At 39.8% G+C, this 144,179-nt stretch overlaps 1 protein-coding gene across 1 annotated transcript; it reads right to left on the minus strand.

Moving 5' to 3' along the window:
• Window positions 1-6,027: 6,027 nt before the first annotated feature.
• On the minus strand, window positions 6,028-96,424 carry grm4 (glutamate receptor, metabotropic 4). The gene is made up of 9 exons (XM_078249071.1): window positions 96,205-96,424; window positions 60,579-60,714; window positions 60,219-60,373; window positions 59,742-59,882; window positions 50,843-51,043; window positions 34,928-35,064; window positions 32,756-33,691; window positions 16,047-16,293; window positions 6,028-6,077 (listed from the first exon to the last, which is right to left on the minus strand). The coding sequence occupies exons 1-9, from the start codon at window positions 96,314-96,316 to the stop codon at window positions 6,028-6,030; spliced, it is 2,115 nt and encodes a 704-aa protein (XP_078105197.1). The 5' UTR covers window positions 96,317-96,424.
• Window positions 96,425-144,179: the final 47,755 nt, after the last annotated feature.

The following is a 144,179-nucleotide window of genomic DNA, read 5'->3' on the forward strand; positions in this document are numbered from 1 at the left end:
TATACGGTAGCGTTTGAACTACTATTGATTACGCATACTTTGCAAAAATTGTATTGACTGTGGGAATATACACTGTTGTATTTAAAAAGGCTTCACATTTGTATTGATTGTAAGATAACTGTTTTCTGTTATTGTATCCATTAGCCATGCCAAACGGACATCCATAACTCTCTAATACATTCTTAACTAAGGTAGAATAAATGGAAAGGTCAAAATAAATTAAAAAACTAGAGACCATCTTGCAATGGGATCATATAAGCCGTGCCACCAAATCAGCGTCATCCATTTTCCAACTTGGCCTTCATTTTGATCTCAACTACACAGTTGTATAGTTATAAAATAATAAATAAAATCTGGCAGCAGACACTGGGCAAAGTACTCAAAACCACCTCTGTGGTAGTTCCTACTACAGTATGTGTCTCCAGGACCAGATTTTGCCATTATGACACACGCACGCACACAGTTGAAAAAAATATCAGTGTCACTGTCACGGCTGGTAAAAAATGTAGGTGCAATGTACAAATGATGGTGCAACGCATGAGTGAAAAAGCAATATGCTGGTAACATTTTAGCATATCACAATCAGAAGATAAACTATACAAAACGTTGCATTTTTGTCACTATATACCATGTCACAATGGTACAGCTGTATTGGAAGGTGCATCTGTGTTATATATACAGTATATACAATATCAAATATATCCACATAGAAACATTTATGTATGCTTTTCCAACATTTTGCTTTTTTACGCAGTCACTGAACTACCAGACCATTACTCCTTTGATTGTGGAATAACTGCAGGATATTCACAAGCTACTGTTTCCTAGCAACATAGTGTATGCACTGTTTATAAGCTACAGTACCAGGTCTCTGATCATTCATCACTATCAAAGACAAAAGGTGAATGAATTATTAGTTGAATATCTGAGAACATGTGAGACTATGATTCTTGAACACGTCGTCATGAGAATACTGCTGCACTGTTAAAAATGACTTTGTTTCACAAAAACTTATAATTTTTACTTGTTATTTTGCTTCATACATATATTCAGAGTCACTTCTTTTTGCTTAAACTTGCTCTTCTATCTATCGCCGTCCACAGAGAATTGTTGTGCCTTTTGCGACTGGCACGGTCTCTTCTGCTGAAAGATCACTACAGCAAAGCAGGCACTGTCTGTGTTCTGTCTGTTTATGATGGTATACATTAACAATGGTGCACAGCTGAGAGAGCTCAGTCAAAGGACCCTTGTGAGAAACATCACTGCATTGCTTCTCTTAATCCTGCAGTATATTGGTGCTCAATTCTAGATGAATGTGCTCCTGTGCTCATTCTGTCACCTGAGGGCAGTTTTACCGTATTATCCTCAGGTGCACAAGGGAAAGGACTCAAAACACTTTTTAGCTGCTCAGCTATTCATACTTGCCCGAGGATTGTCTCGTTACTGGCGCTTTACTGCTGAAGATGGCTTTGACTCAGTGTCCCTGTCTATTGCAACCAGACACAGTTTAAATGATTAAATAAATGAAATAATTTGATGATTAACTAAATTAAATCACTTTCTGAGAGCTTTCTAGCAAGAAAGAAATGTTTTCCGTTTACACTTTTTACGGACATGATTCAATTGTCTTAGGAAAGTGTGCTGAGAACATATGAAAAGATTAATAACTGCAATGTTTTGTGGGTATGTATGCTCATGTTAATATATCATGTGGGAGCAGTATTTTAATTAATTCACTCAACTAATCTGAAGAAGCTGTCATCATCACTGTGATCACGTAGCGATGAGGAGAGATCTACAGTCAGGAGGAGTTCTTTTTCTGTTATTTGTTGACAGCTTTCACATCATAAGACCAACTCATCATCAACATGGTGTAGTTGTAACATTTATAGTGTCACCAGTTCATATAAGTCTTTAGGTTGTGTAGATAAACCTCTCAACTTCAATCTGAGCATTTGTACAGTATTTCCATACACTGTGTGCAATTACACAGTTGAGTAGATTGCATTGAACCCCTTAGTATTCGTGTCATTTTACTGCCCACAGAAATTTGTTTCTGAATGTGTATGTCAAATTGTCCTAAATATTCTTCAAGTTTATTGAAAATTGCTGCCTTTCAGGCTGAGATGCATTGAGGTGTAGAGAGGCCAGCTGACGGAGAAATAACAGTGACAATCCTGGTGCTGCCATGATCTCAAAAAGTTGTTTAAGAATTTTTTTTTGTTCCTGTTTTTGTTCTCTAGAATTTGATCTAATATTTGGACATTACAGGATCTATCTATCTATCTATCTATCTATCTATCTATCTATCTATCTATCTATCTATCTATCTATCTATCTATCTATTCAAATAAATGTGTGTATCCTTGAGGTCACATTGTGCTTATCTTTGACCTTCAAAAACCCTATGAGTGACCAAGGAAGAGATGGAGTGACCCTGCCCGGAGGAAGCCCGGGGCCCCCGTCTGGAACCAGGCCCAGATGGAGGACTCGTCAGTGAGCGTCTGGTGGCCGGGTTTGCCACGGAGCCCGGCCGGGCACAGCCTGAAAAAGCTACGTGGCATACATCTCTCCATCCCATGGGCCCACCACCTGTGGGAGGAACCGCTGGGGTCGGGTGCGCTGCCACACGGGTGGCAGTGAAGGTCTGGGGCCTCGACGGACCAGACCCGGGCAGCAGACGCTGGCTCTGGGGACGTGGAATGTCACCTCTCTGTGGGGGAAGGAGCCGGAACTTGTGCGGGATGTGGAGCGCTACCGGTTAGATCTGGTGGGGCTTACCTCTACGCACAGTCTCGGTTCTGGAACCATACTCCTGGATAAGGGTTGGACTCTTTTCTTCTCCGGAGTTGCCCAGGGTGTGAGGCGCCGGGCGGGTGTGGGGATACTCACAAGCCCCCGGCTGAGCGCAGCTACGTTGGAGTTTAACCCGGTGGACGAGAGGGTCGCCTCCTTACCCCTGCCTGCAGGTTGTGGGGGGGAAAACTCTGACTGTTGTTTGTGCATATGCACCAAACAAGAGTTCGGAGTATTCGGCCTTCTTGGAGACCTTGAGTGGAGTCCTGCATGGGCATCCAGTGGGGGACTCCATAGTTCTGCTGGGGGACTTCAACGCGCATGTGGGCAATGATGGAGACACATGGAGAGGTGTGATTGGGAGGAGGAGGCCCAGGACTAGGGTCCACCAGGACTAGGTGGAGGGATTATATCTCCAACCTGGCCTGGGAACGCCTTGGGATCCCCCAGTCGGAGCTGGTTAATGTGGCTCGGGAAAGGGAAGTTTGGGGTCCCCTGCTGGAGCTGCTACCCCTGCGACCCGACCCCGGATAAGCGGACGAAGATAGATGGATGGATGGAGATTTTTTACCCCAGTCCAGCCCTGCATTAAAGCATGTAAATATGTTCTAGTAGAAACCCAAAATACATGTATGAACATGAAAATGAGCATGATATGGGACCTTTAAATATTTCTTTATGTGGTAATGCATTAAAAAGTGATGCATGATGCATAAATATGAGCCTGTGACTGCATACTGAATTTTCTATAGTTTGCAAAATGAAAACAGAAAAATGATACTGAGCCTTATTTTTGCTGATTGTGGTTCTAAAAAGATGCTACATTCTTCATAATTTACATAATGTTTCCTAAATGGCTACATTACTTTTTCATACAATGTTCTTTATTGTTGCTATCAGAGTAGCATGAGATATTTCTAAATTAGATTAAGAAAAGGAAATCAAAAGAGTGTGTATCATGCAAAAGCATGTAGACATATGACACTAAACATTGCAGACACCTCATTCTGTCTCTGCCATGTGGAGATGTTATATACTCTGCTCTGCGTATTGCAGCAATCAAGTACTTGCATTTAGCACACTTGCTATGCAACAACTGTTATTCCCGAGCCTTTTGTATAGTGGGCTCACAGTATCAGGGAGGCGTGAGGCGTGAGGCGAAGATGATAGATCCTGAGAGCTCGCTGCATGCAGAGAGGCCTTGGTTTCAAGTAGCAGCAAACCTTTCATTTTAAATAATTTCATGTTTCCCTCCACCAATTCTTTGTCCTTCCAGTGTTATTATCAGAACAGTTGTGGCAGCATATTATTCAGAGGATGACAGCCATTCTCTTTTATCTTCACGGCTGACAAACTGCTTTTTAATCTGTATTATTAGTTTACAACAGAAATAAAATACACACACACTCACTCAGAAGAGCTGCTAATCATTTAGCGTCCTCCCTTTATTTTTTTAAGCTAAGGGTCAAATTAATGAACAAACTAACTTGTAAAAGAAACCAAATCACAAACCTTAAAACGTATGTTGAAGTTTGAAAACATTTTAATAGAAATAAGATTTTGTATATAAAAAACTAAACATGCTTCACACACTTCATTAGTTTTCATGAGGTTTTACAAATACATAATCAGATAGCCAGGCACTGTATCTTTTTGTATATTTTCCCCAATTTTAAGATATGTCAGGACACAAAGCAGACATCATCAATCTATTTAATAACATACATTAACTTGCCATTTAATTTGGTCAGCACTCACATTTTATTCTGCAACACAAATGGTGTTGAAAGTAATACAGAAGGCATGAAGATCAGCATTGAATTCACAACACAAATGACCCCACAATGTTTTTTCCCAAGACATTAGAGGGCTTTTATACTGCATGAAGCCAACTATTAATCTGTTCAGCGAGCTGAGGGTGATTGATAGAGATATTGTATACTTTTGCAATTCAATTTTCATTTATTGAAAAGCCTTACAACTTCCCAACACCTCCTCCTCATCACGAGAGTGCCTGCGGAGGACATGTATAGTAATGATTTTTCTCAGTAGCCGGTGAATTATGGGTATCACCTTCAGGTCATATTGCACAATCCTCTGAAGGGCATACTTCATCTTAATTCACCTCCTAATGGATCTATACAGCTAAGTTTTACCCTTACACTACGTGTGACCAAGAGAATAGCTGGTGGCAGTGATGGGAGGGTCATCCTGGACGACAGCTTACAGGAACATCTCCTGGATAAAATACTGTTTATTTTAACCACAAGCCACTGTTTCAAAGCACAGACAGGTATGAGGAGGGCAGTGACAGCCTTGGGCTAGCTGGTAATGCAGTCATGACCTCACTTAAGCACAGATAAATAATCACTCACTAGACCTTCACCATTTGAGAACATTTTTTTAACGTACAATAGGCCCGGGCCTAAACAAGTGTTAACAACGCTGCAACAGAGTATAAACGCATTCCAAAGATAATATTTTTTCTTTTCTTGATTTTTTTTTTTTAACAACACAACACAGGATGTTGAAACTGGCATGCTCAAAATTGGCAGAGACCATCTAAGTGTAGTTCTTCTTATTGACTCAGTGGAAACCTGGAAGAGGGGGACAAACGACATGGAGTCTGGTACAGATTGGTTGCATTGGTGAGATGATCGCCATTTCCAGTAATTTGACTCATGATACCAGAATACATTTAGAAATAAAAACAAACACAACCCTCCCCCCTATAGAAATCCATGGGTCATGATTTCATGCCTTTTTGGTGTTGATTAATCCCTTGTGATGCCTTGAGGGTTTAAGATCAATTACGACATTGAGAACACCTGAACATATTCTTGATTTAAGTTCGGTTTCAGTCAGCACTGCTCAAGATGACAGACAAGTCTTTGAAAGAGGGCATAGCTGAAATGTAAACACTCAAAAGGAAAGCTCCATCCATCAGTCTCCAGGCCTCTGCCATGCAATTTCTCATTTTTCTTTTTTTTGTGTATTCTTGTGAGGCAGAGAGAAGATGGAACCTTACAATTGTACTGTTATCTGTTCTGGTCCCCTGTTTAGTCCATCCCTGTGGTCTCTCCTCGCCAAGTCACATCTTTGGGCAACGCTTCTGTGATCTCCACCCGTACAATGACACATCCATTTTTTATGCCGGCTGTGTGAAACCCCACTGCATGTTTTTCTCCGTCTAGGTGGAAAATCCTGAATTATGAAAACAACCATTGTCCCTTAGATTGCATGGTTGCTGTAGCTGATGTAGGTTTGCTTTGATGGGAAAGCTGAAAGAAAAGAATGAGAGGGGAGATTGAGAGTCAAATGGAGTCAAGATGAACTATTATAACATATGGGATAAGAAAGACACCTGAAGGGCATTTATGTGTTTTCTTTGGCCTTGTTTTCCTGATGTGTAAGATGAAATATCAAATAATGGCTGTGCTCAGCTGCTGATGAATGATAAATCAATCAAGCAACAATTAGGCCCTCTAAAAGTATGAAAAAATATTAGTCATTCCACTTTTTTCGACGTACTATACTATGACTTTTTTCGACATGCTATACTATAACTTTTTTCCACTTTTTTTACATACTATGCTATGACTTTTTTCCATTTTTTTCAACATCCTATACTATGACCTTTTTATGACTTTTTTCAACATACTATACTATGACTTTTTTATGTCTTTTTTCGACATACTACACTATGACTTTGTCAACATACTATACTATGACTTAGAGTTATGTGCTTTTTCTTTAAGGGGGGTATAGTCTGACTTTTTTCAGAGAGCAGGGAAGGGTCATTTATCGTTTTTCTAATCCCAAATCTTTTTTTAAGCCTTCCTTTGTGAGGTTTGTTGTATGCTGCTTTTCTTTGTTGCCTATGGCAGTATACTGAAAACGTTTTGGCTTTGGGCTGGTGACTGGATTAAATAAGGAATTTGAAGACACTACTTTTTTATGACTTTTTTCAACATACTATACTAAGACTTTTACTTTAACATAACTTTCTTTGTAGCTCAGTCTGTTAGAAAACTGGTTTTGGAGTCTTAGGTTGAAAGTTCATTCCCATCAAGAGCCAATTTCTTTTTAGGTCAGATGTCCAAAGTATAGTCACACTATACTAAAACTTTTTTTTGACATACAATACTATGACTTTTTTATGACTTTTTTCGAGATACTATACTATGATTTTTTAATCACTTTTTTGACATACCATACTATGACTTTTTTATGACTTTTTTCGACATACTATTCTATGACTTTTTATGTCTTTTTTCGACATAAAATACTATGTATTTTTATGATTTTTTTCCACATATTATACTGTGACTTTTTCAACATACTATACTATGACACTTCATGTCTTCAACATATAATTCTATGTTTTACTTTGTAGCTTAGTCTGTTAGAAAGTCAGATTTCCAAGGGAAAGTCACACTATACAAAAACTTTTTTCAACATACAATACTATGACTTTTTTTGACATACGATACTATGACTTTTTATGACTTTTTCTCAAAATACTATGAATTTGTTCAACAGACTATTCTATGACTCTTCATATCTTTTTTCGACATATAAAACTATGTTGTTCTAAATAGCTCAGTCTGTTAGAAGACTGTTTTTGGAGCCTTAGATTGGGAGTTTGAGTCCCATCAAAACCCAATTGATTTGTTTTAGGTCAGATGTCCAAAGGAAAGTCACACTATGCTCAGACCTTTTTTCAACATACTATACAGTGACTTTTTCAACATATTATGCTATGACTTTTTATGACTTTTTTTCGACATACCACACTAAGAATTTGTCCGACATAGAATTCTATGACTCTTCATGTCTTTTTTCAACATACTATACTATGAATGTTTTCGACATACAACATTATGACTTTTTTCGACATACAATACTATGACTTTTTTCGACTTACTATACTATGAATTTGTTCGACATAGTATTCTATGACTCTTCATGTCTTTTTTGACATGTAATACTATGACTTTCTTTATAACTCAGTCAGTTAGAAGATTTTCTTTCTTAAGTCAGATGTCCAAAGTAAAGTCACACTATACTAAGACCTTTTTTCAACTATGACTTTTTTCGACATACTATACTATGACTTTTTCCACTTTTTTCGACATAGAATACTATGACTTTTTTCCACTTTTATCGACATACTATACTCTGACTTTTTTCAACATACTATACTAGGACTTTTACTTTAACATGACTTTCTTTGTAGCTCAGTCTGTTAGAAAACTAACTTTTTTCAACATACTATAATATGACCCTTAATGACTTTTTTCAACATACTATTCTATGACTTTTTATGTCTTTTTTTGACATAAAATACTATGACTGTTTTCGGCATACTATACTATAACTTTTTTCGATTTACTATACTATGACTTTTTCAGATTTTTTTGAACCTACTATACTGTGACTTTTTCAACATACTCTACTATGACTTTTTATGACTTTCTGACAACATATGAATTTGTTCGACATAGTCTTCTATGACACTTCATGTCTTTTTTTCGACATGTAATGCTATGTCTTACTTTAGAGCTTAGTCTGTTAGAAAACTGGTTTTGGAGCCTTAGGTTGGGAGTTCGAATCCCGTCAAAAGACAATTCTTCTTTTAATTTAGATTTCCAACGGAAAGTCACACTATACAAAGAACTTTTTTCAACATACAATACTATGACTTTTTGTCAAAATAATATGAATTTGTTCGACATAGTATTCTATGACTTTTTATGTCTTTTTTAGACATGTAATACGATGATGTTCTTTATAGCTCAGTCTGTTAGAAGACTTTGGAGTCTTAGGTTGGAAGTTCAATTCTCATCAAGAGCCAATTTCTTATTAAGTCAGATGTCCAAAGTAAAGTCACACTATACTACTTTTTTTTTTTAGAAAACTGGTTTTGGAGCCTTAGGTTGGGAGTTTGAATCCCGTCAAGAGACAATTTTTTTTTTAAGTTAGATTTCCAAGGGAAAGTCACACTATACAAAGAACTTTTTATTACATACAATACTATGACTTTTTTATGACTTTTTTCGAGATACTATACTATAATTTTTTTATCCCATTTTTGACATACCATCCTGTGACTTTTTTCCACTTTTTTCAACATAAAATATTATGACTTTTTTTGAAATACAATACTATGACTTTTTTCGACATACTTATACTATGACTTTTTTTTAGACATACTATTTTGTGACTTTTACTTTAATGTGACTTTTTTTGTAGCTCAGTCTGTTAGAAAACTGGATTTGGAGTCTTAGGTTGGAAGTTCAATTCCCATCAAGAGCCAATTCATTATTAAGTCAGATGTCCAAAGTAAAGTCACACTATACTAAAACTTTTTTTTGACATACCATACTATGACTTTTTTATGACTTTTCGAGATACTATACTATGACTTTTTTCCACTTTTTTTCGACATACAATACTATGACTTTTTTATGACTTTTCTTCGAGATACTAGACTATGATTTTTTTTCCACTTTTTTCGACATACAATATTATGACTTTTTTCGAAATAAAATACTATGACTTTTTTCGACATACAATAGTTAGAAAAAAGTTAGACAGATAGATAGATTTTTTACTTCATTGGTTCTGCGACCTTCTCCGGATACAGCGTTCACTGCATGAGTAACTGCATTCCATGCTTCAGTTTTATTTGCTTTTTAGTATGCACTGTTGACGCTATTAAATATGATGTCTCGTTTTTTCGCAGTACCTCCACTTCAGAATTACTAATTACTTAAGTTTTTCTTTCTCTGGGAGTCAAGGCCTCCACCATCTTTGCCACATTTTTGGACATTTCTCTAAGTGTGCACGTGACACGGCCCTGCCATCTCATGCCCTTTTATGGGAATTAATGGGCCGTTTACCTATGCTAAATAGGAGCCACGGGCACGAGCTTTCTTACGAGACTTTTTGCAACATGCTATACTATGACTTTTCATGACATTTTTTCGACATACTATACTATGATTTTTTTTTTTTCCAACATACTATACTATGACTTTTCTGAGATACTAAACTATGACTTTTTATTACTTTTTTCAACATACTATGCCATGACTCTTTTCAACGTACTTATACTATGACTTTATTTATAGCTCAGTCTGAATGAAGTCTGGTTTTGGAGTCGTAGGTTGGGAGTTTGATTCCTATTAAGGGAAAAATAGTTTTTTAAGTCAGATGTCCAAAGGAAATTCACACTATATTAAGACCTTTTTTCGACATGCAATACTATGAATTGCTTTATAGCTCATCTAACTTAAAAGAAAAATTAGCTCTTATTGGGAATTGGACTACCAACCTCAGTCTTTTAACAGTAGTTAGTAGTAGATAGTAGTGCTTGTTGTAAAAAGACATAAAGAGTCATAGAATAGTATGCAGTATATACTATACTATGACTTTTTTCGACATACTATATTATGACTTTTTTCAACATACTATTCTATGACTCTTTATGTCTTTTTTTGACAAACACAACTTTGACTTGCTTTATAGCTCAATCTGTTAGAAGACTGATTTTGGAGTTTTAGGTTGGGAGTTTAATTCCTATCAAGAGCATTTTGTTTAAGCCAAATGTTCAAAGCAAAGTGACACTATACTATGACTTTTTTCAACATACTACCCTATGACTTTTTTTGATATGCTATACTATGACTTCTTTCGACATACTATACTATGACTTTTTATGATTCTTTCAATATACTATACTGTGAGTTTTTTTATAACTTTTTTCGACATACTATACTATGACTTTTTATGTTTTTTTCAATATACTATACTGTGACTTTTTTATGACTTTTTTCGACATGCAAGACTGACTTGTTTCATAGCCAAGTCATTTAGCAGACTGCTTGGGAGAGTTTGATTCCCATCAAGATTTTTTTTTTTTAAAGTCAGATGTCCAAAGCAAAGTCACGCTATACTATGACCTTTTTTCAATATACTATACTATGACTTTTTTCAACGTACTAAACTATGACTTTTTAATGTCATTTTGTATGGCATACTATACTATGACTTTTTATAGGATATTTTTTTATGACATACTATTATGACTTTTCTGACATTTTGTTTCGACATATGGCATTTTCCATTACATGGTACCTGCTCGCCTTGCCTCGCCTCGACACACTGTGCGTCCGTTTTCCATTGCAGATTTTAGTACCGCCTCAGCGTAGCTGGTCGCCGGCTCGACGCACACACCAGCGCACAAGTATAAACATCAGGCCACTTGAGCTTGTTTTACAGTTCTGTGGAGGCTCCACCGTAGCTTATGTAAGTGGCCTGATACTTGTGCACTGGTGTGTGCATCAAGCCGGCATGTGTGTGTGTGTACGTAGACTACGGCGAAGGCTCTGCCTGGAGCCTCCGCAGAACTGTAAAACAAGCGGTGCCGCAGTAAACTGCCGTGACCTAACGCGACACACACACACAGAACATCGAAGGTGTGTTGTTGTTGCCACAGCCAGAAGACACATTTTGTTTCAAATGAAGCTGGAGGCAGCAAAAAAAAAACACAGCTGGCTAAACTATTTAAAAATAGCGGGTTTGTTCAGGACACCCCCCTCTGTCACTTTCACGTCACCTTTTGGTATCGGCTCAGCTCGCTTGGAACCTCGACTGAGATGGTACTAAAAAAAGTACCTGTTAGCAGGTACCAGGTACTTTTTTTCGTAATAGAAAACCAAAAAAGGCGAGTCGAGCAGGTACCATGTAATGGAAAAGCGCCAATATACTATGACTTTTTGGCATTCTATACTATGACTTAATATAATTTCTTATGACATACTATACTATCACTTTTATGATATTGTTTATATGATAGAATACATTATGAAATGTTTTAGGGCATACTATAACTTTTTACTTTTTTCATCTCGTTTTCTATCTCGTATATGTATGTATGTATGTATGTGCTCCCTCACCTTCCAGCAACACATAATCCACCTTCAATATAAAGTTAAGTCCAGGATTGGTTTTCTATTCTGCAACAGGGCCTCCTTCACTCACGCTGTCAAACTCGCTTTGGTGAAAATGACAATTTACCAATTCTCGATTTCAGTGATGTTATTTACAGACGTGCCCCAAACTCTCTCCTGAAAACACTGGATGTTCTCTATCACAGTGCCATACATTTTGTCACCAGAGCCCCTCTATGCATTAGTTGGCTGGCCCTCCACTGGTACCAACTCATTTACAAGTCCATGCTTGGCAAAGTCCCACCGTACCTAAGCTCAGTGGTCACAATAACCCTACCCACGATCCACTCAAGCAGTTACATCTCCTTGGTCACCCCAAAAGCGCACACCTCCTTTGGCCGCCGCTCCTTCCAGTTCTCAGCTGCAAATGACTGGAATGAGCTACAAAAAAACCCTGAAACTCAAAACACTTATCCCACTAACTACCTTTTAAAGCACGTCTGACCAAGCTCCTGTCCAATCACTGCATGTGCTAATTGTTCATCTTTCATGTATTATTTTCATACACCCTATCCTACTGTCTCTGACAAGCCCCATTGCACATTTGCACATATCTGTTTACGCACCTTTGCACCTCGCACCTGCCCCGGCATGCAAAACTGTATTTCTCCCCACCACTGTTGCAACACCTTGTTATCATACATTTCTTTTTCTTTTTTCTTTTGCACATCTACTACTCTTTTCTACACCTACTTCGCTATTCAGACCACAACCTGCACTAACTATATATTGACTCTTTACTACATTTCAGCATTTAAATATTTCTGTCTATTCATAGCCTATATATTGTGCTACGCTTGTTCAACAGCACTATCTAGTCCACACTTTACACATACTGTACATTGACTCTTTACTCCATCTCAGCATTTAACATTCATATAGACTGTCTTTTCATGTATACTGTGTTACTCAAGTTTCTACCTCACTACCTAGACAAATATTTGCACTAACTGTATATTGAGTGTTTACTATTTTCAGCATTTTGACAGACTGTCTGTTCATGTTTATTGTGTTATTATTGATCCACATCACTAACTCGACTACATTTTGCACTAACGGTACATTGACTTCACTACTTGTCAACATTCATTTAGACTATTTATATATACTGTGTTATTATAACTGATTAGTGGATCCACTTCACTACCTTGCCCACAATTTAATTTTGCACTAATTGTATTCTGTCTCTTTACTACATCTCAGCAATGTTATAGATTGTCTATTTCATGTATATTATGTTATCACCTTACCACTTTCACATATCCATCGACTTACTTACACTTCACTTTGTACCGGCTTGAACTGCCTATTTAATCTGTACCTTTGTAGCCTATTATATTTTGTTCTCTTGCACTATGTTGATTGTGAAACTATATGTTGTCTTGTACACTTACGCTTTTCTTGGCCAGGTCGCCGTTGTAAATGAGAACCTATTTTCAATGGCCTACCTGGTTAAATAAAGGTTATAAATATATATATATATATATATATATATATATATATATATATATATATATATATATATATATATATATATATATACCGCCTCAGCGGTTAGCCCCCCTGCTGCAGTGAAACATAAATGCCACAAATTCCCCCAAAAATCCTCAAATCTCTGGCTATATTTTTGCCCTCAATACATGCCTGTAGTACCTACAGCAGATAGGGGTTTCAGTAAAGCCAAATGCCACCCAGCACACCTCATTTTCCGTCAGCTTTCCAGTTTTCTCCTAGACCGTGTTAGCTGATTCGCTGAGGTGGAGCAGATAAATCCTGACATATCGCCACCAGATTTTAGCAATTGTAGGAGCTGGCCCAGGCAGGAATTTTTCAATTTCATCAAGCCATATATCCACAGTGGCGATGACAATGACAAATGGTGCTTATTCAAATAGCCATGCACTGTACAGCCCCTGTAACGGTAACCCCATCAGGATAAATTGCTGCTGGCTATCAATTCTGCGCTTTTGCCTTCTCGACACTTATTGTAACAAAAGGCCCTATTACCCCTCCACAGACACTTAAAGCAATATAGGAATTAATGTTGCACTGTGTATTTACATATAGGAATTTTGATGGGTCTCACCGCAGTGTGCCATTGTTACTACGGTGCATTGTCATACAGTTTACATTGATTTCTGTTTTCTGTGTTAACAGTAAATACAATGTCAGCTCTTTTATTCTCCTAAGAAGAGCAACATTTCTCACTACTGTTGAAAAGTAAGAAGTAAACACAGCTTTAAAATCTGTGACAATAGGCCCGTTCTTTTATTAGAAATAATCTGGTTATACAGACCAGATGGAGGGAATGCATCTCCGTTGACAGATATGACCGATTAAAACCTTTTCCTGCCTTAGACGAGCTGAGGAAGAGTGTTTTGGACATCACATGAGTAATTTCTGCTGACTCAATTGCTGAAGTCATTATTTACTTTACTGGTGTGTCACTTCTACAGTAGCACCAAGCACTTGTATTGGTATTGAGATCAGGAGGAGGCAGACGTGGAGAGATTCAGCTACTTCAAAAAGGAGAGTTAGATATTTGATTACTTACAATGTGTTGAACTCATAATGAATGATGTAATTGATTATTTTAATTAATTGTTTCATCTATAGCATGTCAATACAGAGTAAAAAAAAAAATCACATTTTCCCAGAGCCCAAGGGCAAGGTCTTGAAATGTAGTGTTTTGTCTAAAACTCAGATATTAAATTTAGATGAATATAAAACAGTTAAATGGTCTACATTTTTACATCTGAGTAGTTGGACCTGGCTAATGTTTGGCCTCATGAATGGCTTAGGTGGCTGAAGTCATTTAGGGTTATTTTCAGTGGTATTGAGATGAAGTAATTTATCTGACCTGCAAATTCTCTTCTTTTCCTTTCTTGGATTTTTCTACAGCCTTAGTATTTAAGAATATTAGAATATTATTCATTTTCTAGCAATGCTGCAAACCGGACCATAAAAATGTTGTCTTTATTTACTGTTAGGGAAATTTTGATTTACATACTTTCCCTCTTGTTATTTATTAAACTGTTTGCATAGAATAATATTATATTCTCTCTCTCTGTTAAATTAAACTGCTGTGGATATTGTAAAGAAACCATAACACTACTTGAACTCTAAACAAGATAACATGGAGCCATTGCGTGTCCTTCTGAACACGGTGTGTTCATGCCCTCTCAGACCAGATAAGGGAGACGTCATCAACTCTGACAAGATAAACAACTGACGACACCAACTCTTGTATCATGATTATCACATTCTACGTTGTATTACAAAAGCTGCCTTAGAGAGCTTTTTGTTAGGTCATTGTCTGTACTATTCCGTAGTGCGGAGAAGGCCTCCTCGTTGGGTTCTCGAGTAAAATGAATTTTAATATATCTGCAGTGGCCCTGTCTATTATTTGATAATGTAATTATCCTAACATTTACATTAAACTACAACTACAGCTGACACGATTAGCCAACTAATTGATTAGTTGATTGACACTAATTTAAAGGGTTACCATTTTGATAAATGATTCATTGTTGTATTGTAACAAACTGCTACAAATATGTAAAAAAAAAAAAAAAAAACTAATCTAATTGTTGTTATTCAAGCATACATGCTACACATGCAGTTTGTTTATGCTGGTTATATTAAATATGAGGATTTGTTGCTTTTCTTTGTCATGGGTTTTGACTGTTGGTCAAATAAACCGATTACTCAATTAATCAACTAATTGTTTCAGTAATAGGCGTGCAAATAGAGGGAGCAGTCAAAGGAGGAAGGTACCTTTTTAGCATGTGATGTCAGATTTCACGTGTAGCCACTAAATTCAAAAAAATACTGATGAAAAGAAAATGACAATGGAGAAAAAATAATCAATTCACTTGCCATATTCCAAGGTTTTACTGAGGTAGAATTGTTGTTGTATTATTGAACTGCAGAATTTGTTCTGTGTTGACAACTGTAATCCATTCTTTTATGACTCCCCCCCCCCACACACACATAACTAAGAATCCTGTAATGCTTCATTCTGACTAATAAACAATACCCCCTCCCCATCAATTTTTTTTACAGGATTCAATGAAGTGTTAAATAACATGTCACACATCTGTTAATAAGTAATACTTTTTTACTCTGCTTCATTTCTCTGCATCAATTTGATGCATGGACGGAAGGACAAAACATGCCAGAGAAAAGTGTGTTCCGTGTCAAAGGTTTCCACATTAGCATTTGTGTACTTACTTTGTGTTTCGAGGCTTTCGCACAGCTCGGTCTTGGCTTCTCCGTTGGGTCTGAGTCCGGCCTTGGGGTTGAATTTGTTGGACATGGTGGCGGCGGTAACCACGGCCTTGAGGCTGCGTGAGCGCTTGGGCACATTCTGCTCAGGGTGGAAAAGAACCACGTAGACCTTTGGCATGTAGAGCAACCCAAGGGACACTGAGGCGCTCAGGCTCACAGAGATGGTCAGCGTGGTTGTTTGGATGTACATCTGAAAGAGACAAACATGCAAAACACAAACAGTTAAGTCCTTTTATTTGCACTGGATTTTGCAGATTTTTCTATATGGGTAGAGACCTGCACTGTACAATACAAGTGACATCTGCTGTGTATCATTCTAATTAGAGCATCCAATGACCCGTTAGTTAGCCAAGCTGTTGTGAAAGTAGTTTCTCTGTGTCCAATAGAGCTTTCAAAACTATTTACTGCAAGTGATGTTATAAAACTTGTTTTAAATCAGCATCTCATCTGCTTTTACGGCGCGTGTGCTGAACCAGCCAAGGCCACCTTGTTTGTTTAATTTTCTGCCATACTAGTTTTATTATGGCCATCACGTCAACCTGAACACACTTGATTACAGCAGTCAATTGGATCCTATTCTGACTCTGAATAACAGGCAGTGCCCATAAAAAAGAAACAAGGTCGTGAAAAGTGTACACATGGTCAAATCCTCTGAATCATGGGGGAGGGCAACACAGAGTATCATTCTCACTCATTTCATCTTAATTGTTTGCAAAGCTGAAACAAATGAATGAGTCATCTTCGGGGAAGCATTAAAGATGTAGGAAAGCTTGTCTAATTTGATTTCTATACATTGTACTATAGTGACAGCTTGACTGGCCATCTGTGAGGAACTGACTTGAGGGTTGTTTTACAGAAGTTACAATTTAATGATACTGCAGATTTCAATGCATCCAAACATTATAGCATTCTCTATAAGAGAATAAGAGTTCTCTCAAACTCAGTAGTTTTGCTTTTTACTGTTTGCTAACTTATTATAACGGTAATATACTGCGTTGACGTCACATCGTTCAGACCATAATTATGAGCAAGCGAGTGGTAAAAAAACGTTAGCCTCTGACATGTAGTTGAAGACATTAGGGATTTCTGATAGCTACTACTATTTCCCACTTTATGATACTAAAGAAGAGTCAACAAACAGCTAGCAGTGACAATAAAATCCAAAAAGAACACTAATAGAGTGCAATCAGCTAATTCCAAATGTGTTTCTAAGGGGTTAAGCTTGTTAACAAACTGCTACAAATTTGTAAAAAAAAAAAAAAATAATAATCTAATTGTGCGACTACAAGGTTAGCAGAGAAAAAAATGAGATTTTTTTTTTCTCGTTCTTCCAATTCAGCCAAAACAAATCCACCAAAAGCAATGTGGCACATGTAGATTGAGTAGCTTAAGTGATGACTGATCACATAGTAATGATAGACTTTAAAAATCAGTATCCTGTGTTGTTGGAAGCTTATCAATAGCCTATAAAAAATATCTATTTATTATTTAGCTCTTTTTGGTTAAATAATATCTGATAACAACCCACTGCTTAGGATTTGGGAAATAATGACGCTTATCGAAATCAATTAATCAGAAAGACTCACTTTACTAACATATTCGTTATCATCTCTCTCTGCCTCTTTCTCTCCAACTTCTACTCTGAGGGCCTTCATTCTATGTAGTCCAACCAGATCTTAGCCAATCTAATCCTTGCTTTCAAACTTTAAAATCTGTTCTCTCTGCTGCTGTCAGTTGTCATTTCAGTATGAACAGATGTGACTCTCCTCCACCCTTTCACAACTATTTTACAGCGGCTCAGTGCGGAGTTTAGCGACGCCCATGACGATTGTGATTGGTTTAAAGAAATTCCATTAAACCAGAGCATGTTTTTCTCCCATCCCGGAATGCTATGTGGAGTAGCCAGACCTTCCTTCGCGCCGCAGCGAGTGGATGGTTTGGCAAAGCGAGACTAAATTGCCAATGACTCTTCTTATATTCTTTTTATCATGCAATTGAATAAAAATTGATTGTTCTCTCTAAATTAAATCTCTCCTGATTGAACTGCTGTGCACTCACTATCTACAATCAGTAGATAATATATCAAAATATCTTTGACTGTACCTGCACATGAGGGTGCAGGTACAGTCAATATATCTAGTTGTGTAATGTTTGTTTCAAAGATATCTGGTTGTATAATGTTTGAGGCTCTACTTCCTGTCATGTGTTCCCTTTACGGAGTAACGTTTTAATGTAAGGAATAAGAGGACTACAACACAACGTTACAGTATATGTAGTCTAATGTAAGCAGGAGCTGCTGGCAGTCTGCATCATCATCTCAGGAAAAACAAAAACATACGAAAATATGAATTATTTGGCTTTACCATGCAGGTGAATGCACTTCACTTTACTGTCTTCCAGTAAACAGCACAATATTTATCCAAGTTTGGGAATTGATGAAGTTTCAATGTAGGTAGTCTCTCTTGCTTGCACATTTCTGTAAATAAAATTAACAAAATTGCCACCCCTGATGCACATTTGATCACTTAGCAATAAAATCCTGCTCTGAAGCCTGACGTTCAATCAGGTCTGCATCTAGGGAAAACAATTTAAACTATCACAAAAAATTTTTCCCCACTTTAGGTTCTCATTCTGCCTCAGGCGGAAGGTGTGTTATTGTTCTTAGGCTACCATGGGAGCAGATTTACAACTGTAATTAAACCACGGTTGACTGAAATATTCTAATATATTATCTTAATGTGTGCTAGCAGATCAGGATTAACATTTTTGGGGCCATAAGAAAAAAAGACAACTAAAACATGTTCTTATTCAAAGACTATATCTTACACTATAACTATTGTTATATGATCCTGCCTTCAGAGTAGTATCTTTTCCTTTTGACTGGGTGAGGTTTCATCAGCCACTGAGTGACTCCCCCAGTAGGTCCCTGCTGGTTTTTCCATCAAAGCAGAGTAACATTTAACTCCCCAGATGTGACCTCTGCTTGAATACCTTGTTTGTTGTTTATTATTTGTGACTCTCCACAGTGCTTTCCCTCCAGACTGGCTGCATCTCATCTCAGCCAGTCCTGGTACCATGTGGGACTGCTGGCTGGAAAGAAGAATGGAAGAATGGGGGGCTGTATGATGGAGGGACAGCTGCAGTGGTCCCCTCCCAGCTGTAGGGAGTGTTATCCAGTGAACTACTCTGGGCTCGGTTCACTGTTGCCTCAGGGACAGACTGCTGAACCCAAGCTGTTACTTACATAAACAGAAAAAAATGCTCTGCTGCCTTTCAACCAAGAATAAAAGCCATTCTTGCGGTCACTTAGTCTATACTGTAAAATAGTGAGAAAAATGGAAAAAAATATTGTAGTTAATTAACCATAATTTGAAATAGGGCTCGAGGATAGAGCTGAAATAATTATGGAGATATTAAAACAAAAATACTCACAATATAACAAAATGTATGCCAAATGTGGTCAAGTTCAAGTGTATTTGCCATTCCAACTATAAAAAAGTACAGGCTGCAACCAACGGCTACTTCATCGTCAATTAATCTGCAAATTATTTTGTCAATAAAACAAAGAAAAACATTTTGTCCGACCAATAGTCCAAAACTCAAATATACTGAATTTACAATGATATAAAAAATAATAGTTGCTGATTAATTTCTGTCATTTGACTCAACTATTAATTAGCGATAGTTACGTATTGTAAAGATTCTATGAGTATAGGCGCAGCCCTCTAAGAGCTATTGCTATTGGGTTTATCCCTTCGCGCATGCGCAGTGGTGAAGATTTTCTTTCGCGCCCTGTGCCCCGCACAGGCCTCTCTTACGTCAGCAGATACTGTTATATTATAGTGGCGCGACCAGAGATCTGCTCCCAACATCAGCATTTTTCTTCAGCCAATGTTGGTGAAGCAAGGTGGCCCGAATCTTAGAGGGCTGCGCCTATACTCATAGTATCTGGAGTTACAATACGTAACTATTGTTCTATTTCGTATAGGCTTCGCCCTCTATCGCTATTGGGTTAAGGGTGAAGCTGATGTTGTCAACGCCACCTGCAACACAAGGTCCACAAGCAGAACGTAGACTAATTCATCTTCCTATTTCAACTGAACAAGGTTGAATGAATCAGAACATTATTTTGATGAGAAAAACCCTGTCATCATCATGAGTAGGCCTATTGATCATGAGGCCCATGTCATGTGGATTGTGAAAATGTTTTATGGTGACAAAAATTAACATCACAATTAATAGCTGCAAAAAACCCTGCATTCCTCCAAGCCACTTAAGTGCAGGAGGATGGAGACAGCAGCAAAACCAAACCTGACAGTGGATCATCCGCCATCAAGTGCGGATAAAACTGCGTGAGTCATGGGGGACTCAGACGTACCGTGCAGATAGAAACGGGCACAGGGACGCCCAGGAGGCCACTGCACAAATGGCGGCCACCGTCACGCCACTGAGGGGGCTGCGGACGCTGGTAGCGCTCTCGTGGAGTGGGCCAGAATGTTCTGAGGGCAGGGGGGTTCCACTCCCTCTGCGCTACAGGCGTGGGTGATAGCTTCACACAGTCGACGAGACAGACGCTGCTCTGAAAGAGTTGCACCTTGTGTGCGTTCTCTGTAGTTAACGAACAGCCACTGTGTTCGTTTGATGTCTGTCGTGCATAAAATGTACTGGAATAACATACGCACCGGGAAGGTCGGTGAGACGCCTCCTCTGTGTCGTTTTTATGAGGCGGAGGGAAAACTCCCTTGCCCGAAGGTTGTTAAAACTTTGGTGTGATGGTGGATTTGGCTGTAAAAGTGGCCGCGCAGTCCCCTCTAATGGAGAGGAGAGCGCATAAATCACACACCCTCTTAGCCAAATCGTTATCCACCAATGTTTGGAGGTAGTTAACACTAGGGGCAGAGGACACTACGTGGGCTCTGCACCCTTCTCCGTGCACCAGCGCTGGAAAGCAGACCAATGCCCTGCGTAACACGCTGTAGTAGAGGGGGCTCTTGTGCCCTGAATAGTGCGCACCATGGCAGGGGGCAAGCCTAGTCTCTGCAAGCGTTCCCACTCAGCATCCTCTTGCCACGGTAGTTGCCAGGGGACTGCCAGGATGCGCTCGTGCGCTCCGGTGCCGCTAGAATGACCAGAGGGACCAGGGGGAAAGCGTATAGGAGGGTTCTGGGCCAGGGTTGGTGGGAGAAGAGGGGTGGATTGTCCCGTGTGCTCGAGGAAAAACTACAGTGCACACTGTGTGTTCTCTTGTGAGGCGAACAGGTCCACCTCCGCTTTCCCGAACCTGCTCCACAGCTTCTGAACAATAGTGGGATTCAATTTCCACTCATTGTGAGAGGGCCCTCCCCTCGACATTAGGTCTGCCGCCCGGTTCAAATAACCCCGGGGATGTAAACTGCTTCGATGGACAACAGATGACTGTGGGCCCACAGCAGGGGGCTCCTAGTTATCTCCAATAGCAGGCAGAGCACACGTCGCCTTGGCAGTTTATGAACGCTGCTGCTGTAATGTTGACTGTCCGCACGACGACATGTCTCCCTGCTACTACTGGGGTGAAGTGTTTCAATACCTTCAGCACCATGGACAGTTCCAGGCAGTTTATGTGGGGGAGAGGGGGAGGTGGCCATTCTCCTCCCACCACCTGTGACTCGCACATTCCTCCCCAAGACGCGGGACGTGTCCGTGTACACTATCACGTATGACGTCTCTTTGCCCAGGGGAACCCCGGTTGACAGGGTCCGGGGGGTTCCCCAATATGCCAGGTGTGACTGAAGAGAAGGCAGGATGGTCTGCATCCACCACTTGTGGTGTTTAGGGTCGAGGTGCTGAAAATGGAACCACCTCTGGATTTTCCTCATGTGGAGGAGACCCAGGGGGACTACCACGTGACTCGTAGACATCATGCCCATAAGACGCATCACAGACAGCGATGACACTGTCGCATGAGGCGTGATACGTGACAACAGAGAGCTTAGTGCGTCCAGCCTTGGCGCTGACAGTTTGGCTCTCATAGTGGTTGTCTGTAAATGGACCAGCAAGCTCTTTTTGCCAGTTTATGGCAAACTCAGTGTCTGTAGGTGCTGCCCAAACTATTTGGACTGAATAAATCGTCCAAATAAAAAGGGGCTTTGATCCCATTTCTCTGTAACCGCTGTAACGCCATCTCCATGCATTTGGAGAATGTGGAACGTGGAAAATGCGTCTCTCAGATCCACGGAAGTGAGCCATACGTGGTGGCATACACATTCAAACACGTGTCTGACCGTCAGCATGTGGGATGGGTGCCTCATAATGTTCATAATTGAATTGAGGTCGAGAAGGGTTCCAGTCTGCCCGTCTTTCCCGGTGTGAGAAGAAACGGGAACAGAAACCGTCGTTCTCTTCTCCTGGAGGGACGCGGAATAAAAAAAAAGTATTCTTGCCCGCCGCTCTGCCAGCTCTGACGTCAGAGCAGCTATCTCCCCTGAGGTGAAACGGCTTTTTCCAACACACCGTTGAAAAGGAGGAGGAGGCTGGTAAACTGGAGCGTATAGCCTTTTGTGAAAAGCTTGAAAGCCATGCATTCCTGGGTAGCAAGCTTTCCCACACTGCGCCCCGCTCTGAGCGCGCACATCCATGTGTTGTCTGTTGCCGCTATGCTCTGTATTCAGAGAACGCATGGCGGAGCAGTCATCGAGTCAGAGCTCTCCCCGTTCCGCCAGACGGCCGGGGGAGGAGTGACTGTGTAGCACGCACATACTGAGTGGGCGCTCGCTCCCGTTGTTTACACAGTGTGGGAGTGACCGGGCTCTGCCTATGGCACCACATGTGTGCAAGGCGTCAGAGCCATTATCTGAACTCGAGATAGCATTATAGCTTTCACCACGCTGGTAAGAGCCGGGGGAAAGCTGGCAAGTTGAGGCGTATAGCCGTGTGTTGATTGCTGGCATAGCAACAGAGAGCGCTGAGCCTTCCGGCGCTAGAGCGTGACTGAGAGAGTGGCACGCACACGCCTTTGTGTCGGCTGTTACACAGCAGTGAGTATTGCGCCCCCGCCGCTATGAAAAAGTGGTAGTTCGATTCTCACAAGCCGTTCTCTCAAAAACCTGCTTTTAAGGGCATGACAGCGCCGCCGTAGTTGGAGCTGGAGCCGGGGCTTGGAGAGGCGCAGACCGCAGCTTAGCGGTCATTGTGGATACAGCAGAGCTAGTGGTCATGCTAGCAAAAAACGGTATTGTTCAGCACCGCGGCCACCTAGGCAGTACACTGGTACGTGCGGTCAGTGAGCGAGCATGGACCTGGTTTCGGGGAGACGGCGGTGTGGGCCGTTGGAAGCGGGATAGAGGCCAGGCTCTGCCGCCGTGAAGGGGCCGCCGTCCATTTCCCTGGTTAGGGGAATGCTATTCGGCATTCGCACAGGTCAAGAACAAGAACCTAGCGGTGGGCAGGGAGCCCGCCCGCTGCGGAGGAGAGAAAAAGGAGAAAGCCAACGGTGTGGTGCTCCTCTCCTGGGACGGAGACAGTCGCCATAACGGGACTCGTAATCCGTAAGCCGTTACGAGCTTCAGTCCTCTCAACGTGGAGGAGGGAGAGCCGGCAAGGGAACCCTTTTCTGGGGATCGAGTCAGCGGACTCGTGCCCGCCAAAGGGGTCCCCTTCCCGGCCATCTGTAGCAGCAGGGGGTAACCTTACCTTACTCGACTGCCATCGTCTGCTGCTTCAGTTCCTCCGGCAGTAAGCGACCGCAGAACAGTGGGCCGGTGGCAGGATGTAGCCGGTCGGTGGTCGGTACACGGCGGACACCACTGTTCTTCGAAGTCTTCAAAACTGCTTGTCACTGAAGAAAAAATGGGGAGCAGATCTCTGGTCGCACCACTGTAATACACAGTATCTGCGGACGTAATAGAGGCACGTGCGGGGCACAGGGCACAAAACAAAATCTTTGGATAAACCCAATAGCGATAGCTCTTAGAGGGCGAAGCCTATACGAAATAGAACTACTTGGTATAGTTGAAATGTAATATTGTTACTTCAGGATCAAGTGTATAAACACTGACAGAAAATCAGATAAACCATTCAAGTATCAAGACTGAAATATAAAACATCACATAAAATAATCAAATTAATATTTAATGCAATGAACTGTTACACATTAGATGAGATGAAACTCTTCACATGTAAATAAAAAACGGTTAGTTTTTTACTATAATGTGCTTTAAAATATAGGTATGTTAAACAATAGCACAAATAGAGACAAATTAATACTGGAGGTTGATGCCAGAATTGATATTTACAAAAATCAGATGATTGTTTGATATTCCTTCATTATTTTTTATAAATACTGTACAAGTAACTTCAACAACATGTTTTCACTACAATCCTTTCAATCAGTTTTTTAAAGAAATGTGACTTAGACATGGACTGAGTGTGACATTTTGAAGTTAAAAAAAGATATAAAGAACTATGTTTTTCAGTGAACAAACTATGTAACGGCACTGTTTCTAAATGATCTCAAACGTATATTTGGCATTTCTGTACTGCAATTCATAGTAATTTATCAGCTGAGGTAAGCAGCAATACAACATAACTATAAGCTAATCTTGGCTGATATATCGACCCCGCTAATTTACCAGTCTATCTCGAATCACAGTTTGACCACAATGTCACTATGATTCCAGGGTTGGATTCTGCCAAGAAGAATTGTTACCCAGCGCTTATTTGAAATCAGTATATTTCTGTCTGGTATTTCATCTGACAGCACCAGGGTGCCACTGGATAAGAAAAACATGGAGCTACAGTGAGTTTCTTACAAATGGACTCCTGTTTTCAGTGTCGGACCAACTCCAGTATTCAATCCATTCATTTGTTTCCTCCTGAGCATGCACAAACCCAAGCTCATAAAATCAGGTTGCTTTATATCTCACACACCTATCATCACTTTACCATCAGCAGATCTTGCCTGAGGCAAAACATAACAGAGGAGAAGCAGTGTATGGCTGCATCAATGACTAGTACTAGACTTGTAATAACACACTGAATCATTTGTATTCCAACATCAAACATGCATACACTGCAGCCCCCTTGCCTCACATTGGTAGCTACGACCACTTGACTATTCTGCTAAGGCCTGCATACAGACTGAGAGTGAGACAAGAGCCAGTAGTAGTGAAAGGCATTCACTGTGGCCGCAGGAGCCTATTCCATCTTTACAGGGATGCTTTGGATGTACACAGTGGAGCATCTTCAAGGAGGCTGCAACATCTGGAGACTGTGTAGACCTAGAGGAGTAAACACAGACTGTGCTGGGATTCATAAACAAGTGCACTGATGATGTGACTGTGATTAAATCTGTTAAGCTGCGTCCTACCAATAAGCCATGGCTAACGGGGAGGTTCTCTCCTTGCTGAGGCTTCGTGATGCTGCATTCAGATCTGGGGATAGTGAGATATACAATATAGCAAGAAACAATCTCAAAGAAGGTATTAGGAGAATTAGAGGCTAAAAGAGTGTATGGGAAAAAGTTGTACAGTCATTTCACTGACACGAAGGACACAAGGCGCTTATGGCAGGAATTTCAAAGAGCTACAGGCTACAAGCCAACTGCACGGGCAATGGACAATGACCCCTCCCTACCAGATAACCTCAACCCCTTTTTCTCACGGTTTGAGTTTGCTGACAACAGAGTGGCACAAAGGTGGGGACTGCCTCCTACCAACCAGGCCCTGCAGCTGACTGCTGACAGCGTGAAGAGGGTCTTCTACAACATTAACCCTCAGAAGGCTGCAGGTCCGGATCAGATTCCAGGCCGTGTGCTAAAGGTATATGCAGAACAGCTGAAGAACGTCTTCACAAATATATTCAATATCTCGCTCAGCCAAGCCAGAGTGCCTATCTGTTTTAAAAGCGCCACCATTACACCTCTGCCCAAGATACCAATCCAGCCTCCATGAATGACTACTGCCCTGTAGCCTTGACAACAATAGTCATGAAATGCTTTGAATGGCTTGTCATGAATCACATCACGTCATGCCTCCCAACCACTCTGAACCCATTTCAATTTGCCTTCACTTCACCTTACTTTGACTCATCTGGAACATAAGAACACCTATGCCAGGATCCTTTTAACTTTTTAACACAATATTGCCACAACAGCTCATTTAAAGTTGTTGTTGCTGCGTGTGGATCCTGGCATGTGCAGATGGATCATGGACTTTTTGACAGAGAGATGGCAAACAGTCAGGGTAGGTAACATAACATCTTAAACAACCACAGTAAGCACAGGATCACCACAGGGATGTGTACTGAGCCCATTACTGTTTACACTGCTGACGCATGACTGTTCTGCTAGTTTTGACACCAACTACATCATAAAGTTTGCAGACGACACCACAGCTGTCGGCCTCATAACCAACAACGATAGTCGGCAAACTATACCAAATGCATTTGAACAGAATAACTCCCATTCTACATTAAGCTACTGTCTTATTTCTCAGCATGCTATGGAAATGTTCAGCAGAGGGGCTTGCTGCATGAACGTTCAATATAATTGCATTCTAATTAAGCTAATAAACAAATAGAAGCCTTAGGGGACACAGTAATATAGCTTCATGTGAGAGTGTCATTTATAAAGATTACAATTCGTTGGCCTTAATTAGCTTCATGGCCTATTCACCCTTTATTGGAACACCCAGAGGTCAACAGCCAAGACCCAGAGGGCTGCTGCTGTAGGCCTAATGAACGCAACAACTGCTCTCTGAAGTCCAAGTTTAGATCCCTCTGCTCTGTAGCATCAATCTTCATTATGTGTTATTGTGCCTCCCGGGACATTATTGTGAATAATGCTGTTTATCTTTGTGCAGAAAAGAGACAAAGAGAGAAATTGAAAGGGACCAGGGGAGGTGGTAACAGAGAGCAGGGAAGAACACTCCTGCCTGACATCTGGTCTCGCTGAACTCACTGCAACTCCCACTCTCTGTCTGACTAGTGCAATAACAGCAGTTTTTTGTCCTTGAGTTGACGGTGCCAATAGTGTGATGGAGACTTCATAGAGAAATAAACAACACCAGTCAATTCATCGGTCCATTCATGCATTGTAATGGCAGGACCTCTTTGTGTGGGCTGATTGAATTTGAACTGAGCCTATTGTGCTGAAGCCTCATTCCCATGCATGCCATTGTTGGACGCCTCTCCTGCTGCCTCCTGTCTTTGAGGCAGCCACTGATTTAGACCATTTTTCCAGGTAAGTCACTTCTATTCCTGAAGCTAGCATAAAGCTCGGTGATCACACTCCGTAGATAGACCAGATGTCCCTGTTTGAATGGTAGAGACAGCCTCCCATGGTATTTGTCACAAGTTTATCCTGGCACCAGATGACAAATAAATGACTGTGCTTGTAATGCTGAGGCAGAGGCCTGCTGTAAAGTGGGGATGAGCACAGCACATAGGTGGCTCGATAAGGTAAATCAGGACCCGGAGGAAGTGGAGCATTTAATTGCTCTGAAAGACGTGTGAACGTGGGCTGTGAGGCTTTGTGTAGCCTGTCATTTACAGTAAGATGATTATGAGGTGTGTTTGCTTTGACATGTTAATTCCTTAAATAAGTGCATTGTTTATGTAACAGCTCTGAGAATCAGTCACAGGTTTATTTTTATTTTGATTTACTCATTTTAGTTACTTATTTATAATTACTTTCCACTGCTTATATATTAACCTACAATAACATATCAAAATGCATTAGTTGACTTTATATGTTGTAGCAATCATTTAAATTTGCAAAGCAACCAGTAACAAAAGCTTTAAAATCAATGTAGTTGAGTAGAAGCATGAAGTAGGCCACCATAAAATGAAAATACTCAAATATGGTGCAAGTATCTTAACATTTTAAGTAAGTTTAAGTACAGTACTTGGATAAATGCACTTCGTTGCAGTGCACCACTGTCTGCTGTATGATGTGACGACACTATGGCTAAGGTTTAGTTCAGTGTTGGCACAAAAACAACTTAGTTATGGTGAGGGAAAGATCGTTGTTGCAATTACCAATTTGTTGTCATGGTTACTAATAGTAACTAACTAACTAATAGTAACCGGTTAAGTTTAGGTAGCAATCGTGGTCATGGTTAAAAAAAATGGGAAGTAATAAGGGACCGTTCGGTATTTATGGAATGGACCACCGGAGGAAAATAGGGGAGGGTCATGTATTTTTATTCTTTGTTGAGGGGAGGGTCACCCAACGTTTTTTAGTCTAAGGTGAGGGTCACCCAACTTTTGTATTCATGAAAACAGCAACATTTCAAAGTGGCTTGTTTGGTGCATATTTTTCCATATAGCTCTCAGTCTCCTGAGTGAAGCCATCATGGAGAAATCGAAAAACTTCCGAATTGACGCCCTGCTTGCTGATGAGACAAACCGTGTGAGCCGAGACCTCTCCCCTGGTCTGAGCAGCGACAGCCCAGCAGGCAGCCCGTTAAATCCTGCCGTCGCGCAGACACTCCGTCTCCGTGGCCGCACAACTTCAAGGAATAATCAAAAAAACCAGGTGTCCTAAATAGGGGTGTCATGTTACCAACAATTCAGTAGTCGATGCTAATACCAGTAAAATAACACGATTCTTGATGCCGATTTCGATACCGCAGTAAAAAAAAAAAAAAGGATTTTCTAAGAGTCCATGTACTTTAACTTGAAACATGAACTTCTTTATTAAAATATTTGAAAAATATCAAAATGTCATAACAAGACATACAAAACATGTGCAATAGAGCATAGAACAATATAATAAAGTGTTTCTAACAGTTGCTTGACCAGAGACGTTACAAACCCCGGGTAAATATTGGAGATGTATTTGAAAGCTGTCCTGGCTAACCTGGGTTAGATGTCCTGGGTACCCGCACTGATGCTGCTAACACTGGCATCATCGCTAACAGCACCTACAGTGCTTAAAAAAAATGGGCATCGTCAATTCCCGGCATGTATCATGCCCCTATGTACCCATTATCCGTGTTGGGTGGACAGCACCCCGCGTTTGCATACACCGGTTTCACACAACTAACACAGACCTACCCAGAGCACCTAAAGGCAGCTGCCATGGTGGGATCCGCGCTGGTATCATGATGCCACGACTACCAGATTATAGCAGTATATGATGAAATAAAATGATTTTATAGGCCGAAATTATCCATACTTAATTTTCCAAACACAGGCACACATCTGTCACTCAAGAACCTTTTTCCGTTATCAGTTTTTACAGTTTTTAATGAGCTCTGAAGAACCGCTGAAGTGTTGTAAACTCATTGAACACACTGACTGTCAAATAAAACTGTTTGACTTATAGTGAGTAAATCTACTGAAATGGCCACCATCTTGATGGAGTGTGATGTGTAAGATGAGAAAGCAGAGGTTAAGTCATGTACATATGTCATTGTTGTAGAAAAAAAAAAACAGTGGCTATCTATACATCTTTGCCAAGCGCAAACCAGTACAGAAGGCATCAATACATTGTTGGGGAGGGTCATGCTTCTTTTCCCAATCATTTTGGAGGGTCATAGAAAACTGTATTGCTGACGAAGGGAGGGTCAGATCTATTTTGACTAAAGATCCCAAAACTCCTCTGGTAGTCCAACAGTCCCTAAACAGCAGTCTCTATAAAAGTGCCAAAATATTTACTCCTTTGCTTTCTTTGTCACTTGAACATAAACACCTGTTGTTTTTGGGGACTTGATGCTGTCTGTGTTCTTGGGAGGACAGTACACAATAACAGTAACTGAGTGCTGCATGGTCTGACTCGACTAAACCATATTAAAGTGTGAGATAAATTAAGGTTTTACGACTCAACACTCAAAAGCCCCTTTGGTTATATGTTAAATATGATTATTCTCTCTCAAATGAGGAAAGAAAAAAAATGTAGGACATTTCCCTGAAGCAAGATTTCAATTTTGTCTTCCATTTTATGTCTTATCTTAATGACGCTCGCGGCAATAGTAGAAGTTTTCCAAATGATAAAAAATGGAACTATCTCCCAGACATTGTGTGTACAGTTTTCTACAGAAAATAATTGTACTCATTACTCACTCATAAATGATGAGTGAGTAATATCAATTTGAGTGCCTTATATTAAAGCTGGGTGAGGGAAGTTTTTCAGGGTTTGTAAATTAAATTAATCTGAGGTATAGAAGAAGAAGGAACAGAAAGTAGGACTTCACTTCTATTTTACTATTCAAAGCCATGCTAGCTAATGGATTACCTCATCCTCCAAAAAAGCTGTTCACTCTCCGTGATTGTATAATTCTCTTTCATCTTCAGAGAGAGAGGAGATGGAATGATTAAACAAAGAACTCACTGATATCTCTGGCTGCTGTTGTCATGGGATTTAAGATGTGCAACAGTCACATTAAAAAATAACGTACACTTTGAACTTGAGCTTTATTTTCTTTACTGTGTGCGGTGTGTGATGATAGTTGACATTTCGGTACATTTTCCTGACTAGATTTCCGTGTAAAATCTAATATATAACCAGCAGTATGTGTTGAGCTCAGCTGGTCTATTATTGTGTGTAGCTGCTGTTGCTCAGTTTTAGTGTTAACAGCAGGTGATGTATGGGGTAAGAGAAGGCTAATATGCACATTCACAGTAGTTTGGACTTTGTGGTGGTCATACATCATGCAGCATATTAAAATAAGTCATTGTACTGCTGGTCACATACTGCATTATTAATGTAATTTAATTGTCTGCAGTCATATGCAGATTTTCTGCAATGCTGTAAACTATAGAAATTATTTTTAGGATGCTGAGAGTGACACAATGCACACACTCTCTCAAGAACGTTTTTCCACAAAGCTAACTATCACAGCCAGTTTTCCAGGCCAGCGTTTTGATGCATTGTTTTGTTAAGTTCCAGAGGGAAGGAGGTAAGGATTAATTTGTTGAATCTGTCGTCTGACATGCTGGCACCGCTGATAGTGAACATGCCAGTATGAGGCTTTTCCGTCACCACGGTCCTCTCTTCTAGCCACTGAGCCCCTTTTGTTACACTGCCAAAAGACCTCTTTTAACTGGATCTACACATTTCAACTGTCATTGTTGTACCCCTTTGGCTTCTTACCCAGACTGTCTCCATTGAATGCCCAGCCTCGATTTCCATGCCCCCTTTGTATCCCTCTTGACCTGTAGCCTGTAGTGCTCCCACTGGATGTGGTCCAGGTCCACGGTTCACAAGGTCAGGCACATCGATTTGACTCGGGGATGCAAGTGTGAGCTTGTGTTTGTGTAAATGCCCAGGGGTCTCTAATGCACTGTGGCATACAGCCATCACATACATGTACGTCACAAGCTTGCGTGCAGTTATTACAGAATTTTGTTAGTGTACCATTAAAAGGTACAGTATGTATAAAGGCTTTAGGCCGCCCTACACGTTATTGTAGGCCCAGTTTAATATGCAACTTAATTTTATACAATATATGTAGTAGGGGGTCCTTGCTCAGTCTCTCTTTCAGGTAAGGGGTCCTTGGCTTAAATAACGTTGAAAATCCCTGGTCTAGACTATTGGTGAAGTAACATTGATCATTTTGAGGGGGGGGATACATTTTGTTGGAATAAAAATAATTGAGCAGAGGCAGGGACATGTAGACCAGCAAATTGCACCCTGAGTAAAGGCACTGGAATATTTTAATACAAAATTTAACATTGGAGGTCTATGTGGGACTGTGGTACATGTAAACATTGCTGAAATGCAGTTTTAAAAAAGTTGATTAATGTGCAGTAGTGGAAGAAGTACTTATAACGTTAAGAGATGATGTTAAATATGTCACTTTTAAAGCTGGTTCGCCTGTTACTCCCGTTATTTCTTTACAAGCAATGTAGCATTTAAAAGGCTACTTTTTAAACAGAGCGCAGTGCTCACTCCACCTAAAACGCTATATTATATCACTTCTAGCAAATTTGTAATAATAATAATGGACAACATTGAGGGCAAAACAGCATCACTGATCTCTTTTAATCAAATATTACCTGGTCTTACTCAGCTAAAAACACAGAATCTTGCACATTAGCGTATTGTTCACAACCGAGCCCGTCTGTAACTGGCTCGTCTCGGACGTTATCTTCACCTCACCTGTGAACTAACCACAGACACTTTGCTATCTATTTATTTATAGCAAGTAATATCGTTATTGTGACATTTTTCGACGTTATTGCATATTTTCCCGATATCGTGCAGCCCTAGTCACAAGCCAAAAAGGTGTTAATCATATGTTTTATATGCACATTTTATTCTGCAAAGCAGTAACTATAGATGTCAGATATATGCAATGGAGTCATTTTATCTCAAAAATGTAATGAAGTAGAAGTATAAAGAAGCCCAAAATAGAAAATACAAGTACCTCAAAATTGTACTTAATTACTGTATATGAGTAGAGGCACTTAATTACTTCTTTTTTTTTATGTATCTATTTATTTATATATGTATATATTTATAATATATGTGTATCTGCACCTGCACACACTATTAAATAAGCTTTTGTCTAGCTGTGAAGATTTCTAAAGTATTGCCATGAGTTAGAAAAAAAGCAATATGACAAAAAGAATTGCACTTTGCTAATAATAATTAAAAAAATAAATAAATAAAAATAATAATAATAATAATAATAATAATAATAATAATAATAATAAAGTATTTGTAAGCTTACCTTTTCCGTGGACTGTGAAGTGCCAAAGAAGATTGGGATGAATGCTAGCCAAATAATGCATGTGGTGTACATGGTAAAACCAATGGGTTTGGCCTCATTGAAGGTCTCCGGCACTCCTCTGGTTTTAATGGCATAGACTGTACAGGTGACCATGAGCAGCATGCTGTATCCCAGCAGGCAGATGAGAGACAGATCAGAGATGTCACACTTGAGCACACCACGCGCCATCACCGGGTCAGACGTCCTCTGGTCCTCATAGTCAATAATGGCCTTGGAGGGATCCACGCCAAACCAGATGCACACCCCGAGCAGCTGCACTGAGGCCAGGGAGAACGTGATGACCAGCTGGGAGGCTGGAGAAATTAACCTGGGTGCACTGACAGACATGCTGCCCTGCTCAAAGATGCGGTAAATACGATTGGTTTTGGTGAGCAGGGCGGCATAACTAATGCTCATGCCCAGACCCAAGAAGATCCTCCGGAGGGAGCAAATTCCTACATCAGGGGTCGAAATCATCAGGAATGTTGTGGCATAACAGAGGAAGATGCCAGTTAGCAGCACATAGCTCAGCTCTCGCCCCGATGCTTTCACTATGGGAGTGTCGTTGTAGCGGACGAAGGTGACCACCACAAACACAGTGGCCATGATGCCAACGACTGCAATAAGCACAGGAATGACTGCCCACGGAGAGCTCCACTCCAGCTTAACAGTTGGGATTGGAACGCAGCCAGTGTGATTCACGTTGGGCCGCAAATCAAAGCGACACATCTTACACGTGTAGGTGTCTGCCTGGTACTGATAGCCATCACACCGCTCACAGTGCCAACAGCAAGGGATGCCCTTCACAATCTTCTTGCGCTCACCGGCCTGACAGGGATGACTGCAGATTGAGGAAGGGATCCTACGGACGCCACCGGGCCACTGCATCGTACGAACCTGCAAGGGAGGTAGAGGAACACAGATAGACATGAATGGGCGCAGAGACGGACAAAGACAGAAGAGAAGAGATTTGAAGAGTACTACACTGTCCTTATCCTGTAAAATGGTGGCATGTAGAGGTAGTGATGCTTTATTGAGCCAAAACAGTGGAACAACAACTGGAGGGTGGTTACTTGCTGTGTGAGTGTTTGAACCAGTATGTACGTATGCTCCCATGCTACTTGGTTTATGTATTTATTTGGGTGAGGGTGCAAAATGGGAAACTAGGGGTCAAATAAAGCGTTTCTCATATTCAGCAACATTTTTTCAGTGGGAGGTCAAATTATCGGAAGGGCAAGACACAAGAGGAAAGGGGAAACCCATTGTTTGCTCTGCAGTGAACTGACACAGTGTTTCTTTTTTTTGCTTTAGTAAATTGTTGTTTGTGTTAAAAAAAAAATCAATACTCAGCTGTCTACGATCAGAGGAGTAAAAGATTAATTCCGTTTCAGGATAATATACTCCCCTTGTGGATTTTCCCACTTTACAAGCATACTTGTACGGATAAATTAAATACATCATTTCAAACGGGTCTGCTCTCTTTGATGTTATGTTATCAATTCTTTTCAATTGTGGCTGTTCATTCAAAGCCGGAAAATTTGTGTCTAAATGTACATTTAATTAGGAACTCAAAGAACACTAATTAAATACGGCTTTAGAGTCAGAACTGGCACATTCCTCAGTAGGTGCCCACCACAAATGTTGCTTGTTTTTTTTTTCTTTCACAGCACATGTTGTTGAAAGAGGTAAAGAAGGCAAAGCTCCTCTCAAGCTGCTTCATGTGTTCAATTGTATTCTTTTTTGCCTGCCCATGGCTTCCTCTTCATTTTGTCAAAACATAATTTCTTTGGTTCTTTTATGTAATTTACAGTTATAATACCGTTACTTCATCACAACCCCTGCCCACAGTATTGTTTTTTGGAAGTCAGTGCAGTCTGGAGAGATGATATTAAATATCTGTCCTTAAGCTCTCATGGCTTTCTTTTCATCACAGTCCGCCCTGTTAATCATTTAAAGCGCCCTCTGGATATTTACACTTTTTAAGATGGCACTAAGTGCTATCAAATGGTTTGGGAGGAGTTATTGAGCAAACATGCAGCTGCAGAGCTGGAGAAAATGACTTTTAAGAGAAGGACTTTCATTGCAAACGCAAACACAATGTAACAGGCATAGAATAGAAAAGGCAATGCTCACGTTGAGATGGAGCTGATCCGTCCAGTGGCCAATGATTTTGTATTCGGCTGTTCGGTTTCTGATCTGGTATTGGTAGATCTCATAGCGTCCAGGAGCATCTCCATTTTCATTGAAGAGAACTGGGTTTCCAGCTATGCCTAAATGAGAGAACAATCATAACCAACATCGTCATCATTATCATTTACTGCACATCACAGTTATTTTCTATGTAGTGAGCATGAATCTGTGAGAGCAAACTAATGTGTTGTCATTGATACTACAGTTATTGTTCCACTACATTAGAAACCAAAATAATGCATTTTTTTTCTTCTTCTAATCTGGCAAGATGGCTGAGAACTTTTCAATTACTTTTTCCTTATGAGAAACATTTACAACTGGTGATTACATTCATATTGGACAATTCTAAGGCATATGATTTACGTTCAGTGCCAACTTTCAGAATCTTATTATTCAGTAAACAGTGTTGGGAGTAACACGTTACAAAAGTAACGCAATTACAGTAATGTATTCCTTTTTGCTCTAACGCAGTAATATACTGCTCTACAAAGGCAAAAGACCTAAACTCGCCATTGTGTGAAACTGAGAAAAATGACTTTAAAGTTATCTTAATGTCCTGACAATTGAGATATATATATATATATATATATATATATATATATATATATATATATATATATATATATATATATATTATATCTAAATGTTAAATGTTAAATCTAAATCTAAATGTTATATCTAAACCTAAATGTTATATCTAAATCTAAATGTTATATTTAAATCTAAATGTTATATTTAAATCTAAATGTTATATCTAAATCTTAAATATATATCTAAATGTTAAATCTAAATCTAAATGTTAAATATATATCTAAATGTTAAATCTAAATGTTATATCTAAATCTAAATCTTAAATATATATCTAAATGTTAAATGTTAAATCTAAATATTATATCTAAATCTAAATGTTAAATCTAAATCTAAATGTTAAATATATATCTAAATGTTAAATGTTAAATCTAAATGTTATATCTAAATCTAAATGTTAAATCTAAATCTAAATGTTAAATATATATCTAAATGTTAAATCTAAATGTTATATCTAAATCTTAAATATATATCTAAATATTATATCTAAATCTAAATCTTAAATATATATCTAAATGTTAAATCTAAATGTTATATCTAAATGTGTCACCAAGTGTAAAGCTAAATATTTAGAAAATATTCAAATCCCCAAGGAAACCACGCCCACTGCAGTGGCTTCAAATCACGCTGCACCCAGTGATTCCCCAGCAAGGGGTATCTCTGCTGTAGCCAGTGGGTACTTGGAAAGATTGTGGAGCAGCTGAACTAATCAAAATAATAATTGAATTATGATTGATTTAAAACAATATATCAGCTAAAACAGCTCAACACATATGTTAAAACATATAGCAAAGTAATCAATGGTAGAAATAAATAGCTAAAAGTGGCCTAATGACTTAGCTAACAGTTGAAATGATTAGCTGAAAGTAATGGATGACTTTTGAAACATTAACCACACTTAAAAGTAAAAGGTCTAGTTAGTAGAATTTCTGACCAAACCAACCTAAATGTTTACAGTTCAATTGCATGAAAATGTAATAATATTCACTTTAATATGATAAATAGTGTGAACACATTAGGAATTGATAGGGCGGGGTATGTGAGTTTATATGACAGGGCTGTGGGGGAACCTCAGACCAGAAGGGTTGGAAAGCACTGATCTACAGTATTTTATATTATTGACCGACCGGTATATTACAGACATGCCTTAATAGTTGTGTTAACCACAATACCGTTGTTTGAATTACATATCTCTGTGTGTGACTAATGTCATCCTTCCCAAGCAATCTAACATTAGCCCAGCATGGATAAAGTCCAGCTATGCATCCAACATATTCATCCGAACACAACTAACATGTCACAATCCAGCCACTTGTAAGAAGTTTGTGATACTGGTTACATAGCTGGTTATCGTGTTTTATTAACCTTAATTCTGTTTGCCAAGGCTATATTTTATTGGCTTGCAAAGTAGCTATCCGTTGCTAACGCTAACGTTAGCTAGGTAATTTATGTCAAAAAGCAGTAGCAAACTAATGTTACTGCCAAGATATAGTTTCATTGTAAGACAGTGTAAACACATGACAACACTTGACGAGTCTTACAACACCTCTCTGGTCTCTAGTGAAATCATACACACTTAGCTAGTTACAGTGCTGCGAGGCCTGATGACATGTCGGCTGCAGTGTGTGAGCTAGATTGCTTGTGAAGGATGAGTCAAACTTACGTTAAACACACAAGGAGATATGAATCAAACAAAACAACGGCATTATAGTACACACAAATATTAAGACATTTCTATGATATAAGTCAATAATACAAAATACTGACTGAAATGTGTTTTAATCCAGTAACATTAGTCGAACAGCTCCACTGTAGTCAGTATTTACTGTACCAACAGGTGTTGACTGAAAATTGCGGTGCAGTGTGATTTGAAGCCACTGCAGTGGGCGTGGTTTCCTTGGGGATTTGAATATTTTCTAAATATTTAGCTTTACACTTGGCGACACATTTAGATATAACATTTAGATTTAACATTTAACATTTAGATATATATTTAAGATTTAGATTTAGAAATAATATTTAGATATATATTTAAGATTTAGATTTAGATATATTTAGATTTAACATTTAACATTTAGATTTAGATTTAACATTTAGATTTAGATATAACATTTAGATATAAATTTAACATTTAGATTTAGATATAATATTTAGATATAAATTTAACATTTAGATTTAGATTTAACATTCAGATTTAGATATAACATTTAGATTTAACATTTAACATTTAGATTTAACATTTAACATTTACCTCTCCGGGGACCATCACCTTATCGTGGTGGAGAGGTTTGTGTGTCCCTATGAACCTGAGGGCTGTGTTGTCTGGAGCTTTGTGCTCCTGGTAGGGTCTCCCAAGGCAAAGTGGTCTCAGGTGAGGGGCCAGACAAAGAATGGTTCAAAAACCCTATGAGTGACCGAGGTAGAGATGGAGTGGCCCTGCCCGGAGGAAGCCCGGGGCCCCCGTCTGGAGCCAGGCCCAGATGGAGGGCTCGTCAGCGAGCGTCTGGTGGCCGGGTTTGCCACGGAGCCTGGTCGGGCACAGCCCGAAAAAGCTACGTGGCACCTATCTCTCCATCCCATGGGCCCACCACCTGTGGGAGGAACCGCTGGGGTCGGGTGCACTGCCATATGGGTGGCAGTGAAGGTCAGGGGCCTCGACGGACCAGACCTGGGCAGCAGACGCTGGCTCTGGGGACGTGGAATGTCACCTCTCTGTGGGGGAAGGAGCCGGAACTTGTGCGGGAGGTGGAGCGCTACCGGTTAGATCTGGTGGGGCTTACCTCTACGCACAGTCTCGGTTCTGGAACCATACTCCTGGATAGGGGTTGGACTCTTTTCTTCTCCGGAGTTGCACAGGGTGTGAGGCGCCGGGCGGGTGTGGGGATACTCACAAGCCCCCGGCTGAGCGCCGCTACGTTGGAGTTTAACCCGGTGGACGAGAGGGTCGCCTCCTTACGCCTGCGGGTTGTGGGGAGGAAAACTCTGACTGTTGTTTGTGCATATGCACCAAACAAGAGTTCGGAGTATTCGGCCTTCTTGGAGACCTTGAGTGGAGTCCTGCATGGGGCTCCAGTCGGGGACTCCATAGTTCTGCTGGGGGACTTCAACGCGCACGTGGGCAATGATGGAGACACATGGAGAGGCGTGGTTGGGAGCAACGGCCTCCCTGATCTAAACCAGAGTGGTTGTTTGTTGTTGGACTTCTGTGCTAGTCATGGATTTTCTATAACGAAAACCATGTTCGAACATAGGGATGCTCATAAGTGTACTTGGTACCAGAGCACCCTAGGCCAAAGGTCAATGATCGATTTTATAATCGTTTCATCTGATCTGAGGCCATATGTTTTGGACACGCGGGTGAAGAGAGGGGCACAGCTGTCAACCGATCACCATCTGGTGGTGAGTTAGGTCAAGGGGTGGGGGAAGACTCTGGACAGACCTGGTAAGCCCAAACGGGTAGTGCAGGTAAATTGGGAACGTCTGGAGGAGGCCCCTGTCCGACAGACTTTCAACTCACACCTCCGGCAGAGCTTTTCGTGCATCCCTGTGGAGGCTGGGGGCATTGAACCCGAGTGGACAATGTTCAAAGTTTCCATTGCTGAAGCTGCGGTGAGGAGCTGTGGTCTTAGGGTCTTAGATGCCTCAAGGGGCGGTAACCCACGAACACCGTGGTGGACACCGGTGGTCAGGGAAGCCGTCCGACTGAAGAAGGAGTCTTTCCGGGATATGTTATCCCAGAGGACTCTGGAGGCAGTTGCAATGTACCGAAGGGCCCGAAGGGCTTCAGCCTCTACCGTGAAAGAGGCAAAGCAGCGGGTGTGGGAGAAGTTCGGAGAAGACATGGAGAAGGACTTTCGGTCGGCACCAAGGTGCTTCTGGAAAACCGTTCGCCACCTCAGGAAGGGGAGGCGGGGAACCATCCAAGCTGTGTACAGTAAGGATGGGACGCTGTTGACCTCAACTGAGGAGGTAATAGGGCGGTGGAAGGAGCACTTTGAGGAACTCCTAAATCCAACTAATACGCCCTCTATGGTAGAGGCAGAGCTGGAGGATAGTGGGGGATTGTCGTCAATTTCCCTGGTGGAGATTGCTGAGGTAGTTAAACATCTCCACACTGGCAAAGCCCCCAGGAATTGATGAGATCCGTCCAGAAATGCTTAAGGCTCTGGGTGTGGAGGGGTTGTCTTGGTTGACACGCCTCTTCAACATTGCGTGGAAGTCTGGGACGGTGCCTAAGGAGTGGCAGACCGGGGTGGTGGTTCCCCTTTTTAAAAAGGGGGACCAGAGGGTGTGTGCCAATTACAGGGGTATCACACTTCTCAGCCTCCCCGGTAAAGTCTACTCCAAGGTGCTGGAAAGGAGGGTTCGGTCGATAGTCGAACCTCAGGTTGAAGAGGAACAATGCGGATTCCGTCCTGGTCGTGGAACAACGGACCAGATCTTTACTCTTGCAAGGATCCTGGAGGGAGCCTGGGAGTATGCCCAACCGGTCTACATGTGTTTTGTGGATCTGGAGAAGGCATATGACCGGGTGCCCTGGGAGATACTGTGGTGCTGCGGGAGTACGGGGTGAGGGGGTCCCTTCTCAGGGCCATCCAATCTCCAAAGTTCTCGGCAGTAAGTCGGACTCGTTTCAGGTGAGAGTTGGCCTCCGCCAGGGCTGCGCTTTGTCACCAATCCTGTTTGTAGTATTTATGGACAGGATATCGAGGCGTAGTCGGAGTGGAGAGGGGTTGCAGTTCGGTGGGCTGGGGATCTCATCGCTGCTTTTTGCAGATGATGTGGTCCTGATGGCATCATCGGCCTGTGACCTTCAGCACTCACTGGATCGGTTCGCAGCCGAGTGTGAAGCGGCTGGGATGAGGATCAGCACCTCTAAATCGGAGGCCATGGTTCTCAGCAGGAAACCGATGGAGTGCCTTCTCCAGGTAGGGAATGAGTCCTTACCCCAAGTGAAGGAGTTCAAGTACCTTGGGGTCTTGTTCGCGAGTGAGGGGACAATGGAGCGGGAGATTGGTCGGAGAATCGGCACAGCGGGTGTGGTATTACATTCAATTTACCGCACCGTTGTGACGAAAAGAGAGCTGAGCCAGAAGGCAAAGCTCTCAATCTACCGGTCAGGTTTTGTTCCTACCCTCACCTATGGTCATGAAGGCTGGGTCATGACCGAAAGAACAAGATCCAGGGTACAAGCGGCCGAAATGGGTTTCCTCAGGAGGGTAGCTGGCGTCTCCCTTAGAGATAGGGTGAGAAGCTCAGTTATCCGTGAGGAGCTCGGAGTAGAGCCGCTGCTCCTTCGCGTCGAAAGGAGCCAGTTGAGGTGGTTCGGGCATCTGGTAAGGATGCCCCCTGGGCGCCTCCCTAGGGAGGTGTTCCAGGCACGTCCAGCTGGGAGGAGGCCCCGGGGAAGACCCAGGACTAGGTGGAGGGATTATATCTCCAACCTGGCCTGGGAACGCCTCGGGATCCCCCAGTCAGAGCTGGTTAATGTGGCTCGGGAAAGGGAAGTTTGGGGTCCCCTGCTGGAGCTGCTACCCCCGCGACCCGACCCCGGATAAGCGGACGAAGATGGATGGATGGATTTAACATTTAGATATATATTTAACATTTAGATTTAGATATAACATTTAGATTTAACATTTAACATTTAACATTTATATATTTATATATAAAACAATAAAATTGACTCAAGAGATTTGTCCACATGATAAAGCAGATCTTTACTGTTCCAAAAATGACAATAACTAATTTTCGACCAAAATTGAGTTACGGTCTTTTCGCTTTGCACGGCAGTATAACGCATTACTAATTACATTTTGGTAATATTATACTCGTTACAATCTCAGTAAGACGAGTTACAACGCATTTTAATGCAACATTTAGTGGTGCATTGTTTTTTTTAAGAATTCACCAACACCATGACACATTTCTTCACAGGAAAAAAAAAAAAGCCGTATTATTATCCTGTCGCTGTATTCGATGGTTGAGATGACTGCAGAGACAGATACATTTGCGAGATGGACATTATTTTCAGGAGTTATTACGCTGCGTTGAAGTGAGCTGTCCTGTTTCTGTTCCCTTGGTCAGAGCCAGAACCAGAGACGGTATGGATAGCATGTATGTCCCAACAGGTGACGGTACGTCAGCGGCTGACAGATATAAACATGTCGGGAATTAATGTTGATGCTTGCTACACGTAAATATCATTGCATTTTATCAGCCGTGGAGAGTAACTATGCCTGTAGTGGAATGGCTTCGAATGACGACCAAAAACGCTTGTCTTTTACTGTGACCATTTACTGTTCAATATGTTTTCAATATGCAGTTTTACAAACAAGAAAGTGAACAACTTGAGCCTGACGGACATGTTGCATCTCAGTAAGCTAGCAAGAGTAGGCTACACAACAGACAGCTTCCGTGTAGCCTACTTCAAAATAAAAGCACTTCTTGTGACGGTTTGCAGTAAAACTAAATTACTGTTAAATAAGGTTGTGTAGGCTACCTTTTCACAAATCAGCTTTAAATCAAGTACTGTAAATAATGTAAATAGTGAGTTTTAATCACACTATAATTGAACATTTCCTTTAGAGTGTTTTAAACTAAACATGAATTTCTTATTCAAGTGCTATAAACAAACATTTTACAACAATGCTGTACTTTTAATTGAGTATTTTCATTTTCTCCTACTTGCCTATTATACATGTAGAATGGGGACTAAGTAGCTAGCAACCTACCTGCATCCATGAAAAGTAGAAAACATCGACAAAAATGGCAACAGGCGTTTAATGAGATTGATGTCGTCTGACAAGTTTTTGTGACAGCTTTTCTTAAAAAAAATTGTTAAAATTTGATAGTTTTTTTAATTGCTCTTAGCAACTGCTAACACAGCTTCTGTGTTGAATGAAAATAATGTCAGCAGGATGAATACCGGTATCAATTGCCACTGATTGGATAGAGCAAAACAAAACATCCACCCTCCCAAACAGAATCTGAATGTATTAAGTGAAACAAAAAGGCAGTTCAGTCTGATTATGAGACTAGATTTTATCTTCAATGAAGTGTTTTATTTTCCTAACCTTGACAACACTGTGGTTGCCATGTGCAAATATTGTAGAAAGAAATAATTTCAAAAAGTGCAGAAATAAGATGACCATAGGTTTATACCGAATATCAACAATTTACAAATAAGGATGGGAACAAATAAGAATGAATCTCTAAAGAGATTCAAACAGTGCAAAAAGATGGACTGGAGTTTTCTCTGGTTGGACTTTCAAAGGTCTTTGGACAGTGAACAGCTGGCTATCTTTATAACTGACCCCCTCTTAACGTCAAACAGACTTTTCTCACTTCTCATGTGTCCTCTGCTTTATCATTGTGATAGCAATGTATAACAATGTATTCCTGTGTGCCGTTTAAAGACAAGCTGTACTGATGTGTCACAAAGAAAAGCACACCAAGGATTTATCTGTAAGCTCCCCAATGGAAACAAGGAGAGCCACACTTCCAGTCCAGCGATCCATTCAATCATCGCAGGTTATCCTTGAAGTGAGAAGGAGGGAACTTCTTGTCTAATTGCTTTTCAGCTGTCACAAACCCTGTATACCTTCAAACACAGATGAAAGCTGTAAACCCCTGCTGTTTTATTATCAAGCCCCCTGAAACAAAGAGTTAAATGTGGCCAATTGCTGCTCATGGATTTCTGCTGATGCAATTTCTTTTGTTGTTCTTGCTCTTTGTTTCGACGCTGGAGGATGCGGGGCCCTAATCCACATCTTGATGAGTCAGCCCTGCTGGATTACGGCATTACCGTTTCACTCAGTAACAATGCCGCCCACTTCACAAAGCAGTTAGTGATCATGGGAGGATTACAGTGACTTCATAAAGCAGAGAGGCATTATATTTACATATAAATATTAGGCACATCAACACTATTGGTAAATTGTCATCTGTCCTATCAAAGATTTTAATCAGGCCAATTCTTTTTTTGCTCCTTTTCTCCAATTTTCCTGAGCTTTCCAGAGCGCTTTGAAGCTGTCAGCCCTCCACTGTCACGGTTGGGGTAACTGTATGCGCTCAAGTCTGTAAGTGCTCACATGGACAACACTGTCATGGAAAGAGGAAAATGGACCCTAAATGCCACACTGGTGAGTTCAAGAGAATAATGCAGCAACACTACCACCGTAACACTGCTGATACTATATGATTATATTCAATAGCGTTTGGTCATGCTTATTTTTCAAATTAAGACCTTTCACAGATTCACAGTCCTCTTACCTATGTAGAGTAAATATGCTTCTTCATGCACACTTAGCACCTGCTGCTACCACTACTTGTTTATCACACACATGCATTTGAGTCTGAAAAAGCCACATGCAAGCAAGAATTTGGAACTGATTAAAAACTATACATATATAGTTTATATTAGTTTTTGTTCTAGCTGAAAGGACCTGTTAATCTATTTGGGAGTGACAGCAAGTTCAATTCTGTGTTGCTGAATTTTGGTGATGAGGCAAACCTTTTGGTTTGAGCATAAATTATGCCTTTGATGTTGGTATCCCTACTATTTTCAACCATTCCTTCTTAATGTTTCATCTGTTACATGTTTATTAAGATCAATATCAGACCATGAGGGCTTTTCTTGTGCTACATCGGATGTTGTGAACATCTTTCCTGGGGAAAAAAATCTTCATCACAGGTATACATGTCTGACAGCAATGACAGCAGCTTAAAATAAATCAGAGACATGAGTTATAAGCAACAGCAGCAATAACCACCATGGATTAAATACAGGACTAATAACACTGTTGGAATATGGGAAGCGCAGATCAAAAATACAGCAAAATGTGCTGCTTACCACCAAATATAACCGCTTAAAGCTGTTATTTATGCATTACTTATTTACCAATCAGGTGTTTCTCAGCTGTAGTCTGTGTGTGACAGCAAATTATCTTCCTTTGTATTTATTTATAACAACACACCAGAATGAGACTATTTAATATGAGAATAGTTCCCTTTAATTCAACTTAAAGAAGAGCTATTATACAACATTTTCAGGTTCATACTTGTTCATACTCTGTATGAGACACTCTGTTGTAGTGCCTGTATCTTTAAGCCCCCTCCCGAAAAAGCCCAGTCTGCTCTGATTGGTCATTGCATGTCTGCGACTCCCGATTTTACTTTGGAGCCTGAGACTGACTGCAATGGAGTATAGTATAGCAGGACTCTGTATCATGAAAAATCACCTTGACACATGTTGCAGCAGTTATGTGACCCGAAATTGGGGAGAAATTACTAACATTGGCCACCAAGATTACAGCTATCAGGCGTTAGCACGAAGCTACTATTGTTAGCAGTGGACACTAATAGAATATAGCAGCACTTTCTACCATCAACATTGCAGATAAAGGCTTCTAAACCAAATACTACATAACCGGACATGTTTCGGCAGTAATGTGACCCGGGGATTTCTCTGAAATATGTTTACCTCATTATTTTAATGATTTTTGTTTTGGCCACGTTTAACATGAAAATCTGACATTATAACATTATAGATTTGACTGAAAATATGGAAAAGCGTAATAGGTCCACTTGAAACTTTTTGACACATGATGGTATTTGGTGCCTCCACAGCACAACATACCTTCCCAGTGGCATGCATAATGGTAAAACCAATTGTCTTTGGTAATTAATTGACACATTAAGGCACTATGGGAAAATACTACCCAGAGTCTCTGTCTTTCTTCTGGAAGCAGTGGTGTTGTCCTCTTCATTAAGAGTGAAGAGAGTGGTGCATTTTTCGGCATTATTGTCAATGTTTGAGTTGCAGATGAGGAATTAGGCCTGTCATGTGGCACAAATTGCTTGTCTAAACAGTCCGCTCACTAGTCAGGGGCATAATGAGTTCCACAGAGGTCTGTGCCACCGCTGCATTGTGCTGTGTACTAATGTGACGGGGTAGCCGGGGGTCGCATGTGTGTTCCACAGTACTCGTTTCCTCTCAAAGAAACGTTGGGGTTAATGAGGTGCTTGTGATTATGTGTAATATTTAATGATTGTTGTATTGCCCCCCCCCCCCCCTATCTCTTTCTCTCTTCCACCGCACATACACACCTTAGAATTACTCAAGTATGATCATTAATTCAACATAATATGTGCTTGTTCTGCATGGACGCAAAAACGGGACACATTGGTGAATGGCAGCACAGCTTGCTGCCCTCTGCACCAGTCATTAACTTTTAATGACCTGTACACAGGCAAGTCATGCAGAATTTACCACAGATACACTTCACTCACTTCAATAATGTGTGTGTCTAGCCTTCCCCTTTGTGACATTTGCATTGACACTTAATCATAAGCTTTTGCTATCTACAAGTGCTCCCGAACTGGGCGAAGCATATGTAAAACGTGGTAAATTCAATCAGCATAATGTACTGTACATTTCCACAGCACTAATGTAGATAGATAGGTAGATACTTTATTGATCCCCAAGGGGAAATTCAAGGTCCCAGTAGCTTAAAGACATCACACACAACATATGCATACATCATAAACAGGATGATAAAATAACAAATCCACATGAATAATACGGACAATAAAAGAAAAGATTTTAAATAAAAAGTCCACATGAATGTACTAAGGGATGTATAAGCATGGGACGCTTGCAGTGACAGGGCAGGGACTGACCCTGTGATTCAGTATGCATGGTAATGTGCTCTATGATAGTGTGTGTTATGGTGGTAGTGCAAATAAGTCAAATAGTGCAAGGATAAAGTATAGAGACAAGCATTAAATATGGACAATATAATGTCACCAATTAGCTGCTCTTAGTTTCTCCTTTTAAACTGAAATACTGGTTTTAAGTTTCATGTATTCAATAATTCCCAACCTTAATCTAACTCTAGCCACCATAACATATTGAACTGAAAAACGGTGCATTTAAAATTTAACTTCAATTTTCTAAGAGGAGGATTGTGGTATTTAGTCTCACTTTCATAGCATTTTAAGACGGGAGCAGGGTCACAACATAGGGAGATACCTCACTAAAATATGATAAGAAACACATAATAATGGCATGGTTCTCTTTGCCATTGAGTTCAATAATTGCCTTAGCCACTATTTTACCTATCAATATTACTTGTAGTTGCACATCTTACAGTGTGTGTGTGCAACAGGTTTTAAGATACCATAATATTATGAATGGGCTTTATATTTAGAGATGTCCATTCTTATCATGTTAAGATGTAGATAGTCACATTTGTTTTTAATAATAGGGCTGGGTGTCATGCCAGTGAAAGAAAAACAGAGATGTGTACTAGAAGCATCTTTTGAGTTGCACAACAATAAAGACGTTGCACATGCTTGAGAAGAGAGATAGGTGTGCAGTGACGGGAAACCCTCAGATCTCGCCTTTATTCCACACTCAACAGCTGTCCCTGGTGAAAATAACGGCAAAAAAGGCCACTGCTTTTGAGTCTGCGGCAGAGCAAAGGCACTTTTCGTGATTGCAAGAGACATTCACACGAGCTTCATTCAGTTAAAGCTCATTGAAGTCTGAACAACTCTTAGGAACATTGAATGCAGAGGTGGGAACAAATAAGAATGTATCTCTAAAGAGATTCAAACAGTGCATAAAGATGGACTGGAGGTGTTTGATTCTTCTGCTTTGTCGGCTGCTGCTGAATGAGCAAATGAGCACTTCGAAAGTTGGTGATTTAGAGTAGAGAAAAAGCTACAGCTTTAGAGACATTTATGAGAAAAAATGGAGACAATTTAAAGGCTCCTGAAAAGCACACGGATACTCCCAGACTACTGAAAATATCCCAGCCAAGCAAATACTTCTGTCAGATTATTTTACATCTTTTCTAAAAGGTTATCTGTCATCAGCTATCTTACTGTGTCCCTGACCCTGACAGCCCACTGAGATATCAGAGATAAATGGTTTTGTGAGCATGCCAGGTGTATGGCCACTATGTGCGCCTTTGGTTTTTAAGAAGCTCTTTCACATTTGACCTTTATCAGAGTTTCATTACATATGTAACCTAAGACACAATGCATTTGCTAAGATATGGTCTTACTGGAGGGCTGTGCAGCTCTGCAGAGGAAGACGTGAATTATTTTTAGCAGATGTCTGCTGAAACTGCTGACAATAAACATAAATGTGTAACAATAGATTATTACTGGCTCAGCCTCAACAATGATTCATCACAATAACAAAACAAATGACCTACTTTTACATCTATTTCTTGCGATTGCTTTTTTTTTAAGAAAAAAGGGATGAGTGTGCTCTGTGTTTACTGGTGCGCAACATACTAATATCACAAAAAGAGATACATATTGTTTTTGAAATGCACAATCCAGTAAGTCCAGTCCCAGCAGCTAGGTTGTTTTATATATCTGGGCAAGTTCAATATACTGCTGTGTGCTGATGCAATTAGATGGAGTGTAGTGTAACCTTAAGGCTACCCCTCTAGTCATTTGGTGGTGTGACATTAATACAGTTTGTCAGGTTAGAAAAAAATTCAGCTCAAAAGGATCTACTGCACTGGAGCTTCGTATCCCTGCTTACAGGCTAAAACCCTTGTTGAACCCACTCAGTCCTCATTGTGCAAATAATAAAAAAAGGTTTTCTGTTGCAGATGCACTTCCAATCTACACGCTTAAATAAGAGGCTAGTTTCCATTCTTGCACATCACATTTACCTAATGCTCTTGTAATATCTGTATTTTTCACTATTTTGAACATTTTATACATCATACACTTATTTTATGGTTACTGTATCCTTTTTTTTCTTACAATATTTTGTTTTAGTTGGTCCAAAACTCAAAACATTCCTTACAAAAGAAATCAGACATCAGTAGCAAAAGGGAGGGAAAAAAGCTGCCATGTCTTGTGGTTGCATTTAAAACTACAACTCTAAACTTAGTGCCAGACTCAGTTGTGTATAAAAACAAAATTATGGAATAAAACATTACAGACAGTACATGCAAATTGGAAAACTAGCACATCCCTTTGTACTGTAGATAGTTGTATAAATGTAATTTATCTAGACAGAGACTATCAGGTATAGAAGTTCTGTCTGGGATAAAAAGGGAAGCTGTTTTAAACACAAACCACGATAACCACTGGACCAAACATGCAACCTTGTTGTGAACAGCAGTCCATCAGTTGTTTTTCTCCTGCACGCTATTGGATTCTGAGCAGCTCAGCTGGCGACGTTAGAGGTTAAGGGCATCCTAATGGTTGTTGTTATTGTTGTTGAAGGAGGATTGTTTACTTATTCTACCTGATTTACCCAGAGGCTTTACATTTATCAGCTCAAGTTAGTAGGGGGCCAAACAAGTGTTAAGTACTATCTCAAAGAAATGCTGTTTTTTTAATGTAGCTGGTTAGCTATGTAGGAATGACGCGCCCCTTAGCTCTTATTGGTCAAATGTTTCTCCACGTCAATAAACACAACACCACAACTATTGGAATCACTGAACAAGTCAGAGATGTTGGGGGATTGTTTATTATAACTATGATTCATCATTTACACATTTCCATACATTCACAAGTGAAATCTAGGCTGAAAACAAAATGACGCATGTAATAACAGTAGAGCAGAAACAAGATGAAGAAGTGAGATGTTCTGCTCACGTGTCCAGTAGACACATTGGACTGAAGGTTTGTGATTGGCTCTGGCAGCAGTCCAGATGATATCAGCGGTTACTTTATACAGTGGCAACCTCTCTTTCATTATAAAAATGTCACCCTTTTTGTGACGCGAAAGCCTTCCAAATCATTCATTTAATTTTCTGAAAGAATTATTTTCTTTTACTTCTCAGATATGAATTAAACATTGAATTGACATTTTGCCAATGCAACAAGTAGATATTAGAATGACAAATTAGCTTGAAGAGCAGGAGTTCAAATGAATAATTTATCTGTACAAACACTGCATACTCAAGTCTCTGAGAAGAAATTGTAATTGTCTTTAATTGCTTTGCTTCAGAAAGGCATTGTCTATATAATGAAACTCTGGATCACTTCTCTTTGTGTGGAAGCAGTTAATTATTAATATGTCAGTCATGCATGTGAACTTGACTGAGCTGGGTAAAATGTAAGGCTACATGGAGGAGATGGAAAATAGGTTATACAACAGAACAAAGTTCTCTAACTAACTAAGGCGATGAGCTGTGACCCATTAGATGTTGACATCTACAAGGTTGGACATCTGGTTGCGCAAGGTGAGAAATGATTGTTGGCGTGTCTGTACGTATGGCAACTTTAGTCTGTCGATTGTTCCACCACTTTGATCCGGACTGAAATATCGTGTGATTGATTTTCATGAAATTTTGTATTAACATTCTAATGCCAAGAAGATGATTCTGACTTTTCATCTAGCGCCACCACCAGGTCAAGATTTTAATGTGTACAATACCTTAGTTTACGACCAAGCGGCAACCTCTGGTCTAAAAAAATGAAGCCTCATAAAAGTTAATTGTAACATTTTGGTTGCCTGAAAATGTCTTGCTCAGCATTTGGTTGTACTAAGAGACACTCTAAGCAGTCAGCTGTTCATCTTTGCTAACCTAGCTAGCAATAGCAACCATATTTGATAACTTAGTTCCACCCTTGCATCCAATATGGTCACTCGCATTTTGGTCCCGTCCACAGGAGATTTGAGCGGAGGAGTCGAGGAGGTGACACGAGGAGAGAGGAGATCATGCAACAGGCATTTAACAAAATTAGACATCCTTAACTCGGAGCGGTTATTTTAAAGCAACGTCAATTAAATATGACATGAAGTACAGCTGCATCAGCTGTCAATTGTTTCGTTTTACCACTGCATTTTGTGATTTCTGTCAGCTGAGCGGAACAATTCATGACACACACACACACACACACACACACACACACACACACACACACACACACACACACACACACACACACACACACACACACACACACACACACACACACACACACACGTAAGTACCCTCGATTATAGCTCCTCCGGTGAGCTTCCTCGCTCTCCGATCCTCTCTCCTCGAGATGCATTTTAGGAATTGTTACATCCTTACGGATGGAGCACTGACATTGATTTCTGGAAAATCTGTCTTGTTTTTCCATAACAGGAGAACATTTAAGAGCTGATTTTGAAACTGATCCTGATGATCAATTGTACATTAACTGTGTCAGAAATGTATTACCGCAAACTGAATTGATTTGAGTTAAGTACTCAAGTAAAGACAAACATGCATTCCAGTATTAAAAAACGTGACTGACCTGCAAAGTTTAGACGGCGGATGTGCTTGAGCAGATGAGTGCCATTGATGGAATCCATTTTAGCACAAAGGCCCACCTTCCCCGGGCAGAGCTCCTGGTGCATATTGTGCAGGGCATGAGCCATTGCATAGACGGCATCAATAACAAACTGCACTTTTCCTTCCTGCTCATAGTTTGAGTCCTTTCCTATCCGCTCCTGATCTGTAAGACACAGGCAGATGTAAGTTAGACACATCATATGCATTGTTATACAATATGTGTGATTTGCAAATAAGTTACATGCCGTTAAATGATGGGAAATGCATCCTGCGTGGTTACTCATTTGTCTCATTGTTAACTATGTCAAGTGCGAGGTTGAGTTGCACATTTGTATCCATGTAGTTCAACAATCCTGAGGGGGACTGAAAGTGTATTTGAAATTTTCAATCAGTAATTCTATCAGCCACATTATGCAATCAAGAAAAATGTGTTCACTTAAAGACTCAAGTGGTTAAAATGAGCAGGTCAGACTTAAAGGATTATCTACTTGTGAGCTTGTCCCCGACCCTCGTTTGAAGTAGGCTGATGATGAAGCAGCATATTTAGTGCTTGTCCCAGACAACTAATATCCATAATAGTACAAAAAAAGATTTTTTGAAGAGCTCCATCTTGAAACTCAATTATAAAATAACTTAAGGATACTAAATGTGTTTGCCAACAGTCACTAAAACATATCTTTTCAACACTTCTACCCTCTTGTCACACCCACTTTGGAGAGCAGCTCAGGTTGGACAGGACAATTTGGTGCAAACCAGTTGCAATGAGCTGAACCTTTAAAATTGAGGGTGTGGCGCCAGTCCAAAAGGCATAGAAGACAATGCATTGCTCCTAGGTAAGTCTTGTTCTTTCTACACTGAATGGGTCTTGCCTCTTGCAATTAGCTAGAAGGTAAATATTTGGATCGCTGCAAAGGAGCAAATCAATTCCAATATCTAGAGTGCAAGGTTTTCTCCTCCGGGAAATCTCATCAGTTAAAAAGAAAAACTCTTTCTCGTCTCTCCAGCAGGAACACATGGCTTTCCCTCTGAGTGATTCTATACACATTAGGTCTTGGACCTACATGTCTATTCCATTAACTATTACCTATATGCCTCATGCTATTTTCTATTAGCAATTTAAAAAAGAACGGATATTTGTTCCATTGTGATCAAATCCTGACCTGCTTGAGTTAGTGTCCAACTTTGAATTAAGTCAGTGAGGAATCAGAGAGGCAGGAAATGGAGAAATCCATTCACAGGACAGGGATAATCCTATAATAGGCTCAATGTAATAACTTGTGATAGGAGTTTATTAATCCGGGCCCAGGTTGTTCCATTGGTTTTTGTGAGTGTTAATTGCTATGAGAAGGTGGGGTCTGAGAAGGAGATACAACATGCCAATCCCAACTTCTCCTTTCTCCTCACAAGCATCAAATCTGAAAGCTGTCTCAATGTAACCCTGCTCTATATGCAAAAGAGATTATAAAAAGCATGTGTGTTCAATTGAGATTAACAGTAGACTAATTACCAGGGATGAGCTAATGATAGAGCTTCATATATTTATACACATGTCAAATGGAATTATTAATTAAGTTTAATAAGCACACAGTGGGGGATATGCTGCTGACATTTCTAAAATAATGGCTATACTAGTGGGTGCGGAAATAACTGATGGTGTGGGGATCTGTTTTCCACCATATTTAGCAAAAATGTAAAATAATGCCTATTGTGGTTAATAATTTATCGCAACAGCTATTATATGGAAAATTGAAATTTGGTGCAGATATGCCCAGAATATGAATCCAATTTTAGTCAAAGTTGCTAAAAATGTTGGTTTGACATTATAAACGGGCCTGTCCTATTTGTTTGGATAATGTATGGGTAATCTAGAGAGCTTTTCTTAATTTACACTGTACACAATATAAGGCACAATAATTTGGCAAAGAGATAAAGTATCAAATGTACTTGATAAACCTGAACCACATCAAAAAAAGCAGCCCAATACAGAGTCAACCGTAAAAACTTGGTCTAAATTAAAATGTATGTTGTTTAGGAATGATTCATCTTGTTAAGTAACACTTATACAGTGCCCAAATACTGAGTGGAACAGGAAAACAATTATTGTAAATACATTTTCAACCTTGTACCTGCAGGTGGATATTTACCATAATTACCCCTTTTTTTAATCTTACCTGTGGTTATGTTAAATTATTTATTTAGTTATAATGATATATTGAGTGTATCTGTGGAAATAGATTCTACTATAGCTTCTGTTCATTGTTTGGACAAGTAGATACTGGCGATGCATAACCAAACATTTTGTGACAGAGCAGTCATTTTTCATGCAACATCTGTCCTCTTAAGGTTCAAGCAATTTTCAATAGCCACTTCAATCTAAAAGAGTGCTAGCCCCCAAATCCGCAAAGGTCTCCTTCTGTTAGTCATCTTTCATATACTACATCTCAAGCTCTTCGCTGCAGACCAGAGGAGTTTTAATGCCTCCGATTATCTCATGAGCTTTTGAAATGCATGATTTATTGTTGGAGGATATGGCTCGGTAATTAAGGGCCACAGAGCCTTGATTGGACAGAGATTGTCACAGTTTGGCCGACATGCTTATGCCATGGGGAATCCTGCGAGCCAGAATAAGTGTGAGAGTGATATTTGACTTCTCCATGAGATCATTTCCCTTTTATCCTCCGTCTCTCTCTCTAGCTCCCTCTTCATCGGCATTTTGGCTCTCTCACACACATTTTTCAGGCTGGCATTTTGCTTTCAGAGAAATCCATTCAGATTAGTCAGAGTAGTAAGTGTGGGTGTCTTCTGCTCTGAGGTGTCACACAAGACATTTTGTGACAGTGTGTGTGGGCTCAGACCTTTGACCATTTTTTCAGCTTGTGATTGGCCACAGGCCATCCAGTTCTTTCCTGCCAAAATAGCTGGGCGGCCTCTTAAATTAATCTGACACAGGCGCTGTGTGTGCTGCTCTTCTTTTTCATTATTTCGTTCATCTTGAAAAAATACTTTATATCTTTTTATATATACTCGCTTTTTCCAACTAAAACCCAAAGATATAAAATTTACAAGTATTTAAAAAAGGGAAGAGCAGCAGATCTTAACATTTAAGAAGCTGGTATCATTATCTGCACTGGCACATAATGGCACTAGGAAATAACCAAAGACAGTTATGATTATTAATAATTATTCTATGTTGTATTTATTTTCATCATACAAAAGAAAATCCCCCACCTCCAACCCAATGCATGCTGGGAAAGGCTCCAGCCTCCTGCAAGCCTGGTTTAAAAAATAGATGCTTGGATAAAAAAGCAAAGTGCATGCTTGGTTTATCTGCATTGCTGTGTTTGCTGCTGCTTCCACATCATTAATATGCAGGAGAAATAAGGAGCCTATGAGATGGGTCCCTGCCCTACCTTACCGCTCCATTCTACATTAATCAAGATCAGATTTTACATCTCCTTCATTCACATATAAAAGACAAGTCTGTCTTTTTTTACCAGTCACTCCTGCCATCATTACCCTTTGATCATGTTGAGCAGTCTAACCCTTTCAGGACACTGATAATTCTGCAGCGTGCCCCATGTGGTTCTCTCACAGCTGCTTCAGAGACTCAGCAAAGCTCTCCACCAGTGGAGAGGCACCACGAGTGTCACACTTTAATCTCAAACAAATGCTGCGAGACTACAGCCGATAGTAAAGTTTAACACTAAAATGTCTGTAATGAGAAAGACACAGAAGAGCTACTGACTGCATTATACAGGTACCTACCGCAATCACTACTGCTATAGTGAGTGTTTACCATGTTACGAGTCATGAAATTAACCACTACGCCAAGTCTATAATGAGTAAATTATGTCAAGTACATTAAGAGCACAAATAATGGGTTCATTTACTTTTACGTTAACGTTGACTAGGTTTTTGATGTCATACAGCATTAGTGATCACTTCAGTCAATTATTTGGTTGACTGCCTCAAGATTTAGGGGATGTGTGTCTCATCATCACTTTATTTAACATTGTTGCGTTCTATTTCCCTATTTGCTGTTTCATTATTTTGCATTTAGTTTTTACATTTTTAAGGCTCCTTGTCTTACTTGTTTGCAAACCTGCAGATAAAATATCAATTCTAGTAAACAGCCTCATATTTCCAAGCAGCTCATCTTTATTTTAAAGGATAAGTCTGGTGATATTTTATACTTTTACTGTTGTTTTTTAAAAACCTTGAAAATACAAAAAGCAAGTGTAGCAAGTCTGTGTAGCCAAAACCTTTCTTGTCAACAAATCCCATTAAAAGATCAAAACCAACATTGAATTGATCCTACTAACAACAATTGTCTGAGTAGCCTGAAATAGCTAATTCCTCTGCCATACACATCCATTGTTGTCCAAAAACAATTAAAGTGCTCATATTATGCTTTTTGGCTTTTTCCCTTTCCTTTATTGTGTTATATATCTTTTTTGTGCACGTTATAGGTTTACAAAGTGAAAAAGCCCAAAGTCCACCTCAAAGGGACTTACCATCTCCAACAGAAAACACTGTTCACAAACTGCTCCAAACAGCTCTATTGTAGTCCAGCCTTTACTTCCGTGACGAACGTGGCATGGCATGGCACTCCCTCATGCTCTGCAACTGACAAGCTAGCAGCACTTACTGCGCATGTGCGACTCCCAACAAAGATGGAACAGAAGTGTAAAACAGAGAACTCAAAACACAGGATGAAAAGATGAGCTGCAGTACATTAAATCACATAAACCTATTCTGGTACAACCTCTAAATACAATTATGAACCTGAAAATGAGCATAATATGAGCACTTTAAAACCACTGAGTGACATGCTCCTTCCCTAGGCATTGTATTTTTTTTGAGAAGAGTGAGTTGAGTCACCTTTCTGATGTTGTTCTGAAGGTGCACTCCACTGATTATACACATAAATGTCTGTTTACAGAATTGGGCAATACGATTGCATATATAAAACAATTAGTCCATTATGACACTGATTAGTGTCATAATGGGCCTGAGGACTACAAGTTTGAAAATGTAAAAAATCTGGGGGTGTGGAGATAGAAAGAAGTGAGCTTACCAGACTTCTTTAGCCCGCTCCTTATCTTTTCTTGAGGCTAGCAGCTCGAGGTTACATTAGCTGTTACTAGTATAACACACCTGAATCTCCAACCAAACTATGGCATTGTTTGTTTTGGTCTTATGAGATTTGAGTTAGGGTTAATCATACTTATTCTTTAAAACCTGGTGGGATGTTCATGGGCAAATTTTATAAAAACTTGATACATGAACTTGATATTTTTACACTTCACTGTTCTTATAAACTAATATAGATACTTGTAATTATTCCAGTAACCTTCCGTATTATGACTTCAGGGACGGATGTATGAAACTGCAAGACCGAAGGTTTATATAATGCACAGCCATAGAAATGCACCATCTTTGTGCCAATTTTAAATCCCTCCACAGTACAATGTTCCATGTTACCCCTCAGTTATTGTGAAAATGTAAACACATTTTTGAGTGTTATCCAGAGTGCTGATCAGACGGCACGCTCCTGAACCGTCACCGGAGCTCCCCAAGGAGCTCATCTGTGTTCTTGCCAGCACTCCCGCTGGCAGGTAACCAGGGGTCACTCCTTCCAATCTCCAGACTAACTCATCTATCAGTATTATCTTATCCACCTGAGTGTTTCCTTACTTATAACTGTTTGTGTTTTCTCCTGCTTAGTGTTGGGACTGTGAAGGCAATGCCAGCTATTGGCTGTGCAGCCCACCTCTTGAGTAAAAGTTGTAGTTTCTCTCTAGTGCATTTAGTGAGTCTGTACTGTTTCTCCAGAACTGTTTTATTTGTTTACAGTTTTGCCAAAACTTTCCTTTGTTAAATCCTAAGTCTATATATAAATAAGCATCAAGACTCTCCTGAGTTTTGAGTGTCTACACTAGAGTCCTTCTCTGTTATTATTGGATGTCATTGCAGACATCATGACAGCAAACATATGAGCATCATGAGCACTACAATTACACATAAATTGATGTCAACATACCCATTTAGAACTGGACAAACATTATAATCACTGTGTTTTATCTAGCAACATCGTCCAAGCCTTGAGTTGTTGTGTGCACCCTAGTGGTGGGCAATAGTTCTTCTTCTTGGTCTATTTAATTTTATTATATATAGTGACGTAAATATATAGTTATATACTATATTTTCCGGAAGCTTAATTGAGATAGAATAATCAGATGGGATGGACATTTAGTGAATTAACTACATGACAAATCAAGGTTATATATATATAAATATGCTATAACTTCAGTATTACCAAAAAGCCATCCTGCTCACTGATTGGTCTATTACAATCAGATGCATAGAATACAGTAGAAAGCTATCCGTGATAATAACAATACGGCAAAATCTCTCTGAGAGTTAACTCATTATTGTCAGCTTGTCGTATCTACATCTTATCACCCAATCATAATGAACAGCCATTACATTGGTGCATTGGTGCATTGTGAGACAATGTACACTCAGCTGCTGGTTGAGGTACACCTAAAACAACTAGAATGTAACACATCATAAAAGCCTTGCAATAAATCCTGACTTCACGAAGGTTGCAATGTTCGTCTTTTATTGAATCTGTTTTGAGAGGTGTTGATTCAGCTTTATTGTCATTTTGGAAGCTGTAGATTGTAGTGCTGTTGTACTGTATTACTTGACACAGAGGTGTTTTCTTTAGGCATTTTAGGCCTTTATTTGATAGGACAGCTAAGACATCAAAGGGGAGAGAGAGGGTGAATGACATGCAACAAAGGGCCGGAGGTCGGATTTGAACCTGCAGCCGCTGCGTTAAGGACTGAGCCTCTGTACATGGGGACGCACGCTCTACCAGTGAACTACCCAGCCATCCCACACAGAGGTGTTTTTATTATTTTGTAAACCCCATTTTCAGTAATGCTATAAATAGTAATTGATATCTATGATCTGATATCTTATATATACACATATGTATCCCTATTTCCACATCACTGTGTATTTTGTGGTCGTACTTGAAAAGAAGAATGTTACTGCACATGTTTATAAATGCTGCTCTGTAATGCGCTGGAAAAATAAAATTACAAAAAATATTTTGTCCAGATTCCCTCTTTGATGTTTTCTTTTTGAAGTCTGGAAAAAATGATTATACACCATGTGTGGACGTACTGTTCACATGCTGTCACGACACGTTCTTGTTTAAAAATACCAGTATGTGTGTGGAAAATAGCGTATGCAGATTGTGCATACACACATCTAGCTCCAGGGCAGTGCGGTGGCTCAGTGGTTAGCACTGTCACCCCACAGAAAGAAGGTCGTTACTTTGATTCCCTGGAGTGTGTGTGGTTTCCGCCTAAAGATACATCATTCAGCCAGACAAAAGACTCAAAATTGCCCTTAAGTACGAATGTGAGTGGGTGATTTTCCAACTTTGTGTCCTGTAATGATGTGCTGATCTATGTGGGGTGTCGCCCTCCTGTGTATGCCGCACAGGCCATAATTATGTTACGTAACATAATGTAATACTGTTTATCATTATCTTTACTTGTTGCACATTACTCTGTCCTCGCTGTGAAGTAAACCATCTTTAAAATTTGCTTTCATTTTAAATGTGTGTGCTTAATGTAGGGCTCAATGACATATATCTTCCCAAGCAGAATAAATCAAATCTGAAATTCAATTTTTGTTTGTTTGTAAATATATATGTATTATGATTATTGGATCTACTCTTGATAGAAAGAGGAGGAGAAAGGAATTGGTAGGTCACTTTTCAGTATACAATTCTGGCCTCGGTTACACATACTGTAAAAACTTGTATGTTTTGAAAGACACAGTTTAGGATCTCATTAATAGCCTACATATGTAACTTTTCTGTATTTTTGCATATTTTCTTTCAGCAAGCACCAGAGGCTTAGTTTTACAAATGCAAAATGTGAAACCTACAAAGTACAAAATGTACTGTTTTAAGTTGCAGTCTGTGAAGCTACTATAATGTGCTAACAAGACAGCGAATGCTAACCAACACTGATCACAGGATGAGCCGTTAACATTAGCTGGCCTGCTAGCTTCTAGGTGATCATCTACAAACACTGTAATGTAATACATATAAACTGCATTTCTTTGTAGTGGCTGATTGTTGTGATCGACCAGTTGTTTTAACCTGTTCTAACTATAAATATGCCGACGTTGCCAGGCACAAAAAAAAAAAGATTGCTGGCCCTGCCAAATAATATTGTCAGGAATATCTTGAATGCCCCCCAATAACCTGTTAATAACTACTGTATATACAATGTACTATAGATAATTATGCCACTCATAATAAGCATGTGTCTCACATCATGACTCCCAAATGATTTTCATTATGTTCATCCATTTTGCTGTTATTAGGATGACACATCTTATACAGTATATTAACCACTATTAGTGACTGTACTACTTAATTGGTGTTTAAATCTTTATAAAATGTGCAGTGTTTTTCCAACTTAAGACAGATTGTGCTCTCCACAGCGGTATAACGTATGACACTGACTGAGCCTGAAGCTTGAAACATGCAGCCCAGCTGAGCCATCCACTTGTTATAGCCATGTGGGTAAACAGACTGGACTCAGCAGAAATATAGTGCAGCACTGAAATGAGCTGTGAGATTAATGGTATGTTTGAATATTGGATGTATAGCTGCTCCACTTTTTATAGGTAGGCAATGCTGTCAGAACACACCGTGAGCCAAATGTGTCACCTCCCTCAAGACATCAGAGGAATGTTTCTTACACTGGTTAAAAGTTTGAACAAAAGGAACGTTAAATATATTTTTCGACAACAGGAGAGTATCTTACTTGTGCATTTTTTCAGCCCGGACCCTTTCTTCACGGCGTGACGGCTGAGTTTGCAGCTGAAGTTGTTCTCCCAGAACTCAGCAAACCAGATATTCCTTCTGTTGTTTTCCAGAGTTCGGCTGATGAAGTAACGATCAAACCCTAGACAGATCAATGGGTTTATTGTCGTCGACACAGTGAGTGGCAGTGTAAACAACAGCGTTGGTACAGTTTGTGAGCCAGGGCGCTGATGTGTTCTACAGTAAAATTGATTAAATATAGCATATGTTCAATTTACATTGTTGCTTTGTGTGACAGAAGTTTGTGTTTTAGACCTTTGATGATTAAATGATTAATGGTTTAGCATGACAAAGCAACTTTTATTCTCCTGCAAACAGATACAGCCGTGCATCACATGAAAAGAATATTTCACTGAAATATGCACATTGTTTTATTATACAGGGAGATCTGACATATGCACAATGGTCTTCTCTGTACCTTTGATGGACTGCCGCTTGGGAAGGATGGTGACTGCTCCCTCTGCCATCTCCTCCTGGTGCACAACCGGAGAGATCTTTGAGCCCCAGCTGTCCGAACCCACCCAGATAAAATGACCTGTCTGGTTGGCCTTTTTGGCTGCATGGAGTAGCCGCCTGCAAAGGTGAGTAAACAGATGTTGCCATGGATAAGGTCAGCATCCCGCAGGCTCCACTTTGATTTTGTTTTGCAATTCATTACACAATGGTCTGGCAGAGCTGGACTGAAACGGCTGTGTTCCCACATGTTTCTGCCCCATTTACTGCAGTCGTGTTTAGCGAATCTTCAAAGGAGTGTTACGTAGCTATTACCATGCCTTACCTGATATCGTCTTCGCTGGCAAAAAGTATGACAACTCTTGCATTTGGGTTCTCTCTGAGTCGTCGGATGACCTTGTCAAACTCTCCCTGCTTGGGCTCCCGGGGAATCTTGACAGACTGGGAGATACAAACACCCCCTAAACACACAGAAGGTTATACATATCAATGTGATCATTAAGGGAAACTGTACAACAATACCTTCACAGTATCACATAAATCAAAGAAATGAAACATACAATGGATTAAATGTCACTTTACATATTTGTTGTTTGAACTGAATTTAAATGTAATTAGGTACAAATAAACAATCACGGGGAGGTAATGAAATCAAGGGCATTGTGTTGTCAATTTATCAGGAAATGCTTAGAAAGCTAAAACTGAGATGGTGAAATGCTGCATTAACCGGCAGGATAATTGGCTTCTAAAAGAAAGGAACACCCTGGCTGTGAGAGTTTCTTGATGTAAGCCCTTTTCTTTATCTACAGAATGCCATTTAGCAGTTTTGTGGGACAGTAAATGATGTGACAATGTGTTGTAGTGTGTATGTTGTTGCTCTATTATTATGAACAGGGAATACATCCCTGTACATTCCTATGTGGATTTAGCAGAGACTTTATTTTGAAAGGTACTCAATAACATTTTTGGTGTAACATTTCTTACTTTTCCCATGGTTCCATAAGTGATGCTATTGTATTTTTATGGAGTTAAATATGTTTTCACGTATAGTTTGGGCACTTTCCTGTAATAGGTCATGTTCTGTGTTTAAAACGAACTGCTAGGTTTACTTCCTCTTTTTTTTCTGGACTTTCCACATTTTGTTCCCGCGACTTACTTTTGGTGGTTTTGCTAAATATGTGACACTGAGTTACTTGAAACAAATACTTAGGAAATTCCCAAGTATTTTTGGGAAATTCCCAAGTATTTTGTTTTAGCCACAGTTGCATTTCATTTCATGCTTAAACCTGTTAATGAGAGCAGAGGTTTGTGGAGGCATGTGTGTTGCAGGGCTGCTGTGTAGCTTGTGATGCTAGAGCGTACTGTTATGACGATGTCTGCTAGCATGGAGCATTTAATGACCATTTACGGTACACATTATGCAAGAGAGACTCTGTGAATGCTTTCGGTCTGAATCCATGCTTAGACCCACTATGCACTCAGAATATGACCAATTCTTTGAGTCCTTGCAAAAGCAGATTGAAAAGTAAAGCCCAAAACCCAAAAGGATGTTGTGATGTGTTTTTGTGCAGTCAAAGCAATGTTTCCAGTGCTTCTCCAACAGGATTTCTATGGGGTGATTTAGAGTGCCTCAGTGTGGCATGTTTGTCTGAAGGATTGTTTCCTAGCATCCTGCAGCTCTCAGGACAGTGGGGACACAGCCAAGACATATCGTTATACACCAGATACTATATAGAAACATACTGTACCCATCACTGTTACAGATGGAGACCAGAGTCATGGAAGCTAAACTTTATAAATAACTATTTGCTGAAGTGAGTCTGTGTTTATTAACAGTGTCAAACGAAAGATTAACTCCACCGCCTGACAAGTTGTTCTCCAAAAGGCAATCAGAGGAAGCAACCAATAAAATGATTGAACAATCAACTGCAAATTAATTAAAGTTACACATCCCTCTCTATCATCTGAGTCATGTTAACAACCTAATGCATGAAGCTCACGCAGATAACAACTACAACAGCAACAATATTTTTACCATTGTTTTTTTAGTACTTGCAAATTATTGTGCTGTGTGTGTGTGTGTGTGTGTGTGTGTGTGTGTGTGTGTGTGTGTGTGTGTGTGTGTGTGTGTGTTTGGCAAAACTGTGGCCTAGAATCCTATCATTCTGCAGTCTTCCACCCTAGTGCCCAGCTCAATGAGAGGGCAGCAAAATCCCGATTTAGATGTCTAAAATAATGTTGAGGTCTGAGACAGAGACGAGACAGTAAACTGTCTTGCACAGCTGTCACCAATCTTATTACTGTAAGTTTGAGAAGGTCAGACAGAATTTCTGACCCAGTCCTCACACAAGATTTTGTCAGCAAAAAAAATCTGAAACAATCCTGCAATGTGAGTTAATGAGGGTTTGTGACAAAAGAAATCAATGCATGGTTGCTGTGCCCAACTCATTTTCTCCAAATGTATAATCTGGCCCAGAAAAAAAAAAAAAAAAAAAAATTAATTTCAGCATAGTAAGTACATATGCAACATATTTTGTAAACTTCTCTTTCTGCTCAAGCTCAGTTTGGACTAAATTTGTTTGTTTTTTTAAAACAATGTTGGGATAAAGGCAGGACATCAGGATATCAAGATCCCGTACCACCATAACCGAACACAAAATCGTTTAATGTGTGACCCCCACCTGGGCCGTAGCTTTTTAGTATGTTCATAATTGCATCAAAAAGAGAAGAAACTAGATGAAAAAGCCCCCTATTTTAGCTATGTAGACAGGTTAGGTTTTTGTAGTTTTGTACTTACTGCTTGCCACAAAATAAAGAAACTTTAACTACACCACAGCCTGAAAATGAAACTATAAATTTGCAAACCTATTGAATGAGCGCTGGACTCACACTACAGTAAAAGGATAAAATTGCACCACTGCTTAGTATTAATACCTGATAATACTTTTACTTTTATTATTTGTTACAACAGCAGAAACCAAGCACCTTGTTTGCAGTACTAAGAGCAGATACATTTCCAGCACTGGTGGCCACCACTGTAGTGCCAAGATGTACTAAGGGAAATGCCAAAAACATACAGTTATAGGATTTATAGACTAGTTTATTAGACAGATTAAGAGTGATGTTTTGTTTTTGTTCATTCATCCAGTCTGATGTGTTCATTTTAGCCAGTTTCTGTTAGAAAGGAGGGTTATTTTAACCTGATGCGCAAGATGGTTTGTTAACACAGAACCATCTAAGAAGCCGTCATTGGAAACTGTTTGGGAAAGGGCAGGCACTGCGCACTTTCAAAAAAATACCTGGCAGATGATTGGATGAACCATTTGTCTGTCACACCTACCAGAAATCTGCTAAATTAAGAGTTGTTATATACAGTATGTAAGTCAACAACCTGTACAGCTCTGTCAATTTCATCCACGCATGTGTTTTATGTTTTTCTGCAATCTTATGTGGGTGTAGCTACAGTAGATAGCTAGCTATGTAGGAGGATCCCACCTGCAAAGCTCTGATTGGTCAGTTGTTCTTCTAACTGGGGGAAAAACCCATCAATAAGCACAACAAGATTTGGTAAGATGATTTAGAGGTGAAACTGGGTTAAAGGATTTGTAGATTGCTTATTAATAAACATGAAAGACTAGGTTATGGATGAATGGTTTCCAGTGCAGCACTATCTAGACCCGTGTTGTGACAAAGCTGTTAGGAAGCATTTGAGACTGTTTCAGTTTTTTTTAAACGCCTGTATTTCCTTTTGGACATGTATTTTTTTTTAAAGATTTTTACAGGAAGTGCATCATGTGTTTGATCCTGGAAGTGATGTTTGGTATCCCTAAAAATCACACTTTTACTGTCTGGATGCTTTTCATCATCTTTTAGTTTATGGGAGTGTGTGTGTCTTGACGGCAGTCATGAGAGCATTTCATCACTTCAGCCATTTGTGTGTGTTGATGACCCACTTGTCCAGTTGACTTAAACAGGCTCTATTATCGGTCATTTTGTGTTGTTTACTTAAATTGATGGCGTTAGATAAGTGAGAAGCGTAAAAAACCACATTGTCACTTTGCAGTTTTTCTACATGTCACAGCAGAGGACTGTCCTGGGGTTATCTTAACAATGTGTTCACTAAAATTAATGGAAACTAATAGTGACAAATAGCTGCTGCAGTGTCAGGACAGCCACAGTCATGTAATCTGTATTTGCCACGACAGCTAAGCGGCTTTCTTTTTCTGCTTTTCATTTATATTTAGATGCCTTCTAGATAACAACAGTCATACTGTGTGTGAGGTCAAGACAAGACATCAACAAACGATGCATTCAGATTCAGATCCGTTCCAAAATATAATGGGTTCTTACGTGGTCCATGCTACATTCTTCCAGCAAGTTTCATGAAAATTGGGCAAGTAGTTTTTCCATAATACTGCTGACAGGCAAACAAACCAAATGAAATGTTTACTATGTTAGAAAGTTGAAAATTACTGTATTTATGTAAAGGAAAACACACAATTCAGGTGACAATTCAAAAAATATAATGGAACATAAGGCTCTCAGGCATTCCGTATTGCTTTCAAATATGTATTCTCCTATAGATCAACTTTTCTCCTTTAATGTTATCCCTGCTGAGTCAACACACAAAGTCTGACTCAAAGGATGTACATTTCCGGGCTAGAGCCTGACATCCAGCACGAGAGTCCCTCCCCTCTCTCTACCTCCACTGATGGGACTTAGCGCCGACCAGGACTGTTGTGATTGGTATTAAAGAAATACAACAATCTCAGAATAGATCGGTAGTGTAGCCAGACCATACTCCAGTGCTGTAACAGTGCTGATTCATGCAGGCATGAATTACCTTTCTGTCCTCTTTTGTGTCTATTGTTTGGGGAGGTAACCACTTCAAATGTGCATACATTAGTTCATTTTATTAAATGTGTAAAACCCTGGACTTTAATAACTTTCTATTTAAACAGGAACTTTGGTGTCACTTCCTTCATTCTGCCTGTAACAGCCCATTTCCCATTTCACGGCTTTCATGTAATAATTCAAGGTAAAACTATAATTTCCTGCATAAGTCAGGACACAGTAAACAGCAGTGAGCTTGCTAACCTTGCAGCAGTCCTTCAAAAAAAAAAAAAAAAGACAGCTTTTTAATTCCACTGAATACAATGCTTTTTCATCTGTGCTCTAATTTGAATGCATTGTGTAAAGACCTCTTTGTCAGGGAGTAAAGTTATTCAGTGAAAAAGACTTCATGCTGAATACAGATATCACTACAGACAACACTAAATCACCAATAATGATCAGTTATTGCTGGATTAATGAGGTAGTCTGTCAGCAAGCAATTGGATCATGTAGATCTTATATGAACTGAGGTAACATGACATTTAAAATGACGTGTGAAATATTAACCATTATAATGTTCTCAGCAGCTGTACTGGGGTTTTACAAATGGAATGTGAACTGCAGCAGAAAAGTCAGAAAAGTTCATGGAAGAGTTTAGGTACCGAACTGACAACATATCCAAAGATCATGAGAAACTGAAAGTAACTTTGTCTGTGATGGTTTTACCTTTCTGCTACATTTACAACACGAAGAGCAATCTTATAAGTTTGCTGCTGGCTTGCTTTGCATCAGAAGGTTGTTTTTCATGGATATGTGAGGAGATTTGAAATAACCTCTTCCTATAAATTACTTTTTGTGCCAAGTGTATACTGTGTAACTTTATCTGCCTATGTGGGTCTGACATGCCAGAAAATAATTCCCATCCAACGATGCCAAAATACATTCCCAATATTTTCCACTGCATGCCCTATCAGCATGGCTGGTTGTAGACTTTAATATGTTATGCTGTGTCCATGCTCAGTTCATGTTCAATTAAAGCACAGAAATACAATAGTATTAAGACTGAAAACACAATTTGTTGCGTCTCTGCTCCACTGAGTTTCCTAATTGTACATCTTTCCCATGCTATTTGTTCACCACACGTCTTTTTGTGTGTTTAGTCAGTGGAGCCACTCAAGTAAATAATTAACCAGTTGGAACGCACCATCTTGACTTCCTTTTTTTTTCTTTCTTTTTTTAAAGCTGTGGATGCTTCTGACTTTACAGGGTTGTTTTATTTTTGTGCTTTCGCAGCATGTAAAAGTTGGTTGATACTCAGACTTGAGCTTGAAATATTGTGTTAAATCAAGTGAGAGCACATAAACAGTCCAATACCAGTCATGTACAAATTGAAATATCAGTCGTATGCTTAATGATGTGTGGCATATAGTGTACAATGATATTTGGAAAAGAACAATTTAGGATGTACAACAGAAGACAAAAAAATTCAATGATACTTGATTTTCAGAAATAGGAATGTTAACAATGTGCTATAAAATGTTTGTCTACTTATTAAGTATCTAATCTGTATGAATTCTCTTTATTTGGCTGTACCACAGATATTTGCGTGACATGGTTTGTGTCAGAGTGCAACAGCTACTTTAAAAAACACCACCAAGGAAAAATAAGTGAGAATTAAAAATTAGATTTAGTTGTGTTTGCCTCTGCCAGGGAGGTTATGTTTTTAGCATTGTTTGTTTGTTTGTTGGCAAGCTATCTCCAAAACTTAATTACAGATTTAAATGAAACTTGGTGGAGACTTTAGCTAGGGGCCAAGGAACAAGTCATTGTTTTTTGGTGAAAATCTGGATCCAGGCACAGAACCAGGAACGTTTTAAAGGGACTATTTCACTATTGCACATTGAAAAATCCTATGAAAAATCGAGGAAGGGATGAAGTGACCCTGCCCGGAGGAAGCCCGGGGCCCCCGTCTGGAGCGAGCGTCTGGTGGCCGGGTTTGCCACGGAGCCCGGCCGGGCACAGCCCGAAAAAGCTACGTGGCGGACATCCCTCCATCCCATGGGCCCACCACCTGTGGGAGGAACCGCTGGGGTCGGGTGCGCTGCCACATGGGTGGCAGTGAAGGTCAGGGGCCTCGACGGACCAGACCCGGGCAGCAGAGGCTGGCTCTGGGGACGTGGAATGTCACCTCTCTGTGGGGGAAGGAGCCCGAACTTGTGCGGGAGGTGGAGCGCTACCGGTTAGATCTGGTGGGGCTTACCTCTACGCACAGTTTTGGTTCTGGAACCATACTCCTGGATAGGGGTTGGACTCTTTTCTTCTCCGGAGTTGCCCAGGGTGTGAGGCGCCGGGCGGGTGTGGGGGATACTCACAAGCCCCCGGCTGGCGCCGCTACGTTGGAGTTTAACCCGGTGGGCGAGAGGGTCGCCTCCCTACGCCTGCGGGTTGTGGGGGAAAACTCTGACTGTTGTTTGTGCATATGCACCAAACAAGAGTTCAGAGTATTCGGCCTTCTTGGAGACCTTGAGTGGAGTCCTGCATGGGGCTCCAGTCGGGGACTCCATAGTTCTGCTGGGGGACTTCAACGCGCACGTGGGTAATGATGGAGACACATGGAGAGGCGTGATTGGGAGGAACGGCCTCCCTGATCTAAACCAGAGTGGTTGTTTGTTGTTGGACTTCTGTGCTAGTCATGGATTGTCTATAACGAACACCATGTTCGAACATAGGGATGCTCATAAGTGTACTTGGTACCAGAGCACCCTAGGCCAAAGGTCAATGATTGATTTTATAATCGTTTCATCAGATCTGAGGCCATATGTTTTGGACACTCGGGTGAAGAGAGGGGCGGAGCTGTCAACCGATCACCATCTGGTGGTGAGTTGGGTCAAGGGGTGGGGAAGACTCTGGACAGACCTGGTAAGCCCAAGCGGGTAGTGCGGGTAAATTGGGAACATCTGGAGGAGGCCCCTGTCCGACAGACTTTCAACTCACACCTCCGGCGGAGCTTTTCGTGCATCCCTGTGGAGGCTGGGGGGCATTGAACCCGAGTGGACAATGTTCAAAGTTTCCATTGCTGAAGCTGCGGTGAGGAGCTGTGGTCTTAGGGTCTTAGGTGCCTCAAGGGGCGGTAACCCACTGAACACCATGGTGGACACCGGTGGTCAGGGAAGCCGTCCGACTGAAGAAGGAGTCTTTCCGGGATATGTTATCCCAGGCGACTCCGGAGGCAGTTGCAAGGTACCGAAGGGCCCGAAGGGCTGCAGCCTCTGCCGTGAAAGAGGCAAAGCAGCGTGTGTGGGAGAAGTTCGGAGAAGACATGGAGAAGGACTTTCGGTCGGCACCAAGGTACTTCTGGAAAACCGTTCGCCACCTCAGGAGGGGAGCGGGGAACCATCCAAGCTGTGTACAGTAAGGATGGGACGCTGTTGACCTCAACTGAGGAGGTAATAGAGCGGTGGAAGGAGCACTTTGAGGAACTCCTAAATCCGACTAATACGCCCTCTATGGTACAGGCAGAGCTGGAGGATGAGGGGGGATTGGCATCAATTTCCCTGGTGGAGGTTGCTGAGGTAGTTAAACAACTCCACAGTGGCAAAGCCCCAGGAATTGATGAGATCCGTCCAGAAATGCTTAAAGCTCTGGGTGTGGAGGGGTTGTCTTGGTTGACACACCTCTTCAACATTGCGTGGAAGTCTGGGACGGTGCCTAAGGAGTGGCAGACCGGGGTGGTGGTTCCCCCCTTTTTTAAAAAGGGGGGACCAGAGGGTGTGTGCCAATTACAGGGGTATCACACTTCTCAGCCTCCCGGTGCTGGAAAGGAGGGTTCGGTCGATAGTGGAATCTCAGGTTGAAGAGGAACAATGCGGATTCCGTCCTGGTCGTGGAACAACGGACCAGATCTTTACTCTGCAAGGATCCTGGAGGGAGCCTGGGAGTATGCCCAACCAGTCTACATGTGTTTTGTGGATTTGGAGAAGGCGTATGACCGGGTGCCCGGGAGATACTGTGGGAGGTGCTGCGGGAGTACGGGGTGAGGGGGTCCCTTCTCAGGGCCATCCAATCTCTGTACGACCAAAGCGAAGTTCTCGGCAGTAAGTCGGACTTGTTTCAGGTGAGAGTTGGCCTCCGCCAGGGCATGCGCTTTGTCACCAATCCTGTTTGTAGTATTTATGGACAGGATGTCAGGCGTAGTCGGGGTGGAGAGGGGTTGCAGTTCGGTGGGCTGGGGATTTCATCGCTGCTTTTTGCAGATGATGTGGTCCTGATGGCATCATCGGCCTGTGACCTTCAGCACTCACTGGATCGGTTCGCAGCCGAGTGTGAAGCGGCTGGGATGAGGATCAGCACCTCTAAATCGGAGGCCATGGTTCTCAGCAGGAAACCGATGGAGTGCCTTCTCCAGGTAGGGAATGAGTCCTTACCCCAAGTGAAGGAGTTCAAGTACCTTGGGGTCTTGTTCGCAGTGAGGGACAATGGAGCGGGAGATTGGTCGGAGAATCGGCACAGCAGGTGCGGTATTACATTCAATTTATCGCACCGTTGTGACGAAAGAGAGCTGAGCCAGAAGGCAAAGCTCTCAATCTACCGGTCAGTTTTTGTTCCTACCCTCACCTATGGTCATGAAGGCTGGGTCATGACCGAAAGAACAAGATCCAGGGTACAAGCGGCCGAAATGGGTTTCCTCAGGAGGGTAGCTGGCGTCTCCCTTAGAGATAGGGTGAGAAGCTCAGTTATCCGTGAGGAGCTCGGAGTAGAGCCGCTGCTCCTTTGCGTCGAAAGGAGCCAGTTGAGGTGTTTCGGGCATCTGGTAAGGATGCCCCCTGGGCGCCTCCCTAGGGAGGTGTTCCAGGCACGTCCAGCTGGGAGGAGGCCTCGGGGGAGACCCAGGACTAGGTGGAGGGATTATATCTCTAACCTGGCCTGGGATCGCCTCGGGATCCCCCAGTCGGAGCTGGTTAATGTGGCCCGGGAAAGGGAAGTTTGGGGTCCCCTGCTGGAGCTGCTACCCCCGTGACCCGACCCCGGATAAGCGGATGAAGATGGATGGATGGATGGATGTGCTTTTTTTTACGCATCCTATTTTCCTACCATAGATATGAAACTATAGATATAAAAATTTGAAATAATCTATATTTTCATATTAATAATGGTTTAAAAACACTGTGTAATGTGAAAGAAGTTGCTCATAGTCAAGTACAAATAATTATCATCCGATTTTGCAGTTCCCCCTTTACTCTATGAAGTGTTTTGGCGTCTTTCAGCTCATTGTTTTGTTTTTTACGGCCTGCAAATTTTTTGTTTTTGTTTACACACACTTCACATCTTTGTTTTTTTTATTTGCAGCAGTTTCCGGCATAAACAGCTCAAAATAATGTTTGTACGCTACTTGCCCAGCACCAAATGACAAAGTTAGCAGCTAGCTGGAGATCATAATGAAAGCTAATGTTTCTATGTATTTGCTGCCTGCGTAAATACAGTTTGCCAACATTTTCCCCACTTTTTAAGATTATGTCAATGTTGTCTTTAAAGCCTGTTCCACTGACCCAAGTGGCCAAAATAAATAAATTAATGCTGCTTTAAATAAAGTTATCTTTACCTAGAATCGTCTCAGTAGGTCAAGGTATGAATGAACATGTAATGTACTCTATTTATTCTTCATTTGGCTTGCTTTTGTCTCTCCACAGCTCCATACTGGACACCATGGGCTATAGGACAACAGTGTTTACTACCGTATGTGCTGACTAGTGTGGTGCTGTTGTATGTGATGGCTTTTATATTTTGAGGTGTTTGTGTAGATGACGAAATATCATGAATGCCAAACAAAAATGTATTTCAATACAGCAACCCTAACCCTATTCTACTTCTATTTAATGTTTATTTTTCTTATTCTGTTGTTTTAGTTGTGTTCTGCTGTAACAAGGGTATTTCCCTAGTTCGGGATCAATAGGTCTATCTTATCTTATGTTAAGGCCACATTTTATGCCTCAAAGAGTACTATATAATTGAATGAACCCGTTTCTGTCTCAACAAAAGGTAGCATTTGTTGATAAACTATTTTAGATTGTACAGGGGATTTTTATTCTCTGAAATCAAAAACGTTGTTTTCAAATCAACTGTCTGCTTTTAAATACTGCACAGGTTTCTTTTTTACAAGCCAATGTCAGAATTCTTTATTTTCGTTAATTGCAGCTGTGGTGAGACTTCAAAATAAGATACAAAAATAAAATATTTCCTGGAATGGTTAATTCACTGAAGCACAAAGTAGAGAGGACAACTGGCTTCAGGCCTTCTGACACGTCAGTGTCTCTCATTGAACGGCTTGTTGTCATTCTGCTTTTAATAAAAATAAACACACTCTTCTTAGCAAACACACACAGAGCTTCTGAAATGAATTCACGTTTGTGCGAGCACACTTATTTTTCATGCTCAAAGTCATAAAAAAATTAAAATCTCCTCTCTCTTTTACAAAAACTAACATGCAGTTACAGCTTTAGATGGAACCCTAAAATGAATAAAAATCCAACATATGCAAAAGAGTGAACAGGGAACTATTATAATAGGAACTTCTAGTGTTTGTTTTTCTGAATGTTTTGATAGATATTTGCTCACTACTCATCCCATACTGTCCTAGTATTAACACATAAAAAATGTATTGTACCCTCTGTGGGTTTGATGAATTATATTTAAAATAAAATGGAACTTCTAATCCCTATTACATGATAACATAGTGCACGTTCAGTGAGTACCCCTGTCAATGATAAAACATTTATTCAAATTGGCAAATAAAAGTGCCATATTGCCATTTAGTGTGTTAAAAGGTTGGGCTCCACACAGTTTTTAGACTGTTCTCTTCAGGTTTGCGGTCCACGTTGGAATGTCAAACAACAAAAAAATGTTTAATCGCTTCTTTTGTATCTCTCTTTTAGCTTGATAGTATTTTGGTACCCTGAACAATAAAATGAAGCACTGCCTCCATCCATGGTGTTTGGATGAATAGGACATTTTGACAAATATGGCCAGTTGCAGCACTTAGGGATAAAACTCCTTCCTGTCAGCTCTTATTTTCAAACATCAAACAGAAAAATATTTTTGAAATAACATTTCTAATTCTCTGTGTTGCCGGCTGTATTACCAGACAAAATAAGCGATCATAGGATTTTGTTTTTTTTAGGTAACAGTAACTTGGCCTACCAACATTGTTGTGAACCAAAATGACCTCATTTGGATCGGGCCATGGTGGAGGAGTCAAAGCCTGTCATCATTTAAAAGTTGACCTTTAAATAGTATCACCTCCATCAAGCTAATAACGGTAATGTTTTTTAACATCAGAACACAGTGCCAGAATGAATCATCCCTCAACATTTTTAGCAATGTTGAATGGACGTGTTGTCTGCCATATCACATTTAAGTAAAGACAATTTTTATTACAGAGCCCCTCCAGTCTGCTCTTCTGAGATATCACCACAGATATCCCCATTAACAGATGTACTTCACCACAATACATTTTCAAAGTGCAAGACACAAAGAAAACGACATGGCCGTATAATGTTCTATTTTATTTTTCACCTCTCCTCTAAAGCAAGGGCAGCAGTTTCAATCAAACCACTTGACTTCAATCTGACCTCTTTCGTATGACTACAGCACAGAAATACCTTAGGCAGAGCTGAGTCTGCACACTAAGCCCAAAAAATAGAAGTGCTTTAGACTGTAGCCTACCTAATTGACTCTGTAATAGTGTCATAGTTCAGTGCCACCAAATTGACTGAGTTTTCAAGCAAGCTTTGGCAACACTGATACCCTTAAAAATGACAAAGAGGCCTCCCAGTGCAACTCAAAGTTTATGCAACAACGAGCAACAAAACAGTGGCAATGTAGCACTCAATATCACCCTCTGCATTTAGAATGAATCATTCCAAGCCAGTTACATCAACATGTCACTAGATTTAAAACATACCTATCCATCACAACATAATTTAAAGCGGTACTAAAATATTTTTATGTGAACAATGAATCAAATACATGTATGTAAAAGGGTCGCTGGTAGTAACAAAGTATCAGCTCTACAAAGCCTTCTAGCATCTATCAGCTAATTGTTTTGGGTTAAAGGCTTGCAGCTTTACTTTTTTGGTTCAGTCTCAACGCTCACATCAGCGTCATTTTCAGTCATGGCAACCACCTGGATTAAGCAAAAGACCGACAGTATAATACCTGCCTAGCACCTAACAGGCAAAGTTAGTAAATAGATGGTGAACATACTGTAGTGAAGCATTTAGCTTCTATAAAAGTCAGATATTCCATCAGGAGTTGGTGGAGAGCAAAATGGAGCTGAGAAATAGTGAATAAATGCTAATGTTGCTTTGTATCTGCATTGTATACTGTATTGTAAATACTGTAAGCAACTGTATGCTAATAAGTTAGCCATATCAGCCTTGTAAGGCCATAATTCAGTATGTCAAATGAATATGATGTTAAGTTAGTTGTGGAGATCTGTCCCAAAGTGGCTAAAGGGGGAAGAATTGTTAATGAGAAAAATATATACTTGTTAAATTTGTAGTAATCAACATGTTTGTAGTACTCATGTTTAAGTGAGACTTTTTTTTTCTCAAACTGAGAGCTTGAGAATCTTCATACAACTGATATTCTTGTTAATTCTCTCTGGACAGCCAGAGAGTGGTTTTCACACCTCTGACCTGTCCTGTGTAGAAAACAGCCTGCTGCTTATATTCAAAAAGTGTTAATTAAAAAGAGGGAAACATGTAGGCGCCATATGGAAAAGGCTACCTACTAATTACACTTTGCTGCTCTTTCTTTTGTGTTTCTGTGGAGATGAGGTCATCTCCACAGAAACAGGTCCTCGCAAAGCTGCTTTGTTGGATCACTCACAGGTCTACCTTTTTCTTCTTGTCAAATTGTGAAATCAAATGTCTCTTCACTGAAGAGAAAAACTATTTATTGTTTTACCGACAAGAAATTCCTGTAGAGTAAACTCAGGGAAAATATTAGCTGGTGTGTATTTTATGCTTAATATTCTATTGGTGCTATTATGAGAGTGAGTGGGAGGAGGGGACCTGCAATAGCACAGAAAACCTCTTATGAGAGAAATGCTAAGCCTCAGGAAAGGATACACAGCTGCTCGGGAGTATTTCTGCACCATAATTGACGTGCCACAAGCAAAATTTCCCATCATTAGAGGGACCTGTTGCCTGGGAGCGCAGGAGCTTCCAAGGAGGAAAATGCAAGCCCTTAAGCTGCCATGCCTAAGAGATAACAGAGCTGCAGAATCACAACTGCAGAGATATGGGCAAAATATGCGGACAACAAACAAGCCCATTTTTCCCATTTATTATGCTGGGTTGTAGAAATCATATTGAGCGTTCTGTTATACATAATGAATTCAAACCTGGAGGAACATTTTCATAAAAACTCTGCAAAGAAGTGCAAAATAAGTGCAACCTCAAGATTGATTTGTGGAGTAAAGTGCTTTCAAAATGACTGAATAATGTGCCTAGTCTCTTTAATCCCTAACTGTCTTTGCATCCCTGCCCTTGAGACAAAGCCTGCGATGGTGCTGGTCATAGAGAAAACCTTGACTGCAGGAGATGAAGGGTCGCTGTCCATTTGTCATCATCACCTCCTCACCAATTAAACGCTGACAAAACAGTGTAGAGGAAGCAGCTGCTTTCATCTTCTAATTGACTGATTGATTCGCCTGTTTTTCTATCACCCTATAAGATGTTTTCATGATGCAACCCCGACGGTGTTTCATTTGATTTATAGAATGCAGCTTTAGTGGACGCACTGATGTGGGAAGGTGATATAAACACCATTTGTGAATTCATATGGTATAAAAAAAAACTGCCTGCCGAGGAAGCAAAAAATAAATAAATAAGTCAAGTGTTTTGTTTTTGCTAATTTGTTGATGCTGTCAAGTCCCTGTAGAATAGATGGACAGAAATAATAATAATTTAAAAAAACACAGAGTACATTTTCAATACGTTTATAAATATTCTAAATCTGAGACGAACATGTGTGGGAGTTGTTTGAAAGATTTTGTGATCATTGCCGTTGTCTGGTTCATGTATTGAGAGATGTGTCCAGCCCAAAGGATGAGCTATTGTTTAGGTGTTTTCCATTCATCTGGGATCTGTATTCACCCCACCCTTCAGGACAATATTGGTGTTCATGAAATAGATTTAGCTAAGACTATATTTTTTATTAGAGAGCTGTTTTCCATTCTTTGTTAAGGTAAGGTTTGACATCACGTGAAGCATAAAACAGCTTCGTTTTTCAGTTCCCCCTCTGAGACAAAAAGGAAAAACATATATTTTCTCAAACGAGGTTGTTCTTTGGGATTAGGTGTTTGACTAAAAAGGTTTTCTACGATTGTTATGTTAGATTAGAGGACCCTATAATCAATATTTTGCACTGATTTATAGTATCTTCAAATTTGATAATTTCTGCTAAAGTTCATATCTATCTATCGTATCTATGTACGTTCACATGCACACCAATATTCCACTATTATTCCGAATATGATACAGGTCATGTAAACAGCATATTCCGGTTGGATATTCCGAAAAAGGCCTTTTTCCGAATATAGCATTTTCCGATTAAGACGTGTGAGATATTCCGGTATTATTCAGGTTTTAGAGGCATTCTTTGTACATGTATACAACGCATTCGGAATATGTGTCTCAATCAGGGTTTTTACCGCAGTTTACGGCCTCTTGCCTGTTTGCAACTTACGGTCAGCTCTGTGTGTTGCTATGGTTGCTGTACAGAAACCAACCAGCCAACAGTTTGCAAGACTGCAGACCTGATAAGAAGGAGAAACACAGCTACTTTTAAACATTATTAAAGACTTGGATATCAACAGGTTTTTGGATATACGCACACATCGCTACGCCGACCTTTTCAAGAAGCTGGTTGAAAGAAGGAAAGAGGGACTCTGTGTTCGCACGGTCCAACAAGTGAACTTTGAAAAAAATCATATTTTGCATGGCTACATGTAAATGGGAATATTAGTGGAATATTCTCTTTCATTAGCCATGTAAACAGCTTATTCGGAATATATACTTTCAAATAAATAAAGTAAATTGACATGAGAGTCAAAAACGGTCAAATTATACAAACATACAGCTGTTTACATATTGACCTTTGATCCAGTCACTATTCGTCACTACTCTGAGAGCATACAACAGACTTACATCCTCCTGCCTCCAGCCCTCCCGAACAACTGTGGTTACCAGTCTATATAGGCCTGAAGCGCGTCACTGGAATTGGAACATACCAACAAAACAGTACAAAACAGGGGTGGCTCAGGTGAGTAGACAATAAAAGCTTAAAACAGCCAAAAATTCATATAACTATAAAGCTAGACATTTATGGAATATTATTTATAGGATTCAAGCTAACATTTGACAACGCCACAAAATATATTGACGGCTAATAAATGAATTACTCAAACTCCGGGTCACTTCCTGTTGCCCCGGAAGTCACAGCGTCATTTAAAACCGACAATCGCGGCAAACATTCCTTTAAGGCCCAGACTCACAGACCAACTCTCGGCAGAAAAGGCAGTTGGACTAATCAGTCTACCCGAGTTGGTCAAAAAAGTGCCTCGGAACACACCAAAGCGACGAGACGTAATACGTCTCCATAACAGCAGGCGGCGCTAATCTGTATTGTCGCCCAAAAATGAAAACCGGCAGTTGATTGGGTCTGGTTTCTCCGGAAATTCAAAGACAGACTGTCATGGCGGCTTGTTCAGAATAAAATCTCATATTGTACTAAAATGTGTTTCTGAAAACATTTTAAGTGAGAAATAGGCCAAGCAGTTGCTGAATCTGTCTTCATTTCAGATCAACAAAGGTCAGTTTAAAAGATTTTCGTCAGATTTTGAGAGACTCTAGTCACGCTCATTCTGCTCCCCGTTTCCGGGTTAGCACTCTACCAATCAGATGGGTCATTTGAGTCCGACTGCCGGCAGTGCCTGCCCTGCCGATTATACATGTCAAATGGGCCAAAATGAAGGCCGACGGCCCCTCGGACGGACGACGGCACGGAACACACCGAACAGACTCGAGTCACTGACCTCGCCAGACTGTCCGACGGACGATTATCGGCTCGGTGTGTAGTAGGCTTAATATACACCAACAGGAGACGCCGGGAAGACACGAAGATATATTAAACTATGCTACGTTTTAAGCTCAATAAACAGACACGTAATTAATGAATCGACGTGTTGCATGGTTATTATAACCGTCAAACAATCAGAGAATTATGTTTTGATGGTTGTAGCAATTGCATATAAATCACTGCAGTATTGGATGTTAAATGTGCACAAGAAAGCTACGGGATTACTGTGGGGGATTTGATGATGGCTAGGTTAACAGATGATTTGAAAACAGTGTGATAATTAACAGAACATATTGACACGCTAAACAAACATATACAGGTAACCTTTGCACTCACGTCTGAGAAATGAAATAGGTAGCGCATCGCTACCATGACGGCAGCTATGCCCCCCGTCACAGGGAAACAAACCAAACATGGACAGCACCCAAGAACAGGTTGACGTCTAGTTTAATGTGCACAGTGCCATGGTTAGCATTGCTAAACCTCTATCATGATTGACGGGTCGGAGTGTAGCCATGCCCCTAAAGCATCCATGCTTTATTTTCTATTTTAAAATGAATGGGACAGTAATTTACTAAATGAACATGAATAATGCTGTATAATTGCTGTATTTGAAAGTATCGATTGAGGCCATAAACCTGTTAGGAAAATGTTTACTAAGATAACAAATCAAGTGAGAAGAAGGGCCATTTTCCCATAGAAATCTATAAAAAACAGACTTCTTTTTGGAGTTGCCCCCTGCTGGAAATGAGATAGAATGCAAGTTTAAGGCACTTCCGCATAGGCTTCATTTTTCAGGCCCAGAAATTGCCGCTTGGTTCATTGTTATGTGACGCCCTCTAATGGCTGACAAATGTACTGATTTTAACCCAAACCAAGATCTTTTTCTAAACCTAACCAAGTAGTTTTTGTGCCTAAACCTAACCAAACTGTGATTGTTTCACAACGTCAACGACATTTTTAAAATCTTGACTGTTACATTTAGGTATGAGGATGGAAAACGCTCCTGTGGGTCATATTTCCTGCCACCACTGGGGACGCTAATTCATGAAACGCTCTTATTGGTCGTATTAAAGGATAGGAACAAATGACCTATGTGGTCTAGAGGATGAATACCCAAACCGAGCCCGTCGGGACCCGGCGGTATACGCCGGGCCGGGCAGGGTTCGGACAGATATTTAGAAATGATGTTCGGGTTCGGGTCGGGCTCGGTCACATCAGCGCAATAAGGCACTGAACAGTTTAAATTTAAAAAAACGTATTATGTAGGTGCGCGCCTATGTTAACATGCGCTTGTTGCCCCGTGTGCACTGATGCACTCATCTGTTGACATTTCCGAATGCCTTCTTACAAACGTACACGTGTCATTAGTATGAGAAAAAAATTAGATTTTAACTGTGTCGGGCTTGTACATAAATATCTTAATGCCTGTCGGGCTCGGGCTGGTCTTGGTTACTGCTCTGTCGGACGCGGGCCGGGCTCGGACAGAAAAATGCGGCCCGATCCGCACTCTAATGTGGTCATATGGTTTGTAGGACTTGTTGGAAATAAATACCCATTAAGTAATGGCAATGGCAATAAGAATCTGATATAGTGGCAAACAAATATATTAACAGACAAACAAAATAACAGGAACAGCTCAGAAAACAATACAATCTAATACCACATCTTGAAATTAATCATGAGTTTGTGTGCATACAGTTTTTGGGGAGACTGTCAGAAAAGGTTGATTCAATTTGAAAATGTAGTCCGTGGTGTTTATTCACCACATTGTTGGTGCTCTAAGTAGTCTAAGCCTTGTCTGCACTACTCAAAGTCACTCCATTTAAAGACTCCCTCTAATTAACTCATTTAGATCCTGAAAAGAACTTGCTGTGACAATTTGACCCACCTTTCACTTGTCTGTACAGCATGTTTGGATTTCAACAGTCACAATGCATGCCTACTTGGAAAAGCTGTTAAATGTGCCAGCAGGTAAACCAGCAGGACAGACAGTAGTCACCCATTTCAGCAGAGAATACCCACAAAGCATTTTGGCAGCTCCCTTACTCCAGCATGAGCAGAGCTTTAGAGTAATCATTATTAAAACAGACAGGGACCTGATGTCTACAGAGAGTTCAACATACAGTAGTGGGGCTTACTATGAGTAATTTGGGGTTATCCTGGGTTCAACAGCTATGCTGGGACACATTCAGGGCACCAGTGATATTCAGTTTAGTGAAACGACAGCCCCACTATGTTGATTTTTCTAGCCATGCTAGCGGCAAGGCTCTAGGCAGTATTGGTCTGTTGGTACACAAATTTGGTCCAGACTGAAATATCTCAACAGCTTTTGGATGGATTGCCATGGAATTTGGTTCACACATTTATGTTCCACAGAGGATGAATGGTACATTATTTTGGTGATCCTCTGATTTATCTCCTAGCGCCACCAGCAGGTCAAAGTTAACTCATCCACTGAAATATCTTAACATCTACTGGATGGATTGGTGTATAATTCTGTACATACATGAATGGTGCCCAGACGATGAATCCTAGTCACTAGCGTCACTATGAGGTTCACGTGTTTTTGAGTGAAATGTATCGACAACTATCCGGTGAAATGCCATGCCATTTACTACATACGTTCATTTTTCTCTTCAGGACGAATTGCAATTACTTTAGTGATCACAGGACTCATCTTCTAGCGCCATCGTCATGGAGAAATTTCAATTTGTCGATTAGTTAGATTTTTTGGTCAAATACCTGCAAACATTCCTCATCTGCCTCAGCTGTACATTATGTGTTTTGTTTTGCTAATTTGTTATTTATGGCTACCATCCCGACTATGTGGACAAGCAAGACCATCTCCGTGTCCATCTTCATCTCTACATCAGAGGGGATATAGAGAAAAGCGTGGAGGAATTGAAAACCGACTGCGACTTCTCTGCTGGGCATCTCTCTAGTCAGTGCAGTGTCGGACATTGAGCTGGATAGCCTCCGTGCCTCTGTGCCTGTGTCGGTTTCCAGCAGGATGTTGGAAGCTGTGGTGTCCTTTCGCCGAGACTTGGATGGATCCTGGAATGTCGGTGTCATTCAACGAGGTGACTTTTTTTTTTTGTGTGCCGATCTGACAGCCAAATTCTGCTTTATGATGAATCATGCAAGTTTAAGAAGATGATGGGATAACATTTCACTGGAAATGTACCTCATAAGATATCATGTTACAAATAAAATCAATTGATGGATGTGTACTGCTAATTATCAAATGCAAACACGCTAAACACAGTGACCGTGGTATACCTACTAAACATCATCTTCGTGGTTGTTTTCAAGTGATTCTGCTGTAATGTATTTGTGCTTGTGTGTGTGTGTGTGTGTGTGTGTGTGTGTGTGTGTGTGTGTGTGTGTGTGCGCGTGTGTGTGTGCATGCGTGACTGTGTGTGTAATGTAGATGTAGATGATTTTGTAAACAGAATTTGAAATGTATTGATAATAAAGATAGACATGACTAAATGGTGGTCTACAAACAGTGAAATTGTCTGTGGAAAAAAGCCATTGTACACACTGATCTCAATACTGCACTTATGAGATAACATTGAACAAAGAAGTTCACTAACAAAAACAATCCCCCAAAACAAGATTGTGTGCAGAAAGGAAAATATTTCACAGACCCTGTGATATTGTTAAGTGCTCGGCTGCACCAAACCAATTTTGCATCAAAAAAAGCCAGATGAAAAGAATTCAAAGCGACAGTGATATAATTTCCCCTGAAATCTCTTGCAGCAAAATTTTCTCTACAAATGCAGCATTCTTGATTCGGCAATTATAACATATTTTTCTGCTCAAAATGTTGTACACAAATATAAAGTTTATAAATACTGTATACTTTATCACTTTCTAAGCCTGACCTTCAGCTCATAATAAATAATCCTTTGTAAAGTGCTTGTAGTAGCGGATGACCATTTTAATTTGTATTACCTGCAAAACTTGTTTTGCATATTTGATGTTGCTGTTTATTTTAAGTGCATAACAACACTTTCCGGTGTGTTTGCAAACATATTCTCTCAACAGAGTGCTTAAATATGTGTGTCTGTGTGTGCTCTTTAGTTTTTTTGTATGAATGCATTTTTCTGGTGAAAATAAAGTTTTTCATGATGAAAGCTGGTTTCACAGTTTTCCATGATGAAAGCTAGTTTCAAAGTTTTCCATGATGAAAGCTGGTTTCAAATTACTCTTGTCATAAGTTGTCACGTTTGCTGCATTGTACAAGAAAATATATTGATGAAAGATACATACAGATGTGTGAAAATAAAATCTCTTGTAGTTGTCACTTTGGGCATTGATGCAGTATTTGGGCTATATTGGTTTGTACAGAGTGCGTCTTCACAATATATTTACATCATTAGAGAAAAAAACGTATGATGAAACTGGTTATAGTGCTTTCTATATTTATGGTAGTACAACCAAAAAACATACATGCTATGTAAATTACCACCATAATGCTCTACCCCTACTTTAAATCATGTTTAGTTTCCTTTATACATAACTTACTTGCATCTTTACAACAGAGAACACCCTTACTGCCACAGCTTTGATTTATGTTAAATTCTAGCTTTTTTATGAAAATATTAAGTGTGAATAAAAACAGAGTTGCAGAAGTTCACTGCTGTGATCACACAGTAATAATTTAAGCCAAATCTGTATCAATACTTTTTTATATATTTATCAGAGCTCCTCTTATCTGGACCTTATGATAGTAGCTCACTGTGTAGAGAGATTTGCATCAAACTAAAACTTTAACGCTGAGGAGTATACAAATTCTTTGTTTTTTTTCAAATGTAAGGGAAACATACTCCCCACATTCACAGAACATCAACAGAAAGGGCTTCAGGAATAACATGCAAGGTTAGAGCCAGGTCAACAGTCATTTACACATTAACACATGGGAGCTGTCCAACACTGCTACAGTGCATCTCCACTGAGTCGACTACAGAAGCACTGAAATGGCTTACAGTGCCACGAGGGCATACATTTTTATACATGCATATATTTTCACTGTAATAGTGTCACTTGCCTAGCCTTCAGGGCTAAATAATTTGGCTTCAGTGCCTTGCTCAGGCACATGCTGACAGTAGCTACAATGTCAATTCAGCCCCCTACAGCCAGCCTCTCCCAGCTCAAGTGAGTCTTCAAACTGGGAATCTTTCTGTTACGAGCTGGATTCTCCAGGCTACCGTTGTAGTTTATTAATTGATTTTTTTAATGCACACTGGCACATTGAGTGCCCGCAGCTAGAAATGTCTCCTTACAGACACTCATTTCATATGGTATAAACAACATGAGTAAAGTCAGATAATGATGAGACTTTAATTTGCTGGTGACCTCAGGGCTCGCTACTGGAAGATTTTTATGTTTTCCTAAAGACATTGCATATCAACCGCTCAGCCAGGCCAGTCTATTTCCATGTGCTTATTTGTGTTTACAATGCATAATGTAGTAAATATCCCAATATTATGACTGAAGGCAAACTGTGGATGAGCATTGTATAATGAAAGATAATTTGGATTAGCTAAATGTGAAAAATAGCTGCAGCTTTGTTTAAAAAGGGGATTTAAATGTGTGCAGTGTATACTTAAATATTAGTAAAACTGTCTATCTACCTTATAAAGACAACCTTACTGTCTAAAGGTAGTATTGATGTTATTGCAATATGCCATACATATTAATACTTTTGCAAATTGGTTTGTATGATTCCTGGAGATGGAGATTCATGGACATGACTCCAACTTTACAATAACAAACAAATAAGTAGAAGTACCCTTTTTTTTTAAAGAGAAAAAACAGCATCCTTATTTGCATGCAGAAAAATATTCTACCTCCACAATCAAACACATGGAGATCTGACTATTTGATGCTTGCTTTATCTTCCAAGCCTTGTCAAGAATTCTGTGGAGAATTCACAGCGGAGTGCACACATTGTTCATTTCCCAGCTCTAAAATAAAAGAACACTTGGCAGAGGAGTACAGGCCAAACATGAAATGAATAACAGATGACTCCATGACATCTTTGTCCTATGACAAATTACTCTAAAGAAAGGAGGTTTGTATTTCTTAAAAGATACATGAAGCAAAAAATAAATGTTTTTTTTAATCATGTTATCTGTTGTTTATAATTAAAGCCATTGTTTTGTATGACTTGTCAAATGAACGCAGTGACAGTGTTACGGGAGTTACATCCATATTGTATGTGAAAATATAACTTCTTTCAGACTGCTTAGCAGACCTTTACATCATAATGCTGCAGGTACTGCAGATTTACTGAAGACTGATGCAGACTCACTTCCGTGTTGGACAAGATGAGACAAGAGGATCATTCCAAGATCTTTGCAGCACCATTCATGTCAGTGTACTTCAGAGCTTTGTGCCCATATATGGTAATCCTTGATTTGGTACTCTGGCCTGTAGAGCAGACCTTGTCAAGCAGGACTCAGGATTTCAATTTTAAATCTGTGGGTCAGCGCAGTGGGAGCTGTGTTAAAGTGGGATAATCCCATGGACATGGCACCGTACCTCGAGGCCAGCACCGCCGTCTAGTCTGTGTAGAGACTGAAGACCAGAGAACCATACACAAGAAGAAGAACCAGGATAACCTTGCACAGTCAGCCAAATCCATCAGCATGCACTTTCAATGCATCATGAGAGGTGATAATCATTCTATTGTTTCAAAATTCCTACAATATTTAGTTAAATAACGGTTTATGTCATTGCTTTTGGTTGATAGCTTGTGGATCGAATTATACTCAGTCCAAATACATTTTTTAATCATCTCTCCTCCTCCATATTAGTCATAAAATAAATGTCTAAATGACAAAATAAATTATGCCTCTTTTTGTTCATCTTTCCCCCGGAGTTTGACAGTTTTATTTAAAAGTAGGAAAAATGGATTGTTCGTTTACTATACACCGCCATGATATTTGACTGAACAGAAACCCTTTTTCTTCAACAAATCCTGTGAAAACAATTCAACTGCCATAAAAAGCAGTGTATCTTTTTCTTAGCTATCTGATGTAGTAGATGCATAGGCGTAACATACAGCCCCCCAACTATTATAATTTCCTTTACATAAATAAAGACATTTGCACTATAAATTGATGCAGAAAAGGCACAAATTGTTGCAGAAAAAGTGTTTTTTGACGCTCAAAATTTCAATTTTGCTCCAAAGTTGAGATCTCAACCCCCCCCAAATATCAAACCCAAAGTTACATCCTTGAGTATATGACATGTTCTGTAGTCTTAGTAGGACATTTCTTTTACCGATGGGAATTTTCATGACTATATGAAGAAAGGCAGCACCTGTTGGTGGAAACACTCATTGCCTTATGGCTGTATCCCATGTGACTGATGCTGTTGTCAGACATGAACAGGTGGATATACCTTTTAAAATTCATGAAAACTCTATTGAGCTGCAGGAGAGTGAAAGAAAGTGAATTAAACTGAGCCTTTTTCTAGCCTTTAGACTTTGACCCATTCTGAATCATTTGTATATCTTGGCAGCCACATTATTGATGCCATTCATTATATGATTGAGGGGGAGGGGGGGTTAGTGTTTTTGTGAGGTGAGTGGAGGTAGCCAGACCATTGCTGAGAGCAAGTTACACTGTGATGATTGATAGGAGGCGAGCTGCATAAACACTGGAGCGTTGCTTCCCTAAATGCAAGTGAGTGTTCTCTCTCTTGTTGCCGGCTTGGGGCAAAGCCATTAATAAACCCTGCAAATGATGATAGCTGTTGTATTGATTCTACTTTGCACCCTCTATTCCACAGGCCCTTCTTGCTCCAATACTTTGCCTCAGTAAACACAGGCAACAAAACTGTTGACCCCGGCTGTCTCCATCATTGATCACACCGTTGATGTTGAGACACCACATTCTCTGTTTGCGTGGAAGCTTTATCCATCCACAAAGCATGCTGATGGTACAAAATGGATCAATACAAGAGGAAAAATGAAAGCATGAGATTAAAAATTATAGATTTATCTCTGTGGAATATCCCACCCCACTTTTTTGCAACTGCTTGACCTGCATACTGCTGTACAAGACACCAGGACACTTATGTTGAGTTTCAAAACAAAGTCCTGTAGGGAAATTGTGTTCTCTGCACAATGTTTTCTAACAATGAGTAAAGATTTAATTTTTATCACTTCTTCATACTGACAAAAGAACAAATGAAAAATGAAATTCCAGAGTTAAGGCAGCTCGCTCACTACTGGCTGATCAAACAACTGTTTCTCTGCAGTCTGCAAACATTTCCATTCTTTCCTGCCTGCAAATCTGATCCGGCACCCACGGCCCTCTCCCTCCTTCTCCCTCTCTGTGTTTTAACCATATGGTTTCAACTGTGCTTTGTCATTTGTAATGGAAATGACACGCCCTGTGTCAAAGCGAAGTTATGAACAAAAATGTTATCCTCTGATTCCTGAGAGGCTAAATCACTCCTGCTCCATTCGTCATTCAGAATCAAATTAGAAACACTCTCGCAGAGCACCCATAACTAAAAAAACTCCAATGTAACATCTTCTATACCACTTGAAATCCGGAATGCTAGCCAGTGTCTTTCCCTGAAGTTTCTCTGAGAGTACCTCTTTAGTGAGTTTGAAATCTGCTAGAGAAAATGGGGGGGGGGGATTCAACTTTTAAGTGGCAACAAACAAATAAAATGCTATTTATCTTTCTCCCCTCCTCTGAAATTGCTGGCTCCTCTTTTACTTTAACAAAGAAAATACTGTTATGGCATTGCCTCAGCCTCCTACCGTTTGTCTTAGAGACTGATGGGCAGCGTCACATTTTTATGAAGCCGGAACGTTTTTTTTCTTCTTCTTTTAAATTTAGGTTCCTTTAGGTCAAACAGGGAAATAAGGAATAAAATAAGGAAGGCCAAATGGAAAATATAAATGTGTTTGAATGCTTAGTTGGTCAGAAGTGCTAACCACACAGACTTGGTTAAAAAAACACATTAATCAGCATATTGTGGAACACAAATCCCATTGGTGTGCGCTTATCCTCAAATGAGATATTTTTAACCAAGTGCATTGAGGGAAAATCCCCACCATATATGAATGCATGGCAGAACACTTCTTTTCTGCGGCTGTGGTCAGAAAAGCTCATGCTTTTGGTCAGGTATAACTATAATTCCGCTGACATTCCTTCAAATAATTCTGGATGTTTAGCCTAGCCTAGACATTTTCCTCATTTCATCTGGGCTAATGGGACAATTGGAATCCTATTTGTGTCTCACTGTGCAGCCTATTACCATATGGAAATCTTGTTTAAAATACAGCTTCTTTTTTTTTTTTTGCTAAATCAAATTCACTTTCCACTTTCAAGGTTATTTCAGCATGCTGTGTATGGAGATTGCTTGTGCTTGTTAGTCAGTGGTTGGTTAATGCCAATGGTTTCCCCTCACACAAGGCACCAAAGTCCCCATTCACCCCCCCCCTCGTGACAGTGGTCCCCCTGCCTCGCTAAAGCAAGGGTGCCTTTCCCATCACTTCCAAATTGACCCTTCAAGGTCCTTGTGCAGGAATTAAATTGCATTTATCTTCCATTAGAGGTATTATATAGAAGCGTATGGTTTTAAAGAAATTGTTGGGACATTGTGACAGTGGTGAACACTGTAGAGTAATATAATTATTATGGAAACAAGACAAAAGGTTGGTTTTCAGTGTTACAAGCACCAAGGACTCACTTCAGGTTACTGTCTGTAAACTTTAAATACAGATACAGGGACAGATTATTTACACTTCAATGACAAATTACTAATGTGTTGAGTTTGGCTCCTTTTGAATCATACAGTACAACATATCTAAAAGGTGTCCAGGTATATAATCGATGTGTATGACTTATGGTTATCATTGGGTGTTGAATGCTGTTTCAAGCCAGTTTCAATTAATGGCTTCTCTTTTTAAAGGTAATTCCAAACTCAAAGAATAAAGCTCTGTTCATCTATTTTGTGGTAGTGTTGTGTGAATCCCCTGAGCTATTCGTACACACTTGTCCATTCAGAAAGAATGTCAGCGTCTATAAATAAGCTTGTGAGCTAACTAGCTAGTTAGCACAACAGTGAACAATGTAATAAGCTAACTTGCTAAAAAGAGAGCTAACTTGCTCACACGTGAGGGATATTTGTTTTTATTAATATGTTGTTTTATTTTACAAAAAAATAAAAAGAGTTTGCATTGTGCAGCGGAAAATGGCTAGGTGAATTTGGTAACTAGAAAACTAGTATGCTCACTTATTAGTAGGTTAGCTCATTAGCTCGCCTACTAGCAAGTCAGCCCGCTTGCCTAACTTGTGGGGAAGTGGGAACAATTACATATCTTTTTAATCTAACAATGGCTGACTTTGTTTTTTAGAATGCTTGACTAATTGATTGTGGAATATTTAAAGGCCCTACATCGGCACAAAAGTGTTTTCAGATATATGTTGTCAGGTTTACTGTGTATTGGGTGGAGCAATGTTTGGAGTTTGCTGGGGTGAATATATACTTATATTATATAAAGAAAACCGTTTCAACAAATAATTATTAAAGTGTGCGTTGCCCTGACAGGTGTACAGACAGAAGAGTGTGTCCAGCCCACACAGTCCTGAGAAAACGTCTAATCAAGATACAAGCATCACTTGAACTTCCTGGAAAACTGCTTATTCAAAAAACAATACATCTTTGCTGATGAAAGAACAAACAAAAATACACACACATCTTTCAACAATCAAGATTAGACACCTCCTGTTTTAACAGGAAATTGCATAAATTGGGGTGACAGTAGACGTTTGTGGGTTTAGGCTAAAGCTGCTGTCTTTGGAAGAGAGTGTTTATCAGGATGAAGATTCAGATTAGATGAGAAGCTGACTAAACAATATTATCATCTACCCACTCATTAGCAGGAACCATCTTGAAAGAAACAAGAGTTCTGAAGGAAAATGTACTGACAGATGCATTTGTGTTACTTTTGGATATTTTTGTCATAAAACACTCCATGCTGTGCAGTGCTTAACACACACAACAGTTTACAACAGAGCTGTGAAGCAAGTTTGCTCTGATGCAGATACTGTACATGACAGAAACTCTCCTGCATTAACAAAAATAATGATTTGGTCTATATCAAGTTCACGAAAGCCTTATTCAGCCTTTTTCATTGTACTAATGTTGATAATGAGATAATGACAAATGTTGATGTTGAGATCTCAAAAAAGAGACACAAGTGTCAAAAACAGAACATTAATTAATTAATTCCTGCTACTTTATATATTTCCGGTCCACCAAAACTGTGCTCAGCTGAACTCCTTTATGATAATTTTACATTTGTGTGATTATACTCTCCTTGTCTTTGCCTATGCTAAATCTTACCACTTTTTCCTGCTGGAATGACCTATTTTCCCTAAAGGAATCAATAATTCTAACTCAATAGCCTAATCTAAAGACAAATGTTGCTCTACACTGCCACTGGCTACATGAGCCTTGTAACCCAGATGCCAAATGTGCAAATCAGTAAAAACTACAGATGTCGCTTTGGAAAAGACTACCGCAGAATGTCACAAATGAAATTAAATAAATGAGGTATTTCCAGTTGTAGTTGTTGACATTGTAGTCAGATAAAAATCACAAAACACATTATCCCCGGACGGGGGTCCAGATGTTATAAGTAGCATAACGTATGTAGTGAAAAAACTACAAAAACTAAAAAAGCATGTCTATGGATAAACATATAAAGGATGCAGTTTCTTACTCATAGCAATTGTTGATTCTTCAGATGACACATACTGTAGAGTTATGTGAGTCTTATACTGCATGTATTCTTCAGAGGTGGTCATTCAAAGTTATAGCTCTTTCTTTAGAGGCAAATAGAAACCCCTCCCTTTGGGGAAACTGTCCATGATCAGAGTTTAGAGGTAGCCAACTAAACACACAAATTACATGTGACTAAACATTTTTTAATTTTAACAGTACAAACAGTAAAGACCAGGAACAATAACACCACAGATAGCATATATATATATATATATATATATATATATATATATATATATATATATATATATATATATATATATATATATAGGGCTGGGTATCGGGTTTTTTTATACCGATACCAATACCGTGACTTTGATACCGGTTCCTGAATGATACTTTTTTCGATACCAATTTTATAAAACAAAAAGAAATTACAACATTACAACATTTGGCACAAATCTTTTTATTTATTTTCGGCTCCTTCTACCTGAGCCTCGTCTTGTGCGTTTTTCTTGTGTGTTTCTACGACGCGTAACGTTAGAATGCCAACACATTATTAGATCTTGGTAGAAGCATGCTGCATGCTTATTGGCTCAATGATGCTGATGAGATTTAGACCCTAGGTATTGAAATTGGGTATTGAATGACGAGGCATTTTTAGATACTCAATACTTTAAAGGTGCCCTGCCACACGTATTTCAATACTTTGTGGTAATGTCTGAAGTTCTACCATGGACTCTATAACAATTTTTGTGGCTTAATTACCTTGTTTCCAGTGCCAGTTCTCAATCAATATTCAACAAGCTAAGCTGCTCTGATTGGCTAACAGCTAGCCAATGAGAGCCTGGCTATCAGCATCCTTAACCCAGCGCAACTGGGTGAGCTCATGAATAGTAATGAGCTCAGGCAATATGATGTCAGACTGACCAACTTTTGTAATTGGCCTGATTTCTCCGCTTATTTCTTTTCAGTGGCTAGAGCTGACAGAGGAGGTAGCAGTTAATTTTCACATTCACGACATAACACAAACACATATGGACCTAACATATTTCAAAAAATGCAAGTAAAAACGGTTTTGTGTGGCAGGGCACCTTTAATGGCAATTCGGTCGGTGCCTAAAAAATACTAAATTCGGTACCCATCTATATGAATATGAATTTATATATGGAACGAATCTTGAATATTTTGACTGAAAGTCTGAATATATGGAATGAACCTTGAATATATTGACTGAAAGTCTGAATAATTTGAATGAAAGTCAGAATATATGGAATGAAAGTCTGAATATATGGAATGAAAGTCTGAATATATGGAATGAAAGTCTGAATATATGGAATAAAAGTCAGAATATATAGAATGAAAGTATGAATATATGGAATGAAAGTCTGAATATATGTATATATCGCAGTGTTGTACTGGACTGTATTATATTGAAAGGTGGGGTGGGCAAAGTTGAATTAACGCCTGTCAGACAGTGTCAACAAAAATTGAACATTATAATCTTCCAAATTGTATAGATGTACCTATCTGTATAGTTTATGCTATTGTGTATGAACTTGTTTAAGGTATTTGGGTGAACGAATTTAGGGGATGCCAGGAAGGGAAGAAGAAGAGAAAGACTACTACAACTTAAGAGAAAGAAACAACGTCAGGACCAAATGTTGTCCAACATCAATACATTTAGTTTGGAGGTGTGTAAGAGATATTTTTTTCACAGTAGCTTGACAGTTATGTAATATCCAAATGCCAATATAGGCTTCATTTATGTAAACATATATATACTTGATATTTCCTATGACATACAGGTATGAAAAACTTTAATTTGGCTAAGTTAATGTGAACTTTCATTCTTGATACATGTAAAATCAGTCAGGAGATTCTGTTTCCTTTTTAACACACACAGCCATTACTGACATGTCAAACATAGCTAACTCTTGTATTTATTTTAAAGTATTTATTAAGTTAAGTTTGCTTAAAATATCATTTGTAATATCAATAGTCACTGCGGTAAATCCTTTCAATAACCACATTATTGTATTGTAGTTGAAGATATCAGGGTCTAAAACAGGTTCATATCAAACCTTTATAATACTGAATACCGCGACCCGACCCCGGATAAGCGGATGAAGATGAAGATGAAGAAGAAGATAATACTGAATACAAAATGTAAGCTTAGTCCAATGATGATAAAAGGAAGCCGTTTAGTATGTGCTTAGTGGAAATTGAAAAACTCTTATCCATCTGACAAAAGTGATACAATAAATCATTTGTGCCTACAGCGATCAGACTGTATAATGACCAAGCACATCGCAGGCACTTTAATCCTGCACTGGCACTTTAACTAGATGGTAGAGCTCAATTTTTTTGATAACCACTCCTAGTTATTATTTTTAAAATTTGTAGCTACCTGATAATATTAGTCTTTTTCTTTTCATATCGTAAACGTCAGATGTCGGATTGTCTTTGTCTTTTTGTAGTATTGTTTTTTTTTTTTTTTGTATCGTTATTGTTGACTTCTGTCATTGTCATTTCTGTAGTATTGTTATTCTCTTCTCTATACATGCTTATTGGCTTGTCTGTGGTGTCTATATGTTTAGAGAACATGTTGTGACAAGGACGCGTAATGAATGACCTCATGAATTTCCCCTTGTGGGATAATAAAGTTTACCTTGACCTTGACCTTGATATTGATATGTTCTAATAAAAAGAAGCTGTATGGATAGTTACAGAATTGTAATTCAGATTAGTTGCACAACCTGTCCAATTTACATTATTTACTTATGTTGTCTAATTGAAATCCTTTCCTTCTCAACAGTTGGGGAAGATAAAGGCAGATTTGAGTATCTTTTAAAATCCAATCCTTTATCCTTGCAACCTTGTTAACACTTTTAAATTAGACCGTTTTCAAAATTGTCTAAAGCATGGAGCTGTTACACACCTAAACTAAGTTTGTTACAGCCGTTCCTATTCCACAAACATGTTTAATTTGTTGCTTTTAATCATTCTTGTACCGTAAATTGATTATCTCCTGTTGCTGAGTGCAATGTGATACCCAACAAATTTCATTTAAGCTCCCATTTTTAGGCATGTGACAACAAAGCAGCCTATCGATTGGAGGCAAATGTGGTATTGATCTCTTTAAGTCAGTATCCTCTTTGTATATCTTTTTTTTTTTTTATTATTTATTATTCATATACTGTATTAGCTTAGCACCCACCAACCTTATCTGTACAAATTCACATTGCTTTTGTGGCCAATTGTGATGCATTCCCTGGGTACTTTAGGATAAATTAAGCTGCAGCATCACCCGTAACCTCCCCCACACCATAATCCATTGCTTTGGTTTCCTGCTCTCTTGATTGGATCAGTAACACATAGTTTCTCAAATTTTCTTGATTTTAATATTTACTCATGTACATTTACATTAAAAATGCTTCCATATGGGAAACTGCCATCATGTGTGTTTATCTTTAAGTTTAAGTACAGCATGATGAAAGGTTACTATAACTACAGGGTACAGTATCTAATATTACAGATCAAAGATTGAGCAGCAGTACTTGCTTAAGAAAATTGGCTTTTACAATATTTGTGCATTACGAGAGACACATTATATTATATATAACCACTATTTCACTGACAGGCCCTAAGTGAAAGAGAGAGAGAAAAGTGAGAGAAGATGAGTTACGATCATTCAGCCATTCACCTTGCACAATTAAGCAATGACAAGTAATTGTTCAAACAAATTGCAACAGGACATATCTGAGGCTCTCAGGGGTAATTTGCCTGATGTCAAATAATAAATAAAGACATAACTGGCTGACACGCTGCACACGGGTGTGAAAGATTAAACGGCCATATGGATAGAAGCAGGAACATCGCTGAGTGTGCTGTGATCTCTTCCCCGGGTGACGGCAGCCATTTAGAATACAGATGTTTAAATGTCTCCCTGTTGCTATGTGGGGAGACCTGCTTATTTCTAATCCAGTCACCACATCCAACGTTTTTACATCAATTTACCTTGTATCCTTTTAAAAGGATATGTCTGATGATATTCTATGTGTTTGTCAATATCATTACATTTCATAAAAAGACCAAAACCAACAATGAATTGATCCTACTAACAAGTATTGCCTGTGTAGCTGCCTGTGTAAACATTGATGTAGCTGATTTTTTTGGTAGTAGCTCCATACATTGTTGTCCAAAAACTATTAAAAACACATCATTGAGCCTTTACACTAGTTGAATTGTTACCTCATCACAATAAAGATGGCCACTGTGGTTTATTTAAAGTCAAGGGCACATACACCGTCTTACTGTTTTTAATACTCATTAGAACCCAAAATATGTATTAATCCGTTGAAAATAGTCCCCGACAAATACACAAATTTTTCCTTTTTAAGTAACATTTACTAAAAACTGCAGTGCCCAGCTGATTAAGGAAGCTACAAAGCCTTTGAAAAAATGAAGCTATACATTTGTGAGCTGTTTTTTAAGCAGGGCCTAATGGACTTGTGGAAGGGAAGTCAGAAACTATTGAGAGATGGACTAACACATTGCTGGTTTGGGGCTTTTCCCAGGATTCGTCGAATATAAGAAACAATGCCATCTTTATCCTTAATAAATTATTCAAAGAAACAACTTCTGATGAACCTAAAAGATATTTCTTTGTAACTCAGTTGACAGTATGATTAGGCTCCACCTTCTTCTTCATATTTTAATTTCTGTTGCCAGGCTTAACCTCAACCCAGTCTAATATTGTCTGTTCCTTTCGGTATCTAGAAATAAATCAGCCAGGAGCAATGCAGAGTTGTTTGTGTTCCCTCTTTCGTCCTCTTCATTTTGCATTCCCCACATGCGCTGATTCCTACCAACTCTGTGGCTAATGCTTATAATCCTCCTCATCAAGCAGGGACGGCAGTTACTCCATTAGCAGAGTTTCTCATGTTGATGTCAGACAGGCCATTGGTTTGCAAGGGAATCTTGTTAGGGTTCTTATTGACACTGTGTTTCATTAACTTGATTAATGACATCTATTGGGGCATGCTCCACAGTAATCAACATCTCTGCAGAGAGAGGCTGTCTGCAGTCAAATATGAGACTCTCTGGTCTTCTTCTGCCCACACTTGACCGGCCTCTCTGTGTCCTGTTTGTTTCCAAAGGCTGCACTCAAAAAGAATCTCATATTCATGAATACCAATGTAGCAAGCCATGAGAAACTATTATGTAACCCCAGATGACCATTATGAACTTTCCATTTCAGAAACTGTATGTGTGTGAGTTTCAGAAAATAGGCCCTCTTAAATTAAAGAAATAAAGCATCTTGTGTCCATACCAGACAGGAATACATCACTTAAATGTGCTCCTACTAAATTATTTGGTGATATAAGTGCTCACCGTCCTGATGTTTGCTTTGATTTCTTCACCATTTAAAAATAATTACAAGATATGCATTGCCAGGAAAGCCTTCTATTAGTGCGGCATTAAATAAAAGGTCAAGAAATGTTTTTTGTCTAATACCAGTTTTAAAATCCTACACACCACACTCTAATTTAAATGTATGAAATTGTCAACAGGATAGCTTCCAAGTTAACATTTAATAAGGACAACAGACACTTGCATTTTCACACATCTGATGTTTCCTAAAGTGTTTCTATAAGGCAAAGAGATTTTATTCTCCATCTCTGTGTACCCTACATCTGCTATTATATCTTCCTTTAGGAGGGCTCACATCCTGGGTTAGTGCATGAGGGATGAGAAGCTGCTCACCCTCAAATACCCCAAAAAGGGGAACGCTCGAGGCCACTGATTCACAGCTCAAGGCAATGTATGCCAGTGAAAAGAGATACAAAAGCAGAGATCAAAAACCCCCACCTGGAATTCATATTTACCTTTCATCATCAGTTATATTTGCTAGCGCTCTTAAGAGAGGGAGGGGAAAGCTGAGCTGGTGCAACAACCAAGCATGGGGCTGCTGGGTTGCCAGGGATGTTGCTGCTGTGGGAGCTGACTTGGATAATTTGCCTTTTCAGCTTACTTTCTTGGTACATTTTGCTCAAAACAATGCTATCTGGCAAAGTAAGTTTGCAAGTGCAGCAATGAATTAACAGTTTATACGCAATATAATATATCCGTTATTACACGACTTGCTTCAATACTAGATTCTGATTGGTCAATCATAGCATTCCACAGTCTGTTATTTCTGTATAACAGACCGTTGTCATGGACGGAGTTCTGATCATAGACTCTGGAGGACCATTTTTAAATCAATAAGCAACATCAGTGGCAAAGTTAACCGTCCCGACCAGGACGCAGGCGTTATCAGCGGGTAACCTCTGTATAAGAAGCTGTGTAATAAGCCGTGTGATAAGCCGTGTGATAAGCGGGATAATGTAGTGTGAGCCAGTCATTATTGCAAATTAAAACCCTGACTCTAGGGGTGCATGATTGAGAAAATGTCACGATTCAATTTGATATTGATTTTTAGGCTCAAGATTAGATTCTACAATTCTACAATAACAATTATCGATTCAAAAACGATTCACAGTATGTAAATGTAGTTACTTTCCCCATGTGATTGCAGTAAACATACAATTTAAAAAAATAATAATAATATATATATATATGAATCAATTTTTGGAATTCTATGAATCGATTTTGAATCGGTAGAGCTTGAATCGCGATACAAATGTGAATAGATTTTTTTGCACACCCCTACCTGACACGGTGATGCAACACTTCAACAGAAAGTTCCACATCAGCTGCAACCATCTCGGTTGTTGTGGTGGTGTGAAAATGCCTCAACGGTGCACCTCTTTACTATTTACTTTACTTTAGCTTAAGTTAATGGATGTGAGGATGTGCAAACCAAAAATGTCGTCATCACATATTTTGAGTAAAGCGCAAATGCTCCAAAAGTTGTCAGTCAATGTCTGAAACCTGCCCAATATGAGATAAACTGTTGTGATTGTATCTATACTTTCCAGGCCTCTGTTAGTGCTGTGATGGTACATATTAAAGTGTGTAATCTCTGGCTGTTTGCATGTTCTGGGATCAAATCTAACATTTGACCTCATCAATTGATTTTTGCTTGCATGTGCTCGAGCTTCACCAATTTTCTACAACACAGAACGTTCACATTGGTAATATCTTCCCACGCCCGGTGCTCGACATTCAGTAGGCTAATGATATATGAGGCCAAGTGTACTCACCATCCTCCCGAGACTTCTGAATGAAAGCATCAACGCCGCTTTCTCCGTAGTTCCCCTCTGAGGCCACTGTGGAGACGTAGTTCCAGTGCATGTATTTGACAATGTCCACCATGGCCTGGGCCTGGTAGGTGTCTGGAGGCACAACACGTGAGAAGAAGTCGTAGCGGGTGTTGTCACTGAGCTCTGGAGCAGTGGAGGCGTAGCTCACCTGGGGGATCTGCGCAGGAAAAAATATTAATATTATTTTAAGCTTAAAGTAGCATCTAGTGACAATAGTTACAGGAAGAGAGTGAAGAATATAAGGGTGAGGTTTCTTTGTTTTGCACCTTTCAGCAACAAGGCAATTCAAAGTGCTTTACATATGACATAAAATACATTAAGACACATACAGTATAATGAAATAGAACATAAAAATAAGACAAGATAGAATAAAACAGATTAAATGGGAATACAAATTACAGTGCAGTGCAAGATATGAATAAATAGTCCCACATATAATTGAATAAAATGCAGTGGCAAACAAAAATGTTTCATGATTTATGATGAGTTATTGCACCTTAAGTTTTATTTGGGACTTTGCTCCGGATATGTGGAGCATAAATGTGAATGCTGCTTCTCCGTGTTTAGGTTTGACTCTGGGGACAGACCTGTCCTAGATCATCTAATAGGTCTGGGCGATGTATAATGTAGCAGCAGATCAGAAATGTATTTTGGCCCTAAACCATTTAGAGCTTTCTAGACCAACTGTAGTATTTTAAAAGTAAATTCCTTGACAAGCAGGAAGCCGGTGTAAAGATCTGAGAAATGGAGTGATGTTATTCACTTTGTTGGTCTTAGTGGTGACTCGAGCAGCAGCGTTCTGAATCAGCTGCAGTTGTTTGAATTTTTGCGGAGACCTGTAAAAACAGAGTTAAGAGTAGTGAAAATACATTTTTGAGGTGATTGTATGCTGATTTTGTAACTGTCTGAGTAGTCTCGCATTGCCAGACCTTCCTCCACAGCGCTGCGGAGGAGGGTCTGGCTAGTTCACACAGCATTCCGGGATGGGAGAAAACGTGCTCTGGTTTATTGGCATTTCTTTTAACTAGGGCTGTCAATCGATTAAAAAATGTAATCTAATTAATTACATACTCTGTGATTAATTAATCGAAATTAATACATAATTAACGGTGCTGGAACCGATACTTTTTAAGAAAGTAAAAAAAGAAAAGAAAAAAAACGGTTGGTTAACTGCTCCTAAGATCTCTGCAGGGTAAATCCAGACAGCTAGCTAGACTATCTGTCTAATCTGAGTTTTCTGTTGCACGACTAAAACAACCTTTGAATGTACACATGTTCCACCAAAACAAGTTCCTTCCCGAGGCTATTTTGCAGCGGCACCGTGGCTCCTTTCTGTGCTTAGCGCCGCACATGACGGTTGTGATTGGTTAAAAATAGGGCTGTCAAAATAACGTGTTAATTTTAGGGCTGTCAATCGATTAAACATTTTTATCTAATTAATTACATACTCTGTGATTAATTAATCAAAATTAATCGCATTCATAATTAACGGTGCCTGAACCGATACTTTTTAAGAAAGTAAAAAAATAAAATAAAATAAAAGGGTACTAAACAACAGTCAGTGACATTAAAGAACGGCTTGTTTATTGCTAAGGCCATATGGTCACAATTAAATGATTTAATAATAATGTATAACAATAACAATAACTTATTTCACTAGTAAATTGCTGTTGAACGACAAAAACAACCACCAGATGGGAAAAGGACATTTACAATAACTTCAAATGCACCACGAGGCTGTAGTTTACCAGTTTCATTGAACTGGTGTTCTGTGTTGTTTCTCCGACGGCAGCTGCAGATTGTTACATACCGGTGTTGAATCCTCTATAGTAAAACACAAGCTAAGTTTCCATCCAATTGTCAATCGAATTATCTAAAGTTCGGTAAAAAAACTCATGCGAATAAAGCTGGTGAAAGTGTGTTTCCATCCAATGGCTTTAAAGTGAATAAAAACCTGTGCGTAATGACGTCACATGCTGTTTTGCGATCAAATTGGTATATCGAATTGATTTTAGACATCTTAAGGTGTTTCCATTCATTTTCGCACTGAATCGCACACCATTCAAGCAAACATTTACGAACAAAGTTTTGCTAGACAAAATGGATCGTGCCATCTACCAACAAATGATCAATATTGCACAAGTTGTAATAGTGCTTATGTGCCAGCTGATAGCGACATATCAAGCTATAATAAGAAAACAACAACGCTATGAACACATTGCTATGATGATGCAGATGCAGATGCACGTAAATGCCCGACGACAACGGAGGCGGCCTGTGGTGTGGGAACGACAGCGCTCCAAACTGTTCTGGGAGATCGTGGTTCAGAGACACTTCACGGAAACCCTTTGGTTGAAGCATTTTCGGATGACCAAGAGAACATTTGACCTGTTGTGTAATTTTTTTGGCCCGTCCCTTTCCCCAGATGTCGCAAGCTATCGCCCTCCGGTTCCAACCGAGAAGCGTATCGCCATTGCGCTCTACAAACTGGCTACAGTGGCGCAGAGTACAGAGTGGTAGGCGGAAAGTTTGGAGTCAGCAAAACCACCGTGCACCGGTGTGTTTTCGCCGTGTGCAATGCCATACGAACGAGGATGATGCGAAGGTATGTATACCTACCTGGAGTGGATGAGGCGCATGCTATCTCACTGCGTAACTCCAGAGCGCACCTTGTGCCACAGGTGTATGGCGCAATAGACGGGACTCACATCCCAATTAGACGCCCTGCTGAAGGCTACAGGGATTTTGTCAATAGAAAGGGCTGGCCATCAATCGTACTACAGGCTGTGGTAGACGATCGTTGCATCATAAGGGACATTTGTGTTGGCACTCCCGGTAGTGCGTCTCCTTGTTCGTCCACTTAGTTCTGTCTTTGTTGACACCCGCCATGTGTGCAAACAGAGCGGAAATACTGGGCGGAAATTAACTAAAACTTCTTCTTCGTTTTGTGGCGGGTTGCAACCATAAAATTACCTAAAACTTAATCGCAAGTTATTATTTATTTGGCAAATAACGTTTCCATCAGCGTTTATCGCATAAGCCGTATATCGATTAAGATAAAATCCGATGAGACCGAACGTATTTCCTTTGAGTCGATATTCATGAAATTCAATCAAATTTTACTGTTTCCATAAGGCATTTTTCATTCGATATCACTTAATTCGGATAAAAACGTGTGGATGGAAACATAGCTACAGTCAAACTTTACACCGTTTAGCGTTAGCTGTCAGCATTTTAACCGTGTTTAATCTACCAGCTAACGGTAGGCAAACGTTAGCTGCTGTCGAGTATAGTGTTAACTAGCGTCACGTGCAGCGGTGTTTGTGTTGCCAGTATCGTCTGTTTCAGAGCATCAGAGAGAAGTGCAGATATATCAGTGGCACCAGATTTCGGTAGCCAGGGTTGGCAGGAAGAAGATTTTTACAAGTAAATGTTCCAATTAATGATCCAGGCAGAACATTCTCGTCTCCCTCCTTCATTTTACAGTTGAATGGTGGCTAGAACGGCTCCGGGTCAAACGTCAATATGGAATGGATTAATCTGCGTTATTTTTTTTAACGCGTTATTTTTCTCATATTAACTAATCGAAATTAACTAAATTCAAAATAACGCGTTAATTTCGATTAATTAATCTGAGAAAGAATAATGCGTTAAAAAAAATAACGCAGATTAATCCATTCCATGTTGACGTTTGACTCGGAGCCGTTCTAGCCACCATTGGACTGTAAAATGAAGGAGGAGGCAATGTTCTGCCTGATCGTAGTGAACATTTACTTGTAAAAATCTTCTTGCTGCCAACCCTGGCTACCGAAATCTGGTGCCACTGATATGTCTGCATTTCTCTCTGAGACGATACAGGCAACACAAACACCGCTGCACGTGACACTAGTTAACACTATACTCGACAGCAGCTAAGGTTAGCCTACCGCTAGCTAGTAGCTGGATTAAACACGGTTAAAATGTTGACAGCTAACGCTAAACGGTGTAAAGTTTGACTGTGTTTTACTGTAGAGGATTCAACACCGGTATGTAACAATCTGCAGCTGCCGTCGGGGAAACAACACAGATGGTGCGTTCAATGAAACTGTTAACTACAGCTTCGTGGTGCATTTGAAGTTATTGTAAATGTCCTTTTTCCATCTGGTGGTTGTTTTTGTCGTTCAACAGCAATTTACTAGTGGAATAAGTTATTGTTATTGTTATACATTATTATTAAATCATTTAATTTTGACCATATGGCCATAGCAATAAACAAGCCGTTCTTTAATGTCACTGACTGTTAACCCTAAAATTAACACGTTATTTTGACAGCCCTATTTTTAACCAATCACAATCGTCATGTGCGGCGCTAAGCACAGAAAGGAGCCACGGTGCCGCTGCAAAATAGCCTCGGGAAGGAACTTGTTTTGGTGGAACATGTGTACATTCAAAGGTCGTTTTAGTCGTGCAACAGAAAACTCAGATTAGACAGATAGTCTAGCTAGCTGTCTGGATTTACCCTGCAGAGATCTGAGGAGCAGTTAACCATAGTCCTCATAAATCCACCAGAGTTTAAAATTACAACACAAAGAAAGCAGAAGGGGGAAGGAGCAATCCCAGAAGTGGAACATCGTGGATATAGACTACTGTCTGAGTGACTACATGACTACACCAAGTGATCTGGCTTGGTGGTCTATAACTTTAGCGACTAAAGCTGGGCTCAGACTTATAATTGCTCTTCTTTGGCTCCAAAATCAAGTATTTCTGTTTCATTTTTGACAAAGGAAAAAACATGAGACAAATAGAAAATAAAACCAGATTTTCAGGGAGAGGTCTGATGACAAGCTTCCTTCCTTTTGAGACTCAAAACAGAGATAGTGATCCTGAACCCCCACCAAGCCTTTAAACACCCAGCCTCAGTACTCCCTGATGCTGCAGCAGGCTGGACAGTTCACAAGCTGAGACGAAAAGCATGTCACACTCATAAGTAGGGGTCACTTGCTTAACATAAACATTTCTCTTTGCATTTACACACTACTGTGCTGGATTAGCTGTAGCTTCTTACTTTGTTAAAAAGAAAAGATCCAATGCTACAGGGTACACAGTAGTAGCTTTTATAATAGTAAAGCTTTTTAAATGCGAGAACCTGCATCATTGCAGGCTTCGGTTGCTCAAACTGCTCCAAAGACTTTACTGATGCACATCCTGAAGAAAGACAAACATCACATAAGAAACTTATGAAAAATAAATAGGTCAGCTAAAACACAAAGCCTGTCTTGAGAGACCATCATTCCAAATTTTTCTGGTGGTGGTTGTTGTGTTTCAACACAGGGGGCTGTTTTCCTGGGATTGCTTCGTGTCAGTTTTTGTAATAGGTAAACTGTGTTCATGTAAATGGAATTTTTCATCCCTATGGCACGCTGTGATTCACCAAACAGACGGCTGGGGTGATTCCTGGTAATGATACACAGTGTGCTGTTGATGAGGAGCTGTCGTCATGTTTTTGTGTCTCGAAACAAAATGAGGAGAAGGTACGCTCAGTGAAACATGATCCTAATGAAAAACAGCCCTGTTTTCCCTCTGGATGCATCTTTGCCACATGCAGCATTTCATTATCACAGACAGCAGACCCATAGGCTCGGACACACACACACCTATAACCCTTGATATTAAACAAGCATGTTCCAAAAAAAGGTAAAAAGGTAGCACAACTCAGATTTAAAGTCGAGGAGGACTAAATACTCACATTTCGCCTTTCATAAGGCTCTGTGCCGAAACACATAAGTGTATTTCTATTGTAAAGTGAGCCAATAAAACAGCTGGAATGTGAGTATTTTGTCTTCAACTTTAAATATACTGTAAGATGCTTTTTTTGAAACATGCTCATTTGATTTTGAGTCTAGCACTCCTCTGCGAGTTCCACTGTTCAAGCGCAACCTCCTTCTCCTACCTTGATATCAAACATCTGACATAAAGGCAACCTCTTATCAACATGGACACCATTGGTGTCCAACTGACTTATTTGGGTAAAAATATTCTATTCAATTTTATTTAGTGTCAAATCATAACAGATTTTATCTCAGTACACTTTACAGATACAATCTATAATTTACAGAAACCTAACAATCCCCCTCCCCCAAAAAACAACAGCAGCGGTGAGGAAAAACTTCCTTTTAACATAAGCCGACAGAATATGGCTCTTGGTGGGCGGCCACAAACAGTTGGGGGGAGGGGGGAGAGAGAGAGAGAGAGAGAGAGAGAGAGAGAGAGAGAGAGAGAGAGAGAGAGAGAGAGAGAGAAATACAAAAATATATAAATAAAATTGAACTGGAGTTTTATCTTGACTGGCCATAGGCCACAGAATACCTGTGAAACATGAAGTACATGTACACAAAGCAAATACAGACTAGAAAAGAAGAAAAATGTGTAAAGGTGATTAGTTAGAATGGATGTAAACAATTATCTGATCTTATGTGATATTTATGAGTTTGCATAAGGTATGCATCATTTGTGTAAGATTTATGGATTTGGGACACAGCTTGTTTTCTTTTTTTTTTTTGGGATGGAAATTTGGACATAAGTGTGTTATGTGTCGGTTGTTTTTATGAATTCACACCAAAACCAAAAGTTTTAATATGTAAACCTCATTCGATGCAGAATCTGGGATTAAAAGTGCTGATTTCTCAGACCCATTACATTAAACAAAAAAAGCAAAGAAGACGTGTGTTTTCCCTCTTTGTTGGTACATTTGTGGTATATTCAGTCTCTTCCACCGCAGCCTTATCCACAGCTTGCCAAGTTACCCAATCTCGATTTGAAATGTATTCATGAAGACAGGTAAGAGGTCAGAGTCCCTGAGGTAATTGACCAGCACCTGAAGATGATTCCCTGAGAGAGCCTTAGCAGAGGGAAAAACATTAAATAATGATATGGAAAACATAATAATGGAACTAAGTGTATTCATGGACTGAAGAGCTTGCCTAACAAAACCTAACATACTACTGATTTAGGTTATTCAGGGAATAAAGAGAAGAAAACGTGAGGTTATTTAGGGAATAAAGAGAAGAAAGCTTCATGTACCTAAAAGCCTCCTTCTATTTTCACTACAACTAGTTCTCAGTGAAAATTAACACACAATATGTATGTGTCCCTGTAACTGGAGTTATTGTTTTGTTATGTTACTGTAATTAAAAATGGTTCCACTAATTAAGGACTTGGTTTTTTGCCAGATGTGTTGCTTTTTTCTTCATCAAGCTACCCTTTAACTGTTCGCTCCCATATCAGGCATCACATGGACCTGCACTGCACTGCACCAAGTGTTTCATCAAAATATACCAGAAACCAGGTAGGGTTGCCTGCTGAAAACGGAATAACTAAGTATGCGCAACATGTGTATTTAAGGTCTAGAGAACATCTTGTCATCTACCTTGCATCTGGAATGAACAAAAGTGCATTATTTTGAAGGAAATCTTTCAACAGAAATTTAATCATAGGTGAGAGTGAACAAGTTTGTTCCCCTGCCTGGCATGTGACTTTGTCAGCAATAACACCCAACACGGTCTATGCTGAGGACTCAGCAGAGTGCAAAGCTGTTTAATTGTTCTGACTATTAGCAGGTACACTTTTGGGCCAAAAATAGCAGATTTCTGTAACACTGCATCAGTTTCTGAGAAGGTGACAAGTTGACATTTGCTGATAGAGATGTGAAAATGTTCCATCTAGACCAGAATATTGCATGATCTCACTTATCAACCATCAGTTTGCGAATGCAGGGGGAAAATACTTATTTTATAAAAATAGTTATGCATGTGTAAAAAATAGCTCTTACTGTAGCACCTGTCTCTGCTTGTTATCACATTTGAGTGTCAAAACTTCAAAGTAACACGAATAACTCATATTACCATATGTGATGCCCTTCGGTGTCATTTAAGTGTTTTTGCTGTCTACATTGAGGAGGTGTGTCTTAAAGGGGTGATAGAATGATTATATAGGGTATTTCACACTGTTCCTTAAGGTCTCCTAATAGGGTATGTAACATTGGTTGGACTGAAAACGGCCCTGGTGCTATTCTATGGGTCCCAATGCATCTCTGTGTTTTGGCCCTATTTGGAACAAGAGCTTTTCTTCCAAATATGGTATGCTCATGAATATTTAGATGAGCTGCGCGCTGATTGGTTGAGTGAACCACATACACATACAGTGGAGACGAGACAGCAGGTCTCATATTTCAGACACTGCAATGTTATACATTGTTCGTCTACTATTTCATTACTAAATTCACTTCTGAGACTTTTTTATGTGAGAAATCAACTATGTAAAGGTAAAATATGTGCCGTTTTACGAAAATGTATGGCTAATTGCAAATTTTGTCCAACTGTGTGTTGGAGTTCATGAGCTCCGTGATAGCGGCCAGTGCTGCCTGGCCTGTCCTTTCACAGACCCCGGGTACACTTTCAGCATAACTATAGTGTATTTACAGTTTGAATTTCATCACGGCATGTATATCACAGCTACCCTAAAGTCTTACAAAGCTAACACTTTTGTCCGATTTGTCAGGGCCGCAGCGTTTGGTAGTCCAGTAACGGTGACTTTGCGCGGGTATGGAGCGCCATGGGCTGCCGGCCGTGACAGAGCTCCATCTAGTTCACAGCGGGCCAGGGTCTGTGAAGGCGGACAGGCCGGGCAGCGAGGCAGTGACCCAGGCAGCACCGGCTGCTGAACTACGACACACAGTCGGACAAAATTTGCAATTAGCCATCAATTTTTGTAAAACGAACATATTTGACCTCTACATAGTTTTCTCGCATTAAAAAAAGTCTCAGAAGTGCATTTAGTGATGAAATAGCAGACGAACAATGTATACAATTTCTGAGATCAGCGTGACCTATTCAGAAGACTACCTGATCTCAGGTCAGTGGTGTAGCCTATGTAAATGTTGGGCCGTGACAAAGGTAGAGACTAGAGCCAGTTCAGATTTGCCTGTTTTCAGAGGCAGTTTCAAATTGTGAGATTTGCAGAGGAAAGAGGTGTCAATGGGATTTTGAGGTTCTATGTATGTCCTAATTACCCACCAAACTGTCGTTATTCAACTATGACAAGGTAAAATTGGTTTTGCATTCTATCACCCCTTTAACTTGTGCCTCCTGTTTGCAGGTTACTAATTAGATTAACTCACCTCATCTGGGTCTGGTGTGCTGAGGCCACTTAAGCTGCAGTATCCTCTGTCTCTCTTGACTACTCTGGCTGTACTCACACGCACACCAAGGTTTGGTTATGTTTGGTTATGTTGTCCTAGGTTTGCTTTTTGCTGAGTTTACACTTTACAATGCCAACACACACACTCACCTATTTCATTCATGCACACCCTACACCACTGACGCTACTGATTTCCACATCCCATTCTGTATATAGTTAATTTGGTCTAATTTGGTTCAATTTGGTTTAATAAAGTATTGTTTAAACATTTAACATGGTGTTGTCTCCCTTTTTGTTATGACCACCTGAGCCAGGTCATGACACCATATAACAATCTATTCCCTGAATCTGTGTGGAGATGCATAGATATTAAGGTGATCTGGACTAGCTCCATGATTCGACACCTCGCTCTGAAATGCCTGATTTCTAATTAAGTAATAGTACTAATTTAATAATTTATACTTTTATTGATACCCAGGGGGTAAATAAAAATTTTTTTCACTGTGTTATTAGAACACACATTACACACAGGCCTGAAAACACACACATGCTCAGGACCTATACATGCACAAACGGAGAGATGTCAGAGTGAGGGGGCTGCAACTGCTGGACAGGCGCCCCAAGCAGTTGGGGGGGTTGCTGCCTTGCTCAAGAGCACCTTGGCAGTGCCCAGGGATGAACTGAGACCTCTCCAGCTACTAGTCCACACTCTGTACTTCGATCCGTACGGGCAGATGAACCAGCGACCCTCCAGATCCCAACCCAACTCCCCACGGACTGAGCTACTGCTATTATGTTATGTTGCCCTGACATTTAATAGTAACATTTTCAAATGTCCTAAATCCTCTCTGTTAATGATAATTCGGCACAGACATATTGTGTGGCATACCTTTATGTTTTTCCAGCATTATTTAAGACTTTTAAGTGACCACATTTATCACAACTGCTGTTTGCTTTGTTGAGCATCCTGTTGAGATGAGGAGCAACTTAATGATGATAATGCTGGGTCCTGAGGTGTAGATGCAGTATTTTTCTGTGCAAATGATGCTAGCATGCAAAAGAGCTGACTATATTTGCATCTGTAATTCAGACACCTGACAGATCCTTGTAACCTGCAGTGCTGTCCAAATGCAGAGCATCTGCTTCAATCAAGTTGTATATGGAAAACATGGATGGGTAAACAGTTTATCCTCACTACTTGGCAATCTCATTTCACCACAGAGGATTGCCGTTTTAAAAACGTAGCATGAGCTAAGCCAAGCTGTTTCCTTAAGACCAAACCATATGATAACAGAAATATACTGCTAACTGCAAAATCAATAACTGTATTACAATTGTGTTAGTCTGAACAAAAGCAAATCCTGTGAATTACTTTAATTACACTAAAAGTGAAAAACAAAAAAAAGACATTAACATTGTGATTAACGTGCACATGCATGTGGTACAAAGTCCTGCCAATGGTTTCACACTATTCCACTGACTTACAGGTGGTGTAACGTGTAAATATATGCAGCTTTGCCAAAGTTTTATATGGAAGGAAATTCATTTAACATTTTGTTGGCCTCAATGACACAGACAACACATTCTGGTGAGTAACACTGATTGCAAACATAAGCTTTGTTTGCTTACAAAAAAAAACTCCACGGGACACCTTTAATCAGAAATAATTGTTCATGCACAGTGTAAAAGTTTCAAAGCAAGGGCTCTGGGTACTCACTATCACTTTTCATAGTCCAAATAATAATTGATTCATTGAGAAAATAATCTGCAAATTAATCAGTCATGAAAATAATTGTTAGTTGCAGCCCTAATTTTAATTGACACATCTTTCCACATTTGTAGACTAAAGTTTAATGTAGCAGCAGTAATGATGAGAACATTGCTAAAATTTCTAATATCGGCATAAAGCAAGTTTCTGTCTTTAAAAAATCCACACTTTACTATGGAGATATCTTTTATTCTCATGCTGCTGACTCTACCTCTCAACGACTTGATTATCATTGTGCTTTGCGTTTCATTACAGGAGACAAATTACGGTACTTGTCACTGTGTAATGCATGAAAAAGTAGTCTGGTTTTCACTATCAACATGAAGAGAACTACTTTCTATTATCTTTATTTATGAAGGTCTCCTGCTAAAGCTGCCTCATAATATCACTTCCATTCTCAAATTTAAAACTGCTCACCAAACCACATCTGAGGACTGTTCAACTCGAGTTACCCCTGAACTTGGGTAGACTGTCTTCCACTACTTTGCACACTATAAATGGAATGAATTACAGAGGATTAAAAAAAAACAAAATGTCTCATGCCACTGACCGATTTTTAACTTTTAACTTTGAATCTATCTTGACTGTGATAGTCTCTTATGCTGTATGTAGCCTCAAAAAGATCTTGTTCTCAATGTGACTACCTGATTACATAAAGGTTAAAAAGATTACTAGATAACTTGTAATGTTTTTTGTCAGTTTAAATCAATTACTATGTAATGGCTAAGACGTAATATTAGGTTTTAATTAAGTTTTAGTTTTCCAGCAGATCACATCATTCAACATGTTTTTGGTTCATGATAGGCATCTCTTCATAACAAAATGAAAATTACTCTTAAATTACTCTGATGCGAGATTACCCCCCAGCTTTCTCATCAGATGAGCATATAATTTCCAAACGGTAGCATGAAAACATTTAGGGGAAAACCTGGGGACATGTTTATACCGAAACGCCAATGCCTGAAAGCAATTTCACCAACACCATCAGCATTTTCCAATTCTGCCTGCTGTCTTTAGACGAGTCATGATAATAATACACCAGAACAAGTCTGAACAGTTCAAGGTCTGCTTTTGCACTAAATGAACAGTTGGTTTGGAGCTACAGAACAGCAAAGCTCGCACTGCAAAAAGCTCCTCAGTCTCACACAGTGGAAGCTTTGTGTGTTGGCTGCAGTACAGCAAAGGCCGCATTATAACTAAGTGGGCAAAACAGCAGTGTACTCACTATATTCAGACAGAGATAATGTCTGCAGTTTTATGCTTCAGCTTCATGCAGATTAAATTTACTGAAATTACAGCAGCTAATTTATGTTGTTTAACTATATAATGGCCACTTACTACGGGAATAAAATCTGCAATGAAAACAACAATAATAATATTTTGTTTTCATGAATGCTCAGCATCTGCACAGACAGACAATAGAGACACACTGAGTCATTTCATTCACATACTGTAGCTTCTTAATTGAATTTGAGGCCTGAAAAAAAGTTTGGGTCTGGACAGCAGCTGCAAAAATAAAGACAAGTCGTTTAAATTTTGCAGTGAGGGATGCGGGTGAACACTTTGAGTCAAACGCACCACTTCAGTATCCAGGCTTTCGCCTTAATTGCTATCAGCTGCTGTTGACACTGAGGGGAGATTAAAGTTTCACTTTGTTACTGTCAGGGTAAGTGGAGCAGCAAATAGATGAGCCTCTTGAATAGAAAACCAATTCATGCATTATGATATAACAAAACAGATTCTCACTGCTCTGGGAATGAACAATGATGCACTGAACACAATGGGGACATTTGGCTATGATTCAGACCGATGCAATATAATATAAAGTACCTTTATAGTAGTGGAAACAAATTCAATAGCTTTATTCTATACTTGGACTTTCACAAAGGTGACTGTGTTCGTGTGTTTATTTTGATTCACTGCATATGAATAGGTTTTGGTCAACAGTTAATTGAGCTTAAATTGTAAACTGTGAGCAGACATAATGCTCACAATTCCAGTGCATTCAGATACAGCTGCACAATGTGGCCATACTATCCACTGCCAAATCCCAAAAAAACTCCAAGAGGCTGCCAATAAAATCTCTGAGCATGCTTTAGACCTTTTCACAACATTTCCATCTCTCCGATCTAACCTTTAATATTTTGACATTGAAATTGAGAGAAGAAGGCAAAGCCAATAACATTGAGCTCATCCTGCTTTCTCTTCCACTGAGACTGACATCATTCCTGCTTCAATCATGCAGATCACTCTGGGGTACCAAAGTCTCTCCACTGCCTACCTCAGCTCTACTGAAGGGATAGTGACTCTTCAGTTCAAAAAGTATTTGTAAACTGAGCTGAACTTGCTGCTGATGTGACCGTTAAGGATGAAGCACGATGAAGAAGTTGCCTCGAGAGGTTTGTCCTGAAACCTGGATAAAAACATCTAACTCAGTGATGTCAGAAATAATGTACAGCTGCCTTGATTTCTGCAATATTCTCCAGCAGAAGTATACACCCAACTTAAACTAATTCATACTATATAAAAGGCAGGGTTGGTAATGTTGAAAAGCTAGCAAGATTTGAAAGTAGCATCTCCTTGCGGATGCGTCTAACTCCTCCCCCTGCCCTTGGGGCTCCGACCCACATATAGACGTGCACGAGCACCGCTGTGTTGCTGCTTCAGAGCTAAGAGGAAAAAGGACCGCAATTTTACTTCATGTCTCATTCAATGGTAAGCAAACACCTAACATTGTCATACCAAAGGTTTAAAACAAACACAACTACTGTTGGCAATGGGCCGATGATGCACATTGGGCTCAGGCTCATACAAGGGAGGGGTAGAGTACCTCAGCGGGGCAAGGAGGCATTTCATTGGTTCTTTCCAAGGGGGCCATGAGGCGTGATTGGTGGGCGTTTTTACAGGATTACAACAGCTACAGATGACGGATCGTTTTCGCACCTTTTTCAGAGCCCATACATTAATTACTGCTGTCTGGGTGTAAAGAACATTTCAAACAATATATGAAAAAATGCATCTTAACCAATAGTTTATTCCAACTTTAAAGGACAATTCCAGCACAAAACGAACCTAGGGGTTAATAACAGATGTGTACCCACTCGATCGCTCTCTGGGACATGTTTTCATGCTAATCGAATGTGTTTGTAGCTTGAAACAAGCTAGTGCGGACCGCTGATTAGCTTATAACGCTAGTATTTGGAGCACAGGGAAAGTAAAAACAAATCGCTTATTATACCACTAAAAAGGCTCAAAATATCACCACACTTCATAATGAGGGTCCCTAAATGTTAACCGAAGCATTGAGAACATTGTAAGTGTACAGACAGTTTATTAAAAAGATAGTTTAGAAAGACAGTACCTCCCAAGACAGTGGCCGCCTGTATACGAGAACGCAACTGGCTTTATAATGTGTGGGTACAAATCTGTTATTAACCCCTAGGTTTGTTTTGCGCTGGAATTTAAGTCGTAATATGTGTATTTTCTCCAAAAGATGATAACTGTTTGGTCAAATAAAAAACATATCTGTGAATGGTACAATGCAGAGAGCAGTGCTAACCAAAGTAAAGGCAGTGTGTAACTAAGTACATTTACTCATGTACAATTTTGGGATACTTGTACTTTAGTTAAGTATTTCCATTTTATGCTACTTTATACTTCTAGTCCACTACATTTAGGGATGCACCAACCCAACTTTTTCAGTCCTGATACAGATACTGATAACTGGGCTTTGGGTATTGGCCGACTGATCCAATTCCAGTGTAAGGAAGGGACTGGTTTCCTTATTTTACGTGTAAGGAAACATGATTATGAGGTGCACCTTAAGGCACCATAAGTTTATCAGGTGATCAACACCATGAAGTCCTGTTATAGCCCAAACAATGTACCACTGGTTGTTTCTTTACATAACTGACGGCCCAGGGAAGGCAAAATGTTGCCACACGGTGGCTTCAGGGAAGCAGGAGGATCTTCCAATTCTGTTGTTTCTCCATCATTTCTGTATCCGGTAGTGGCCATGATGTCTTGAAAAGTGCAGCTGCAGGCAACCGGTAAGCTAGAGTTAGCCTATGTTTTTAGCTACATGCTACCTGTCAGTCAGCCATGCTGTCTTGTCCATGTATTTTTGAGAAAATTAACATAATATAAACATAGAACTGAATTTGATATATTTGCCCTATTGTCACCGATACTTGATTCAGCTATTTTGGTCAGTATTGCCCCGAAATCAGATATCAGTATCCAATATTGTGCATCCCTAACTACATTTTGGAAGCCAATATTGTACTTTTTATTTCTATATATATATGTATATCTTTATAATATACTTTGCAGGTCAGATTATTCATACAAAATATAAATCAACTAATACATTATGATGATTAAGCTACTCTTCAGTATATAAAGTAAAAGCAGTTAAAATTAGCCCCACCTTTAGCAGGTGCAACATTAGTGATGCTTACACACGAATGCATCGCTAATTATAATCCAGTTTTATATATATAAATATATATATATATATATATATATATATATATATATATATATATAATTCTGAAATTAGCCATTCTGCATTGCACTTTTGGTACTTATTTTGATGCCAATACGTATGTACTTTTACTTAAGTAAGATTTTGAATGGAGGCCTTTTTACTTGTAAGAGTATTTTTACACTGTGGTATTGCTACTTTTTCTTAAGTAAGAGGTTTGCATACGTCTTCTACCACTAGCAAAAGGTTAGCTTGACTACCACACATAAGCAACCCATATAGTTACAGTAAAATGCTACCTTGGTATGTGGGTGTTTCGGTTTGCACGTCTGTTTTCTGGTGAAGGACTTTCTGCTTATTGATTTTTGTGTCACACCTCTGCTTTGCATGCTCAGATTAGCTCTACAAATTGCCATCCCTTTGCTTGTGTCTGGAATTGATGACACAAATGACCTTACTGTTACTGAGCAGAGCTTTATGTTTGACCTGAGATTGATTAAAAATAAATGTTACTCAAATTAGCCTGCAAACTAAAAACATTGGCTGACTTGGAGCTATTGTTAGTAATCCACATTGCTTTAGTGTTTGTTAGAGCCTATTGGACAAACTCAAGGAATTTCTTTAAAAACTTTCTACAGGAAAAATCTGCTTCGTGCTGCAGGAAAAGCTTAACTTTGAGAACTTCTAAATGTGATTTAAACCTGTGGCAGAACCTCATAGACCTCTTAATGAGCTGTTGAATTCTTCCGCCATAGGAAGGAGGAAGTCAATTAACCCTATTAATAATAATGGATAAATCAAGTTCTCAGTGCAGTAACATTTAATGTAGTTTAATGTTTCAGCCTGTTGTGAATGTTGTTTCTGTTTATGGCAGTCAGGGTTTGATTAAATGCCATTAAATGCAGGTACTGTTGTTTCTCTTTTAAATGTACTTGTACATCTTTAAGTAAGTTGTATATTTAAAACTAGAGCCAAACAGGTTTGCAGAATGCTGGTTAAGCCTATCACCGCCAGGGAAAGCTCTCTTTCTCAGTATACCGAAATTGTAGTGTCTGGTATCTGTGGTGACATTCCTGCACTGGCGCACTGGAAGGATGCAGATACAGCTTATTTGTACTAGTATAAACTCCACAAAGGGCTGGGTGACGATACAGTACATACCATCAAAACGATATAAAACTTTTATGTTATATTCTTCACTCTTTAATGTAACTAGATATAACAATGATAACTCGGACTACGACGGAATATTAATCGTTTATTAGCCCAACAGCATGTCTTTACAGCCAACCTGGTCTCACGGCAGTTCATGAAATGGTGACGTTATTTTGATCTATTGATTCGTGTACAGGGAAACAATTTTCTACTTTATTTCGTGCTGGTCACCACGAAATTGGAACGTTACTATTTCACAAACTGCCATGAGGGGAGATGGTGACAACACGATCCGCGGTCTCTGGGGGACACAACAACGGGGAAATTAAATGCTGCACGCCGGCGACAAGTGCCATGACACAGGGCTGCTCTGGGGGATGCAACAACGGGGACGCCACACGCGGTCTCTGGGGGACGCAACAACGGGGAAATTAAACGCTGCACGCCTGCGACAATAACGCCGACAACAACGGAACGCGCTACAACAACGGGACTTCGGGACTTCTCCTAACCACAACAAAGGTTGTGGTTAGGAGAAGAACGCGGAAAGGAACTACCACACACGGGACGCGATCCCTGGTCTCCGGGGTGAAAGTCCTGTGTTTTTTTGACCCATCCACCACCCTAACCTACCTCCTTATGCAGATTTTTGGCTTTTCAATACTAATCACTACCATAATCGTGCTGTTATCACGTAATATGCTTCCCATTCAAATACATTAGTTTAAAATTCGTGCTCACCAACATGATAAAACACAGAAAAACGTGTCCCTGTGCACGAATCAATAGATAAAATAAGGTCACCATTTCACAAACTGCCATGAGACTGGGCTGTTACAGCAGCATGGTTAACACCAACAACCGAAGAGACCACAGTGATGCAGGCAACGTTGGATTGAATCTAGTCTATATCCACGACATTCCACTTCTGGGATTGCTCTGGTGCCGCTGGAAATTCCACCGGATGGCCCTCTTTTCGGCTGGATGTCCGTTACCTTCCGCTTCCTTTGTGTTGGAATTTTAAACTCTGGTGGATTTATGAAGACTATGGTTAACTGTTCCTCAGATCTCTGCAGGGTAAATCCAGCTAGCTAGACTATCTGTCCATTCGGAGTCTGTTGCACATTACTAACACCTTACTACTTAAAAGAAACACACTCAATATTAATAAAGAAAGCAAGAATGCAATGTGAGGTAGTACATGCTCAAAGTCCAAACTCTCAGGTCCCTTCGGATATCTAAGATGCTCCAAGGTTTTTTGAAGCACTTCTCATCTGTGCTAAACATAGCACCCCCCATCTGCTAAAGACCTTATGACAGTGTGTGAGGAATCTACTCCATGCTATCTGGGTCTCTATCTTTCTGCTTTCCTCTCTGTGTGCACCAAAGATGGCACCTCTAATGACCTTTTATTCAAGCTGCTGAAGTTTGTAGAAAACATAACTGAGTCTATAGATGACACATAAGAGGGCTGAAACAAACAACTTCACACTCTATATGGTGCAGGTGAGGACTGATATCCCCAAAGCTGTACAGCATCATCTCTATCTGTAATCAGTGATGTGAACACACAACACAGGGGGAACAGGATGTCTCCAATCTGACCACAGAGGATGTTACTCCAGCACCATTTTTGGCAGCTCGGTGTGTCAGTCCGTGTCCAGTCCTACAGATCAATCATTGAAAGCATCCTCACACCATCCATCACAGTCTGATATGGCTCTGCCTCCCACCGCTCCGAAGTGTCATTCAAACCTCTGAGGGGGTTATTGAGTCCTGGCTACACTGCATCACACACACCTTCAGAATAACAGCGTAAGGAAAAAGGAAAAGAAGGTTTCCGCCAACTGGGACAGCCACCTGTTTGACTCGTTCAGTTCACGTAAATCATCTGCCACCATGACTGTCTCTTCACAAATACAGACACTCTTCTTTTCAGACATGACAGTCAAAATGAAGAGATTACTGACACTTAAATATTAACATTATGGCTCTAGGCTGGCGGTTCAGGTTATAGATATTAGTGAAGATGATGATTTCCAGCATTTTAAACCCATAAAACCAGACTATATATTAGCCCTGAAGCAGCTCTCAGCTCATTGGGGCTCGCAATTTCATTTACGTTACACCATTTGACAAGGCAACATGGCGAGCTAATGAGTGGCTGCTTCACATAACTAATGTTGATAGTGATCTTACAAAATGAAATCAAAGTGGAAAATGGTTTGTTTGCCAAAAGACATTTTAAAAAAAACTTGATTTGGGTACATATTGTTAGAGATATTTTTGTTTAACTTCAATCTTGTTTAACTTCTAATCAGTGATGGACTGGCCATCTGGAATTTGGGCAGATGCCAGAAGGGCCGCCCTCTATGGGCCGCTATGTGCTGCTATACATTTCCTGTTCCTTTGCATGTTTGTCACACTTAAGTGTTTGAACATCAAACCAATTTAAACAAAAGTCAAGGACAACACAAGTAAACACAAAATGCAATTTGTAAATGAAGGTGTTTATTATTAAAGGAGAAAAAAAATCCAAACCATCATGGCCCTGTGTGAAAAAGTGATTGCCCCCCCCCCTTGTTAAAACATACTATAACTGTGGTTGTCCACACCTGAGTTCAATTTCTCTAGCCACACCCAGGCCTGATTATTGCCACACCTGTTCACAATCAAGGCATCACTTAAATAGGAGCTGCTTGACACAGTAAGGTCCACCAGAAGATCCTTAAAAGCTACACATCATGCCGAGACCCAAAGAAATTCAGGAACAATTGAGAAAGAAAGTAATTGAGATCTATCAGTCTGGAAAGGGTTATAAAGCCATTTCCAAAGCTTTGGGAATCCAGCGAACCACAGTGAGAGCCATTATCCACAAATGGCGAAGACATGGAACAGTGGTGAACCTTCCCAGGAGTGGCCGGCCGCCCAAAATTACCCCAAGAGCGCAGCGACGACTCATCAAGAGGTCACAAAAGACCCCACAACAACGTCCAAGAACTGCAGGCCTCACTTGCCTCAGTTAAGGTCAGCGTTCATGCCTCCACCATCAGGAAAAGACTGGGCAAAAAATGGCCTGCATGGCAGAGTTCAAGGAGAAAACCACTGCTGAGCAAAAGAACATCAAAGCTTGTCTCAATTTCTCCAGAACACATCTTGATGATCCCCAAGACTTTTGGGACAACATTCTGTGGACCGATGAGACAAAAGTGGAACTCTTTGGAAGGTGTGTGTCCAAGTATATCTGGCGTAGAAGGAACACTGCATTTCATAAAAAGAACATTATACCAACTGTAAAATATGGTGGTGGTAGTGTGATGGTCTGGGGCTGTTTTGCTGCTTCAGGACCTGGAAGACTTGCCGTGATAAAAGGAACTATGAATTCTGCTGTCTACCAAGAGATCCTGAAGGAGAATGTCCGACCATCTGTTCGTGTACTCAAGCTGAAGCGAACTTGGGTTCTGCAGCAGGACAATGATCCTAAACACACCAGCAAGTCCACCACCGAATGGCTGAAGAAAAAACTAAATGAAGACTTTGGAGTGGCCTAGCCAAAGTCCTGACCTGAATCCTATTGAGATGTTGTGGTATGACCTTAAAAAGGCCGTTCATGCTCGAAAACCCTCTAATGTAACTGAATTAGGACAATTCTGCAAAGATGAGTGGGCCAAAATTCCTCCAGGGACGCTGTAAAAAGCCTCATTGCACGTTATCGCAAACGCTTGGTTGCAGTTGTTGCTGCTAAGGGTGGCCCAACCAGTTATTAGGTTTGAGGGGGCAATCACTTTTTCACACAGGGCCATGATGGTTTGGATTTTTTTTCACCTTTAATAATTAACACCTTCATTTACAAATTGCATTTTGTGTTTACTTGTGTTGTCCTTGACTATTGTTTAAATTGGTTTGATGTTCGAAACACTTAAGTGTGACAAACATGCAAAGGAACAGAAATGAGGAAGGGGGCAAACACTTTTAACACAAAATAATAAAATAATAACAATAATTTGTCTTTTGTTATTTTCAAATATATATTTTTATTCGCAATCTTATGGAGAGAAATTACACTACCCACAATCCTAAGCGTAACAGTGTTAAAGAGTGTGCTACTTCAACTAATATGAACATTAGAGAAAGATATCCCAAAGAACGTGTACTCTACCTGTACAAGGATGTGATTGACAAGGTTGCAGAGAAAAGCAAACTCCTTTGCAGCCACTGTTGCAACGTAACTACTTTTTCGGGTAAAAAGTAGTGTAACGCGCTACTACTGAAAATTTGGTGATAAAATGTAGTTCCTTTTTCAATTCGGTGCAACGTTAATTTTCCCAGGGACAGATTTGACAGCGACAATGCCTTCTCAGCTGCGCGCTCACAAGCTCCACACGGGATGTGACAGAGGCTGGTAGCAGAGTAATCATGGCAAGCGAGAAGCAGCCAAAGCTAACTTTTGAGAGCGTTTTAAGCTTTGTGGCTTTTTGCTGGACGGCGCTCTGAGCCAGGCAGACTCACAGATAGATGTGGTGGAGATGGCCTCATACAAACACGCAGCGGACTGCTGTGGACTTGTGTCGGTTGCACGGACACCCAAGGATTTCCAGAAAAGAGGCTGCATGTGTCTACGACAATGCACGGACCATCGTGGCTGCGCGACCGGTACAAGTCGATACAGACATTACATAGTATACACTAACACCGTGTAACGCCGATGACCTGCTGATGTGCATTCAACCCGTGCTGGATAATGAATCAGCCGTTACTCTGTGAGTAGAGAATCCAGTCTGCAGTGTAGTTCAGACACTTCACTGATAAACCATAGATTGGCTTTATGGTTTTTGTATAATTAGCTTCAGTCTCTGCCAGAGACCCCTGCTTTTAAAAGTAACGTAAAAGTAATGAGTAAAGTAAAAAGTTACTTTCCATAGGGGGTAACGTAAATTAACGGATTACTTTTTTAAGAAGTAACGAGTAACGAGCAAACACTACTTTTTAAAAGTAACTTCCCCAACACTGTTCGCAGCTTGTTAAACATGATGGTAAGACACATTTATTCATTATATCTTAATTTATTATACTGTGGCTATGCAGTGCCACCAGACTTTCAAGCCAGGGAGCGGAGATCACTTCCCGGGAAAACAAAAAACTTTCACTTAGGAAACGCATGTTCCTTTGGAGTGTTTTAATCCAAACCACGATCTTTTTCCTAAACTTTACTAATTATTTCAGTGCCTAGACTTTTGTCGCCGCATAACGCTCACTTTTTCTTGCCTTAACTTAACTATAATCTCCTCCGAAATGACCGTCAGCTCACGGTGCTCTGTACTCGGCTCACAGTCACCTATTCTCGGGTAACTAAACCACCAACTACCGGTGAGACAATGGCTTAAACAGCTAGCAACTGCCACTCGGCGCCACGGAGCTATGCAGTGATTTTTTTCATATTATGGTGAAACTGTTGTAATATGCACTGTGGCCAGCCTTTGTATTTGTGCTGGATGTGCCTTTAGTCACTGGATTTAGATGCTAATTATTAGAAGCATCTCTCAGTGTAGCTCAGTAAAATTCAGCAGCACCACAGCAACCCAACTTCTCCAACCTCCAAAATGACCATTAAGTTGATTTAACACCTCTCTAAAACGGTTTCCACAAAAGACTAACATTATAGTCTTCGTGAAGGTAGGATTTATTGCAGGACTGATGCATTAGGCTGCACTGGTTTTAACTAGGTGTACCTAATAAACTGGCAATTGAGTCTATTTTCTTAACAGTTCCCTAAAGGCAGTATTGTTTTATTTCCAATATGTGTTTTTTCTTGAAACTGTACAAAAATGTATATGATGTTTTTTTTATATATATCAATTATATAAAGCAAAGAAAGGATGTAATAATTTAAATCCTATAAGAACAGATAACATGTGAACACCTAATTGTAAAATTTAACCACTATTAAAAAACTTTCTGAATTTGAATTTCATATATTTTCAAGACCCTCTCTTGGAATTTATATGGTTTGGATTCTGAGTAGGTAGTTTCAAGTGGTGCAATTTAAAAAATGTGATCTAAATTTATGAAAAAAAAATCACATTCTTGAAATTGCAAAACTTATGTACAAAGAGCGGAATTAAAACCACATCAATTTAGATACAGGGTTTTCAAAGAAAAGTAGGCCTATTTCATTGCTATAAACTCAGTGATATTTAAACATCATTAACAATGCTCAAGTCTGTTTTAGTGTCAGAGGAAGCCATCCCAGTGAGTCAGTATGTACTGTGCCAGGGCCTGAAATAAGCCAAACTAAATGGGATGCTGCCATCATTAATGTTATCAATTACACCTGTGCTTTTTTTCTGCATGACAAGTCAAAGTTCCCTACTGGGAAAAAGGCCTTTAAAGGTTAACAGCACACAGATTTACTTGTGAGACGAATTATAGCCGCTTGCACCCTGGATACAAGGGCCTGGGTACAAGCGGCCGAAATGGGTTTCCTCAGGAGGGTGGCTGGCGTCTCCCTTAGAGATAGGGTGAGAAGCACAGTCATCCGTGAGGAGCTCTGAGTAGAGCCACTGCTCCTTTGCGTCGAAAGGAGCCAGTTGAGGTGGTTCGGGCATCTGGTAAGGATGCCCCCTGGGCGCCTCCCTAGGGAGGTGTTCCAGGCACGTCCAGCTGGGAGGAGGCCTCGGGGAAGATCCAGGACTAGGTGGAGGGATTATATCTCCAACCTGGCCTGGGAATGCCTCGGGATCCCCCAGTCAGACCTGGTTAATGTGGCTCGGGAAAGGGAAGTTTGGGGTCCCCCCGCGACCCGATACCGGATAAGCGGACAAAGATGGATGGACGAATTATAGCTACAACTAAAAAGGTGATGTTAACACTTGTGCAGTGGCCAACTCCTTCACTGGTCACATGTCAACCTTTAGCCAAGCCACTACTTGATTTTTTTCTGAGTAAAAAAACAGAAACAACATCCAGTGAAGCTTGAATCGCTTCCAGTATTACTACTACAAATCAAAATAAATCCGAGCAGTAGGGTACAGAAATGGACACCAACCAGGTCCCTGTGTCCTGTTTCACAACATACAGCACATGGGGAATTTCTCTGCTGTGCTTGGCTGAAAATCTGTCACTAACACTGATGCAACTGGTAAGACATCAACATTGGCCTCACATGATGAAAAATAAAAAAAACAAAAGATACAAAGAACACTGTGTCCAACAGCAGAGGTTCACAAGTCCACTGAGACATGCAGTAGAGCTGAACATGACAACCCACCATTTGAAACCATATTTTGGTAGAAAACACACGCCCATTTGCTGCCAACACGTCCAGCAGGTAGCTAATGAGTAAAATGTTTTAAAGATGGTTTGGGCCAGATAAAAGATGAAACTAAAACTCAAAGATGAACAGTTGAAGACAACTTTGAAAATAAATCCTCAAGACACTCCTCTTCGGCTTCTAAAGATCCGCCGGCTCCCAACAAGATGTTAAATTGTATGTGTGTGATTATACTCAAACTTAAATAAAAGTGACCGACACATTACAACAATTGGCAGGTATTAATAATCAGGGATATAAAATAAAGGAAATAGGAGGAGGTATCCCTCTGCCAGGTCTCTTTCTCTGCACTGTGCCTAAAAAACACCTAAAAAAACCTAACAAACCAATGAAATGGCACTTATTCACAGGCACAAAATGTCCTCATAGAGACTCTTAAGGTGTGGACACACAGAGCCGACGGCCAAACGTCGGCAGAAAAGGCAGTTGGGCTGATCAGTCTCCCGAAATTGGTCAAAAAAGTGCCTCGGAACACACCAAAGCGACGAGACATAATACTTCTCCATAACAGCAGGCGGCGCTAATCTGTATTGTCGCCCAAAAATGAAAACCGGCAGCTGATTGGATGAACGCGTCACGTGGGTCTTCTTTCTCCGGAAATTCAAAGACAGACTGTCATGGAGGCATGTTCAGAATAGAATCTCATATTGTACCGAAATAGTTAACCGAAACGTGTTTCTGAAAACATTTTAAGCAAGAAATAGGCCATGCAGTTGCTGAATCTGTCTTCATTTCAGATCAACAAAGATCAGTTTAAAAGATTTCCATCATATTTTGAGAGACTCTAGTCACGCTCATTCCCATCCCCCTTTCCGGGTTAGCACTCTACCAATCAAATGGGTAATTTGAGTCTGACTGCCGGCAGTGCCCTCCCTGCCGATTATACATAATCCATAGACTGTATATAGAATGGACCAACAGATCCCGTTGCTCTGGACGGAGACCAGTGAAGGATATTAGAAGCACTTTTCCGGTGAGCGCTGAGCATTACTGCGCAGCCTCCAACTGAGAGAGACGACGTAAATGTGACGTGAGCAACGTGTCTGAAAGTTGTAAGTCTTCTGGTAGCTGTGCCAAGAGAAATCTCAATCATTCCCAATCTTGCAGAGACGGAGAGCGTAGGTATATGTAAGGAGATAACATGGACACAGGCTAATTATTGCTAACTAAAATGCTAGTTAACATTAGTAATTAAACTTAAACAGCTAATGTAAGTCGAAACTGCCTGCAACCTTCTCCTGTACTATACGGTAATACCTCTACTGTGCGACAGTAAGTCCCGTGGTTATTACACAATCGTTAGCCTATTTTTACAAAAACGTCTGCTACGGAGCCATAACGTGAGGTACAAGGTAATGGAGCCTTTTATACATTGTTGTGTTTCTTTAGAAATAAACAATGGACAAATAGTCTTTAAACGCTTCAGATGTAAAGTTATTCGCTGTCAAAGTGACGTCAAAATGAATGGCAGTCAATGGGATGCTAACGGGGGGTGAGTGCTTGTTAGCATCTGTAGTATCCAATGGCTTATTTATATGAATCATGATTATGTTTCTGGTATAAAGGTTTCATATAAGACACTGTATAATAAGCTTAGTCCTCATGAGAAAGTGTAGCAGTGCAGTGGTTTAATGATTAACCTCTCAGTGGTGTGATTTCGTTGGGATGTTCAATAGGTGGTCTAGGATTGGATGCTGAGGGGTTAACAAACTATAATGTATGGCCAGGGAGCCCCCCAAGAGGAAACTAACCCATGCTATGTCAACTTAAATGTACCATGTTATCTAACATGTTACCGAAACATACCCAATATAAGCTACGAGTTTTAGAGCAAGAGTCAGAGTGCATATAGGCAGTGTACTTTCCGGGCTCTGCAGGGTCTGTAATAGATGCTGAAAACTTGATGTAATAAAACGTTTTTATAATCAAGATCAGTGTCAGCGAATCCCTCTTCCATACAACATCACAACATCAACACTAAAGATACCACAACTTCAAAATGGCGCCATAGGATCTACGCGTTGTGAGGAGAAGCTTAACCCCTTGGTCAAATCGGCCAAAATGAAGGACAATGACCCCTCGGACGGACGACCACACGGAACACACCGAACAGACTCGAGTCACTGACCTCGCCAGACTGTCCAACGACCGATTATCGGCTCTGTGTGTCCACACCTTTAGATATCATCAATACCTAACCATCAAAGTTGGGATTAGACTGAGAGGAAGAGGCAAGATGTTTGCCTTGGCCCTGAAATAATTTTTCTCAAACTGGGAAGACCACAAAGCCGCACAGTGTAAATGGCCCTTAAAAAGGGACGTTGCTTGTATGTCATCCTTTAATCCGAGCGACAACAACACAATCTTAACACACAATCTTGAGTGAATCTAGAGCCTCAGTATCAGTATTGGCAGGTTATGTTATGAGGTTAATTTCTCCTTGTGTGTTGTCCCACATCTGTATACATCCAGTGTTCATTTCAAGTTGCAGCTATCCATCCAACAGATGGGAATAAAAATGGAAAGGTTGCATTTGCAGGTTTATTTAAAATTCGGTGTGATTTTCTGTTCTTTAATGTCTATATGTTCCTGAGCAAACATTAAAATCCTTTGCTTCAGACATAAACAGGGCAAAAAGTCATAACATAGTGCTCCAAATGTCTCTGCTGCATATTCGCTATAAAGTATATGCACTGACATATTTATACAGAGCAGCACATATACAAACAGCAAGTGTCGTTTTTTCAACTTCAAGATTTTCTCATCTTATCAATAAACTGATGAGAGGTGGGGAGGTTGAAATGGAGAGTTTGTAATCATAAATGCTTTCACAGCAACATCAGTCTCACTTCACTGTTGGTCAATAACCTATTATGGTCCTCTCCTTAAATGACTGGACATGCAAGATTGCTTGTAAATTAATAATCTAGCCGGCTGTTTTGTGTTTTCTATGTGACTTTTGGGAGTTTTCAAATTTTAGTTTATTCAGAGTTTATTGATGAATAGCATTGAATAAAAGCAAGGCAGGATCCAATTTAAACAAAATCCACATATCGTACAGGAAGACATTCCATTGGGTTTTCATTAATTTACATCAATCAATCAATTTTTATATGTCACATGAAATCATATGAGGTACAATTCCAGTGAAATGTTATCCCATCAGCTCCTAACCTTCACCCAGTTGAATGGCACCGGCACTTCAGGATCCAGCCAAATCTTTTTGAAAGGACATCCCAGCTCCCAACATCCTGCTGGAAACCGACACAGGCACGGCCATCCAGCTCAATGTCCGACGCCTGCACCCTGGCTAGCAGGATGCCCAGCAGAGAAGTCGCAGTCGGTGTTTTCGATAACTCCACGCTTGCCTCTGATGGAGAGATGGAGATGGACGCAGAGATGGTCTTGCTTATCCACGTAGTCGGGATCATAGCCATAGGTCGTAGCAGGAGACTGGCAAGTTGATTTCCTAATGCTGATGAGGGACTCATCATAGCCACATGCTAGCACTGTCCAATGTCAGCAACATAAGGTACAACTTATATTTGTTAAATAGACAATTCAGCATAAATTTTGCACAGCTGACGGAGAGGTGACTGGGGAGGTCCGTGCTGTCTAGAACATCAATTAGCTTCTGGAAATGTCAGATGTAAGTGGACTAATTATCAAGTGTATGATTTAACAATGATTTATCCACAGTGCCACATACTTAAAGCTTGTAATTTCTCCAATCATGTAAGAATACTACAATAACAAAACAATCATAACAAATAGTCAACACCAAACTTTTAAAGGTGCAATAGCAGTTTTGTGTCAAAATACCAAACATTCCCTTGTTTTAGCTTCTCCAGTGTGAGGTTTTGCTGCTTTTCTCTGTTTAATATCACTGTAAACTGAATAGCTTTGGGTTTTGGACTGTTATTCAGACAAAACAAGACACTTGAAGATGTCAGATTTGGCTTTAGAAAATTGTGACAGGGATTTTTTTTACTATTTTCTGACATTTACAGAAAATCATCAGCAGATACCATAATTGGCCCATCTAGTGTCCAAGGCAAATGTCTTATGCAATAGGAGTTTAGAAACTGTACAACACCCAAGCAAACACACACACTGCTTGACTCTTAGTGTTCCTCATGTAGACAATGAAAATAAATAGCCTAAAATGAATCTCATAAGAACAGTCAGTGATTCTGTTTTTCATGATTTAGCGTGTGTGACTGAAATCACGTATGGTTGTACTCAGGAAAATAATAGATTTTTTCTTTCTGGTTACTGAGATAAATCACAATTACAATGTCCTTGTTAGACATTCTAGCCTGTAACAAATATAGATGATAATATGGGTGATACTACAACCAATAACTATATGGTAACATTACAACATGCTATGGGGCTTAATATTTCTCATTTCAGAAAAAATGTAATCCAGCAAAATGAATTTCCTGTTTTTAAATAAATCACACAAAAACCATGGAGGGCAGACTGATTCCACTTCTACACCTCCACTACCACTTCTAAGTATTGTCTTTGAAAAATTATCTATCATGAATTCATCAATGAATGCAAGGCTAACTAATTAATTCGGCAAAACAACGTTGCCTAGGATTCCTCTCAAATGTAAGTATCACTTTGTGCAGGCAAAGCTTTGAGTATAAAAGGCTGCTTTCTTTATTATTTTCTTCTTTTCATGGGATGGGTAGGTGCCAACTGTTAATAGAGAATAAATTGGGGCTGCAATAATAAAAATTCTTCCCATGATTTACATTAGTATGCAAGGTGCTGATGGCAGCAGCTCTGCATTTGTAAACAGTTTTCACACAGAGCTTGCAAAGCCAGGGATAAAATGCAGTAAAAAGACTTGAAAACCCCAAACTAATGGAGGGACACTTGCAGTCTACTTTCTTTTATAGTTCAACTATAACATCAGGCTCTTGATCCGATTTTATTTTCATCGTGATCAGGAGTAGGAGTAGGTGAGGGAGGTTCAGAGCGTTGAAGCTTGTATCATTTCACACAATAAAACTCAAACAAAAATACAGAAAATGATACCTAGAAAAGCTTAAATTCTGGACAATGTGAACGTCTTGGTGAGCTAAAGAAAAACCTAAAATATCAAACATTATATATATTTCAAACTATAATTGAAGATCTGTTACATTTTTAAAATGTATGTAGAGAGAGTAAAAAAAAAACGGATATTCCTAACTGAGCTGTCAAACCAAAAGCATATTATCTTCATTAAGTGCCCAGATGACAGTTATCGCCAGCCCAATTATCCATGCCACATATCTGTCATCCTAGAACCCCAGAACCTGTCTGCAAACCGCAAGAGACATAACTCCCACATTGTAATTCATAAACTTGTTTAGTCCAATCTCCAGCCTAAAGAGCAGGCTTTCCGGTCAGCTCAGGACAAATTGTGCAGAGTCTTCTTTACTGACTCTGTCCCTGTTGCTTTCCTTTTGTTGGATGAATGTTTGAATGAATAAACGACTCAATTATTGATGATCTTGGAGTTCCTTAATTATTAAAATGTATCTGTAGTTGAAAGCAGTGCTGGGGTTAATGCGGGTGATTTAGTGGCTTGGAGGAAAAAAAACACCTCCTGCTTAATTGTGATGATTAGAGCTGGGTGCACAGTGATCTGGTCCATGGTGTCATAAGGTGGAAAACTGGGGGAATATAAGAATTTTTTTTGAATGTTTTTATATGCTGATTTTTTGCATTAAAGTATAGATAGATAGATAGATAGATAGATAGATAGATAGATAGATAGATAGATAGATAATGATTGGTTATCAATAAAAGAAATTGTTAAACCGGCCTTCATAGATTTGTTTTGGATTCTTGGGGGCACATAGGAACGAGCTGTAAACACAACATTGACATATTATCACCTTATAGGGTTGATATGGCGAACATGTATAGCAAATATAACATATTCACAAATGCGGTAGACACAAAGCAGCATTAGCATTTATTTGGAGTAATGTTTCTGTCCACCGGATACATTTCCAATATTCACTCACCTTTTAGCTCTGTTTTGCTCTCCATTAAATCCCAAGGGACACATCTGGCTCTTTGCTAAATGCACCACTGTTCACCTCGCCAGTCCACCGTTTTGTGGTGGGCAGGTAATGTACGGTGGGTTTATAGTTATAGTTAATAGTTATGCGAAAAAATCTGCCTGATGACAACAGAAAAAGTGAACTAAAACAGGAAAATTGGGGGCCATAAAACCCAAACTATTATCTTAAAGAGGCTAAAGCACCGCACAGAGTTTTCTCTGTGGGCTTGTCACTACACAACAACCCCTTTCATATTCTATTAGTCTAGTATAGTCTCGCATTGCCAGACCTTCCTCCACAGCTCTGTGAAGGAGGGTCTGGCGAGTCCATACAGCATTCTGGGATGGGAGAAAAACATGCTCTGATTTATTGGCATTTCTTTAAGCCAATCACAATCGTCTTGGGCTGGGCAAAGCTCCAGCCGCAATAACACTGCCTCTGTAAAATAGCCTTGTGAAGGAACTTGTTTTGGTGGAACATCTGCACGTTAATAGGTTGTTTTAGTTGTGCAACAGAAAACTCAGATTGGACATATATTCTAGCTAGCTGTCTGGATTTACCCTGCAGAGATCTGAGGAGCAGTTAACCATAGTCCTCATAAATTGACCAGAGTTTAAAATGCCAACACAAAGAATGCCCAACATAACGGACATTCGGCCTAAATGAGGTACATCCGCCGGAATTTCGTGCGCCACCGGAGTTCCGGAAGGGGAACGTCGTGTATATAGACTTGTCTATGTAGAACATCATTCTAGTCATTCTTTCATTCTCATCAATCTAGTCATAAAAACCATGATTAAACAGCTTTAACATTATGAAAGTCTGTTACTGTAGACATATGTAAAATGTTTATATGTGTACATACATGGCAGGATGTACTTAATATTTGCTGTATCACAATATCTATATCTATATTTCTGGCTAATGTTAGCCAGTAGTAGCACAGTATTTTTAGCCAGTATTATTTTCCTATGAGCAGACAGGTGCTCTGTGCCTTTGCTAATTGGCATTTTGGCAACATACAGTGGTGTGAAAAAGTGTTTGCCCCCTTCCTCATTTCCTGTTCCTTTGCATGTTTGTCACACTTAAGTGTTTCGAACATCAAACCAATTTAAACAATAGTCAAGGACAACACAAGTAAACACAAAATGCAATTTGTAAATGAAGGTGTTAATTATTAAAGGTGAAAAAAAATCCAAACCATCATGGCCCTGTGTGAAAAAGTGATTGCCCCCTAAACCTAATAACTGGTTGGGCCACCCTTAGCAGCAACAACTGCAACCAAGCGTTTGCGATAACGTGCAATGAGGCTTTTTACAGCGTCCTGGAGGAATTTTTGGCCCACTCATCTTTGCAGAATTGTCCTAATTCAGTTACATTAGAGGGTTTTCGAGCATGAACGGCCCTTTTTAAGGTCATACCACAACATCTCAATAGGATTCAGGTCAGGACTTTGGCTAGGCCACTCCAAAGTCTTCATTTAGTTTTTTCTTCAGCCATTCGGTGGTGGACTTGCTGGTGTGTTTAGGATCATTGTCCTGCTGCAGAACCCAAGTTCGTTTCAGCTTGAGTACACGAACAGATGGTCGGACATTCTCCTTCAGGATCTCTTGGTAGACAGCAGAATTCATAGTTCCTTTTATCACGGCAAGTCTTCCAGGTCCTGAAGCAGCAAAACAGCCCCAGACCATCACACTACCACCACCATATTTTACAGTTGGTATAATGTTCTTTTTATGAAATGCAGTGTTCCTTCTACGCCAGATATACTTGGACACACACCTTCCAAAGAGTTCCACTTTTGTCTCATCGGTCCACAGAATGTTGTCCCAAAAGTCTTGGGGATCATCAAGATGTGTTCTGGAGAAATTGAGACAAGCTTTGATGTTCTTTTTGCTCAGCAGTGGTTTTCTCCTTGGAACTCTGCCATGCAGGCCATTTTTTGCCCAGTCTTTTCCTGATGGTGGAGGCATGAACGCTGACCTTAACTGAGGCAAGTGAGGCCTGCAGTTCTTTGGACGTTGTTGTGGGGTCTTTTGTGACCTCTTGATGAGTCGTCGCTGCGCTCTTGGGGGTAATTTTTGGGCGGCCGGCCACTCCTGGGAAGGTTCACCACTGTTCCATGTCTTCGCCATTTGTGGATAATGGCTCTCACTGTGGTTCGTTGGATTCCCAAAGCTTTGGAAATGGCTTTATAACCCTTTCCAGACTGATAGATCTCAATTACTTTCTTTCTCAATTGTTCCTGAATTTCTTTGGGTCTCGGCATGATGTGTAGCTTTTAAGGATCTTCTGGTGGACCTTACTGTGTCAAGCAGCTCCTATTTAAGTGATGCCTTGATTGTGAACAGGTGTGGCAATAATCAGGCCTGGGTGTGGCTAGAGAAATTGAACTCAGGTGTGGACAACCACAGTTATAGTATGTTTTAACAAGGGGGCAATCACTTTTTCACACAGGGCCATGATGGTTTGGATTTTTTTTCTCCTTTAATAATAAACACCTTCATTTACAAATTGCATTTTGTGTTTACTTGTGTTGTCCTTGACTTTTGTTTAAATTGGTTTGATGTTCCGAAACACTTAAGTGTGACAAACATGCAAAGGAACAGGAAATGAGGAAGGGGGCAAACACTTTTTCACACCACTGTAACGAGCTAACAGGCAGCTTCTCAATTACTGGGTAGTTTCCCTGACAAACCTGCCAGCATGGCACCTCAGTGTATTCAGTTTGCCTCAACCTAAAAAACTTCTGCAACTAAATATTCCTTCTTTCTTCATAATATTAGATTATGTAGACTACATTAGATTCCATGGAAGCAACAGTGCCTAGCCTCTCTTCTGACATTTTTAAGGAATTGTTGCACATCAAAGCAGATGGAGAGACACTATTTCAGAGTGCCAAAGACCAGCGAGCAGCACTAACAATAGAAAACAGCTGCCTTTGAATGCTGGATCAGGATGCTGGATTTATCATGCTCTCAACATGACCTCCTTTGAATTGAAATACACATGTCCTTTGATTGCTTCAGCCTCCCTAACATGGGCTTTCAATCAGACCCTTTGAGAGGAATTCCCTGGCCAGGCTTTATCATCTATATTTCCTCAATTGTTTTGGAGTCCTGATTTTGAGGAGCACTCAGGGACTGATCGGTTTTACCTCCCGACCTCCTCTCTCATCTCCAGAAATGAAGAGATACCTGTCAAATACCGCATGCACACTTAATTATCTACAAGACTGTTTACATTACACAAACTCCTTTACAGTAAAGAAACAGACTCAAATCAAAGGGTTATTAAAAATTGTTTGATGTTTAAATAAATCATTATAAAACTAGACAACTATTAAATTAACTTGTAGACCTTTAACTCATAAAGCAAAGTTACTTGTTTTAACTATGTCTGATGTCTCTGTTAGAAGCCTCAGCTTGATAATGTATTTTAAGCAATTGACTAATTTCTTTACGTCCATGTGCAGAGGGAAGATGGGGCAAAAGAAAACAATGAAAAACTGCAAAGAAAAAGAAATGTGAAGAAGCATTAAGTCATCAGAGGCATGTTTAAAGTAGATAAGGTATAACCAATTGACAGTTCCTGCTCTTTTCCCAGTGGCAACAGACATTTTATTGGCAAGTCAGTAAGATAGTCTCCCTGGCCCCAAGAATAAGCCAGAGAATTGCAACAGCTGGAGAAAATGCTATTGGTCACAGCAAGTCAATAAAAATGGAAGGCTCAGAGCTGTGAGCTTCTCCCCATGAAATCCTGCTTTTCCTCTTTAGGAAGGTGTGGCTTATTTCTAATGAGATCCCTCTATCACGCTTTGAGACAGAATTCACAAAATAATTAACACGTTCAGTATGACGTACTATACAGTCTCCTCTGTTCAGCCTGCACAAACTTGTCAAGAGCCCCATTTCCACCTGGAATTAAAATCCAATCTAAAGGGATCAAATCACAAGTGGACAGCTCTATTACAGGTGGGAATACTTCCAGGATGCATTGAGGAAGCACTGAGATCTGAGAACACGTTCAGAGGTGGTTTAGGCCACATGTGACCACATTCTTATAGCAGTGTGTAGGGGAATGTGTCCTGGGACACATTAAGGACCGCCTACTCAACTGTGCATGGAACTACAAACTCATTCAAAGTATTTCCCATGTCACAGAAACTCATGATAGAGAATTGTGTGTTTTGATGTTTTTAATCATACTGTCGGTGATGTGTCGCTGTTTTTGTTCCGGTGCTGCCTGCTCTTTTATCTCTCTTTGGGGCTCTGTGCCCCGCGGTTGCCTGGAAAAGGCACCCATCGGTATACAATAACCTTTTCATAAAATGTTCCTGAATTCACGAATATGTAGGATATTACTACAGGCATTCCTGCTCTTACGTCACAATGTCTGCTGTTGCTATTTAGTAGTCTAGAATTGCCAGGCCAATCTCCACAGCATGTCAGCATTAACTTAACACGACTACTATAAGCGAACATGAAACGTAAAATAAAGCAGAAACTTTAAACCACAGAGATTCAGTTAGAAACTACAAATGTGCTAAGAGCGGAACAGAATTAGACTGTTAAAAATGTCTTTCTCTCCTGCACAGGTTCCGACGCCCATCAGTAGACATCCTAATGTTGGCACACAGACAGACTGTGGGCAGTGCATTTTTAATAATCATTGCACGTTTCTATTGTATGATTTATGTGAGAGGAAAAACTGACATTTATATACACACACACACACACAACCAGCCTATATGCAAACGGAAATTATGTATGTAGTTATTTGAATATAGAGCGTGGAACTGAGATGCGATCACAAGTAGTCACTCAAGACGCATTTGGAGACACATTCTGCTGCCAGGTGAAAACACACATACTTGTAGCTGTCCACTTGATCGGATCATTCAGATCGGATTTTACCAGGTGAAAATGGGGCCATAACGTGCACGTTTACATTCTTTTCTGTTCCTCTTTGATCATGAGAAATCTGTTGATTCAAAACAGTTGCACTCTCTCTGAGTATATGATTTCTTAGCTCTCATCATGACCCACGAAATTAAGGCTAAAAACCAAATGCTGCACACAGCAGACCGTAAATTTCAGTGGATGTCAAGTCAAGTCAATTTGATGTAAATAGCCCAATATCACAAATTTGCCTCAAGGGGATTTACAATATCTACAGTACCCTCTGTCCTTAGACCCTCGACTCATTTGAGGAAAAACTCAAAGAAACCTCAGGAAGTGCAACAGAGCTCTATCTGGAAGGACAGACATGCAATAGATCCTTTGTGTACAGAATTCCAATCATAGGAAAATTACATCTAGGACAATCAGGATGACAAAATGATAGATATATTTAAAACATATAGAAGCTGACGTCACAGAATGCATGGAGACATCTGATCATACATTTCTATAGGCAGTTGAGTGAAGGGTGGTTATGAAAATGTGTCACAGCAACCCTCAAATAGCCCTGGGACGGTGCCCCTAGACACTCTATTTTTAGCTGGTGCTCCCTGATCAGTAGGTTTGGGCAGCCTGGCACATGGTGGGAGGGATTGGGAGTTCACAGCTTGCTTTCAGGACTGGTTGGATAAATGATTATAACAGCATGATGGCCAGCTTTATAACACAGACAGGGTCACAGAGGGCTGATAAGTCACTCTCTGACAGGAAGAAGATGGATCTGACAGGCAGTAGAAAGTGAGTTAAACATCTATTGATAATCATAATACTAGGATGAATATTGAATTTGACATGTTGCAATGGATTCAGACATGTCTACGAAGTATGAATTAAGGTAACGACAGAAGTCATGCCAAAAGGTTACTGTAGATATTACTGAGTAATACCATAACTACAGTAGGGCTGCAACTCTTTTTATTATCAATATTCTTCTATTAACAGTCGATCAAAAGTGTTAAAACTCGTAGTGATGGACCCACAGACAATTGACACTCGACACGGCTCCATAGAACATTTAGCGTCTTTCAGCTCTTTGTTTTGGTTTTCTGGCCTACAACTTAACTGTTATCAGCGTCATGTCCAGCTTCAGCAGGCACGTTTTTTCAGCAACAAAAGCTAACAAAAGATATATTACATTTGTCGATGATTGACTAATCAATTTGTAAGTAGTTCAGCTCCAATGGCAACATACGTATGATTTTAAATCATTAATAAAAGGCATTGTAGTTTTACACCGGTCCTACTTTTCCCTGCATAATTCCGGAGATGCTTCCAAGACTCTGTTACAATGTTGTGCGAGTGATTAATACAACCTAATTATTCTACCTAATTATACAGACCGCTTCTCAATCTTGCCGTTTTTGACCCTACACCCACCCACCCCCACACACGTCTTTTGCTTTCTCCCCAATCTGGCTGACCCTGCCCCCAGTCGCTCTTATTGTCTCTCCTCTCTCTAATATCTCAAAGTCAGGGGGGAATCTGCGATGGTTGTCAGCTGTAACAAAAATAAATACATCCAAACCTTGAGAAAAGATACTAGTTTATTCTCATATTTAATTTCATATCCTGAATCAGCTCGGGGTTTGTTCATTAATTTTGAGCGCTGTTCCTGCCAGGAATTTAGGATTTTCATAAGCTCATTAGTGATTGCACCACAGATCATAGAGTTCGGGGTGAGCAATCATTGTGTTACAAGTGGAGAAGCCAGCTTATAAAAAATCTTAATCAATAATGGCTTTAGGCAAACTGGTTTAAGCTCTAAAAGGCTAATAATACCAGGTACCAAATTTAGTTACGGTTTACTAAATGAATTTAATCAGGGAAGAGAATATAGATTATCGAAGCCCACCCACGATTCCCTCTCTTTTAGCGTTACCAAAGGAACAATTATCAAAATGAGCATTGTAGCAGAGAGTGGCCTTGAAGTCAGAATTGCAGGCAGCGAGGGCCTTTTCTCTTCCTTTTTAATTCACATTAAGATAACATGACCTGGAGAAGGGTTTAAACGAGGCACAGCAGCAACAAGGAGGACCATGGGAGGATTTCTCCTGGTCGGCCTGTCTGAATGATTAGTGTAGGAAGTCAGGGAAACACTAAAAGGTCTTTGTAGAAGTTGAACCTGATGAGAGGGTAAACAATATATTTTGTGATAAGTAGGCCTCCTTCATGGTGTCACTAACAACCAGAAAAAGAGTTTATGACAGTTTTTGCAGCCTAAAGTGTGTCCAAGGTAAAGGTGTTTCTATGAATATCATTTGTTATTTGGGTGTTTGATTCTTAATTTAATATGTGCGTGCATGTTTGGATTTAATGAGGTAAAATGAGAAGATTGAGCATAACAGTGTATTTTTGCTTCTGTCTTCACACGGCTCACTGGGGAAAGCATGTTGCTTGTATTCTCCTCATCAGCTGGCGATCTTTTCTCTGCTTGTGTATGAGAACACATTAACTTTTCATGAGGAAGAATCCAAGAGTAAAAAGCATGCAGTGTGAAAACCAGTCTTTTTATTATAAAAACAAGTGAAGGCAAAATGATAAAGGAATGCCAAGACCTGGAAAACTGCATGCTGCATTTCTATTTAGTTTTGGTTTTCTTGCAAAGTGATGCAACTTTATTTAATTTGGAAATTACTGGGTCACGTACACACTTATAATTCAGTCAAGAACAAGGATAAATATGTTAATTCTTACCTTTTAGTTCTATTCGGGTTTGTGTTCACACTTGCTTTTAACAAAAGGACTAAGACCTGTAAGCATGAACTCTAATGGACTGACAGAAACCTCATTGATTGCACAGTTTTGGTGAGTGGACCTACATGGGAAAATCTAATTCTGGCAGTACATTGTTTTTAGGCATTTATTTGTGTTCTCTGGTGTCACAAGCTTGCTAAAAATAACTGATAGTTACTGTGTGGTTGCTATTATTTGTTTACTTTTTACAGTAATGAGGAACTGCCAAAATACATGGAGATGGACACAAGCACGTGGTGACATGCATACCTGTCATCACACTGGCCTTGGTCGGTCTCGGAGGCTGTGTTCGATCCCGGTGTGGCCAACAGCCATAAACGTTCCTAAAGACTCATGTTTATGACAGCTGTCATGTCAGTCTTATGCACAGCCCTTCAAATAAAGTGTGATCTACATTATTTCGGCATATTTGTGAGCTCTTTGTGAAACCAGAGAAAAAAAACAGTAGTCAGTAGGCCAGAAACAATTATTACATAATTGTGTAATCGCAATATTTTTACGAAATCGCGTTTTTTTTTTTGTTTAACCACAATTAATTGCTAACATTAGTTAAGGTCCGAAAGGGTATGGCAGTTGATGGTAATTGTTGATTTTGTTTGGATATGCCAAATTGTAATTATATAAGTGATTTTCGGTCGGACCATTGGTTGGTTGGCTGGTTAGTTGGTTTTTGTTAGTTGTTGGCATTTGTCCTTTTACATGTTCATAGCAACAAAAATGACAAGGGGGGGGGGGGGGTACAGTTAGAAAAGAACGTAAGAAGTGATGACAATTTTTTGTAGTCCTAATTTAATCTGTTATTTTATTAATGATTCTTAGTTTTTTTTATTGATGAGGATAAATGTTCTATTGTCAATTTCATGTTCATTTAAGAACAAAAATACAATGTTTTATGATAATAAAGAGGCATGGTTCTTTTCCTTGGTCTGAACCAAATGAACCAAACGACAGGTGCTTGTAGTCAGAGAGAGGCATCAACTGCAAAAATGCTACATAGTCATATATATCTTTGTTTGCTCTCTTCCTGTCCATTTGTACTATCTGAGTATACTTCACTGTATGGATTATGTGTAAATACAAATAAAATTGTGTGATTTTACACAAGATCCACAGATGCTAGATTTTTTATCAAAGCCTTTAGAAACTGTACTGTATATGCTGTGTAGCTTCATCTTTAAAGCTTAGATTGCCATATGCTACATACACTGAGACTGAGCTCAGCTGCAGGACCAGCTCAAGGAGGATATTTAATACCAGCCATGCAGCCCCATAAAATGGTTATTCCTGTGTACTGTAGTTACTAATCTCTTTACAGTTCATTCAGCCCTTCAGTTCATGTAGCCACACCCACGAGCTCCAGTAGGCTATCTGAAAAGGTTGGGGCTGAGAGAATTAGAGAAGGGCACTTAGCTCTGCTTACTCACTCTCCTCCCTTTACTGTCAAATCCCTGTTCTTTAGAAACACACTGTGGAAAGATCAGATGACATAATGTGAAGACCGTAACAGCGAAAGGCTTTTTTTGATTCTCATCTGACAGGCTCTATAAAAGGAATCACTGCTTGATAATTATTTTTGACAGAACCTTATCAAGAAAGCAATGAAACTGTACAAGACGCTTAGGTGTAAATAATTTTTGTTTATGACATGTACTGCCTGGCTTGTTTAAAAGGCGGGAAAGCTACATGTTCGATGTCATAACAACACACAATTTTACTCGAATTTTGGTCTTAGAAAATGACCATGTCCTGCTTTTTCAGGCCTGCTACGGCTTTGACAGCTGTGGCTACAGGGCAGAATCATTGATCCGAGGCCTGAATGTTTGAAATGGAAAAGATCAATCAAAAGCAAAAGGGTTATCAGACTGTATAAAATCTAATAATACGACTGGCACAAGGAGAGCTCTCTGCACCACTGTTTCCATCGATCCCTGTCTCAACTTGCTGTTTCAATTAGACCGCTCTTATCAATGGCCTGCCTATATGGAATAACACCAGCCTAAATAGATCAGTATCTTTTATGTGTTGTCCAATATTACAAATATGTCCAATATCGTGAACAGGGCCACCTGGGATGTAAATCTTTGTACAGTTTTGTAGTCTGTTTGAAATTGTAGTACAAACATTTAGCTCGACAGGGTAGGGCAAACATATTGGCAAGTGAGAATTTTCCATTTTATTGCGGTGTGCCCTGCTGTTACAGCAACATTTCCTCTGTTATTCTCAGAACGATTGGAAGCCTTACAGATTTTGACAGTTACAACAAAGAGCTCGGGTTGCAGGAAGATTTATTTTTCGGTTAGACATTTTTCTTTTGGTTTAACTTGGGTCTTTTTAGCATAGGCATCATTTGTTGGAGTAGACATTTTAAAAGCAAATCCCTGAAAAAGGTGTAATGAAATCATGTCTTCTCCCACATAACAAAATGGTGCACACTTCACCAAGTAATGCTAAAAGACAAGATGAGAAAGTGTCTTGCCACAGATTCCCCAATCATCTTGTCTCCGATGAATTTTTGACATTTCTCCAGAAGCATTTATGAGCCTTTTGAGATCTGCCATAATAGTGTGGGAACTCATAGTTGTGCAGATAGCCTTATGCAAATCCCCATTTAATGTGACCTTCTTTTCCTTTCATGAAACAGGGATGAGTCACCAAAAAAGGCGGCTCAAATTCCATTACCGAGGAGGCTTTGGGCATGAGCTAAAAGTGAAAGCATGGCAACACCCAGCCAACATGAGTCCCAAAATAATTAGGTTGATTCGGATTACAAAAGATGTAAAAATGAGGTGCCCGACAGCTGCTCCCCCCCTTTGCTAAAATATGCATTTGCTGACATTTGGCAAAAATTATAATGTTTCATTTGACACTGCTAACAATAACAACTCTTCATCTCTTCTCCCTCCTTTCACTTCAAGTTAATTTTACTCTTCTCACCTCACTAACTTGCTATTGTTCCCTTGATTCTCTAAAACATAGTCAAGAATATAGTTTGTTCATTTATTTCGCTTTCATAGATAATGTCTGGCACAGAAACTCCCCTTCGCCTCCCAATCAGCTTCCCTCACCTCCTGTAGCTACTGATGGTATGATTGTAGGACCAAACATGTAACAGTGAAGTTATCAGCTCAGCGCAGCCGGGTTAAAACAGACCATGACTATCAGCATTAGAGGGGAAACGGGCTTAACATCGGCCTGTTAGCTGTTTGTGTCTTTAATGTGAGCATGACTCTGGATTATACGCCCCCAATGCCATGTCACCCCTGTGATAGCTGTGACTACAAAACAGTATTACAGGAAGACGGTACAATAATTAATTTATTGCCTTCTTTCATTCTTCCATCACTCAATTTGATTTAGAGGCCCTTGTTTTGGAGAATAGAGGTAAAGGTTCAAGATTGTCAGGTTGTATTTGATAAAGCGCTGCAATTATGGTTTTAATCAGATGAAGTTGAATGGGAAAATACAAAGCAACATGTGCCACTCGGAATCATGGCAGAATCCATCTTTATCTTCTGTCATTGACAATTGATCAAACACTATTGCTATTTAATGATTTTGATCTTCTTTCATTATCCATAACATTATCCAAGGACTACATGGATAGCCAAGTTCAAAGACAATAATGTTTTTTTTCTTTGAGTGGCTTTGTTAGACTTTTGTCTGATCTCACAATGTTGATTTCAAAGACATGAGGGGAAGATGCAGACTAACAATCCCTGATTTAGCATGTAAATAGAACAAGAGGCAGCATAAGTGTTTCTTCTTGTACATTTTTGGGGTTACTGTACTTGGATTCAGAATTGCAGCGGGGAAAGGCCTGAGGCCTGAGGCATACAACAGTCTGGGCCTAAGGGACTGTGACCAGTCTGTAATATACATATAACTATCCAACACACCCACACATTCTTTTAGATACTCCTCTTCCTTGTAGTAATGCTGACATATCAGACTATTGTTTGTCACTGTCATATTTTCCAAGCCTCAGCTTAAGGGAGCATCCATGTGCAGTCGGCACTCATGCATTTTTCATGAATACCCACTGGAGTTCCTTTGAAAGACTGTATTCCATAGTCGGCATCAGAGTTTGGTTTGTGTGCCTGTGATATGTGGTAGAGGGGAGAAAATTGCATTGCCCCCTGCCAAAGGCCACAGAAGATGAATACGGGTGACAGAAGTGGAACCTTTCAAAGTAGGGCAGATTAATTAGAACAACTACAGTATGACCATGGGAAATCTGGTTCATCTTCTTTTTAAAAAAAATATAATCACTCCTTCTCTTAGTGGTGTATTTGAAATAATATGCTTGCTGACACACCACACTTTTAGTATTTCACAGCGTAAGCTATGGTTCAACAAATGCTATCAATCTCTGTAATACGGCGGTCTGCATCAAACACCCGCTTCAGCGCCTTGCTTCTTAGAGAGTCCTAGGTGAATGGGACATAGTCAGCAGAAGAAAGTAAGGATAACAGAATTGGAGTGAACTCATTCAGCCACCAAAAGCCCCATCAACTACAACATGAAAAACACTATGAAATAAAAAGGGTGAGGGTGGTGTCAATTGAAATGGAAAGGGAAACTGACAAAACACATTTTCAGACAAAGACAGCAAAAGAAAGTTGACACTGAAGCCACAAAGATGAGGAAGAAAAGTGAAGTCAATGAAGCAGAAGTGAAGGAGAAGAGTGATTTTCTTTTCTGAAAAAGTTAAATTCCTCATCCTTCTAATCCCATAGGTTCAGATACATGCTGCAAGGAGGGGACGCCTAATTAAACTAATCGTGTTCACCTCTGAGCTCAATTTTTTTTTTAAAGTAAGTTCTCCCTGCAAAAATGTCAAAAATACAATTATATGCTACTGTTATTCCTGACAATTCAATTATCATCAAACATAAAAAGTCTTAATTTCACAGACAGAACATTTTCAACGGCGCCATCGGTTAAATGCTATATGTATGTACAAATTAGGATCTTAAGAGTCATACCCGTCGGCAAAACACTTGGAATAGAAAGTTCTGCCGCGACGTTAAGGCCTGTATTTCAATTAGCTTACAGCATACAGGCTTTGAGGGCTGTAAGGGGCAGATAGCATTCCCACCTCAGATAATTCTCACTTATGTCAGAGTAGTTAGAAACGACTAAAGGAAAATCTCTTTCCTCGGCATCACATCACACAAAGATTTGATTTACTGTTGCATGTATCTGCAAGACAGTGATAAACATGTCTCCTTGTAGCTATTCAGAGGTTTCCTTCTCTGGTATGGTGGGAAATTAAAGAGGAACATGGGGAATGAGCAAACAGCTCACAACTGTGGCAAACACATGAAACTGGGTTTGAGTTTTAGGCTTAGTAATGCTCTGGGATGCCTGTAAAGCTGACCAACCCTAATTTTGCTATTTCAAGTTTGCTACATTTGAATTTCGACTAAAACTAAACATCACTCGTTGTGGCACTGCTTGATAATCAATAAAACATTTATGACAGCAACATTACATATTCATTTACATGAGATGACTCCATAGCAAGTTTAAAATAAATATAATGCTGGGAAAGTGTAACTAATGCTAATTAAAATCACATTAGTTCAGAGGCAAAAATAAAACAATTTAATATTTAATCAAATACAAATGAAAATGTTATGTTTCTTCTCAGTAGTGGAATACGCCATTCAGTTTAAGTTGTATATCAGATCACGTCTCTTCATTTATACAATCTATACAATTATTTGTATTCTGATTCACTGTTGATGAATGATTAATTTGGAGCATTATTTTTGACCTATTAGCAATAAGAGCATGTTTGTTCTTTCCCTATGTACAGTATGTAAAGAAACTTGAATGAACAGTGTCTATCCTGAAAAGGCAAAAAACACACACAGTTTCAGGGAAACCACTAATCACTACTTGAGTAAATGCACAAACTGGACACCACCCATTCACCCATTTGTCACATGAAATAACTACAGTTAAAGGGTTGCATTATTCCATTATTGGCACAAATGACAACTGGAGAAGATGCTTTTCAAGTTCCCAATTTGTGTTTTTATTAACAAAAATGACACTAAACCATACTCAAAAGCAAAATACAAAACAGAATATTAAACTGAGGCAAAAATAACAGCAAACACACCAGCAACCTCACAGCCAGCTGCCAAGATTCCTCAAGCCTTCTTCTCCTGAAGCCCTTTTTAACTCAGCCTCCCCTAATTGGAACCTACCACCTGCACAGGTGATTATAGGGTGAACTATCCTGAGCAAGCAACAGTAACACTTACATTTCTCAAAACATCATTACAATTGGATAGATCAGTTACTGCCGACAACACTATTTATACATACATGTGCACCCACTACAATAGGCACCCCAAATATTATAGAAATGTCAGTTTATGCAGAACTATCTTACCTATTGTTCTTCACCTTAGGATTGCCCAGCCCCTCCCTTCAGAAAAGACCTAATGAGGCAAACCTGCATTGACTCTCCCTGATTAAGCTGGTTAGGAGCTGTGCTACCCCCCTATGAACCCCTAAAACCTGCCGAACAGGCCTATGTCAAATAATAAAGTAACAAATACACTAAAACAATAACCTACAACATTAGTGATATTAAGAATTAAGCAGACACAAAACAGTATTATTTTGGGAACAGGGCCTAGTGAAAAGGGAGAAAGGCAGCCTTTTCACATCCACATATTTCATATTGTCAACAAACATTACTCAAACTCAAGCACACGGTACTCAAACAGGAGTAAATAGTTATTTATACAAATTTAGCTGTTAAAGAGTTCCACCATCTTCCTGATTTGAGTTGGAGAGCAAACAGGTTCTCAGAGTTGTGAGTGTGCAAAGTATAGATGCTCCTGACTTTTTGGAGTATTATTTAGATGTTTTGAATATCTTGATTTTGTTTGTGGGTATTTTGTGTCTGTAGAGAAATATTAGCTGAAAACTTTGACTGGCTTTTTTCCACCTAACCGAGATAAGAAAACCAGGTGTTTTAGTGTTTCTCAGCCCACTTGACTGCTTCACTCAGAGAGATAGATAGAAATGACTAGGCTAATTATTTTGATTACTTATTTAGCATAGGTGAGGCTAATGTTTTGCTGAATACGGACAAACTGAATACAGAAACAAAAATCAAATACCCAAATATACATATACACCTCTACATCTACCCATCACCATAACCACACCTGTTCAAAGTCAGACTAACTGACACACCTGTTTTACTGTAGTTGTGTCATTTATTCTTCAGCAAGTGATGCACAGCTATAACAGTTGCACTATGAATACAGGCCTACATTTACACCTTTATCATCTTAAGTTTAGCTCACTTGCAATGGCTTTTTTTCTTTTAGAGTTGTGAACAATTGCACAACGTTTTTTTTTTTTTTTTCATGGTCAATAAACCTAATTTAAATGACAATATTTTTTAGGTTTAAAAAAGCGGAAATGATGAATTATTTTGACTAATAGTTAAGATCAGAAGATGTTAAGTGAATCACAGTTTATGTCAAAGTTTAGGGAAGAGACTTTCCTTTTTTTAAATGCTATAAAATTGAATAAAACACCCAGAATTCAATGGAAGTAATCATTAATTTTACCTGCGAAAAATGTGGTATGGCTTCCGTACATTGTACATCAATGCATCCAAGTTATTTTTGGGAAATTTGGTTGAAAGAAACCCATATTTCTGATATAAAAAAAAAAAAAAAATTGAAAACGGGTCAAATTTGACTCGAGGACGACACAAGGGTTAATCAGGCTGCAGAACATGGACCCTTGTTGTTCGCTGAGACTGGACCAGCCTACAGTTTTTTACCACTCAGCAGAACAACACAAGACACTCAAAAGTGTTTTTAAACACAGAGAGGCTAGACTCTGCCATATACAGTGCTGCCCTTGTTTTAAGGTTGTTGTGGCCTCTTGGCTTCCCTGATGAGCCTCCCTTTTGCACTATCATCCATCTTGGAGGGACAGCCTGATCTAGGTGAGGTCTTGGTGGCAACATATTTCCTCCACCTTTTGATCATGGTGCTCACTTTGTTCCAGGTTTTATTTGTGCTCTTTACAATCTTTTTTCCTATCTTTCTTCTAATGAAACACCTTCAAACTTGGTTTGGTTCTTGACTGTATGCTGATGCTCAGCAATATGGTGATTTTCATCATTCTAATAAGAATTACTCTAGTTGATGTCATCTGAAATGCGCAGCTTTCTACATGCTTTGGAATATGATTAATCTTAAAAGAAGTATGTGGGCATATATAACCAAGAAATGTTTTCTATTTATTTTTTACAGTTAAGCTATAATCTACAGTATGTCCAATATGAACAATTAGTTTAGATACGTTTGGTTACATGAACAATAAATGAAAATTCAAAACAACTCAAAACAAACCACATCACAGGACAATTTCTACCTGGACCCTGTTTCATTATGTTTCTCCATATTACAAATATATTTGGAGCAATGCCTTGGGGTTCATGTCTCCACTACAGACTACAGAGCTAAAATGCATATTTTTGCCAGGGTGACTGGCTTTTCCGACATTCCGGGATGGGTGAAAAACATGCTCTGGTTTATTGGCATTTCTTTAAACCAATCACAGTTGTCTTGGGCGGTGCTAAGCGCTGGACGCAGCAACAGTGCCTCTGCAAAATAGCCTCGGGAAGGAACTTGTTTTGGTGGAACGTGCATGTAGGGAGGCGAGCTGTGGAATTAAAATGGCTGTTGAGTGTGTGATGAGAATTTTACAAAAAAAAAAAAGATTAATATAATTTCATTGTCGGTTCTAGCTAGGAGGACGTTTCACAAATCGACCGGAGTTTAGAATGCCAAAACAAAGAAAGTGGAAGGTGAGGGACATCCAGCCGAAAATGAGGGACATGCGGCGGGACATCTTTGAGCACCAACAACAAAAATCTTTTTTTTTTAACTGATCACACAGTTGTTTGGATTACGAGCGTGTGCAATAATAAAAGTATATTTTCAATAATAAGAACTTTTTCTCCATTTAAGTGAAATAAATTTTTTTTTTAGTTACGTCTCTTTACAGACAAGAGCAATGTGTAACGCTTAAAAAAATATAACTTGTATTTAAAGACAAATAAATCATTATTATTAATTAGAAATCTAATAATCATATATTAACAAGAAAACAAATCATAGAAATGCATTTTCAGTCTTTGTAGAACCAGATCGACAAATTTTTGGTTATTGGATCCTCTTTTTGTACAAACCATCACTGACTAGTTTTCCTGTGTTTGCCTATACACTTTAATTTAGATGCACCCGGCCTTAGGCAGGAGTTGCACGGCCCCCCAATGATCAGAGTGAAGTTTGTCAACAAATATACAATGAAAGAACATTAGATTTATCATACTGATAACAGTTAATGCTCCCATTCTTGTTTGTTCCTTACTTACACTTAAAAAGGTAAATTAATTGCAAGTTATGTAGTTGCCATTTTACAACTGGACCAAACCAATCCAGGGATATAGTGCACATAAGCTCTAGTTTCTCACAGTTGACTCCAATCACATGCCACTCCTCCTGTTTCTTACTCTCTAGTAAGTTGATGTCTGAGTTTTTCTTAATTAAAGACGAGGCCAGAGCGAGTCTGCAGCTGTTCTATCACACTGAGACGGGGCTGTCCACAGTCGGCTGGACTGTATTCACTCTGTTGCAACATCTTGTCCAATCGGTTACATGTATATACATGACGTAGCGCAACACAGCGTCTCACGGAGTGACAGCTGAGCTACAACAGTCGTCGTGGTTGAGACAGCGAGAAAAGCAGCGAGTGATGACGAGGAAACAGCTTGTTGGAAAATAAGTTGATTCTGTACAAAGACGACAGCTGCACTGACTTTGTCTATTCAAGGTTCACAATTTTGCCAGAATAAAAAACTAATTTCTCTCACTGAATGGAGACGTAAACATGTCGTACCATGCTAGCCTAATGCAAGTTGGCATACTGTTGTTGTGCTTAAAGTTTTGTAGAAAATGTGACAGTGAAGTTGGAACATACACGATTTTTTTTGGTAGAGGTATTGTGAAGTAATTTATTCATTCTGAGAGCAAATGCATTTTTTATGTGGAATTTGTGTGGAAACGATCCCTGGTTAATATTTACTTAACTGTAAGATTGGTTCAGTTTTTAAAACTGATAAATAAATCATGATTGTTATAACTGCTCATTTTGCAAAGAAATG

This window comes from Sander vitreus, chromosome 4 (assembly GCF_031162955.1).
Source record: "Sander vitreus isolate 19-12246 chromosome 4, sanVit1, whole genome shotgun sequence".
Classification (NCBI taxonomy): domain Eukaryota; kingdom Metazoa; phylum Chordata; class Actinopteri; order Perciformes; family Percidae; genus Sander; species Sander vitreus.

What these genes read in the sequence shown, in the direction of transcription:
- grm4 (XM_078249071.1), bottom strand. Translation starts at nt 96,316, where the DNA reads ATGGTGGACATTGTCAAATACATGCACTGGAACTACGTCTCCACAGTG. An exon ending in GCCAGCGAAGACGATATCAG is followed by an intron (nt 60,374 to 60,578) that starts GTAAGGCATGGT and finishes TCACCTTTGCAG; the next exon opens with GCGGCTACTCCATGCAGCCA. An exon ending in CGAAAGCCTCGAAACACAAA is followed by an intron (nt 6,078 to 16,046) that starts GTAAGTACACAA and finishes CTTTTCTTTCAG; the next exon opens with CTTTCCCATCAAAGCAAACC.